This window comes from Symphalangus syndactylus, chromosome 22 (genome assembly GCF_028878055.3).
Source record: "Symphalangus syndactylus isolate Jambi chromosome 22, NHGRI_mSymSyn1-v2.1_pri, whole genome shotgun sequence".
NCBI classification, from domain to species: Eukaryota; Metazoa; Chordata; class Mammalia; order Primates; family Hylobatidae; genus Symphalangus; species Symphalangus syndactylus.
Window position 1 is genome coordinate 45,897,246 of NC_072444.2, and position 144,179 is coordinate 46,041,424.

A 144,179-nucleotide genomic window follows, 5' to 3' on the forward strand; every position below is an offset into this window, starting at 1 on the left:
TACATTTCTCTAGTTTGGGAAAATAATTTCCTACACTTTCTAACACTTTAAAAAGTGTTGAAGTTGGTCTTTCAAATTTAAGTCTTTAATCCACTAGAATTAATTTTGTACGTAGTATAAAATTATGATCCAATTAATTTTTCTGTATGAATAACTAGACCTTTTATTGAATAACATTTTTTCCTCAAAGATCTACACAGCCATGCCCATCATTTGATGTTTTCATATTATTTGTGGGTCTGAGTCTAGTCTCTCTTTTTGTTCCATTTATCAACATATCAATTTCTGTGCCTATATCAAGTGACTTAATCAGTATAACCCCAGATGTCTTACTATATAATAGGCAAGCTGAACCAACTTATGCTTGGACTTGCTCTACCATACATATTTTGGAATTGGTTTGTCATTTCATTTACAAAATCAATACTTGGGATATTGATTAAGTGTACAAAACTCTTGATAAATTTGAAGAGAGTAGATATAGTGATTATATTGAATTGTTCTATGTAAGAACATTGTACATTTTCTCACTTATTTAGGGCTTCTTTAATATTGTTCAATATGATTATATAATTATCTCTTTCTGGCACATATTTAATTAAATGTGTTCCTCATTACTTTATGATGTTTTGCTATTATAAATAATACCTTAAAATTATCTTTACTAAATCTTATTTGCTGGTGAATAGAAATACAGATTATTATGTTGATATTATATACAATTATCTTGCTAAATTTTTAATAATTTGTTTGTAAATTATTTTTTCCCTTCCCAATAAACATATTTACTACCAAAATTTAGTTCTGAGATTTTTGTTTATTTCATTTTTATAAAGCAATGTCTAATTTTCTCATCTATTCTATTTTGGATTATGTACCATTTTTATTCATATGTTTAATTTTTTCTGGTAATTTTTGAAATCTCTATCACCATTTGAAGGATGTGTTTCTTAGTAATATGTTCATTTACATAAGCCAGTTTTTAATAACAATTATGAAATAATTGTAACATCAAAAGTCTTTTGGGTTCTAAGACCCTGATTTTAGTTTTTGCTTCTTTTGTTTTTTTTTTGAGACGGAGTCTTGCGCTCTCACCCAGGCTGGAGTGCAGTGGCGCGATCTCGGCTCACTGCAAGCTCCGCCTCCCGGATTCACGCCATTCTCCTGCCTCAGCCTCTCCGAGTAGCTGGGACTACAGGCGCTCGCCACCGCGCCCGGCTAATTTTTTGTATTTTTAGTAGAGACGGGATTTCACCGTGGTCTCGATCTCCTGACTTCGTGATTCGCCCGCCTCACGGGATTACAAGCGTGAGCCACCGCGCCCGGCCTTAGTTTTTGCTTCTGACTCCTATTCATGGTGGTTCATTTCCTTTAGAGCCGGTATTTCATTTGTGAGCTCAAATTTGCTTAATACAAATTTGCATCAATTCTGAGTGCCTAAATTGATGATTTTGGACGCTGTTGGACATTTAGAAATCAGTAAATGTAACTGACTTGAAATCTCTGTGGTCTCTTTCAAAGGCCTCTAAGGTTCCAGGCTGCTGAGTCTTACTCCCTAGATCCCAGCACCAGTCAGCATCTGGCTGTGGAGTGTCTCTCCATTCGGCATCACTACTTATTGCTTCAGTTTCACATTTTTTTTTTTTTGAGACGGAGTCTCGCTCTGTCGCCCAGGCTGGAGTGCAGTGGCGCAATCCCTGCTCACTGCAAGCTCCGTCTCCCGGGTTCACGCCATTCTCCTGCCTCAGCGTCTCCAGGTAGCTGGGACTACAGGCGCCCGCCACCACGCCCGGCTAATTTTTTGTATTTTTAGTAGAGACGGGGTTTCACCGTGGTCTCGATCTCCTGACCTCGTGATCCGTCCGCCTCGGCCTCCCAAAGTGCTGGGATTACAAGCGTGAGCCACCGCGCCCAGCCAGTTTCACATTTTTATGATTTGTTTGTTTTTACTTGTTTGATCTGAGGGCTCATGGAGATTTTTCTTACCTCAAATATTTTAAAAAGTATCTTTTCCATAGAACCTAGTTTTTCTGTTAGTGTGTTTCTTTGTCATTATTGAGATGGAAGTTCCCTCAGATATCTGGTTTACATACTACAAGTAATGGAGTCTTTAGATTAAATATTTTAAATTTGTAAATACATAATTTGGAATATAAGTGTTAATAAACAAAAACGATGACTAAAATCACAACTTAGTTTGAAACCTCCGGTTCTTTAAACTAAACGTAAGTCATTGTTTTGTGGGAAAAAGGCAAATGCCTAACTAGTGTGTCATACTTGGTGGAATACATCCATAATGACATGGTTTTTGACATTGCTGTAGTTTTGTTCTTTCACGTGGCTTTACCCATCTATTCTTTATATTTAGGGGTGCTTATAGACGTTAGCTCAGACCATCTACAGGTATGTTCTCTCACTTTTGGATGAATATGTTTTAGGTTATGATTTAAGCTGCTTCGCTGAGATTGAAAATAGCAGCGGCTCAAAGATCTCAGCACAACAGCTAAGGGCAGGTGTAGCAGCTCCACACTGCCAGTGAGGCAGGTTACACTGTCATGTTACTTCAACAACCCTAGAGAGTTGCTCTCATCTGCATGGTCTGCAGCACACCATTACATCACCATATGCCCACAAAGAGAAAAAGAGAAGGCACATCCCTTTCCACTGAAGAATACAAGAAGCTACACGTCAAGCACCACATACCTTACAGGTCATCACATGGTAAACTTAAGACAAGATCCAGCCTTCAACAAAACTGTGAGGTGAACAAAGTTTATCTTGCCTGTTTTTCTACTTCTGTGCCCCCATAATCTGGGCTTCCATTTCTGCTTCGCCTTCAGAGACTGACATCCCTCTAAAATGACCAGCTGATGAAGGCTGAAAGATGTGTATGTTTTAACCAAGCCTCTTGGAAATCAAAAAGTCTTCAAGATTCATAAGGAGGAAACTATAATGGTAAGATTTCAGACGCTTTACAGATATTGAGGAAATACAGGGATCCACAAGATCCTTTCCAAACCACGGGGGCATTAACAACTCAGTACAGGCCGGTCGCGGTAGCTCACGCTTGTAATCCCAGCACTTTGGGAGGCCGAGGCGGGCGGATCACGAGGTCAGGAGATCGAGACCACGGTGAAACCCCGTCTCTACTAAAAATACAAAAAATTAGCCGGGCATGGTGGCGGGCGCCTGTAGTCCCAGCTACTCGGAGAGGCTGAGGCAGGAGAATGGCGTGAACCCGGGAGGCGGAGCTTGCAGTGAGCCGAGATTGCACCACTGCACTCCGGCCTGGGCCACAGAGTGAGACTCCGTCTCAAAAAAAAAAAAAAAAACAACTCAGTACATGTTTTTGACTTTTCCTGCCCAAGGATATGAGTTTCCAAAGCTGACACATTTCCTGGATCCAGAATATCTTGCCAGTCTCGCTGTGGAAGTAACTGTGGTGCAATAACCCTAGAAATACAAACTGTTAACTCCTTTCCCTCTTCCTACATCAGATCCAGGTGTAAGGGCTGACTCTGGGGCTTCATGCAAAGAGTTGCTAAATAAAATCTTGTTGATCAAACTTCAAAGAAACCCAAGCAATTGTTATGAATAGGTTCCACTTCCGTCTTTCCATTCCCAGAGTTATTCCAGTGGAGCAAAGTGAACAAATCTGTGATGCCCTCTGCTTTGTATCCTTTTCCACGTTCTGCAGAGACTCTATCAAAAGGAACAGTACGAATAAAAGCGGAAAACAGGCGGGGAAACAGGGACTGAATGGTTCATGGGCTGGGATGGCAGCCTTGATGCCCAGAAAGACACCACTGGGCATAGGGAGCCTCTCTCCAGGCAGCCTGCCCCAGGATCCCCACAACCCTCCTACGAACTAGGCAAGGAAGTGTGTCCCTGTAAGAGGAAACTGGGAAATGTGGTGTTTATACTTGGCAGCTACATTTCTAGTTAACATTTTGACGATCTACTACTATAGAAGAGGCAGGATTCAATATGAATTGCTAATACAGTTGTTTTCTTTCTTTGTTTATTGCTAACTTCCTTCTGAGTCAAGACACATGATGCTAAGGATGGTTGCATAGCCTCTGTGGTTAGCAAATGGAGCCTCATTCCAGGACTTAGCAGTCAGTAAGAGCCAGGAGGACAGAATGATAATATGCGTGTAATACATCAGGCATAATGTTAGACATTCCACATGCATTGAGCCATATTTAATTTCAGAAAAAATCCTAGTTTGGATTGTGCCTCAAAAGAGCTTTGAGGGAAGGATTTGGGTGCAATAGTTCAATTCAGAAATGATCCCAGGAAGCAGGACCAGAACATGAAGAAACAAGGCAGGAATGAGATAAGGGCCGAAAATTAACGCTCTAGCACCGCTTTCCCTCTCTGTGCTTTGGGCCAAGCGGATTTCCCTGGCCAAAGAATGCCCACACAGAGACAGGGAGGAAGCCACGGTTGTGCACAGGAACTGCAGTTCACCTGGAATTAGACCAGGAGATACAGGCAGGGCACTGAGAGTGACTGTTGTAACCCCATGAGGAACTATCTCCATATTCCAAGGAAGAATAGTGATGCTCTCAGAGATATTGAAACTTGCCTTTTAAGGGCATTTCTAGGCTTCACTCTTGCCCATATGACTACACGGCCTGTGTGTTATTCCCTCTCTCTGCATGAGAACACAAAAACACTCATTTTCCAGAAGTTTGGCTTCTCAAGATGACTGTGTGGGATCCCTGCTTGTAAACTCTTAACTAAGTCTCCAGGGACCTGTCTCCATCGACTCCGTGATGCAATTTAGTCTTCCTTTGAGTCACTCCCAAGCAGCTCAGACTCGCCTTGTCTATTTCCCAGATTCTGCCGCAGTAATTGCTGTGATTGGATAATTATTGAAATACTGTGACATAAAGCTGGTCATTTGCATTTCTTATCCTCTCTGAGTCTGGGCCCTCCGTGGGAGGAGCCTGTTTGGAAGAGAAACTGGGGGCGGTCCAATGTACTTTTGGCACTAGATTTCGTCCCACTGGCACTGGATGTCTGATTATTAGTAGAGAAAGATAATTATCAAGTTGCTTCACCTTGTAGCGCATTCTTTTTAAGAGAGAACCAAGGCAGTTGGAACTGTTCAGGTTTCCTTTTATAGAATAAAGAAGATACATTGTGTGCACGTGTGTGTGTTGCTATATCCACATTTTTCTGCTCCCACAACAATATATACATATATATGAAAATTTGTGCAACTATTTCTTTTCTGTAAAATGAAGATGTCATACTTTGCACTTGTGTATATATACACATATATAGTATAATATTCTATACAGTATATTATATTGTATATATAACATATATGGTATATTCTATATGAAATAACTATAAAACATATGTTATATATATAATATCCCCATAAAAAATAACAGATATATGTATATGTGTGTATGTGTGTGTATATATACACACACATCTATAATATGTGTTTGTGTCACACATATATGTATGTGTGTCTGTATATATATGGTGGGGAGCATAGGGAATAACATTCTCATTTTACAGAAAATAAATAGAGGCACAAAGAGGTGAGGTAACTTACACAAGACCCTAGAGCAAAACAAGATGTAAACTTGACTACAACCAAGACAGTTGGCCATATCTTCCTGCCTCTCCTGAGAAACCCCCACCAAATTAGACCAAAATTCCTCTTAAATAATACATTATAATATTCCTGCTTTCTTAAACAGAAAAGATATATCATACTGAAGACCTCTTTAGTAATTGAGTTACGTTTTCATTAACATCCTATTCTCTGTCTTTCTCATTTGTCTCTGTCTGTGATGTCTTTGGACAACCTGCCTGGAATGTGCTCATTCTATTACTATTACCTTCATTTGGCTCCTCCTGGCCCCTCAGCTCTGGCCCTGCACCTGGACAATCTGGGGGATACTTTGAGTTTTGTCACTTCCTTGGAAACGTGACCTTAACCGCTGACATCATTTTCATAGGGCCTTTTGCTTTCATGCAATAGCATTTGTCCCAGTTGTTAGGGTATAGTGACCTGTGTAATGATTTGAAAGTAACCTGCTCTCTCTTTATAAGCCCTACAAGGATAGAGACCATATATGCCATTTTCACAAGTGTGTATATGAGCAAAATGTAAATACAGAACAGGCAATCAAAAAAGTTTGTTAAGTGTTTCAATCGATTGTCTTCTAAAATTTCAGTCAGTCAAAGACAATACAGAAGAAAAATTTAGCCACTTCTCTGAAACATAATTGTTTTTATTCTTCCACATAATCTTCCAATTGCTAACCACAGTTTTTTAAATGATCCTTCTTTTTATCATAATGTAAATGTAATTCCATACTCTGCTGGATTGGGAACCTGACCATTTGAGTATTTTTCTTCTGGCAACTGTATTTTTGGCAGAGTCCCTCTGCCATTAATTTAAGGGGTGCTGGCACCGTTGCAGTGTCCTTACTTAGTCCTCCAAGGAGGCTTCCTTAAATTACTTCTCCTGCCATGTTTTTTTCTAATATTTGTAATATTATCCCATAGTAAACAATATTAAACATGAATTTTTTTATTTTTCCACTTAATTACTTTGAGCAAATTCCCAGAAGTTGAGGTCAAAATGTATATAGCTACCTATTGCCCTAAAAATATCTTCTTAAAATACTCCCTAAAAAAAGTGTGAATTTAGATTTCTACTAACTATATGTAGGCCCCATTTTCTCTTGCTACCTTCAAGATAAAGAAAGTTAACAATCTGGCTGGATACCTTCACATCTTTCTCTGTGTTCATATAAACATAAAAACGTATATTTACATGGAAATGATTATGCTTTTGTGCATTTCTCTGTTCCTTGATTTTCTCACCCAGCCTTCCTCTGAATCAGTTAAAGAAGGCCGAATATAACCTGTTAAATAACTGCTATTTTATCATACGAATTCACCAAATTAATCTCTAAGTAATAGGCATTCAAAGTTGTTTCCAAGTTGTTTTTTTTTGTATGTTTGTTTGCGTGCTTTTCTTGCAGCATTACAAATAATTCAGTATTGAACATTCTTGGACATAAAACAATACTTACCCATGCTTTAACTTCTCGAACCTCTGAAAAAGGATTCCCACCAGTGAGATTACTGGGTCAAAGGTTATTTGAACTTTAAAATATGAGAGATATTGACAGATTACTTTCCAAATAATACCATAGAAATCAATCACCTCACTACATGAGATGTATATGAATATAGCCTTCTCTCTGAATCTGCTAGAGATAATTGACTACTGTAGTTTTATTCTTTGCCTTACCTATTCAAAAAATCTGTCAATTTTTTATATGCAGTTTGCCTTTTTCTCCTTAATTTTAGGACCTAATACACACGCATGAATATACACACACCCTTTTCTTAATAGTATGAATTGCTTTGCAATTGTTTAAAATATAGTGTTGGTCTTTTTGCATAAAAAGTAAATAGTAACTTGAAAGCCATATATAATTTTATAATTTTATATAGCCAAATGTTTTTTTCTATAGATTCTTAATTTCTTGTATAAATTACTCTCACCCTTACCACATTTATGTAGTCTTCTAAATTTTCTCAATAATTTTGAACATTTTACTTTCTACGTTGACACTTCTCATTTGGACATTTATTTTTACAGATGCTGTGATGTAATAATACAAAATTTTTTTTGTTTGGATCTAAATGGATAATCAAAGTTTCCATACCATTTATTAAATGAATAATCATTTTCCTACTGAGATAAAATATTACTCTCCATATATCCTTCTCTTCAATGGTCCTCAATTCTATCCTCATCTGTCTTTTCCTGTTTTAATAACATACATTTTTGCAGCCTCATATAATCTATGTATATGGAAAACCATGAGTCTTTAAAAAATTGTTTGCCATTCTTAGACAAGTGATTTCTCATTATAAGTTGTTATTATTTTAAAATTCCAGTTCCCAATAAATGGCTTGCTAGGTTTCTAATGGAATTTGCACAAAAATTGTATGTAAATTTTGACTAATGTGGTTAAACTTTCTTCGTGTATACATGTATTTTTCTAAACAGTTTTTGTTTTTCCTGTAATTGTTGACATTGATCTATGGATTGTTCTTATAACTTCAGAGAAAATGTATTAAACTTATGGATTTTTCTAAAATCCAGCGCCTTGGCCGATGTATCAATATTCTACTAGAATTTTTATGGTTTTATTCAGCAAACTATTACATGGTCAATAAAAAGAAAGAATTTATTTCCTGACTTTTCATTCTTTTAATAATTACTATCCTTTTGGAAAATGCTGTATGGATTTTTCAAATACTTTTTCTGGTACTTTTAAACATAATAATGTTTTTTCTTTGATTAGTGGATGACAGAAAAATGCACAGATACGTCCACTCCTAACAATTGTGCCCAAGAAAATTACACAAATGAAGGCCCACATAACCCATATCTAAATATTGAAAAGTCATAAATTAACCTATTATAAAATAAACTGTTTAATAAAACATGTGCTACCTTCCGACCTTGACTAACATGTCTCCATAAGCATCTGGAAAGTCAATTTAAACTTAGCATTGTCTTCCTCCAAATTCTACCCCAGATAATGAAGGCGCACGGATTATGGACCCTGGCCTATGAGACTGCCATGAGAATAGTGGTGATTTCTGTTTGCTGAATTGCTGTCCATAATCTTTGGTAACTTTCATTGCTTCCTTATTTTTTTATGTGGACAATCATATTGCCTGCCAATAAGCATCAGTGATAAATTATTAGTGATTTTAGCTTTTATTTTTTTCTTTCTCTGCCCCTCCTTCTCTCTTTTTCTCTTTCTTTCTTTGTTATTACATTAGTCAGTTCTTTTTGAACAATGTTGAGTGAAGCCATGGTGATAGTAATTGTAGTCATGCTCTTGAATTTATAGAAAATCAATTTAAAGCCTTATTGCTAAGTATGATGATTACTGAAGATTTCTGTGAGATACATTTGATTAAGTTAAGAAGAAGTCCTATTATTTATTAGTTATTCCTAAAATGTTTAATGCTGGATTGTTGTTTAATTTTATCAAAAGATTTTGCTTTACCTAATAAAAAGATGGTTAAAATCTTGCTCTTTAAATCTGTTAATATGATGTATGACATTATAATTTCTGATTTTGAGAATACATTCATTCCTAAAATAATTTGGTCTATAATTCTATGCATATATTTTTAACTCACTTTTTGGGGTTATTCACAAAACAGCTTTAAGCCTGTCAAATTCTCTCTCTCTCTCTGTCTCAACTGTGTGTGTGTGTGTGTGTGTGTGTGTGAATTCTAATTTTGAAAGGTATTTTATTGTCTCTTTCCTGGATTTGTTTTTGTGTGTGTCTGCTTTTAGTAGACTACTTACTTCTTATGTTGCTTATATTGTGTTGCAATTTCCCTTAACACAAGTAGAGATAATTGCCTTCTAGAGCGCATCAGGAGAATTTTTTTAAGTATGTATACATTCAGCTTTATTTGCCACTTTGTCGTTCTGGCTTATACAGGTTGCTCCTGTTCACATCTCTGTGTGCATAAAAATCCCATATATTGAACTACACCATGCTTTCCCACATAAGCTGGGGCAGGGATTGTGGCTTGGAGTTGAGAGCAGAAACTGGAGATGCATGCTAAGTTTCCACTTTACCCTGGCCCATGTCTTCATGTACACACACCATCCGAACGCTATGGAAGGCTGTTATTCATTTAGTTGACTATTTTAGCTCTTGAGATAGTCAGTCTGTTTGTTTCAATTTCTTTTCAGTATTCTCTGCTTCATTCAAGATGAGCTGTGATTTTTAACTAGACATTGCAGCTCTGCCTTAATAGCCTTCTTTCTTCCTAAGGCTACTATACAGTCATGCATCGCTTAAGAATGGGACAACAGTGTAACAAATGCATCATTAGGTGATTTTTTTTTTCATTGTTTAAACATCATAAAGTGTACTTGCCCAAACCTAAATAGTATAGCTTACTATACATCTAAGCTATGTGGTAGAGCTAATTGCTCGTGGGTTACAGCCTTGTACAGCATGTAACTGTACTAAACACTGTAAGCAACTGTAACACAGTGTTAGTATGTGTGTATCTAAACATATCTAGGCTTAGAAAAGGTGCAGTAAACATATGATATAACAGATTAAAATAGTTACACTAGTATAGAGCATGTACAATGAGTGGAGCTTTCAGGACTGGAAGTTGCTCTTGGGGAGTGAGTGAGTGATGAGTGAATGTGAGGGCCTAGGACATTACCATACACTACCATAGACTTCATAAACTATGTACAGTTAGGCTACACTAAATTTACAAAAAAAATTTTTTCTTCAATAATAAATTAACCTCATTTAATTGTAAATTGTCTACCTTATAAATTTTCTAATTTTTGTAACATTTTGACTCTTTTGTAATAATTCTTAGCTTAAAACACAAATGTATTATACACCTGTACAAAATATTGTCTTTACATCCTTATTCTATAAACTTTTTTCTATTTTTATTATACTACTTTTCACTTGTTTTTACTCTTAAACTATTTTTTGTTGTTGTTATTAGAAAGTAAGACATAAACACACAGATTAGCCTAGGCCTACACAGGATCAGTATAATCAATTTCACTGTCTTCCACCTCCACATCTTGTCCCATTAGAAGGTCTTCAGGGACAATAACACACATGGCGCTGTCATCTCCTATGATAACAATGTCGTCTTCTGGAATTCTTCCTGAAGGACCTGCCTGAGGCTGTTTCACAGTTAATGTTTTCTTTTATATACAAGCAAAAGGAGTACACTCTGAATTGATAAAAGCTGTGGTATAATAAATACATAAATCAGTAACATCGTTATTTATTACCACTATTAAGCATTATGTGCTATGCATAATTGTATGTGCTGTACCACTGGCAGTGCCATAGGTTCATTTACACTAACATCAAAACAATGATGCTTTGCACTATGACATTACAATGTCTATGATGTCATTAGACAATGGGAATTTTTCAGTTCCATTAAAATCTTATGGAACCACCATAGTATATGCCATCCATCAATGACCAAAATATTGTTATGCAGTATATGAATATAATTTATTAACTCCATGTGCCAATAATAAATCCATAGAATATAGGAAGCATATAAATATTCTCCTAGTAATAAAACCTACAAGATTGAGATGATGGGGTTTATCATATGCCTTCTGGGTTCTCAGAGACTTTACTCACCTAATCATTTTGTCCAAATTCTGTTTGAGATTATTTACAAATAAATTATACCTTGATAAGTTCCTAAACTATTGACTGGCAAACAAACACTAACCTTCAGATGTAATCGGAATTATAAAAACAGAAAGATATAGTCATGAAGTATTCTTATTTAGGTAGAAATTCTTAGTGTTTAATTATATATAATTATATCTTAGGATAGAAAATGTAAATGTAGAAAAATGCCAGTGAACTAATAGTTAAGAGATCTGGAATCAGTTTGCACTCAGTTTCAGTTCAAATTAAGTATATTATACCTTTACAAATCCAATGTTTTAAATATTATTTAAAAAATAATAAATCTGTAAACAGGGACAGTTTCACTTCCTCTCTTCCTATTTGGATGCCCTTTATTTATTTCACTTGCCTGATTGCCCTTGCCCGAACTTCCAATACTATGTTGAATAGGAGTGGAGAGAAAGGGCATCCTTGTCTTGGGTCAGTTTTCAAGGGAAATGCTTCCAGTTTTGCCAATTCAGTATGATGTTGGCTGTGGGTTTGTCATAAATAGCTCTTATTATTTTGAGGTATGTTCCTTCAATACCTAGTTAATTGAGAGTTTTTAAAATGAAGGGATGTTGAATTTTATTGAAAGTCTTTTCTGCATCTATTGAGATAATCATGTGGTTTTTGTCTTTAGTTCTATTTATGTACTGAATTACATTTATTGATTTGTGTATATTGAACCAACCTTGGATCCCAGGGAAGAAGCCTATTTGAACGTTGTGGATAAGCTTCTTGATGTGCTGCTGGATTCAGCTTTCCAGTATTTTGTTGAGAATTTTTGCATCAGTGTTCATCAAGAATATTGGCCTGAAGTTTTCTTTTTTTGTTGTATCTCTGTCAGGTTTTAATATTAGGATGATGCTGGTCTCATAGAATGAGTTATGGTGGACTTCCTCCTCTTCAATTCTTTTTAGAATAATTTCAGTAGGAATGGGACCAGTTTTTCTTTGTACATCTGGTAGAATTCAGCTGTAAATTTTTCTGGTCCTGGGCTATTTTTTGGACGGTAAGCTATTTATTATTGCCTCAATTTCAGAGCTTGTTATTGGTCTGTTCAGAGAATCAATTTCTTCCTGGTTAAGTTTTGGGAGCGTGTATGTGCTCAGGAACGTATCCTTCTCTTCTAGATTTTCTAGTTTATGTGCATAGAGGTGTTCATAATATTCTCTGATGGTTGCTTGTATTTCTGTGCAGTCAATGGTAATATTTCCCTTGTCTTTTCTGATTGTGTTTATTTGCATCTTCTCTATTTTCTTCTTTATTAGTCTAGCTAGCAATCTATCTATTTTGTAAATTTTTTCAAACAACCAGATCCTGGATTCATTGATCTTTTAAATGATTTTTTTTGTGTCTCTGTCTCCTTCAGTTCAGCTCTGATTTTGGTTATGTTTTGTCTTCCACAAGCTTCGGCATTTGTTTGTTTTTGATTCTCTAGTCCTTTTAGTAGTGATGTTAAATTGTTAACTTGAGATCTTTCTATTTTTTTGATGTGGGCATGTAGAGCTATAAATATCCCTGTTAACACTGCCTTAGGTGTGTCCCAGGGGTTCTCTTATGTTGAATCTTTTTTCTCATTAATTCCAAAGAACTTCTTGACTTTTGCCTTTATTTCATTATTTACCCAAATTCATAATCCTATATCTAGAAAACCCCATAGTCTCAGCCTAAAAGCTTCTTAAGCTTCAGCAAAGTCTCAGGATAAAAAAATCAACATGCAAAATCACTAGCATTCCTATGCACCAAAAACAGGTAAGCCATGAGTCAAATCAGGAATGAGCTCATATTCACAACTCCCACAAAAAGAATAAAATACCTAGGAATACAGCTAACTAGGGAGGTGAAAGATCTTCACAAGGAGAACGACCAACCACTGCTCAAAGAAATCAGAAATGACATAAACAAATGGAAAAACATTCCATGTTCATGGATTAATACAAATCAGTATTGCTAAAATGGCCATACTGCCCAAAGTAATTTATAAATTCAATGTTATGTCTATTAAACTACCATTGACACTCTTCAAAAAACTAGAAGAAACTATTTTAAAATTCATACGAAACCAAAAAAGAGCCTGAATAGCCAAGGCAATTTTAAGCAAAAACAGCACAGCTGGTGGCATCATGCTACCTGACTTTAAACTATACTACAGGGCTGCAATAATCAAAACAGCATGGCGCTGGTACAAAACAGACACATAGATCAATGGGACAGAATAGAGAACTTAGAAATAAGACTGCACACTTCAAAATATCTGATCTTTGACAAACCTGATAAAAATAATCAAGGCGGAAAGGATTCCCTATTCAATAAATGGTGCTGGAGTAATTGGCTAGCTATATTCAAAAGATTAAAACTGGACCCCTTTCTTACACTACATACAAACATTAACTTAAGATAGGCTAAAGACTTAAGTGTAAAACCCAAGACTATAAAAACCCTGGAAGACAACCTAGGCAACACCATTCAGGACATAGGCATCAGCAAAAATTTCATGATAAAGATGCCAAAAGCAATTGCAACAAAAACAAAACATTGATAAGAGGGACCTAATTAAACCAAAGAGCTTCTGCACAGCCAAAGAAACTATCAACAGACTAGGTACACAGCCTAAAGAATGGGAGAAAATTTTTGCAAACTGTGTATTCAACAAAGAACTAATATCCAGCATCTATAAGAAACTTAAACAAATTTACAAGAACAAAAAACAACCCATAAAAAGGTAGGCAAAGGACATGAACAAACTCTTCAAAGAAGCAATGCCTGCAGCCAACAGATCATATGAAAAAAAGCTCAACATCACTAATCATTAGAGAAATGCAAATCAAAACTACAATGAGATACCACTCACACCAGTCAGAATGGCTATTATTAAAAAGTCAAAAAATAACAGATGTTGGCAAAGTTGGGGAAAAAAAGAAATGCTTATACACTGTTGATGAGAGTGTAAATTAGTTCAGCTATTGTGGAAGACAGTGTGGCAGTTCCTTAAATACCTAAAGACAGAAATACCATTTGACCCAGCAATTCCATTACTGGATATATTCCCAAAGACAAATAAAAGATTCTATTATAAACATACATATACAAGTATGTTCATTGCAACACTATTCACAATAGAAATACATGGAATAAACCTAAATGCCCATCAGAAAATGTGATATATATACACCATGGAATACTATGTAGACATAAAAAAATGAGTTCATGTCCTTTGCAGAGACATGGATAAAGATGGAGGACAATATCCTTAGCAAACTAACACAGGAGTAGAAAACCAAATACTGAATGTTTTCACTTATACGTGGCAGCTGAATAAGAAGAACACATGAAGAGGAGAACAACACACATTGGGGCCTATTGGAGGCTGGAATTGGGGAGGAGGGAGAGGATCAGGAAAAATAACTAATGGATACTAGGCTTAATACCTGGGTGATGAAACAATCTGTATAATAAACCCCCAGGACACATGTTTACCTATGTAACCAACCTGCACATGTGCCCCTGAACTTAAAATAAAAGTTTAAAAAATCAATCAAACTTTTAATAGAAAATGTAAATACGTTGATGTATAAACACAACAATCTTATCTTTCTTCAAACTAATTATTAAGAATATGGAGTGCATTCTTTGACATCTTTGCTCAAGCTTGTGCATATATAGTCACAGATATAAGTAAGGTTTTTATTGTGGTTTGTTTTTATTCTTAAATATAGAGTTGCATTACTAAATAATCTTGCTGCTTAATCATTTTGCCTAATGATACATCGGGGCAATGCTACAAGGTAATAGTCAAAGACAAATCTCAATTTTCATAACTAAAATATATTATAAAATTGGATGTTCAGAAGGTTTTCAGGTTTTATGTTGTTTTTACCACTGAAGAAATTTTGCAATAAAAATAACTGCAAAGGCTGGGTGCGGTGGCTCACACCTGTAATCCCAGCACTTTGGGAGGCCAAGGCAGGTATGTCACGAGTTCAGAAGTTCGAGACCAGTCTGGCCAACATAGTGAAACCCCATCTCTAAAAAAAATATAAAAAAATAGCCAGGTGTGGTGGTGTGTGCCTGTAATCCCAGCTACTTGGAGGCTGAGGTAGGAGAATCGTGTGCACCTGGGAGGCAGAGGTTGCAGTGAGCTGAGATTGCACCATTGCACTCCAGTCTGGGTGACAATGCGAGATTCCATCTCAAAAACAAACAAACAAACAAACAAACTAACAAACTGCACATATATTTTTACATTTTGCATATGACCTTTTATTATATAAAATTGATTCCAGCTTTTATTATTGATTTAGGCTTCATGCAGTGATTCACACCTGTAATCCCAACACTTTGGGAGGCCATGGATGGCAGATCACTTGAACCTAGGATTTCAAGACCAGCCTGGGCAACAAATTGAGACCTGTTTCTACAAAAAAATACAATAAATTAACAAGGGCCATTGATGCATTCCTATAGTCCCAGGTACTTGGGAGGCTGAGGTGGGAGGATTGTACGTACTCAGGAGTTGGAGGCTGTGGGGAGCTATAATCGCACCACTGCACTACAGTCTGGGCAACAGAGTGAGATCTAGTTTCTTAAAAAATCCTTTTTTTTAAATGAAATAAAATCGATCCACACATTTAGGACTTCCATGTCATGGCTTGTCTGATTTTTTCTTTTTACTTTTGCAGATTGGATTGATAGAGTTATACTATATTTAACTTGCACTCAGAGTGCAAACTGAGTCCAGAATGCTTAAGTCTTAGTCAGCTTGCATTTTCCTATACTTCACTTTTTACATCTTAAGGTACGTTATCTATTATTAAATACTAAGAATTTCCACATCAAAGAGAATACTTCATGACTACGTCTTTCATTTTTTAAATAATCCCCCAAAACTGTGTTGTCATTTCCATAAGCAATAAATGAGAGTGACAATATCATCAATAGCCCTATATTATCTCTGCACTTTTACCAGCTGGATGGGCTAAAGTTGCATTAAATTATAATTTTAGTTTTATTTCTTATTAGTAGTATTGAAGTTAAATATCATTATTGGTTATTTTGATACTCTTATGGCAGAGGACAAGAGAGTTGACCTCACCCTGGGGCTAGATAATAAATGTGTACTGTCACCCTTCACATATGAATGCATATGTGAAGGATGCAAAGAGCTTTTGATCCCCTTTAGTGATAGAGATTGAAAATAAAATGCATTCACCTTATCAGTAGTTTCACAGCAAATGCCAGGTACTTTACTAATATATTGGTACAAATATTCATCCCCCGCTACTGGTGTTAAAATTTACACCTTGCAGTAACAAGTTTTAGTTTCTTGCCATTGGATTTTTGAAAGTATTAAATGGGAACTAACTATAATTAAAATGGAGACCATTGTACTTGTAGTAGAATTCTCTGATGATGGAGCATTTCATGGCATTATTCCTGGGATAAAACGTTGCTTTTGACTTGCTACAGTGGTGAAATCGGGGAAGTTTTAGGAGCCTCCAATCGTACTTCCTCATGTAATAACTCAACTCTCAAAAATAATCATAAAATGGAAATGATAAACGAAGCCAAATATTTTTATATTTCACTGAAGACTAATTTAAAAATGACAAATGAAATTGTACACTTCTGAAAATTTTGATTAAAAAGCAATAGAAAGAGTTGAAGACAAAGAAACAGAATGATGTGCACACACACATATATTTTATCTAAAATGAAGTCAATTTTAACTGTACTAAATTTTTTTAAAAAGCTCAGTTATAAGCACAGAAATATGCCAAGACATTTGAAAAATCCTAAAAATGGCAATTTCCTAAAAAACATCTAATCACCAAAACTTGGTCAATGATAAAAAAATCACATGAATTAAACTATAAATATTAAAGTAGTCATACTATTTTAAAGCTAAGCCCCAAATACTAGGAAAATGCCATTATTAGAAGCCCTGTAAGGTCATAAAATAACTAAAACAAAGGGCATGCTCTGAAAATCTTTTCAAATTCTATTTGGTTGGTGCAAAATTAATTGCAATTTTGCACCAACCTAATATATTTATATGCTACTTCCACTCATAAGTGTAGATGTAAATATTTCTATACAATCAGCAGCCAAAATTCAGTAATGTATAAACAATGTCACATGAGAAAGTCAAGTTTCCAGAAATGTAAAAATTGTATAACATTATGAAATCTATTGAGGTTCATCCCATTATGAATTAAAGGAAAGTCACAAAATTTTCCGAATAAATTTAGGAAATGTATTTGGCCTATTTCAGTACCTATTAGTTTTAGAACGCTTAGCAAACTAGGAATGGTAGAAAAGGTCCTTGACACGATAAAGTTTGTCTGCAAATCATACATGGCAGAAGAGTATAAGTTGTTGTTTTTTTCTTTTTCTCAACTTTTATTTTAGATAAAGGGGTTACATGTGCAGGTTTGTTACCTGGGTACATTGCACTAAGGTAGTGAGCATAGTTCCCAATAGGTAGTTTTCTCACTCATGTCCTCCTCCCACCTGTTACCTTTAGTAGTTTGTAATATCTATTGTTCTTATAGTTTATGTCCATGGCTGCTCAGTGTTTAGCTCCTGTGAGAACATGCTGTATTTTGTTTCCTGTTCCTGCATTAATTCACTTAGGATAATGGCCTCCAGCTCCATCCAAGTTGCTGCAAGGGATATCATGTCATTCTTTTTTATGACTGTGTAGTATTCCACGGTGTGTGTGCACCACATTTTCTTTATCAAATCCACCATTAATAGACACCTAGATTGATTCCATGTCTTTGCTCTTGTGAATAGTGCTGTGATGAATGGACAATACATGTGTCTTTTTAGTATAATGTTCTATTTTCCTTTGGGTATATGTATATACCAAGTAACAGAATTGCTATGTCAGATGGTACCTGTGTTAAGTTCTTTGAGAAATTCCCAAAGTGCTTTCCACAGTGACCAAACTGATTTACATTCCCACCAACATTGCATAAGCATTCACTTTTCTCCATAGGTTCACCACCAGCATCTGTTTTTCTTTTAGTTGTTGTTGTTGTTTGTTTGTTTTTTACTGTTTAACAATAGTCATTCTGACTGGTATGAGATGCTGTCTCATTGTGGTTTTGATTTGAATTTCTCTGATTATCAGCGAAGATGAGCATTTTCTAAAATGGACACAATCTAAAGCAATTTACAGATTCAACACTCTTCCTATCAAACTACCACTATCATTCTTCATAAAATTAGAAGAAAACTCTAAAATGTATATGGAACCAAAAATGAACCTGAATAGCAAAAGTAAACTGAAGCAAAAAGAACAAAGCTTGAGACATCATACTACCTGACTTCAAACTATACTATAAGGCTATAGAAACCAAAACCTCATGGTATTGGTACAAAAACAGACACATAACCAATGGAACAGAATAGAGAACCCTGAAATAAAACCTCACACTTATAACCATTTGATCTTCAACAAGGGTGACAAAAGCAAGCAATGGGGAAGATACTTCTTATTCAATGAATGGTTCTGGGATAACTGGCTAGCTAAATGCAGAAGAATGAAACAGGGTCCTTACCTTTTATCATATACAAAAACTAACTCGAGATGAATTAAAGAATATCCCAAACTATAGAAGTCCTAGAAGAAAATTTAAGAAATACACTTCGTGTATTTCTTCATGATATAGGCTTGAGCAAATAATTTTTGTCTAAGTCCCCCAAAGCAATTACAACAAAAACAAAAGTTGACAAGTGGGACCTAATCAAACTACTGAGTTTTTGCATAGCAAAAGAAACTCTCAACAAAGTAAACAGAAAAACCTACAAAATGGGAGAAAATTTTCACAAACTATGCATCTGACAAATATCTAATATCCATAGTCTATAAGGAACTTAAATCAACAAGCAAAAAACAACCCCATTAAAAAATGAGCAAAGAACATGAATAGACACTTCTCAAAAGAAGACATAAAAGCCACCAACAAACATAAATTATAATTTTAAATTCAGAAATAATCACTGCTGCTTTTATGAATATAGAAATAGAGGCTCTGGCCAAACTAACAGGACCAACAAGTAAATAACAGAAGGACAATTTGGAGGGAAGAAACAAATCTGTCATGAATTGAGTACATTATAATTTTCCCCATATAAAGACAAGTTTGATAAAGGTGAATGTGCAGTATAGTTAGCAGGTTTACTGGATGCATGATAAATAGATACAAATTAAATATCTATCAATTTATAGAAATATATTTTCAAGTTATATATTTATAATAGCTATAAAAAATAAAATCCCTATAAATAAACCTAATAAAATTTGTGCATGATCCTTATTGAAGAGAAAATTCAAATTGGTGTATACATGTGTGTGTAAACATATATATGTAATATATTTGTATGTAAGTAAAATGTATGTGTGTGTATATATACATGTACATATATTTTGTTATGAAAGACCCAGTATTACATCGATTATTCTAAAATGTACCTATGTAGTGAAACTAAGTTTAATGAAGAACATTATAGTGTTTCATAGAACTTTTCAAGCAATGTCTATTTCACATATGAAAAAGGAAGGATCAAGGTTAGCTAACAGCACAGCCTTATGAAGAACAGTCTACAAATGGAAACAACCCAAATGTCCCTCAACTGATGAATGGCTTAACAATATATGACATATCCATATATTGGAATATTTTTGGGTGGAAAAAATGGTGAAATATGGATACAGGCTAAAACGTGTGAACCTTGAAAACACGCTAAATGAAAGAAGTCAGTCAGAAACGATGCATATTTTATGATACCATTTATATCATGAAATGATATATGTCATCTGGGTGTTGAAATATCCAAAATGTGTTAAGCCCATAGAGACAGAAAGTAGATTAATATTAGCCTACGGCTGTGTGTGATGGGGAATGCAAAGTGACTGTTATCAAGTAGTACAAGGCTTCTTTCAGGGGTTGATTAAAATGTTCTAAACCTAAACAGTTGTACAACTCTGTGAAAACTGAAATACCACTAATTTGTGCATTTTAACTGGGTGATCTTATAGTGAATAAATTGTACCTCTTAAATGTGTAAAAATATTAGCTATGAAAATGTTAAAGAACAAGATGCAATTATGAAGTTATCATACATTTGGCACTGTGATTGATAATATCAAAGTAATGAAAAAACGATAGGGGTCAGAGATGAACAAATTCATTCATGAAAACTTGTTAAGTAAATTAAGAATAACTTTATAAATCATTGAGTAAAAAATTCAACAAATGATTCTGGGAAAAATATAATGGAATCCTTCATATAAAGTACATATGTAAATTAAATATAAATAAAAACCAGGGCAAGCAGAAAAACTTCTTTAAGACATTTTAGATAATATATGAGAATTTATTATCTTAATATAGGGAAGAAATTAATGAATTAACAAACAAAAAACATAAGCCACGAGAAAACTGAATTTTTTTCTAATGAATGTGTATAAACTTCTCTGCATTAAAAAATGCCAAAAATGGGATGATGAGCCAAAGACTATAAAAAGTTATTTTCAACCACTAGATTACATGAAGGATCAATATCTAAAATAAATTTAAACACTACAAATCAGTAGCAACAAGATAGTCTCGAGAGAAATATTGTGAATAGGTAATTAACGGAAAATGGAATTCTAACAATAATCTAATGAAAAGTTGCTGAAACTCACTAGAAAGAAAGTAAACTAGTTAAAGCCAACATTTCACTCTCATTTTGGGTGGGGACGGGAAGAAAAGAACAGGTATGTACCTCAATTTCCATGTTACCATAACAGTGCATGTGTGTACAGGTTCATATATGGAAATATATATGTATGTATGTATGCATACCTCCAACATTGTACCCATGAGGAGAGTGGATAATCAATTGTTATTTATTTTTACAACAGAATACTATACATTAGTTAAACGAGATACACTGGGGTAACAAATGTCAACAAAGAGAAAAATTTACATGAATATTAAAACGTATGCAGAAAACTGATAAACATTTTCATTTATTCATTAATTTTAAAAGAAAAACAATACTTAGAATTTCAGGAACAGAAAGTATCTTTACTCATATGGTAAGGGTATTCAGAAAGGTATGATAAACATCATATTTGATGATGAAATTATGAAATCATTCCCTTTACATTGCACTGAAACAATGATGCTGACCATGTCTACTTTTATTTGACATTGTATTAGAGGTCATGGTTAGTGCAGTAGCCAAATAAATGAAGTTAAATGTGCAAAAACTTGGAAATAAATAAACAAAATTTTATTATTAATAGATTACTTTTAGTGTATGAAAACCAAATAATATGAAGACAAAATATCATCAGATTGAACATGCAACCTACAAATGGGAGAAAAATGTTGCAATCTATCCATCTGACAGAGGGCTAATATACAGAATCTACAAAGAACTTAAACAAATTTACAAGAAAAAAACAACCCCATCAAGAAGTGGGATAAGGGTATGAACAGACACTTCTCAAAAGAAGACATTTATGCAGCCAACAAACACATGAAAAAAAGCTAATCATCACTGGTCATTAGAGAAATGCAAATCAAAACTACAATGAGATACCATCTCACACCAGTTAGAAGGGAGATCATTAAAAAGTCAGGAAAAAACAGATGCTGGAGAGGATGTGGAGAAATAGGACTGCTTTTACACTGTTGGTGGGAGTGTAAATTAGTTCAACCATTGTGGAAGACAGTGTGGCCATTCCTCAAGGATCTAGAACCAGAGATACCATTTGACTCAGCAATCCTGTTACTGGGTATACACCCAAAGGATTATTATCATTGCACTATAAAGACACATGCACACGTATGTTCATTGTGGCACTATTCACAATAGCAAAGACTTGGAACCAACCCAAATACCCATCAATGACAGACTGGATAAAGAAAATGTGGCACATATACACCATGGAATACTACGCAGCCACAAAAAAGGATGAATTCACGTCCTTTGCAGGGACATGGATGAAGCTGGAAACCATCATTCTCAGTGAACTAAGACAAGAATAGAAAACTAAACACCGCATGTTCTCACTCAAAAGTGGGAATTGAACAATGAGAACACATGGACACAGCAAGGGGAACATCACACACTGGGGCCTGTCAGGGGGATAGGGGGCTGGAGGAGGGATAGCATTAGGAGAAATACCTGATATAGATGATGGGTTAATGGGTGCAGCAAACCACCATGGCACGTGTATACCTATGTAACAAATTCTGCATGTTCTGCATATGTACCCCAGAACTTAAAGTATAATTTTTAAAAAATTACATATAATTAAAAGTAGACATAACTATGACTATAAAACCGCCTCTGAGATGTTACTCCGGGCATACCGCCTGTGGGGTAGCCCTGCTCTACAAGAAGCAGCACCTCTGCTGCTGTGCACTGCCACGTCAATAAAAGTCACTGTTTAAACAACAACAAAAAATTAATTTGATGAGTTTAGCAAGTTTTTTAGATTAAAATAATTAAAGAATCAAATAAACACTGCTTTTAAAGACAACATTTGCCATAACATCAAAAACACTGCAGAACTAAAAAATAAATCTAAAAATAGAATGTACTTAAAATGTATTTTACAAATTAACTTATGTATTATAAATATTCCTAATAAAAATCCAATAGGATTCCAGACCTCATATCTTCCCTGAACACTTGATGGGTATGACATGTAATTAAGAAATAAAATTTTGGCCGGGTGCGGTGGCTCACACCTGTAATCCCAGCACTTTGGGAGGCCGAGGCGGGCAGATCACGAGGTCAGGAGATGGAGACCATCCTGGCTAAAGCAATGAAACCCTGTCTCCACTAAAAATACAAAAAATTGGCCGGGAGTGGTGGCGGGTGCCTGTAGTCTCAGCTACTCAGGAGGCTGAGGCAGGAGAATGGTGTGAACCTGGGAGGCGGAGCTTGCAGTGAGCCGAGATCGCGTCACTGCACTCCAGCCTGGGAGACAGAGCGAGACTCTGTCTAAATAAAAGAAAAGAAATGAAAATAATAAAATGAATAAAATAAAACTTTGTTGTTCTGTTACTGCAGAAATTTTAATCCCTTCTGATGGTGCAATGTGATGTTATTGTGTAGTGGGAAGGACCATAACTCTTGTGAGTCTGTTCACTTATTTTTAAAAAGTCTACGCTATGTACCATGTGCTAAGCACTGTGCTTTACATTTTGAATACCGGCTTCAGCATTCATCATGTGTATAATTTAGCACAAAAATAATTGGTCGAAATTCCTGTCATCATTTGTAAAATTAGCTCATGTGTGTGTTTGAGTAGAAATTTGGATTAAAGATAAATTCACTATAAAATTTATTGACTCAAAAAGCTACTCTTTTGAGAGTGAGAATGAGTTCCGTTCTCAAACACTCACAATTAGTGTAGTGGTCTCCATTATAACTGTAGTCAGTTCCCCTTTAACGCCTTCAAAGATCCAATGACAGGAAACTATACTTCTTACTACAATTATAAGTTGTAACACCAAAAGCACGTGATGAATATTTATTCAAATATATTAATATGGCATGTGCCATTTGCTATGTAACTACTGATATGGTGAATGCATTTTATTTTCATCTCTATCATGAAATTGAATTTGACTGAGAAAAGCAAGTGGGAAAAATATATCAGTAATGCAGCATTTAGATAAACATGCAAAACAAGAGAGACAATATATAATTTTTTACATATGTTATTATGTATGTATAGATGTGCATATGTATGATATAAGCATAGACATATACATAGGAATAATAAAATCAACTTCAGGTACTGGTGATCACTTGAAAGAGGCACAACTGTTGCAACCAGGAGGGGAATCATGTACCAAAGCTAAATTGGTAATATTTTATTTTAAAGCTGGAGTGAGACAGGAGTTAATATTATAGTACTCAATATTTTTGCTATACTTTTAGAATACAGATTAAATATGTAATGTAAATTACTTACTAGTAGGAGGATTTACCAATTATGCAGTCTATTTCTTTTTATCCTATGCATTCAACAACGTAGTCATTCTCTAAATTTTTGGAAGTTTCAAATTGGCTCTAGTCAGCATACAAACTGAAATCTTTTAATAGATTTGCTAGGGAAGACCTGTAGCATATGTGTTGTTACATTATAGAGACTTAGTTTATATCATTATACATAGAGAGACCTATGGAATTATATAGACCTAGTAATTATATAGAACATAGTTATAAAAACTAGGTCCTGTAATGTTCGGTCCCATGTATTTGGAGAACAATATAAAAACTAATAGGGCTTAAAATTGCTTGTTATATTAATTTTAGTAACATACTCCAAATAATATTTTCAAATAAATTTTAGAGTTAGCAACCAGTTACACTTATTGAATGACTTTTACTGAGGGCTAACTGTAGCAAATAAAAAGAAAATCACATTGAAAAACAATGCCCAACTGTTTAGAGCTTAAGTTACGGAGCTGTAAGCTATGGGGATCCTAAATCCATACGTAGTTTAAATTTCCTATGAGAGAAACAATCCATACAGTTATACAACTAGTTGCAAGACTAAGGATGTTCATCTAATCAATAAGTGTTATTTATTCATCCTTGCCGTTATTACAAAGGCTATCCACGACGAGTTGAGTTTTCAAAGAATACTTAGGTTAATGAGACTTGTAGGAAATTCTGTGAGGCAACTTCATATTTAAACATTTTGTTTCCTTAATTATTCACTCAATAAACACTGAATTTGTCACCTACTATGTGCTACGGTAGAAAATCATAGTCCTAATTGGTCTTGCAATCCAGAAGGTACTACAGAAAAATGGGATCTCACACACACACACACACACACGCACACACACACCAGATTGTGGGTTCAAAATACACAATATCTATTCTAGAAATTCAACATACATAATTTCTCAAATAATTAAGTACCTTAGTAGTTTTCAGAAACCTATGTAAAGATGGATATCATGGTTTCTTGCCATTTATAATGGCAAAATTGAAGAAAGAGAGAAAAAGACTATGGGTTCCAAGATCTACCGACTTTCATCCTATAGTGTTAAACAGGGAGTAGGGAGCAACATGGTGGCCAAGGATGAAAATGCACCCAAAGTGTCCTTTTTATTGTCTGTTTTTTTCTTCATCATCTTAGGCAAAAAATACTTTTACTTGGGTATCTGAGTGAACTCTTCCACTACACATGAGCTCAGAAGAGATAAACCTTTAGATGTCTGGGATAGACACAAAAAGACTTTAACAGAGAAGATTTGCAAGATCTGCAAAATTTTTACAGGAGAACAGGATAAGAAAAGTTGGTAGAAGGCATTTTTCCTGATGAACAATTCTTCCCCTTAGGCGGAAGCTGCTGATCTTAACTAACCTCAAGTAACTTAGCTATTTAATTTCTATGAAGTCTTTTCTATGCAAGCAGTTGCTAAAATTCAAGCAAGCAAATGAATTTAATACTCAAAAGTTTTTGGGTATTTGTTTTGCCTTTCCTGCAGTGTTACATAATTAGGATAGGCATTGAGATAAGAATAAAAGATAAGGAAATATTGAGTTTGTATTTGTCCATTTGGATGGTAAATTGTAGTCTGTGTGGTTCTTCAAAATTACTTTAATCTGCAATGAGTTTCAATATTCTTTGAATAATAATGACTGGGATTAATATAAAAACCTTCTCTAAGGAGCAAAGGAATTTTATGGGTGTTATCTAATTAGTCTTCTTAATAACCTTATGTAAGAGAGAGGTGGGGCCAGTGAGAAAATGAGAAAACGTTGATACAAAATTCTAGCTAGCATCACTTAGCAAAGCAGTAGTCATGACAACATGGCCGTGCTCCCTAGCCCTGCCAAGTCTCTTTTCTTTCATGCCGAGTCTTCGCTTGTCATGTGAGGGTGTGAAAACAGGCTTTGCAACCAGAAAGACCCTCAAATGCCATGTCCAGTACATCCAATGCAAAAGCCAAAACCAGTATTTCTATAATGTGTGATGTTGATGTAAAAGGGTTAGTCTGCATCCTACTACTTCAATAACCCCATCAAAGTGTTATCCCCATACTGAGGTGGTGAACCTCCTCCAGCACACTGAGGTCCTAAGGCTTCCCGCACCTCTCCATAGATGTACAACTGACTATACCTCACCCTCAATTATACTGTTCAGCTTCCTCGCTTTTCTGTCTGACTTGCCTACTACACGTTACTATTTTTTTTCCCCTATTTCTACAGGGCTTTTCCAAGTGATTGTTTAATAAATGCATTCATATAAAGTTATTAATGATTTGAACAGATCATCTTTGAAAGTCCCTTCCAATGGATTTTGCATGACAGATGCAACCCCCAAGAGATGAATCCTGTAGTTTAACACACTGCAAATAATTAAGAGAAGAATGATGGGTCACAGTCTATGCTGTCTCATAAGTCAAGTAGGTGGATGGGATAGAGATTCAAATACCTACTCAAGCTCTAGGAATTTTACGAAGTTCTTCTTTAATTAGGAGCACTAATTCTCCTTGTTATACCCGTGTGCTTTAGAACAGTACTCCCTCTCACTCTCAAAAGATGCTATTTGAGTCAATAAATTATACAGTAAACTTCTCCGTAATCTGAATTTACACTCGACCATACACACAAGCTAATTTTAAGAGGATGACAGGAATTTTGAGAAATTAAGTAATTTTTCTACTAAATTATGCCCATAATGAATGCTGAAACCAGTCTTCAAAATTTAAAGCATAGAGCTTAGCACATGGTACATACTATTTTTTTTTAAGATAAATAAACGAACTAACAAGATTCATGGTTCTTACTAATACACAATAATTTTCTGCAGTCACACACACAGAAAAAACAACAACGAAGTTTTATTCCTTAATTACATGTCATAATCATCGTGTTGAAGAAAGTTGTGAGCTCTGGAATCCTATTGAATTTTTTATTAGGAATATTTTAAATCTATAAGTCAATTTGTGAAAGAAATTAAAAATACCTCCTATTTTTATATTTATTTTTAGTTGTGCAATTTTTTGACGCTGTAGTAAATGTTGTCTTTAAAAATAGTGTTTATTTGATTTTTTAAAATATTTTTTAACCTTGAAAACTTGCTAAACTCACTAATTTAAATATTTTGTCTTCATATTAGTTGGTTTACATCTACTAAAATCATCTATTAATAATACAGTTTTAATTAGTTATTTTCAATTCTTACATTGGCTCATCTGTTTGGCTACCTCAGTGCCTAACACAGTGTCAAAAAAAGTGGACATGGCGCTGGACTTGGTGTCTCACCCCTGTAATCCCACCATTTTGGGAAACCAAGGCAGGCGGATCACTTGAGATCAGGAGTTTGAGACCAGTCTGGCCAACATGATGAAACTCTGTCTCTACTAAGAATATAAAAATTAGCCGGGCGTGGTGACCCGTGCCTGTAATCCTAGTTACTCAGGAGGCTGAGGCAGGAGAATCTCTTGAACCCTGTTGGCAGAGGTTGTGGTGGGCCGAGATCGTGTCACTTCAGCACAGCCTGGGAGGCAGAGCAAGACTCTGTCTCAAAAAGCAAAAACAAACAAACAAAAAAAGTGGACATTGCAGGCATCATTATCTCAGTGCAATCTACATCAAGAATGATGTTTACTGTACATTTATATATACCCTTACCATATGAATAAACATACTTTCTGTTCCTGAAATGCTAAGAGTGTGTTTTTTCTTTTAAAATTAATAAATACAGGCTGGGTGCTGTGGCTCATACCTGCAATCTCAGCACTTTCGGAAGCTGAGGTGGGTGAATCACTTCAGGTCAGAAGTTTGAGACCAGCCTCACCAATGTGGTAAAACCCTGTCTCCACTAAAAACACAAAAATTAGCTGGGCATGGTGGTAGACACCTGTAATACCAGATACTGGGGAGGCTGAGGCAGGAGAATCACTTGAACTCAGGAGGCAGGGTTGCAGCGTGCCAAGGTCGCACCAATGCACTCCGGCCTGGGCAACAGAGAGAAACTCTGTTTCAAAAAATAAAATAAAATAAAAATGAAAATTAATGAGTACATGATAAATTTTATAAAAGCATTTTCTGTATTTATTCTGGTGTTCATAAAATGTTTTCCTTAATACGTTAATATAGAAAAATGCATCAATTATTCAAATTTAATCAATTTTGAATTTTTGATATCAGGTCAACTTTATAAAATTATTTTACCATATTTTTCCATGGCAATGTATTTGATTTGCTAATATTTTACTTAGAATTTTAAAATATATGATATATAATAAAATTGATGCAAAATTTTCTCTTTTTCATATTGACCTTGTCATGGTTATCAAGATTATTAGCCTCATATAATAATTTGAAGGATGCATCTTTTTTTCTATTACTTGAATAATTATTTGATATTTAAGCAATTTCTCTCTTTATGATTTGATGTTTCCATTAGTAATGTCATGTGGCCCTGAAAAATCTTCCTGGGAAGACTTTAATTACTAAATAATGAACATTGATCATTATATGATCAGTTAAGATTTGTCGTTTTGTGTCAACTTTACTAAGTAATATTATCCTAGTAATTTTATCATTTCATACATACATATATACATACAAACATATATATATACATACATATACATACAAACATATTTTGTCATAGATTTATTCAAAATATTATCCTATAATTTTAATTCTACAGGAAATGTTAGTGGCATTGCATTTTTCATGCTGATATTGACAATTATACCTGTGTTCTCCTCTCCCTCCCTTTCTCCTCCTTCCTTTCTACCCCACTGTATTTTTTTTCTTTCTGTCTCCCTACTATTATTTTAATCAACTAGGTTTAAGATCCATCAGTTTTATTAGCCTCTTCAGAAACTAACATTTATATGTATCAATTCCCTCTAAATATAGTTTTTTTCTGTTATCTTTATAATATATCCCTTTCTAGTCCTTTGGGAATGTTTAGAATTTTTTTTTTTGTAATTTAGCAAGATAAATATTTTTCACATTCATATTCTCATTGGTATTCTTTGTTTCTAAGATATTCATATAAGGTTATATATTTTCTAAATATAGAAAATACCTAAAATTTTGATATGCAGTTCATTCTTAATTATCAAAATATTTTCAATATTTAATATAATTTTGTTTGGTTCATGGCTCATTTTTGAATCATAATATCTGAACATATCCTATCCTTAACCTTTACACTTTTGTTACTGATTTCTAGCATTTGTGCACTGTTGCCACAGAGACTACATATACATTTTAATCTAATTTTGAGTTCTATATTTTATATCTTGTCATATTTTCAATTATTTTAATTCTCCACTGAGTATATTCCCTGCTCGCTCAACTGATTACTCAGAAATACATGACAGTATTTTTCACTGTGATTGTTGATATACCTACTTAATCTTGAATATATATTAATTTTTGCAGTAATATAATTAGATATGTACAAATTTAAAATCATCTTCCTGATAAATAGAATCTGTTATCATTATGAAATTACCATGGTTTCTGGTAAATCTTTTCTCTTAAATCTTGCTTTGTTGATATCAATATAGGTATGCCTTCATGATTTTGTCTAGTATTTTAGTATTTTCATTGTATTATTAATAACACTCATGTTATATTAAATATTATTTTTATATATAACATATTGTGGTTTGATTGTCATTCAGCCTTCTAAGCTTTCTTTTTTTAACCAAAGAAATTAGTTCATTTGCATTTTATTTAATTACTAATGTGGTTGGAATTTTCATTGTCTCACTTATTCCTTGGACCTCTCTTACTCCTTTCTTGTCATTTTTGAATTTATCTCACCATTTTTTTCTATTAGTATGAAAGTAATCCATTGTTTAACTATTTTAGCAGAGATGCTGGAAATTTCAAAATGCATTCTTGATTTTGAAACATTTCACATTAATAGACATATCTATCCTTCTTATAGAAAGTAAAGGAAGTTGGATTACTCCAATTGTAACTTCCCCTTTATGGTTTATTGTTGTATAATTCTATTTCAATGCATTTTTGAAGACAATATTATATCATTATTGCTTCATACTGTTGACGTTCACTTAGGTATAACCACAGATTTGTTGGATCTGCATCTGACCTTCCTTCTGGAATCATTAACTTTTTGCCTAAAGAAACTTTTACAATTCTCTTTAGTGTTATTCTTCTGGTGGCCAAGATTCTCAGTTCTAATTGTTTGATAAGGTCTTTATATTACTTTAATTTTTAAATTTCTTTTCTTTCATTTATGATGTTCTAATATTGGAAAGTTTTTTACTTCTCTCAATTTAATGGCATTATTCAATTGCCTTATTACTTCCATTGCTGCTATTGAGAAGTCAGCTGTAAGTCTGTCTTTCCCTTAATCTCTCATATTTCTTAAAGCTGAAAATTCTTTGCTATTTCCTTTTGACTTTTTTTTTTTTTACAGTTTCACAACTGTAAATATGCTTATATGCTTAGGCAGGGAAATTTTAAAAATTTCCTTGACAGTTTCTGCAATTCTTGGATCTTTAAATGTTCTTAATCATTTATTTAAAAATTTTCAGTCATTTCTTTTCTTAAAAAATTTACTTTTCCCAGTTCTTTTTCTTCTTTTCTTCTGAAACTGCAGTAGACTATGTGCTGTACACTAATACTCTATTCTCTGTGTTGCTTACCTTTATTTCTGCATTTTTACCTTTTTGTTTGCATGGTTCACTCTAATAGCATCTACTGACCTATTTTCTTGGTCACAATTTTCCTTCAGCTATGCCTGTTCTACTGTAATACAATTTAACTGAGATTATAAGCTTAATATACATGTTCATATACATATTTTAAAATCTATGCAAATTTTACTGGTTTTCATTTCTTCCCAAAAGTTTCAAGCTTGACTTTATCATCTTGAATGGATTAAAATATTATTTTACAGTTATATTTCTAATATCTGGAGCCCCAATGGATCTGTTTTTATTAATTATTTCTGCTGTCTCTTGCTGATGGAGTCCAGTGTACTGATTTGTGAATGTGTCTGTATGCACCTATATGTTGGATATTATATCTGAAAAGAATTGGAGTCTCATACTGATAATCCTCTTAAACCATGCTAAAGTCTTGAGATTTTCTGGGCCACACAGAAAGTGCAAAGGCTAGCTATAGTCCATAGGACAATTTATTTTGTTCATTTTTTAGATTTAGAGCCAAAGGAAGGTGATAATTTAACAGTTCTCCATTCTTGGTAGGCTCAAATCCCCTTGTGGGCTGAACACTTATGAACTAAATTATGGATTTAAATACTACTAATGCTCCTTATACACAGTATTATTCATAGAAGAAGGAAGAAATCATTGGCTGATGGGTAAAGAAACATACATATTTTTAAGTGGACATGAACATATAATCTGTATTTATCACTATTTTTCTACTACCCATTTTATGCTATTCTTGCACCAAACCAGCACATCAACTGAATGGGAATCTTTACTTAGTAGACTAATATAAGCTTTCATTTTTAATGAATCTGAGTCTTTAGAGGTTCTGCACTTACTGAAATATTATATATTTATTTTGACCATTACTATAGGATATGAAAGCATTAAATATTGTCTTCCCTGCTCTTATTTGTAGTAGCAAACAAATTTTCAGTTAATAAAAGACATTATCATCACAGATCACAGAAACCACTGCTCGTTCAGGGTCATGAGAAGAGCAAACCAAGATGAGTAAATTTTCTCACAGGAGGTAAGTGGGTAAAGAAAGAGGACCAAAACTAATTCCTCAATACAGCTTGGCCCCAGACTCTTCTGTGATATTTTATTTGAAATGTAGACTTTTGGACTTGCTTTAGTCTCCTTTGTTTGGTACTTTTCAGGCTACGGTCCAGAAAACTTTTATAAAAAAAAAAGGTCATATATTTATAAAAGCTGTTTGGAATTGCTAAAACAATTAATAATCTGCAGGTATCTTTTTAGATTCAGATGGAAAACTTGAAACAATGATAAAAAGGTAATGAATAAGTAGATACGGCTTAACATAGGAAAATGTTCTGGAAATTCAATTTTCTTTAATAGAAAGAGCCACTATTTAAGGTGCTGAGGATACCAAGTGTCCAAAATGTTTTCGCTTAGAACAGATGCCTACTAAGGATGTATATTGTAATGAAGATCCCTGTGGTGATCAAAGTTTGCAAGTAATAAGTAATTTATCTTCTGATCGATTGTAATATATCATCCTATGTTTCAGCCCCTCAGATGGATACATTAATATCTAGTGAGAAGAAATAATTTCGTTAATATGTATTATTTATGTTCTTATGTTGATAAGACAGGGTTTTGTTATAGTAGAACGGAAGTTGCTCATATAGTTTCTGACTTTTATGCTCATGAGGAACTGCTGTGAGACCAGATATTACCAGTATATCGCATTTCCAAAGAGTAAAACTGGCAGTCTCTCTTCTGAATATGTCTTCAAAACAATGAATTATCCAAGTACACACTCCTTGGTAAAATGTATGGCTTCTCTGTTTGCAAGATCACCTTTCACCTGCCTCTTTGATGCAGTGCCCTTCCTTCGCCTTATCTTCAACCATGACTTATGTGTTTTTTCTGACCATCCTTTTTTTTAGCATCTAGGTTTACACTAGGGTAAAGGACACAAAATCTCCTGAAGTCAGTACCTGCATTGTCATCACTCCAGGAACATAACATTTCTACCTTGCTAATAGTAAGCTTGAGATGTGACTCACTTGAATTAGATTCATGATTTGGCAATTTATTGGCTAAATGATTTCAAGCTAGCCATTCCATCTTATTTTCTTTTTATTTAAGGGGATAATAATATCTTTCTCTCCCTCAAGGGGCGATATGGAGGTTAATTAAATGGTACAACTTACATAAAGCTTTAGACAGACATTAGAAACTCAATAAGTGATATATACATATTTTGTTTTGATACTGCATCAGGCTAAGATATCAAAGGGCTCAGAAGTAGCGTCTGAATCCCAAATCTATTTTGCTCCAAAAGTTTTTAAACAACATCGTTACTTTGTTAGAGAAAGAGCAGCCAAGAGGCTCACTTGTTACTCAGTGGGCAAACCAGTGATGATCTTAATCTATAGCAACTTCAAGCACATTGACAGGTCAGCAAAATATCATATTTGAAAGGATTGATTTTTCCAATGAGAAGTCTTTGTTTTTATTTACAGTGATTGGGAAGAGGACATTGGAATGAGGCAAATATTAAACTGAGCAAACACAGCTCAACACATCTACATAAAGAAGGCAATCAACTAGCATACTATTGAGTAAGAATTCCCTTACCCTTTCTTGGTTATTTTTAGTCCCTTTTTCTCTGCTTCTCCTCTTTTCTGGAGCCACTGATCTACTTCTAATTGCTTTTATGAGGATCAGACTAGGGGGCATTAGAATGCACAGAAAACAGGAAAAAATGTGTTGACTATGCTAGAAGGGCAGAGTTGCTCCCTCTAAAAATGCTCAGTTACTAGGTAAGCTGAGGCAAATAGACAAAAAACATTAGTCACATTAGTCTACAGTCCAGATTGAGAACACTATCCTATTAAAACCCAATTTCTTATGTTTTGCGTCTAAGCGGCCCTGATAAATCAAGGCAAAGACATATCAAGAGTGTAGTGGAAAAACTAAAAGTAAGAAAATGAGATTAATTTTAAGAATTCTCATTTTTAAATACCTGCAACGTATTAAGAAGAGATGTTAGAATTCATGGTATATAGGAAACACATGAAACCATTCTATTAGGCTTATTATTAAATGCTACTATGCTCATTTTGCATAATTGTTTATTTCATGTATGGTCTGACTACCGAGTAGGTTATAAGATTCTTAAGAAAGGTCTGAGTAAATCATATTTCTACTACATAGAGTTATGCAACTATTATAGCAATTATATAGCAATTATCAACAAATACTTAAGTTGATTTGGTTTGACACTAATAAGCTGTATAGCTTGTGCTCACTGAACTTCTTTGGGCTTCAATGTTGTAATCTATAAGATGTTGGCATGAGATAAACACAGTTTCCAGTTCCTGTCACGCCTAAAGTGCTGATTTTTATATATTGTTGAATTGAACTCTATACCTCTTGTTGGTTGTTTATTAAATGTTTGTAGATCGGTCTTTGAAAGCCCATGATTAAGTGAGATATGCTAGTTGTCATCTGGATGAGCAAAGAAGGACCTGACTTATGCCCTAACAATAGTTTTATTGTCCAAAAGGCTGTGTGGCCAGGAAACATATTTGGTTCCAGTGATTGGTTTTATTAGTAAAAGTAGCATGAAATGTTTCATTCTGTTTTATCTATATAAGACAAATTCTTTGAGGTGAATTTTATAAATTTGTGGCTTTTCACCTACTATGTCTCAGAGAATAGAATACAACTGAAAAATATTTATTTTGGTGTCAGAAATTTTAAAGTTATGCACTCAAAGGAGTTCTTTAAAAAAGAAGTATTTTTCTTTTTGTTACAGAAGGCAGAAATGGGAAGATTGGCACTTGCTATCTATTTGGGTATTGCAGAAACTTCAAAAGGCTACCATCTTCCTTCATCTGTGTCCCAAAGTGTGTTGACTGCCTGCATGGTCTCATCAAGTGGCCTAATCTAAATGAGCCTCTACTTCTTCAGGTCAAAATGTTGACATTTTTGAACTAGTTCAAAAGGGTCATGTTAAATAATAATAATCATACCAAATTGAACATGCATATATATATATATATGTAAATTTTGTCCACATTATTGAATATATTCTCTTGAATATAGTACAGACCATAACAAGCACTTACTATAACATAATTATTTATTTCTCCATGACGTAGTACCGGAATTAAACAAAAAAGGAGAGAACAAAGTTTTGAGGCACTAATATGTAGAAAAGAGGTAAGAAAAAAAAACTAGAATGAGATTATTTAAAGTTGAACTAACATTTCTTGAGCATCCAAGGAATGGCAGACACAGAGTTAGAATTCTTCCAAATACCATCTCACTTTTTCTCTTCCATCCTGCTAGGCTTATAATCAAATGCTACCAGAGCGTGGCCTGGCAGCAATGAGCATCGTGTACCACGTAAGAGAGGCAGCCCAGAAAAATGAACTAACAATTGAAGTTAGAGAATTTTTGAGAATGACTTCACATGCCACAGAGGTGGTTGATTTTTATTATCTTAAAGAAACTACCAAGTGCCTCTTTTATAAAATAAATACTGCAGTTATATAGTTACTGTTGAAGAAAAGGAACTTTGTTTCTTGTGTCAGAATATAATAAAAGAAGTGGTTTAATGGCAATCAATTTATTAAGAGAACATAAACCCAGGAGAAAAGTGAGAAAAAAAGAAAAAAAGCATATATGAAACAATGGCATGGGAAAAGGCAGTATGTTAAACCCCACGGCTATGCCACAGAGGCGAGTAAGCCATGGGTGGTCCTGACTACAAGTAGTTTTACAATACAGCTGGCAGTAGATCGTGAGTCATGTTCCTGAGTCCAAAACTTGATAGGAAGATTAGAGTTAGAGACAGATTTGGAAATTATCTTTGTAGAGATGTCTGAAAACCACAAGAGATGATAAAATGCCCAAGAAATACAGTTTGTTCATCCAGTAAAGGAAAAAAAAAAAAAACAGAGAAAAGGAACTTGTCATAAATAATCCATTAGATCCTCAATAAACAAGTGGACACTGGGCACTAATTAAATGACAGGGAATATTACTCGTGCTGAAGACAGGTAAGCAAGGTCCCTGCTGTAATGGCACATCAAGGTCCGTGTTCTAATGGAACACAGAGTACAGTTGGAAGAAATAAACAGTTGGTAAATTATATACACAAATACATGGATTTTTAAAAAATGAGATAGGCTGAGCATGGTGTCTCATGTCTGTAATCCTAGCACTTTGAGAGGCCAAGGCAAGAGGATGGCTTGAGGCCAGGAGTTCAAGACCAGCCTAGACAACAGAGCAAATATCCTGTCTCAAAAAATATTAAAATATAATTGTATATAGCAATGGCTGCTAAACTTACAGATGGTGGGATATAAAATACTGGCACCAAAGTGGAGGTGACAGTAGGTTGCTCAGATACAGGTGTCAGAATTCCCTCACTGAAGAGGGGACATTTGACCTGAATTAAAATAATGAAAGAACAAGAGAACTACTTGGGGAAAGGTCAGCCTATGCCAAAGGGTCAGGGAGTACAAAGATTCCAAGAAAGGAAGGCTTATATGTTTTATTGATTTATTGGTTTCATTTTTAAAAATTTCTATCGCTTTAGGGATACAAGTGGTTTTTGATTACATGCATTAATTTTATAGTGGTGCTTACATCTGGGCTTTTAGTGTACCTATCACCCGAATAGGATACATTATATCCAATCAGCAATTTTTCATCCCTCATGCCATCCCACTGCCCCCCACTTCTGAGACTCCAATGTCCATTATACCACTCTGTGTGCCTTTGGGGGCCTATCACTTAGCTCCCACTTATAAGCAAAACTGTGCGGTATTTCATTTTCCATCCCTGAGTTACTTCACTTAGGGATAATGGCCAATTCCATCCAAGTTGCTGCAAAACACATTATAGTGTTCTTTTTTTATTTAGAATGTCATGGGTGCTGGCCAGAGCAAGTTAACATTAGGGTAGAAATAAAATAAGTTAATGGTGGGACTGAAAAAAGTAAGAGTAGATATCTCTAAAATTCCAGGTGATCTGAAGGCAGAAATCTTACACAAAACCTATAACACAAGGTTTTTAGGGCATCAGCCTACACAATATTGCTCAGATTGAACAAATGTAATGCCTATAATTAGGAACTCCAGTCAAGGGATATATCCATCTTACAGGAGGTGGAAATTGCTTTTAATGGCTTTATTTACTCTTGAGCTTTTTTTTTTTCTATTTCATTCCCTGCCCAGGTTTGTTTTGTGTGCACAGGCGCAGAAGCCAAAGACAAAATTAATTTAGTCACTAAAATGAAAAAGCCCACAAGTGACATCAGCTGACCTGCTTCTGCCATGAAGATGACCAGACTGTATTAGTCTTGGGGATAATAAAGCTACTCTGTACACCAACCCGTACAAAAAAAAAAAAAAAAAAATCAACCTAAGAAGACTCTAGAATACAAGTCACAACTATACCTCCAGAGCCTGGTTTATAGCTCTTTCTCCCATGGCTGTTTTCATTTCTCCCTTTTACACCAAAAGACCTAGAGTCAGTTGATGCAAGCAGAGCAGCAGAATCTTGTTATGGCCTATGTATTAAAACTCACCAAACTCAGAGAGTTGGACCAAAAAGACAAGCTCAAAAGTAGCCCTCTTAAAATGCAAAGAATCACTTAGGACCAATCAAAACTCCCATGCATAAACACACTTTGAAAATTGACTTTCAGTAAAATGTATTCCAGTGTAACTATTTTCAACTCCTTTAGAGTTTGCTCTTAGGCTCTGTCATTGTGTATTTATTTCTCAATTTCCCTGACTTTTCACTTATTCTGCAATCATTAAGTTCTGGCTCTTAACGTTGGAGTCTCAGAATCTTTTCTAGTGACTAGCACTGAACAAACGTCTAACAAGCTTGTGATTTTAATGTACAGTGGCAGCATGAATGTAAACTAACAAAGAAGACTCAAAAGCACCAAGTACAATTGCTCATTAAATTATCATCATTTTCTCACACTAAAACCTTCATATAAACCCATTTCATTTTAACATTGTTATGTATCTCAAAGATATTTTATAATTCACTTAACCAGTAGCTTGTTGTTAGTTACGCAGTTTGTCCTCATTTTTCTCTAACAAATAATGACACAAAAATTTTCTCCCAATGTATAGGTTGTGTGTTCATTCTGATGATAGTTTATTTTGCTGTGAAAAACCCTTTAGTTTAATTAGATTCCATTTGTCAATTTTTGCTTTTGTTGCAGTTGCTTCTGGTGTTTTCATTATGAAATCTTTGCCCATGCCTATGTCCTGAATGGTATTGCCTAGATTTTATTCTAGGGTTTTAAAGGTTTTGGGTTTTATGTATTTAAATCTGTAACTCACCTTGAGTTAATTTTTGAATAAGGTGTAAGGAAGGGGTCCAGTTTCAATTTTCTGCATATGGCTAGCCAGTTTTGCCAGCACCATTTATTAAATAGGGAATCCTTTCCCCATTGCTTGTTTTTGTCAGGTTTGTCAAAGATAAGATGGTTGTAGACATGCAATCTTATTTCTGAGTTCTCTACTTTGCTCCATTGGTCTATGTGTCATTTCTTGTACCACTATCATGCTGTTTTGGTTACTGTAGGCTTGTAGTATAGTTTGAAGTTGAGTAATGTGATGCCTCCAGCTTTGTTCTTTTTGCTTAGGATTGTCTTGACTATTTGGGCTCTTTTTTGTTTCCATATGAATTCTAAAATAGCTTTTTTCTAATTCTGTAATGAATGTCAATGGTAGATTAATGGAAATAGCGCTGAGTCTATTAATTACTTTGGGCAATATGGCCTTTTTCATGATACTGATTCTTCCTGTTTATGAGCAAGGAATGCTTTTCCATTTGTTTGTGTACTCTCTAATTTCCTTGAGCCATGATTTGTAGTTCTCCTTGAAGACGTCCTTCAATTTCCTTGCTATTGCTAGGTATTTTATTCTTTTTGTAGCAATTGTGAATGGGAGTTCATTCATGATTTGGCTCCCTGGTTGCCTGTTGTTGGTGTAAAGGAATGCTACTCATTTTTGCATACTGATTTTGTACCCTGAGACTTGGCTGAAGTTGCTTATCAGCTTAAGAAGCTATTGGGCTGAGACTACGATATTTTCTAGATAGGCTCATGTCACCTGCAAAAAAAGATAATTTGACTTCTTCTCTTCTATTTGAATACCCTTTATTCCTATCTCTTGCCTGATTGCCAGGGCAAGAACTTCCAATAATATGTTGAAAAGGAGTGGTGAGAGAAGGCATCCTTTTCTTGTGCCTGTTTTCAAGGGGAATGCTTTCAGCTTTAGCCCATTCAGTATGATATTTGCTGTAGGTTTGTCATATATGGAGAAAATTTTTATCATCTATCTATTTGACAAAGGTCTAATATCTAGAGTCTACAAGAAAATTAAACAAATTTAGAAGAATAAAACAAATAACCCCATTAAAAATTGAGCAAAAGACATGAACAGACACTTCTCAAAAGAAGACATACATACAGCCAAGAGGCACGTGAAAAAAAAAGCTCAACATCACTGATCATTAGAGAAAGGCAAATCAAAACCACAATGAGATACCATGTCAGACCAGTCAGATTGTGTATTACTAAAAAGTCAAAAAACAACAGATGATGGTGAGGTTGTGAAGAAAAAGAAACATGTTTACACTGCTGGTGGGAGCATAAATTAGTTAAACCATTGTGGAAGACAGTGTGGCAATTCCTCAAAGACCTAGCGGCAGAAATACCATTTGACCCAGCAATCCAATTACTGGGTATATACCAGAAGGAATACAAATTATTATATTATAAAGATACATGCATGTTTATGTTCATTGCAGCACTATTCACAATAGCAAAGATATGGAATCAACTCAAATGCCCATCAATGATAGACTGGATAAAGAAAATTTGGTACATATACACCATGGAATACTATGCAGTCATAAAAAGGAATGAGATCATGTATACTGTGGGGACATGGATGGAACTGGAAGCCATTATCCTCAGCAAACTAACACAGAAACAGAATACCAAATACCACATGTTCTCACTTATAAGTGGAAGCTGAACAATGAGAACACATGGACACGTGAGGGAAACAACACACACTGGGGCCTATGGGTTGGAGATGTGGGAAGGGAGAGAAGCAAAAAGAAAAGCTAATGAGTTTTGGGCTTAATATTTGGGTGATGAATTGATCTGTGCAGCAAACCACCATGGTATATGCTTACCTATGTAACAAACCCGTACATCCGGGACATGTACCCCAGAATGTAAAATAAAAGTTAAAGACAAAAAAAGTTGTGAAAAAACAACAACAAAAATAAATAAATAAATAAAAACATTGGCACAAAAGAGAGTCTGCAAACCTTTTTGGTCAAAGGCCAGATAGCAAATACTTTGGATTTTGTTGGCCATATTGTCTCTGTCCCAAGTACCCAACTCTGCTTTAGTGACACAAAATTGCTATAAACAATAATAAAGTCTTTCTATAAATTCCATGGGCTGTTCTCCTATTAAACTGTATTTTTAAAAAAATGTTATAGGATAGATTTGGCCCATAAATAGTAGTTGGCCACCCCCTGGTTTAAAGCACATTACTAACCCTCATGTATTAAATTATTGTTTAAGTACCCCCAAAATGTAATTAATCAAAGAAATTAATGATTTCAAATTATTTGACATATTTTGCCAAATTTCTTTCTAGATCTGTGATATTCAAAAGTAATGCATATGTGTGCCTATCACTTCACATTCTTACCAGTATATTTCTAACATTGCGTATGTATATGTCTAAATACATAAATACATACATTTACACTCCTAATCTGGAAAACCAGAAATATTTTAGCCTATAAGTTCTTTCAGCAATTATCATATAAAAAATGATATTTCACTTTACTTATAGGCTTACCACAGAAATATTGCAGGTTTTGTTTCGGACCTCCACTGTGAAGCAAATATCACAATAAAAAGAGTCACACAAAGTTTGGTTTCCCAATACATATAAATGTTAACTTTATACTATACTATAGTCTATTAAGTGTGCAGTAGCTTTATGTCTAAAATAGTGCGTACCTTAATTAGAAATAAAATTATTATAAAAATGCTAATAATTATCTGAGCCTTCGGCGAGTCCTAATCTTTTTGCTGGTGGAGGGTCCTGCCTCAGTTTTTTTTTTTAGGGTCAAGTTTACATGCGCAGCTTTGTTATATAGGTAAATTCCATGTCATGGGGGTTTGGTGTAGAGATAGTTTCCTCACCGAGGTCATAAGCATAATACCTGATAGGTAGTTTTTGATACTCACCCTTCTCCCAACCTCCACTCTCAAGTAGGCCCTAGTGTCTGTTCCCTTCTTTGGGTCTATATGTACTCAATGTTTAGTTCCCACTTATGAGTAAGAACATACCATATTTGGTTTATTGTTCTTGTGTCAGTTTGCTAAGGATAATGTCATCCAGCTCTATCTATGTTCCCCAAAAATACGTGATTTCTTTCTTTTTTATGGCTGCATAGTATTCCATGGTGTATCTGTACTACATATTTTTTTTTTTTATCTATTGTACCATAGTTGGGCATTTCAGTTGATTTCACTTCTTCGCTATTGTGAATAGTGCTGCAAAGAACATATGCATGCATGTGTCTTTATAGTAGAACAATTTATATTCCTTTGGGCATATACCAAATAACAGGATTGCTGGATTGAATGGTAGTATTTTTTTAAGTTCTTTGAGAAATTGCCAAACTTCTTTCCATGACGGCCAAATTAATTTACATTCCCAGTGTATGTAAGTGTTCCTTTTCCACCACAAACTTGCCAGCATCTGTTATTTTTAGACTTTTTAATAATTGCCATTTTGACTTGTGTAAGATAGTATCTCATTGTGGTTTTCAAATTGCATTTCTCTGATGATTAATGACACTGAATATTTTTTTACATGCTTGTTGGCCCATGTTTATGCCTTCTTTTGAAAAGTGTATGTTCACATTCTTTGCCAACTTTTTAATAGAGTTGTTTGGTTTTTGCTTGTTAATGTGTTTAAGTTCCCCATAGATTCTGCATATTATACCTTTGTCAGATTCATAATTTGCAAATATATTCTCCAATTCTGTAGGTTGTCTGTTTACTCTGTTGATAGTTGATAGTTTCTTTTGCTGCATAGAAGCTCTTTGTTTAATTAAGTCTCATTTGTCAATTTTTGTTTCGGTTGCAACTGCTTTTGGTGTCTTTGTCATGAAATATTTTCCTGGTCCTATGTCCAGAAGGATATTTTCTATGTTATCTTCCAGAGTTTTTATAGTTTTGAGTTTTATATTTGTCTTTAATCCATGTTGAGTTCATTTTTGTATATCAACAAAAATTGATTTTCATATTATGTAAGCAAGGGGTGCAACTTCAGTTTTCTGCATATGGATAGTCAGTTATCCCAGCACCATTTATTGAATGGGGAGTCATTTCTTCATTGCTTGCTTTTGTTGATTTTGTCAAATATCAGATGGTTGTAGGTGTGTGACATTACTTCTGGGCTCTCTATTCTGTTCCACTGGTCTATGTGTGTTTTTCTACCAGAACCATGCTGTTTTTGTTTTTGTTGCCTTATAGCATAGTTTGAAGTCAGAAAATGTAATGTCTCCAGCTTTGTTCTTTTTGCATAGTATTGCTTTGGCTACTTGGGCTTTTTTTTGGTTCTATATAAATTTTAAAATAGCTTTTTCTAGTTCTGTGAAGAATGTCATTTGTAGTTTGATAGGAATAACGTTGAATCTGTAAATTTTGGGGGGCATTATGTTCATTTAATAACATTGATTCATCCTATCCATGAGCATACAGTGTTTTTCTATTTGTTTATGTCATCTCTAATTTCTTCCAGAAGTGTTTCGTATTTCTTATTGTAGAGGTCTTTCACCTCCCTGGTTAGCTGTATTCCTAGTTTTTTTATCCTTTGTGTGGCTATTGTGAATAGGATTGCATTCTTGATTTGGAGCTCAGCTTGGATGTTGTTGGTGCATAGAAATGCTACCCATATTTGTACTTTGAGTTCATATCTTGAAAATTTGCTGAAGTTCTTTATCAGATCAATAAGCTTTTAGGCAGAGACTATGGGGTTTCTAGGTAAAAAATCACATCATCTGCAATCAGAGATAATTTGGATTCCTCTTTTCCTATATGGGTGTCTTTTATTTATTTTATTTTTCCTGATTGCTTTTTCCCCAATGTTGATGGTTTCTGACTGATCAGGATGAAGATGTCTGAAGTTTGAGTGGCTGTAACATTTTGTTCTACATCAGAAAGGAGTGAAACACTTAATATTGCTAATCAGTTTTTGTCTGCTGAACTGTATTATCATCATTTTATGTGGCAATTTACTAAAATGAAACAATGAAGTTTGCCACATTGATTGACTCTTCCTTTTATGAAATATTACTGTGTAGCATGTGATACTGTTTGATAGCATTTTGCCAACAGTAAAACTTCTTTAAAAATTGGAATCAATCCTCTTAATCCCTGCCACTGCTTTTTCAACTATGTTTATGTAACATTCTATATTCTTTGTTGTCTATTCAACAATGTTCACAGCATTTTCAACAGGTGTAGATTCAATCTTAAGAATCTACTTTATTTGCTCATGCATAAGAAGTAACTCCTCATCCAATAAGGTTTTATTATGAAATTACAGTAACTGACTCACATTTCTAGAATTCACTTCTAATTCTGGTTCTCTCATTATTTCTACCACATCTAGAGTTACTTTCTCTGCTGAAGTATTGAATCCCTTATAATTATTTTTAAGAGTTGGAATCAACTTCTTCCAAGTTCCTGTTAATGTTGATAATTTATCCTACCCCATGGATCACTAATGCTCTTAATAATATCTAGAATGAAGAATCAGTTCCAGAAGGCTTATAATTTACTTTTCCCAGATCTATCATAGGGAATTACTATCTATGGTACCTATAGCCTTATTCAACTTACTTCTTAAATGATAATACTCAAAAGTCAAGATTACTTCTTAATCCATAGGCTGCAGAATGGATATAGTGTTAGGAGGCAGGAAAACAATATTAGTCTCCTTGAATGTCTCCATCAGCGCTCTTGGTGACCATGTGCATTATCAATCAATAAACCATGCTTTAAACAGATGTGCTGTCATCCAGGCTGTGTTGTTCCATTTCTAGGCCATAGTCAGAGTAGATTTAGCATAGTTCTTAGGGGTCCTAGGATTTTCAAAATGGTAAATGAGCAGTGCCTTCAACTTAAAGTAACCAGCTGCATTAGCCTGTAATGAGAGTCAGCCTGTCCTTTAAAGCTTTAAAGACAGGCATTGACTTCTCTCTAATTAAGAAAGTACTGGATGGGGGATCATGGTGGATGGGAAGCGGGACCAGATTACAGCGTCCACTTGGATGGACAGAGCAGCATGTGGAGTATTGCATTATGAATGTTTGCTTTAGAACTACTACATGAATAAATCTGAAAAGCCGAGAGAACCCATGACCCTCTAAAGGAATCACATTGCTCCTGCAGGAACCAGATACTCCAAATATTGTGAGTGCCCAAACTGTGAAAGCAGGAAAGGAGGGTCATCCACCCCTGAACACACACCCTCACTTGGGAACATGAATGTCTAGATCACAGGAGAAGATTCTGACCTTACCTGAAGCTGAGTCAATTTAGAGAGCCAAGCAAAATACAGGGGTAGAGGAAGCAGCAGATAAAGTCCTGTGGGCTATCTGGGTCCCCTAGGAAGCCGTTTCTGCCTTGCCCCACAGGGGACCTTGGGGCAGATTGCTAGCAGTACTGGGAAAAGGCCACAGGAAGAAGAAAACATCTAGCCAAACTTTAAAACAATTCCAAATGAATGGGAAGTCTCCTGGCCAGAACTTGGGAGAGGGCGTGAATCCTGTACGCAGACTCCACAGGTGGGAAAGCACGAAAGCCCTACTTGCTTTCGAAGCTGGGAGGATGGTAGCCTGGGGCAAGTTCTCATCCCTGCTTGCCTACTGCCTGGAAACAGACTTGGTGCTGTTGGGAGTGGGGGTAACAATGGGAGTGAGACTGGTCTTTTGGGTTTTGTGGGAGCTGTGTAAGTCCTACGACTGCTGGCTTTCCCCCACTTCCCTAACAACCTGCATAAACAGCAGAGGCAGACATAATCTTCCCGGGAACACAACTCTATTGACCTGGAATCCACACCCCGATTCTGCACAGTAGCCGCAGCAAGACCCACTCAAGGAGAGTCTGAGCTCAGACATGCCTAGCCTTGACCCACCTGATGGTCCTTCCCTATACCACCTGGTAGCTGAAGACAAACGGCATATAGTTTTGAGAGTTAAAGGGCCCTGCCCACTCTCTGATCCTCTCCATACTACCACAGCTGATGCTTTCTTGAAAATACCACCTCCTGGCAGGAGGCCAACCAGCACAAAAATAGTGCATTAAACGACCAAAAGTAAGGACTCTCAAAGAGTACATTTCCCCCTACCACCACCTCCACCAGAATGGGTACTGGTGTCTACAGCTGAGAGACCCACAGAGAGTTTAACGTCTCAGGACTCTGTCCAGACAACCCCCAGTACCAGCCTGGAGCCTGGCAGACCTGTTGGGTGGTTAGATCCAGAAATGAAATAACAATCACTGCAGCTCAGCTCTTGGGAAGCCACGTCCCTAGGAAAAAAGGAGAGGTACTACATCAAGGGAACAGCCCCTGGGACAAAAGGATCTGAACAAGAGCATTGAGCCCTATACCTTCCCTCTGACATGGCCTATCCAAATGAGAAGGAACCAGAAAACCAGGTCGGGTAATATGAAAAAACAAGGTTCTTTAACACCCTCAACAAATCATACTACCTCACCAGCAATGGATCCAAACCAAGAAGAAATCCCTGATTTACCCGAAAAAGAATTCAGAAGGTCCGTTATTAAGCTAATCAAGGAGGCACCAGAGAAAGGTAAAGCCCAATTTTAGAAAATAAAAAAATGATATAAGAAATGATGGGAGAAATCTTAAATAGATAGTATAAGTAAAAAACAATCAAAACTTCGGGCAACAATGGACACACTTATAGAAATACAAAATGCTCTGGAAATTCTCAGCAATAGAATCAAACAAGCAGAAGAAAGAACTTCAGAGCTTGAAGACAAGGTTTGCAAATTAACGCAATCCAACAAAGACAAAGAAAAAAAGGGTAAGAAAATATAAACAAAGCCTTCAAGAAGCCTAGGATTATGTTAAATGACCAAACCTAAGAATAATTGGCAGTCCTGAGGAAGAAGAGATATCTAAAAGTTTGGAACACATATTTGGGTGAAAAATCATGAAAACTTCCCCAGCCTTGCTGGAGACATAGGCATCCAAATACAAGAAGCCCAGAGAACATCTGGGAAATCATCACAAAAAGATCTTCACCTAGGCACATTGTCATCAGGTGATCTAAAGTTAAGGCAAAGGAAAGAATCTGAAGAGCTGAGAGGCAAAAGCATCAGGTAACCTATAAGAAAAATCTATCAGATTAACAGCAGATTTCTCAGCTGAAACCCTACAAGCTAGAAGGGATTGGGGCCCTATCTTCAGCCTCCTTAAACAAAACAATTATCAGCCAAGAATTTTGTATCCAGTGAAACTAAACTTCATAATTGAAGGAAAGATATAGTCTTTTTCAGACAAACAAATGCTGAGGGAATTCACCACTGCCAAGCCAGCACTACAAGAACTGCTAAAAGGAGCTCTAAACCTTGAAACAAATCCTGGAAATACATCAAAACAGAATCTCTTTAAAGTATAAGTCTCACAGGACTTATAAAACAAAAATATAATTAAAAAAAAAGTATACAGGCAACAAATAACACGATGAATGGAATCTAGCTCAATACTAATGTTGAATGTAAATGACCTAAATGTTCCACTTAAAAGATACAGAATTGCAGAATGAAGAAGAATTCACCAACCATCTGCTACCTTCATGAGACTCACCTAACACATAAAGATTCACATAAACTTAAGAGAAAGGAGTGGAAAAAGACCTACCATGCAAATGGACACCAAAAGCAAGCTGGAGTAGCTATTCTTACAACAGACAAAACAGACTTTAAAACAACAGCAGTTTAAGAAGACAAAGAGGGACATTATATAATGATAAAATGCCTTGTAAATAGGAAAATATCACAGTCCTAAATATATATGCACCTAACACTGGCGTTCCCAAATGTATAGAACAATTACAACTAGACCTAGGAAATGAGATAGACAGCAAAGCACTAATAGTGGGGGACTTCAATACTCCACTGACAACACTAGACAGGTCATCAAGACAAAAAGTCAACAAAGAAGCAATGAATTTACACTGTACCCTGGAACAAATGAACTTAACAGATATTTACAGAACATTCTACACAACAACCAGAGAATAGACATTCTATTATTCAGCACATGGAACTTTCTTCAAGATAGACCATATCATGTGCCACACAAAACAAACCTCAATAAATTTAAGAAAATTGAAATTATATGAAGCACTCTCTCAGACCACAGTGGAATAAAACTGGAAATCAACTGCAAAAGGAATCTTCAAAACCATGCAGATACATGGAAATTAAATAACCTGCTCCTGAATGATCATTGAATCAACAATGAAATCAAGAAGGAAATTAAAAAATTACTTGAATTGACCAACAATAGTGACACAATCTATCAAAACCTCTGAGATAAAGCAAAGGCAGTGCTAAGAGGTAAGTTCATAGCCCTAAATGCCTACATCAAAAAGTCTGAAAGAGCACAAACAGACAATCTAAGGTCATGCCTCAAGGAACTAGAGAAATAAGAACAAATCAAGTCAAAACCCAGCAGAAGAAAGGAAATAACCAAGATCAGATAACTAATTGAAACCGAAACAACAACAAAAAGCAATACAAAAGACAAATGAAACGAAAAGCTGGTTCTTTGAAAATGTAAGCGAAATTGATAGACCATTAGCAAGATTAATCAAGAACAGAATAGAGGAAATCCAAATAAGCTCTAGTAGAAATGAAATGGGAACTATAATAACTGACACCACAGAAATATAAAAGATCATTCAAGGCTGCTATAACACCTCCATCTGCACAAACTAGAAAAGCTAGAAGAGATGGATAACTTCCTGAAAAGATACAATTCTCTTAACTTAAATCAGGAAGAATTAGATACTTTGAACAGAAAAATAACAAGCAGTGAGATTGAAATGGTATTAATAAAATCATCAACAAAAAAAGTTTAGGACTGGATGAATTCACAGTTGAATTATATCAGACATTCAAAGAATTGTTAAAAATCCAATTGATATTATTCTACAAAATATAGACAGAGGGAATCCTCCCTAAATCGTTCTGTGAAGTCACTATCACTCTAATCCCAAAACCAGGAAAAGATATAACCAAAAAAAGAAAACTACACACCGATATCCCTGATGAACATAGATGCAAAAATCCTTAACCAAATGCTAGCTAACCTAATCCAACAACATATTAAAAACATAATCCACCCTAATCAGGCGTGTTTCATACTAGTGATCCAGAGATATTTTTTGAAACATACAAGTCAGTAAATGTGGCACACCACATGAACAGAATTAAAAACAAAAATCAAATGATCATTTCAATAGATGCAGAAAAAGTATTTAACAAAATTCAGTATTTTGGTTTTTTGATGGAGCCTTCCTCTTGTCACCCAGGCTCGAGTACAATGGCAAAATTTTGGCTCACTGCAACCTCTGCCTCATGGATTCAAGTGATTCTCCTGCCTCAGCCCCCCGAGTAGCTGGGATTACAGGCACCTGCCCACCACCATGCCTAGCTAATTTTTTTAAATTATTATTTTTAGTAGAGACAGGGTTTCAGCATGTTGGCCAGGCTGGTCTCGAACTCCTGACCTCAGGTGATCCACCTGCCTCGGCCTCCCAAAGTGGTGGGATTACAGGCATGAGCCACTGCACCGGGTCCAAAATCCAGTATTTACGATTAAAACTCTCAGCAAAATCGACATACAACAGACATACCTCAATGTAATAAAAGTCATCTATGACAAACTCACAGCCAACATAATACTGAATAAGGAAGAGTTGAAAGCATTTTGAAAACTGGAACAAGACAAGGATGCCCACTCTCACCACTTCTATTCAACATAGTACTGGAAGTCCTAGCCAGAACAATCACACAAGTGAAAGAAATAAGGGGCACCCAAATTAGTACAGAGGAAGTTAAACTGTTGCTGTTTACTGATGATACCTTTTTACTTAGAAAACCTTAAAGAATCCTCCAAAAAACTCCTAGAACTGATAAAATAACTCAGCAGTTTCTGGATACAAAATTAATGTACACAAATGAGTAGCTCTCCTATACACCAACAGTGACCAATCTCAGGATCAAATCAAGAACTCAACTCCTTTTACAATAGCTGCAAAAAAAAAAGAAAAGAAAAGAAAAGAAAAGAAAAGAAAAAAAAAGTTAGGAATATACATAACCAAGGAGGTAAAAGACCACTACAAGGAAAACTAAAAAACACTGCTGAAAGAAATCACAGATGACATGAACAAATGGAAACATCCCATACTTATGGATGGGTAGAATCAATGTTGTGAAAATGACCATACTGCCCAAAGCAATCTACAAATTTAATGCAATTCCCATCAAAATACCACCATAATTTTTTACAGAATCAGAAGAAACAATACTAAAATTCATAAGGAACCAAAAAAGAGACCACATAGCCAAAGTAAGACCAAGCAAAAAGAACAAATCTGGAAGCATCACATTACCTGATTTCAAACTATGCTATAAGGCCATAGTCACCAAAATAGCACGGTAATGGTATAAAAATAGGCATATAGACAAATAGAACAGAATACTGAACCAAGAATAAACCCAAATACAGCCAACTGATCTTTGACAAAGCAAACAACATACAGTGGGGAAAAAACACCCTATTCAACAAATGGTGGTGGGATATTTGGCAAGCCACATATAGAAGAATGAAACTGGATTATCATCTCTCCCCTTATGTAAAATCAACTGAAGATGGATCAAGGACTTAAACCTAAGACCTGAAACTGTAAAAATTCTAGAAGATAACATCGGAAAAAAACCTTCTAGACATTGGCTTAGGCAAGGATTTCATGAGCAAGAACCCAAAAGCAGATGCAATAAAAACAAGGATAAATAGCTGGAACTTAATTAAACTAAAGAGTTTCTGCCCAACAAAAGGAAGAGTCAGCAGAATAAACAAACAAGCCACAGAGTGAGAGAAAATCTTCACAATCTATACATCTGACAAAGGACTAATATCCAGAATCTACAATGAACTTAAGCAAAGTAGCAAGAATAAAACAAACAATCCCATCAAAAAGTGGGCTAAGGACATGAACACGCAATTCTCAAAAGAAGATATACAAATGGCCAACAAACATATGGAAAAAGGCTCAACATCACTAATGATCAGGGAAATGCAAATCAAAACCACAATGTGACATCACCTTACTCCTGCAAGAATGGCCATTATAAAAAAATAATAGATGTTGGCATGGGTGTGGTGAACAGGGAACACTTCTCCACTGCTGGTGAAAATGTAAACTAGTACAACCACATGAGAAGCAGTATGAAGAAAGAACTAAAAGTAGAACTACCATTTGATCCCGAAATCCTACTACTGGGTATCTGCCCAGAGGAAAGAAAAGAAGTCATTATATGAAAAAGACACTTGCACATGCATATTTGTAGCAGCACAATTCGCAATTGCAAAAATGTGGAACCAACCCAAATGCCCATCAATCAACAAGTGGATAAAGAAACTGTGGTGTATATGAATACGATAGAATACTACTCAACCAAATAAAGGAATGAATTAATGACATTCGCAGCAACCTGGATGAGATTAGAAACTATTATTCTAAGTGAAGTAACTCAGGAATGGAAAACCAAACATAGTATGTTCCCATTCATAAATGAGAACTATGAGGATGCAAAGGCATAAGAATGACACAATGGACTTTGGGGACTCAGGGAGAAAGGGTGGGAAGCAGGTGAGGGATAAAAGACTGCAAGTTAGGTGCATTGTATACTGCTCAGGTGATGGGTGCAACAAAATCTTACAAATCACCACTAAAGAACTTACTCATGTAACCAAACACCACCTATTCCCCAATAATCTATGGAAATTTTTTTTTAAACGAATGTCCTGGATAGCATCATCTTTCAATAAAAGGATGTTTTCAAATCTACATTGAAAAAACTATTGTTGAGCGTAACAACCTTTATCAATTATCTTAGAGCTTTTGGACAACTTGATGTAGCTTCTGCATTGGAATTTGCTGCTTCACCTTGCACTTTTATGTTATGAAGATGACTTCTTTCCTTAAACCTCATGAATCAACCTCAGCTAGCTTCCAACTTTTCTTCTGCAGCTTCCTCATCTCTCTTAGCATTCATGGAATTGAAGAAAGTTGGGGCATTGCTCTGGATTTGACTTTGGCTTAGGAAAATATTGTGGCTAATTTGGTCTTCTATTCAGACCACTAAAACTTTCTTTATTTCAGCAACGCTGCTTCTCTTATCATGCATGCGTTCACTGGAACAGCATTTTTAACTTCCTTCAAGAACTTTTTCTTAGAATTCATGGCTTAGCCATGTGTTTGGCAAAAGAGGCCTAGCTTTCAGCTGGTCTCAGTTTTCAGCATGCCTGACTCATTAAGCTTAATAATTTCTAGCTTTTGATTTAAAGTGAGACATATGCAACTCTTCTGCTTTTGAAATAAATACTTAAACGCTATTGTATGGTTATTAATTGGCATAATTTTAATATTGTGGTGGCTTATGGAATAGAGAAGCCTGAAGAGAGGTAGAGACATGGGGCAATAGCTGGTTGGGTGGAGCAGTGACAACACACACAGCACTTCTCAATTAAGTTCACCATCTTATATAGGAGGGCAGTTTGTGGCACTCCAAAACTATTACAATAATAACACCAAAAATCACTGATCACAAATCACTATAACACATACAATAATAATGAAAAAGTTTGAAATATGGCAAGAATTAACAAAAAGTGACCTGCAAATCTGAATGCATAGTGCTGGAAAAATAGCACCAATAGACCTACTTCTGGCAGGGTTTCCACTAACCTTCATTTGTAAAAGGCAATACCTGAGAAACACAATAAAGTGAAGCTCAATAAATATGAGATATGCTTGTATTTTTTATTATTTTTTTTTTACAAACAATAGATTTGCTGCAAAATACTTGGGCTTATACTAAACTAAAAACGTTACCACATTACAAAAATATGAAAAGTACATTATAATGGGTTTCGGTACTACAATACAACAATAATTGTACAAAGGCATTATATACTAATCTGCCGTCTGGATGACACTCATTGGCAAGAGTGACAGACATGTTTACAGCATCTGGGAATAATGGATGAAATTTGGTATACAAACAGGGACAATTTGACTTCCTCTTTTCCTAATTGAATACCCTTTATTTCCTTCTCCTGACTGATTGCTCTGGCCATAACTTCCAGCACTATGTTGAATAGGAGTGGTGAGAGAGGGCATCCCTGTCTTGTGCCAGGTTTCAAAGGGAATGCTTCCAATTTTTGCCCATTCAGTATAATATTGGCTGTGGGTTTGTCATAGATAGCTCTTATTATTTTGAGATATGTCCCATCAATACCTAATTTATTGAGAGTTTTTAGCATGAAGGGTTGTTGAATTTTGTCAAAGGCCTTTTCTGCATCGATTGAGATAATCCTGTTTGCAGATGACATGATTGTATATCTAGAAAACCCCATTGTCTCAGCCCAAAATCTCCTTAAGCTGATTAGCAACTTCAGCAAAGTCTCAAGATACAAAATCAATGTACAAAAATCACAAACATTCTTGTACACCAATCACAGACAAACAGAGAGCCAAATCATGAGTGAACTCCCATTCACAATTGCTTCAAAGAGAATAAAATACCTAGGAATCCAACTTACAAGGGATGTGAAGGACCTCTTCAAGGAGAACTACAAACCACTGCTCAATGAAATAAAAGAGGATACAAACAAATGGAAGAACATTCCATGCTCATGGGTAGGAAGAATCAATATCGTGAAAATGGCCATACTGCCCAAGGTAATTTATAGATTCAATGCCATCCCCATCAAGCTACCAATGACTTTCTTTACAGAATTGGAAAAAACTACTTTAAAGTTCATATGGAACCAAAAAAGAGCCCGCATCGCCAAGTCAATCCTAAGCCAAAAGAACAAAGATGGAGGCATCACGCTACCTGACTTCAAACTATACTACAAGGCTACAGTAACCAAAACAGCATGGTACTGGTACCAAAATAGAGACATAGATCAATGGAACAGAACAGAGCCCTCAGAAATGATGCCGCATATCTACAACTATCTGATCTTTGACAAACCTGACAAAAACAAGAAATGGGGAAAGGATTCCCTATTTAATAAATGGTGCTGGGAAAATTGGCTAGCCATATGTAGGAAGCTGAAACTGGATCCCTTCCTTACACCTTATACAAAAATTAATTCAAGATGGATTAAAGACTTAAATGTTAGACCTAAAACCATTAAAATCCTACAAGAAAACCTAGGCAATACCATTCAGGACATAGGCGTGGGCAAGGACTTTATGTCTAAAACACCAAAAGCAATGGCAACAAAAGCCAAAATTGACAAATGGGATCTAATTAAACTAAAGAGCTTCTGCACAGCAAAAGAAACTACCATCACAGTGAATAGGAAACCTACAGAATGGGAGAAAATTTTTGCAACCTACTCATCTGACAAAGGGCTAATATCCAGAATCTACAATGAACTCAAACAAACTTACAAGAAAAAAACAAACAACCCCATCAAAAAGTGGGTGAAGGACATGAACAGACACTTCTCAAAAGAAGACATTTATGCAGCCAAAAAACACATGAAAAAATGCTCATCATCACTGGCCATCAGAGAAATGCAAATCAAAACCAGAGTGAGATACCATCTCACACCAGTTAGAATGGCCATCATTAAAAAGTCAGGAAACAACAGGTGCTGGAGAGGATGTGGAGAAATAGGAACACTTTTAAACTGTTGGTGGCACTGTAAACTAGTTCAACCATTGTGGAAGTCAGTGTGGCGATTCCTCAGGGATCTAGAACTAGAAATACCATTTGACCCAGCCATCCCATTACTGGGTATATACCTAAAGGACTATAAATCATGCTGCTATAAAGACACATGCACACGTATGTTTATTGCAGCACTATTCACAATAGCAAAGAGTTGGAACCAATCCAAATGTCCAACAACGATAGACTGGATTAAGAAAATGTGGCACATATACACCATGGAATACTATGCAGCCATAAAAAAATGATGAGTTCGTGTCCTTTGTAGGGACATGGATGAAACTGGAAAGCATCATTCTCAGTAAACTATCGCAAGGACAAAAAACCAAACACCGCATGTTCTCACTCATAGGTGGGAATGGAACAATGAGAACTCATGGACACAGGAAGGGGAACATCACACTCCAGGGACTGTTGTGGGGTGGGGGGAGAGGGGAGGGACAGCATTAGGAGATATACCTAATGCTAAATGACGAGTTAATGGGTGCAGCAAAACAACATGGCACATGGATACATATGTAACAAACCTGCACATTGTGCACATGTACCCTAAAACCTAAAGTATAATAATAAAAAAGAAAGAAACAAACAAACAAAAAAACTCTGATTAATATGTTAACAGTTCTCCTGGATACACAACATGCAATATTAGATGAGTAATGTAAGTAGAGAAAGATAATTTTACATCCAATAAAGAATCAAAAGAAATGTTACAAATTAAAAAACACTAACAGAAATGAAGCATTTGAAGGGGTCATGATTAGACCACACACATGTTATAAATAAATAATTGAGCTTAAATATAGGTGAATAAAAATTTTGCAAGCTTAAATTCAAAGAAAAAATAAGTGGAAGATGCAAAATGGAAAATTCAAAAACAGTAAAATAATTTCAAAAGCTCTAGCCTATGCTTACTTGACTACCAGAAAGAGAAGACTTAGCAGAAGGAATATCTGAAGTAATAGTGCCAGAGAATGTTCCAAAATTAACAGCAGACACCAAGTCACAGATCCAGGAAACCTCAAATAACATCACACAAGATAAATTGCCAAAAAATTACAAGTCTTGTCGTATTCAAACTGCAGAAATCCAAGACAAGAAAAAAAAAAGTCTTAAAAGAAGCTGAGGATGAGAAGTTTATCTAAAGAAGGATAAGAATTACAAAGGACTTCTCATCAGAAACCATAAAAGCAAAGAGACAGGAATAAAATATTTAATATTTAGCATTTTGAAAGAAAACAAATTTACTAACCTAGACTCCTATATCTAGCAAAATTATCTGTATGAACTTAAGGAGAATTAAAGACTTTCTTAAAAAACAAAACCTGATAATAACCATTCTAACAGATATGAGGTAATATTGAAAGCTTGTTTGTATTTTTCTGGTGATTAGTGTTGTTTAGAAATTTGTCATACATCTTTTGGCCATTTATATATCTTCTTTTGGGCAATTTCTATTCATGTCCTTTGCCATTTTTAATCAGCTTTTTTTTGTTATTAAGATATTTGAGCTCTTCATATATTTTCAATATTAGCCCCTTATCAGGTATGTGGTTTGCAAATGTTTTCTCCCAATCTGTGGGATATCACCCTACTCTGTCAGTTGTTTCTTTTGCTGTGTAGAAGCTTTTTATTTGTTGCAATTTCATTTGTCTACTTTTTGTTGCGGTCGTCTGAGCTTTTAAGGTTATATCCAAGAAATCATTGTCTGGGCTATTACTGAAAAGATGGAAGATAAGTGTTGGTGATGATATGCAGAAAAGAGTTGAGAATTTCTGCATCCATATGGGATGCAAAAATGTGCTGTTGGTAGAAATGTAAATTAGTACAGTCATTATGAAAATTAGTGTGGAAGTCTCTCAAAAAACTAAAAATAGAAATACAATATGATCCAGCAATCCCACTTTAGAGTATATATTCAAAGGAACTAAAATCATTATTATTAAAGAGTTAACTTCACTCTCATGTTTATTGCAGCATTATGCACCATAGCCAAGATATGGAAGAGATACTAGATGTCCATTAATGGATAAATGAATAAAGAAAATGTGGTGTACATATACAATATATTACTACTCAGTCATAAAAATAGAAAACTGTATCTTTTGTGACAACGTGGTAGAACCTGGAAGACATTATGCTAAATGAAATGAGCCAAGCACAGAAAGACAAATACTACATGATCTTACTTATATGTGGAATCTAAAAAGTTGAACTCATAAAAGTAGAAAAAAGAATTGTGGTCACCAGAGGCTGGGGGTGGGGGTGAATGGAAAATGGAGATGTTGGTCAAAGGATACAAAATTTCAATTATACAGGAGGAATAAATGCTAGTAATGGATTGCTCCACACAGTGACTTTAATTAATAACACCATATTGTGTATTTAAAAGTTACTAAAACAGTAGATTTTAAATGTTCTCATCACCAAGAAGTAAGTATGTGAAGTGATGGACATATTATTTAGCTTGATTTAATCATTCTACAATGCATACAATATATTACTGCATCCCATTGCTTGCGTAAATATATACAACTATTATTTGTCATTTTAAAAAACTGAGGAATTTCATCACCATCAGACTCATCCTTAATGAAATAAAAAAAATAGTTTTCAGAAAGATAGCCAGTGATATAGGTTGGAAACTCAGATCTACTTAATAAAAAAAGAGTGAAGAAAAAGAAATAGTGAAAGTAACATAATACCTTTGTGTTATTTTTAATTGATCTAAAATATAACTGTTTGTTTAGAGTAATCACAGCAACAATGTGTTAGGTTAGTACAGGTTATGGATATCTTAGTCAGTGTGGGCTGCCATTACAAAAATTCTGCAGTCCGGGTGATTTACAAAATAGAAATATATGTCTAACATTTCTGAAGGCTGGAAAATGCAAGTCAAAGTACTATCAGACCTGGTGTCTGATAGGGCACTCTTCCTGAATTGTAGACCACCATCTTTGTCTTATGCACTATCAGACTTGGTGTCTGAAAGGGCACTCTTCCTGGATTGTAGACCACCATCTTTGTCTTATATCATCACATGGTAGAAAAAGGGAGACACTCAAGATGAATAAATATTATGTGACAGCAATGTCATGAGAGAGGTATTTGGAATACATTGTTATAAGGTACCCGTACTACATATAAATTAGTGTAATGTTATTTAATCAAACTGAAAGAAAAAATGGATAAATTTACTTTTATAAATATAGATTTCAATATCATTTTTCCAGTAACTGACGTATCAAGCAGGCAGAAAGCCAATAATAATACAAATGACCTGAACTACACTACTGATTTCAAATTCACATGAAACATTCACCAAGATAGACAACATTCAAAGCCATAAAACACGTTAGCAAATTTTAAAAATAGAAATCATACAAAATATGTTAGACTTCAATGCAATTAAATTGGAAATGAATAAAAGAAAGATAGTTGGAAAATACATAAACAGTTTCCTAAATAGCATGCAGGTCAAATAGTAAATCTCAAGAAAAGTAAAAAAAAAATATATGCACAAAATAAAAATAAAAGTCCAATTTATCAAAATTCATGAAATTCAGATAAAGTAGTGCTTAGAGAAAATGTGTAGTAGTAAATACAAGTTTTAGAAAAGGAAAAAAAGATTTGAATCAATAACCTAATATTCCTTCTTAGTAAATTAGAGATACAAGAGCAATTCAAAGCCAAACAACCAGAAAAGATATAATAAAAAGTAGAGCATAAATCTATGAAATTTAAAGCAGAACAAAACAATAAAGAAAATCAACAACATAAAAATCTGGTCATATGAACACATTAATAAAATTGATAAAACTTTAGTCAGGCTAGTGAAGCAAAGGAGAGGACACAAATCTCCAATGTCAGAAACAAAAGACAGGTTCATCACTACAAATCCCATGAAATTAAAACAATAATGAAATATATTGTAAACAACTCTTTGCCACACATTTGATAGCTTGGACAAGTCCTTGAAAGACACAAAGTAGCACACTCACACAAGATAAATAGATCATTAGAATGATCCTACATATATTAAACAAATTAAGCTATGATTAATAATTTTTTAAAACAGAAAGCAACTGGCCAAGGTGGTTATACTGGTGAATTCTAGCAAAAATTTCAAGAAGAATAATGCCAATTCTTCACAATCTCATCCAAAAAAAAGAAACGACAGAAACACGTCCTAATTGTATCTATGAGATCAGCATTACTGTAATGTCAGAACCATTAAAAACATTACACGAAGGAGGAAAATAAACAATATATCTCATAAGTATAGATGCACAAATCCTCAACAAAAATTAGCAAACTGAACCCAATAATGTATAAAAAGAATCAGACACTGTAACAGAGTTAGATTCATTGCAGTCGTGTAAAGCAGATTCAACATTTGAAAATCAATCAACAGGCTAAAGAAGAATAAAAATGTGATCAATTGGTAGAGAAGGAACACTTGATGAAATCCAATATCGATTTATGATTTTTAAAATGTCTCTCAGTGAACTATGAGTAAAAGGGGAACACATTCAGCTTGATAAATAACATCTCCAAAAACCAACAGTTACATCATACTTACTGGTAAGAAAATAAACTCATCCTCCCTCCCTCTAAGATTAAAAAAGCAAAAATATCCCACTCACCACTCCTATTTATTACTATACCAGAAGCTCAAACTACTGCAATAAATAAGGAAAAGGAAATAAAATGTATACCACAGAGAAAGGAAGAAATAAAGCTGTCTATATCTGTAGATGACTACATTAAAAAAAAAAAAAAAGAATCAACAGCAGCAAAAACAAACAAAAAATTTCTTGACACTTTTAAAAGATAGTGTAAGTTGCAGGATATACATTAATACACAATGGTCAATTACTTTTCTGTAAGCCAAGAATAAAGTATTAGAACTTAAAATTTAAAATTCAATACTTTTTATATACCTCCCCACAAAAAAAAACACTGAAGTATAAATCTTGCAAAAAAAAAAAAAGTATGGGATCTACATGCAGACAAAAATACAAAACACTCATAAAATAAATCAAGGAGGATCTAAACAAATGAATATATAACAAATGGAATTCTTTTTATGAATTGAAAAACTAAATGTTATTAAAATATTGATACTACCCATTCTAATCTATAGATTCAATGCTATCTCAGTCAAAATCCCAGCAAGCTTTATTGTAGATATTAACAAAAATATTCAAAAAATTTTATATGAGAAGCAAAAGACCTGGAAAATTCACCACAATTCTAAAAAATAAAACCAAAAGTTGGAAAACTGAAACAAATCTATATCAAGGCTTACTATGATGCTGTAATAATCAAGACAGGGTGGTATTGACAAAAGAAGGGACTCATCGATTTAGGACACAGAATTGAGAGCTCAAAAATAGATGTACAGAAGTATGAGTAATTGGTCTTTGGGCCAGGTGTGGTGGCTCACGCCTGTAATTCTAGCACTTTGGGAGGTCAACGCAGGTGGATCATTTGAGGCCAGGAGTTTGAGACCAGCCTGGCCAACATGGCAAGACCCTATCTCTAATAAAAATACAAAAATTAGCTGAGCATGGTGGTGGTCGCCTTTATCCCAGCTACTGGGGGGGCTGAGGCAGGAGAACTACTTGAAACCAGGAGGTGGAGGTTTCAGTGAGCCGAGATCACGCTATTGCACTCCAGCCTGGGTGACAGAGTGAGACTCTGTCTCAAAAGGAATAAATAAATAAATAAATAAATAAATAAATAAATAAATAATTGATCTTTGATAAAGGAACTAAGGAAATTCCATTAAGAAAGAATAGCATTTTTAAAAAAGTTGTAATAATTGGACATTCATACGCAAAAATACAAACCCAGGCACAGACCTTACGCCTTTGAAAAAAATTGCCTCAAAACATATAAATCTAAATGTAAAATGTAAAATAACAAAGCATCTGGAAGAAAGCATGGTAGGAAATCTGTTACCATTGGGTTGGTGACAATTTTTAGATGCAGAACTGAAAGCCTAATCCATGAAATCAAAATTGATTTGAGCTTTATTAAAATAAAAACTTTTGCTCTGTGAGATAATCTAAGAAAAAAAAAGACAAGCCAAAAACACAAGTCTGATGAAAAAAAAAAATTACAAAGACAACAATAATACAAATACACAACTAAACAATAAGAAAGGAAACAACCCAGTTTTTAAAATGAGCAAATGATCTGAACAGACAACTTACCAAGAATATATACAGATGGCAAATAAACATATGAAAAGAGATTCAACATGACTTTTCATTCAGGATATGCACATTAGAACAATGAGATAAAACTGTGCACCTATCAGAATGGCCAAGATCTAAAATTTGTCATTGCCAAATGCTGATGAGAATGTGGAGGAACAGAAACTCCCATTAATTGTGGGTGAGAGTTCAAAATGGTGCAGTAATTTTGGAAGACAGTTGAGCAGTTAACAAGTTATGAAGGCATAAGCATTGTCTTATCATATCATCCAACAACAGTGCCTCTAGGTATTTACCCTACTAATTTGAAAAATTGTGTTCATATAAAAACCTGAATGTGAATGTTTCCAGCAGATTTATTCTCAATCACCCCAAACTGGAAGCCACCAGGATATTCTTCAATAGGTGAATGGGTAAACAAACTGTGGTACATCCATATAATGGAATATTATTCAGCATAAACAGAAATGAACTTGCAACTCATGCAAAGGTGTGAATTTATCTTCCATGCATATTGCTAAGTGAAAGAAGGTAGTCTGAAAATACTATCTACTGTGAAATTCAACTATATATCATTCTGGGAAAGGCACAGTTCTGTGATTCTTGTGTGTGCGTGTGTGTGTGTGTGTGTGTATGTATATATTATATTTTTATTGATTTTTTATTATACTTTGAGTTCTAGGGTACATGTGCACAACGTGCAGGTTTGATACATAGGTAGACATGTGCCATGTTGGTTTGCTGCACCCATCAACTCATCATCTATATTAGGTATTTCTCCTAATGTTACCCCTCTCCCAGCCTCCCACCCCACAACAGGCCCCAGGGTGTGATGTTCCCTGCCCTGTGTCCAAGTGATCTTACTGTTCAATTCCCACCTATGAGTGAGAACATGTGGTGTTTGGTTTTCTGTCCTTGTGATAGTTTGCTGAGAATGGTTCAGGAGAGAGAAGAAAGCTTGAAGAGGTGAAGGGCGGGGGACATTTTAGGGCTGTGGACGGATGCATGATGCTCTCCGTTTGTCAAAACACACAGAACTTGACCAAACAGAGTGAGCCTCAAAGTGTACAATTACTTAAAAACTCATTCAGGAGATTGTGAGATACCAGGATAGAATGCAGAACACGATAAAAGCAATCTAACAGTATTTCAAATGTATGTACCAAACTAACCAAAGAGGGTGGAGGGAAAGGGGGCTGACCTAAGTAACTGTGCAAGTGAGTGGAGTCTATAAGACTGAAAGAAACTTTACATAAGTGCTATATTCTAGTTGACAGAGTTATTTACCAGAGTGGTGTCATTTAACACTTCCATAAAAGTATGATGGACCTGAAAGGTGTATGGATGTATGGATGGTGGATGCCGGGAGCCATCTGGAGTCTTCTCAGTGTTGGAGTGGGAGGTTACAGAGAAGAAGGATGGAGATTAGAATTATCCATGAAGTTAGGAGTTTGAATTGGAGACATCAATAAGAACTCATAATTACTTTACTACAGATGCAGGTGATCACATAAAAATATTTATAGTTATGTGTATATACACTTGGTTAGTATATAAACATGTATTCCTTGCTCTGTCAGGTAAGAAAGCCTAGAAGGAATAATATTCGAGTATCATTAGCATAGGGAGACCCCCTGAAACTATTGCTATGGAATAAAAGATGAAATGCTCCTGATTATTGCAAATACAAAATTGCATGCAGGATTGTGTAAAGACAATGCCAGGTTGGATTGCCAGAATGAGCCAACAGCAGGTGATGTGCTTCCCCCTGCAGAGAGCCTATGAATGGACATGTAGTCAGGGAGGTTTCACATCACCAAGATTCCTATATAAGAAAAGCAGATGTTCATAGCTCTGGGAATGGAATGCGAACCTTGTGGAGAGCTTATAAATGGATGTATGAGGAGCGCCTGTTCCTAAGATAGGGCTATAAACGCCCTCATCTTGCCACGGCTCTTCTAGGCCTCTTTAGGAGTAAGGCATACTCCCTTCTGAGAATTTCTGGTCTAACCGGTTGTCTAGGTTCACGTCCTGTTTCTATGGGTTATTTGTAACCAGCTTTTGCTGCAACTATTACTGCTGATTAATATCTTGCCAATCATAGGTTATGGAAAGACTGTGTTTCTGTTTTAAGGCTCTGTTAGAAATTACTGATGCACACACTATATTGTAAATTCTTATCTCTGTATACTGTACTTCTGCATATAGATGTTATGTTAAAGAATTACTTCATCCCCACGTGACCATCTTACCTCATAATCAAATGACCCTAAATCCCTCACTAACCTACCCCCGCCCTCACTAAGTTTAATAATAAATGTTAGTATATCCAGTGCATTGGCGGCATCACCGGACCAGAAGGCGGTGACCCCCCGGACTCAGCTTTCACTATCTTGAGTGTGTCTATTATTTCTCGACCTGCCAATCTGCCTGGGAACAAAGAAAGAGCCCCGTTGTGTTGTGGGCTGCTGGCCAGATCCCACAATAGTTGATAGAGTTATTTACCAGAGTGGTATAATTTAACACTTCCATACAAGTATGCTGGAACTGAAAGTTTAGATGTATGGATGGTGGATGCTGGGAGCCATCTGGAGTCTTCTCAGTGTTGGAGTGGGAGGTTACAGAGAAGAAGGATGGAGATAAGAATGATCCATTCAGTTAGGGGTTTGAATTGGAGACATCAATAAGAACGCATAGTTACTTTACTACAGATACAGGTGATCACATAAAAGTATTTACAGATATGCGTATAAACACTTGGTTAGTATATAAACATGTATTCCTTGCTCTGTCAGGTAAGAAATCCTAGAAGGAACAATATTCCAGTATCATTAAGCACATTCAGTGCCCAGATCTTGGTTTGCATGACAATTCTTCAATTAAAGAAACAGCCTTCTTTAGAAAAATGGCTGATTTGGGGGCTGGGGCTGGGAAAAAAACAACAACAACAACAACAATAACAACAAAAATAATATGAGCCTGGAGCGTTTTGTAGTGCCAAAATGTAAGAAAGTGCAAACAAAAAAAGAGAGAGAGCGAGAGAGATGGGATTATGACACAAAAACTCCAATGGTGAAAGTTGGAACAAGCAATCAAAATAAATACCATGGTTTTGGATTACATTCCAAAGTTAAAAATAAACATCTGTCCACGTTGACTTAATAATTTAATAAATTGTTAAATACATAAATATTTGGGAGAGTAAGACACATCTCATGTGCAGAATAATTCCAAATAATTTACTTAGATGTCCTGCCCTGAAGTAGATGGAGGTTGCCTCCCTCTGCTTAATTGTGTGGAGTGCATAGTGACTTTCTTTGAAAAACAGGGTATGAAAACAGAAAGAAAACACAGTTAAGAAATCTGAGAAATAATATCTCAGCCATGTGTCAAGACTAACATGTTGAGAGTGTGTGCTGTTGATATGATGCAATGAAAATGATAATTTACCTCTGTGGTCTTCCTGACAAATACCCAGAACTCAAGTCTACTCATGAGAAACAACAAACAAATCCCAGTTGAGGGACAGTCTACAAAATATTTGACCAGAATTCCTCAGAATCATCAGGGTCATTCAAAAACAGGAAAGACTAAGAAAATTTCATAGCCAAGAGGTGCCTAAAGAAATATGGTGACTAAATGTAATATAAAATCCTGTATAGGATCCTGGAACAGTAAAAGGATGACAGCTAAAGCTCAGGGCATTTTAATTAAGTATGGATTTTAGTTGATTATAATGTGTCAATATTGGCTCCTGAATTTTAACAAATATATGATGTAAGATACTAGCAAGAAAGGATACTGGGTCTGGGATATATGAACACTCTTGGTATTATCTTTACAATATTTCTTTTCTTTTTTTTTTTTTTTTGTGACAGAGTTTCACTCTTGCCGCCCAGGCTGGAATGCAGTGGTGCGATCTTGGCTCACTGCAACCTCAGCCTCCCAGGTTCAAAAGATTCTCCTGCCTCAGCCTCCCAAGTAGCTGAGATTACAGGCCCTCTCTACCATACCCAGCTAATTTTTGTATTTTTAGTAGAGGTGGGATTTCACCATGTTGGCCAGGCTGGTCTTGAACTCCTGACCTCAGGTGATCCACTTGCCCCGGCCTCCCAAAGTGCTGGGGTTACAGGTATGAGCCACCGCACCCAGCCCTACAATATTTCCTTCAATCTAAAATTGTCCTGTTACCAGCAGTGAATCTGTACAGGTCTGCAGCAACTTCAATTCTTGCCTCCTTAGAAGAAAGAATTCAATTGAGGGGGCATAGGGCACTGTGAGAGATGACGGCAACTTTTAAAGCAGGAGAGAAAGTTTATTAAAAAGTTTTAGGGCAGAAACAAAAGGCAGCACACTTGGAAGGGGCCCAAGAGGGTGACTTAAGAGAGTCAAGTGCACTGTTTGATCTTTGACATGGGGTTTTATATGTTGGTATACTTGAGGAGTCTTGCGTCCCTTCCCCCTTGATTCTTCCTTTGGGGTGGGCTGTCTGCATGAGCAGTGCCTGTCAGCACTTGGGAGGGGCTGCACACGCAGTGTGTTTAGTGGAGTTGTACACGTGCTCCCATAAGGTGTTCCCTTCCCAGCCGAATGTCCCTGGGCAGTCATATACCAGTTAAACTCTGCCATTTTGCCTCTTAGTGCACTTATGTGAGCCCACTCACCCAACTCCTGAGATCTTATTGGGATCTTCTGTTTCAGGAGGTTCTGCTTATTGGGAGACTATCTTTCCCTGGCACTGGCTGCAGCCAGTTGTTATTTTAGAGAGATGTGCAACACCTGCACTGTGTAGACCATCATTTGACAGTCACCTGGCATTCTGGTGGGTGGGGGTGGGGGGCCTCTCCTGCCCTGCTCATGTCTGACTAGCTACGTACTGTAACAGCACTAAAATAATTTACATTATTATTGAGCGTCCACATTCATTCAGGCACTATGGAGGGCAGGCAGATCAAGTGATGAGTAAAGCAGGTGACATTCTTACTGCATTGACTTCATATACTGGGGAAAGAACAGATAATAAAAATGTAAATAAGAATGATAATTTTATGTAACATAAAACTATAAGAGAGGAATAGATAAGTTTGTAAAATAAAAACTGACTTTGTGAGGCACAGTAGATGGTGGGGGAGATAGGGGTTTAACAAGGTCATCAGCAGGGCTAACTTCAGCCTTGAACACTGCAAAGTCTATGGGCCATTTACTCATACAATAATCAAAATAAAACAATAACTTTAAATAAGGGTACATTTTTTTCAGTTTTTATCTTCTTTGACAACTACTTTTTTAAAAAATAAACACTCACTGCAAACCCTGCCTGCTGCAGCCTCAAAAACACAATTATTCTGGGCATCAGGAAACTATATCTGAACTCAAATCTGGAGGTAAGAAAGAATCAGATATTTCAGAAGGAAGGAAAGGATTCTTAAAGAGAGATGGAAGATTCAAAATAACAATGGTTACTACAATCATAACAATATTAACTAAACAATATTTAGCACTTACTAAGTGTCATCCCTGGTTCTAATTGTTTCATATGTAGAATCCATTTGATTATTTCCATAGCCCTATGTGGTAAGTACAACTATGCATACCAATTTTAAAGGTGAAAAAAATTGAGGTCCAGAGACACTGACTTACTGGCCTCAAAAGGGCAGAGGCTGGGCAGTCTGGCTCTACAACACCAAGTCTTAACCAAATTTCCATACTGGAGCGCTCTATTGACTGACATCTGTTGAGTGCTCAGTGTTTGCCAAGCAATGCTCTTCGTGCTCACTCTATATTAGCTTGTTTCATTGTCACTATATTACAGGAATTTGGTACTTATAAATACCTCTGTTTCAGAGATGAAAAATTAAAGTTGTTTCCAGACTAAGCAGTTTGGCTCCAGAGTCCATGACCTTGGCCGTGTCGACACTGAGGCAGGGATGTGTTTAGAACATTTTGAGGATATAAATTGAGCTAGGATTGCTAGCACTAGAGTGGAATAAAAAGCTTTTACTTGATTCTATTATTTGATATTCTGAGTTTTTAAAAAATCATTTTTTATCTGTAGAAATATTTTTGTCATATTCATGGTAGGATTTTTATTAGTATTTTCTTATTCTTTGAGTTGAATGCCTAGTTGAAATCTCTTATTTTTACATTAGCATATATCTTAATACATATAAGACAGAATTTTTTTCCCTTGCTTTTGGACCTTGAACTTTTATAATGATTTCTAAGAGCATTGAGGTTGATGGTATGAACCTCTCATGAAAAAGCAATTTTTACTCCTAATTATATAGGATAGACTTAACACTTTTACTTTCACTGCTGTAGTAAGATGTTATTTCCACTGCTATAATTCATATATCTGTTCACGATCTGTTCCACCTGTAGTTTACAAGCTCCTTTATGGAAGACACAAAGTCTTATACATTAAAGATTTTCAGTGCCAAGAGTTGCGTACTGAGTACAAAGTAGATATTTAATATATGTGTGTTGAAATGTCCTCAACATTTTAAAAATAAATAAAATAGTGAAGATTATTCTATATTTAGTTATATCTACTCCTTTGGGAAACTTCCTATATTTCTTGAGACATTTTATTCCCAGGCAGGTTGTGAGAGATGGGGAGTTGTGTAATTAATAAATAAAAGCAAAAAACTCAAAACAAATAACATTTTTATTAATAAATAACACATAAAATACCAAGCAGTTTTTTTTAGAAAGAAGTAATAAAACATTAGAAAAAGTCTGAGGATTATAGATCCAAGAATCTCTTGTTGCATCACGTACTGCACTGTATTTTTTAGAATACCAAGGGATTAAGGGAGATATTGGATTTATGATTATGTAAGCATCAAATCCCAAAAGTTCTTAACATTTCTCCATCTCAGATAACCCAAAATATACTTCAGTGCTTATGTAACTCTATGAAATTCAAGTTCCCCAGTCTCAAAAAAACTCAAGTTTAAACAATACTGTGTTCACGATGTTTAATTTTTGCATTCCATAGTAGAATGAAGTTTGTGTGTTACAAATTTATTGCCTAAAACTAGAAAATATATTTGATCCTAATTCGAAGACATATATCTGTTTGCCTTTGAAATGGTAATAAAAATAAAGATTTTATTGGAATTGCAGAGAATTTAAATTTTGAATCAAATATTTATACCTGTACATTCTCAGATCTTTAAGAATTTTAGAATTGGCCATTATCTAAAAACTCCCACAAAATTCTGAAGCTTGGTTTACTAGTATTTTAAATTTATGTTGTACATGTAAGAAAGAACAGAAATAATGGCATTGTAATTACGAGTAAAAAAATTAATCAAAGATTATAATGAGACATTATTATGAGGTTAGTGGGCATTGTGGTTAAGCTACATGAAGTAACAACAGTGCCATTTGGGAAACTGAGCTCAGATGGGCACCTGATTGGTCTAAAGATAATCCTATTGACAATATTTGTTTCACAAATAAACATTTGCCTAAATTCTGGCCAATGAAATTCAAAACAAACTTGCTACAAGATCTGGGAAAACATACACTTTGTTCACTAAAGACTAAATGAGCCGAGAGCGGTGGCTTACGCCTGTAATCCCAGCACTTTGGGAGGCCGAGGCTGGGAGATCACTTGAGATCAGGAGTTCGAAACCAGCCTGGCCAACATGTGGAAAGCCTGTCTCTACTAAAAATACAAAAATTAGCCGAGTGTGTGGTGGTGGGCAACTGTAATCCCAGCTACTTGGGAGTCTGAGGCAGGAGAATTGTTTGAACCTCGGGAGTGGAGTTTGCAGCGAGCCTAGATTGCACCACTGCACTCTAGCCTAGGCAAAAGAGCAAGACTCTAAAAAATAAATAAATAAATAAAATGGAAAGACTAAATGAACACAGACTTTACTTCCCTTATGATATAAACAAAACAACAAAAAAAACAAGCAACAAGCAACATTCTTAATAAAAATTACCCATTAATAAAAGAGGAACAAGCTTTGAGGTATAGCCAACAATGTTGACTGCAGGATAGAAGTAGAAAAAGAGGTTTATAATGGGTCCAAAATCTGTGTTAACCCTAGGCCTACTATGTGTACTAATGAATTTCATAATTGTGTAAGGTAGTATGGGACAAGTTATCTGTTATTTAAAGCCAAACCTTTTAGGTACTCCAAAGAGTTCTAGAAATAGCACCATTAGAGCTGTTTTCTGAAATCCAACCTTCAAGCTTTCTATATTACAGGCTCTGCTCACAGACAATCTTTCATAACGGCAAGTGATAAAAAATGACTCACCATCTTCACATGTGCTCTTGTCCTTTTCCCCCAGATATACATCTCAACTTTCCCATGTACTTTCATCACTTTCCAGAGGTGAAAGGATGGAGACATTGAAGGTCTGATTATATTTTTCCCCAATTACTTAGATAAAAGAGAAAGTGAACAAGAGGGCAAAACGGAAAGGCCAGAGTTAGGCATTTGCACAGGAAACTGTCAAGAAGCATGGCAAAAAGCAGCTCCTCTCCTCCGGTCCTGTCATCCCTTGAGTGCTGGAAATTCAGCACTTACAGTCACTTTCTAAAACAGTGTCTTTCTACATAATGTGCTTAATCAACTAGCCTTTTAAAAGTATATGTTCTACATTAGGTGCTTTGGGGCTAACAAAAAATGTGCAAGGGCAATCCCTACTCCTGGAAGCATTGCAAACTGAACTGTATGGGCAGTACATACATGCAAAAGTAGGAGAACATCAAGGTAGAGAATTGAGATTTAGGTGCCACATTTAGGTGAGGGTCACTATTTTTACATGGCAGATAATAATGTAAAATTCCTCCCGCCTCTCTAAAGTTTGTGGTGGTATCCCCATTTTGTAAGTGGGGAAGTGGGAGCTTCCAATGTGGAACAATTTGTAGAATTAATACATTTTATGAAAGAGCTGATACTTAAAGCTACTGTTGTGGTCAGGGATAAAGAACCCAAATAAGTACATGGAAGGCATAAAGAAAAATATATAATTGAATCAAGAACTTTGATTGAGTATAAAAGTCTGTATATTTTTTCTGTTAAAAAAAGTCTGTTGAACAAACGAAAATATAATATATAATTTTCTGAAAAACAAAAAGGATGCCATTAGCAAACCAAAATATTGAGGCCTTTCTGAATCTTAAAAACCTCTTGTAAATGAGTCAGCAAAATGAGAAGTCCACCCCTTGTAGGTGAAGACTGCCATTGTTCCTGTAGAGCTCAAGCTCACGGTCAGTAGAGGTGAGAGCAGAAACACCCCTAAGGCAATAGTCAGAATGGGGACACAGGGCCTGTAGAAGGTACATTTATCCTCCATAGAGAGACAGGGCCATATCTCCATGCAAACAATAAAATAACTCATATGTACAGACCATACACTGAGATGACAAACAACAGGCAATTCTCACTTTTAAGTGCAGCTCTTCTACCCTTCTCCTTAACCCACCAGAGGCCATCATGTATAATCACAGCTTATACCTACCACGATGAGAGAAGAGGATCACAGAACAGAAAAGGAAGCAAACGTACCCCAAAACAACCAATATTTGTAGGAACTAAAATCAAGACAAAAGAACAACTAATGGAAAAATTATCAGGAGAGGAAAATGAGTCAATAGACCAAATAAAAGCGTTAAAAAATAAAAAAGTTTTTATCCTCAGAGAGATTAAATAGAATATTGTGTTATACATAGACAGTGATGCAAAAGAATCAGTTAGAAATATTGATGTTTGAGACTTACTCACACAAACGAAATACGTAGATTAAAGAAAATAGTTGTAATGTGCATCGTCTTTAGACTCAGAACATGGCAAAAAAGGTCAAAGATATTGTTTGTGAGAGAGAATTCAATAGAGAGAATTTTTTAGAATTCTCTATTTTTTCTCTATTTTTAAAATACAACTATTTTTTATAATTCAATAGATAATAGAAATAGAAATTTTAACCTAGAAAATGTCTTAAAATTAAATAAATGACTTTGGTCATCAAATGATGAAAGCTGCCACTTGATAATACAAAATAGTACTTACATAAAAAAGACCAATAACTAGGCATAGTGTGATGAAATTTTGAAAAACTGAGGGCAAGGAAAACATATAAAAACTTCCTAAAGAGAAGGAATGATGCTATTTCTTGTAAAAATACAATTAGGCAATAACTTCAAAATGTATACTAAAATTACTGAATGAAATATAATCTCATATCCAGCAACATTAGCATTAAAATTAAAAAAAAATTAAATATATAAGCAGTCAGAAAATTAATCACAGTCACACCATCTATAAATAGGCAACTCAAAAATTTGAGAAAGCAAAATAAAAAGTACAACTGTGGGAAATACAAAATATAGCAATAAAATTAAAAACAAAAAGTACATGGTTCAGTATTTATATCAGAAAAAAATAGACTTCAAGTGGATATTAAATACGACAAAAAGGATTACTTTCCATTTATAAATTTTATAATTAACTCTCAATATCTATCAGTCATGTACATTTCTGTACCTATCTATAAATATTTATACTACTCATCAAAATAAACATTGATAAAAATAAAGTAAAACTTTTTACAATCTATAATCATAAAATGAAATTTGATCATCAAATATTAAATTGTTAATAATGAAAAAGAGGTAGATAAACCATGCATTTAATAGCAATTAAGAGCAAAAACATGTAACTTTGTATCCAACAAACATAGAACACTAATTTTTTTCAAAGTTGGAATTATTTATAACATACATTTTTCAAAAATAAATTAACAGTGAAACAACAATGATGACCATGAAAACATCCACAGCTCAATGAATAGGAGTTGAAAGTGGTGGTTGTTATGAAGAAAGGAGTGCAGGGATGGTGACCTGGCAGGTTTCATGGCTGTACACTGCTACCTGCTTTTATCTTCCCAGGTTTAGCTGATTTAGCCATGGTTCTGCTTTGATGAGCTGTCACACTGATAGAAGTTCACACAAATTTGTGAATTCTCATAGTCAAATTGTACAATGTGGTGCTTCCCTGACAATATAATTCTTGGCTAAAGGGTGGAAGGGTGGGTGAGTGGCAACTTTCTATTACAAAAATAAGTGGTGATTAGTGCAGACTATATCAACGTTTTGCCAAGTATTTTACATTGTCTTTTTTAGAAAATAATAATATTTGAATGACATGCTGGGATAAATGGGTTCCAGCTGTTTCTCTCCCTGCTTCCCTGTTTGGATGCTTAAAGACTAGGGAGCTCAACATCTTGGCATCTACAACCAACTCAAGGTTTTGCCATCTTACATTGCTACATAAATCATGCTTAGAATATTCAAGAGTAGGGCTTAAGAGTAGGAAGAATGGACACATGATTCAAAGAAATCTGGCAGCCTAAGTAAAGAAAATAGCGTGGTAAATATATAGATATGGGGCAATTTTTTCAAAAATCCATAATAATGTGTGTGTGTGTTTGTGTGTGTGTGTGAGAAAGAAGAGAGAGAGAGGGGAACTACCCAATGTATTTATGCTGTTCTTCTCCATTTACAAAGCATATATATGAGCAAATTGATAATTTCCCTTGGGTAACCTAAAAGCTCAATGGGCTCTCACATTTTTTTAACTGATGTGTCACGTTCAGTGCTTGTGATAATTGCTCTGCTTGTTTAAATGGTAATAGAATGCTTGGAATATTAGCGCCAAACCCCTTCAGATTTCTCTATGTAGGAACACTATTGATAGTTGACTAAATTAATTTTGTCACTAGTTTTTACTTTAAAAATATGTGTAGGTTGTATTAAGTTTAATTAAATTTTGTTTCACAAGCATTTACTTTCACTATCATTCTACACAGTCAATTCCGAAATGACGAATCCATTTGCTCATTGTAATTACAATATACGAACTGTTTGGCAGAAGTGTTTCTGGGCATGAACATCATTCTTTGGATGTAGAACACTTGGGAGCAATTTCATGTTATTTATAGAGACACAGAAGCATATAGACTGTTCCCTACAAGTGCACATGGACATACATACACACACACAGAAGTCACTTAGCTATTAGGAAATTGCATGCAGAAGCAATGTGGAGCATTAGAAAGATCTTGGGTTTAAAGTCAGATAATTCTAGATTTCTAGTCCAGCATGGCCATTTACTGGTTGTGTGCTCTAGCATCTATTTCTTCTATTATAAAATGTAAAAAGGGTACCTACCTCACGGGGGTGCTATGTAGCATGAAAGTGGAATATAAACTTTCTTAGCACAAAGCTTTATACCTGGTGCTCAAGATATGGTACCTGATAACATTATATAATGCATATTCAATACTGGTACATAATATGAATTTAGTGCTTAATATATTCCAGGCATTATTTTGTTTTTTTACCCATTAACTCTATAAAAACCTCATGAGTTGGACAATATAAAAATTGTCTTTCTTTTACAGATGAGATTGCTGAGGCCCAAACAGGTTAAGTGACTTGCCTGAAGTTACATATTGTGACCAAAAAAAAAAAAAAAAAAATGCTGGGTGATCATGAATAGTCTTATCCCTAATTTTCTTCCTGAAGAAAACCTCATTCTGTTTTCTAACTGAAGGCAATTCGGCTAAAATGCCCACATCACCCCCAGGACTGTTATGAGAGCCTACAAGGTCTTTCTCTTGGGTCATTGGCTGATTGGCTGCGGAGGATACAGAAGGAGACTCCACCGGGATGATGGAGCCCCTGTCTCTGAAGGGCTAAATGAATCTGAGCCTCCTCACCCACAACCTCTTTGACTGGACTGAAATGTGAGGAGAAAACAAACTTGCTGTTTATCTATGAAAACCTTATGATGGCTTATCACAACATTCAGTGTCACCTATGTTGCCTGAAGTTAACGTAAGAGTCTGTGTTCACCGCCTCTTCTAAGAACAACCCTGAGGAAATTATTGTAGGCAAAATGTCTTGTTGCCAGGGGCCTTCTTTTTTTTCTCTTTCCAGCCTTGGTATCCTAAGTGTTCTTGTGTTGGCCCTAGTGTGACTGATGCTTCCAAATTTAGGTGCCCCCATACAAAAGAAGTAACGAGATACACTGGCAAGAGCCCTTTATATGATGCCCCTTTCTCCAAAACCTATTTCTCTTTTAAATAAACACCTTCTCCTTTAAAAAACCACTCTGTAACTCCTGGCTTAACTTACGACTTCTAGAAAACCATACTAAAATGGTCACTAGCTCTTCCCATCTATCTAGTGGCTTTTGAAAAATAATTCTATACATCATGGCTTGTCTTTTATAGAATAGTTTGAAAACTCCTCTTTCTCCTTACCATAAAGATGCTGTATTCACCATCCAACACACCAATCTCTCAATTACTTGAATTTTTTCAATTTCAATGGCCTTCAGCTGCTTCACTAATTAAATCTCAAATTCAAGTATCTTACTCTCTCCTACTAGCTCGTATCATTGGTAGGTATTTTGATCCATTCCTTCCACTATGTTGTTTTCTAGGCCTCCTTCATGTCTTATCCACATCTCAAGTTTCATGAAATTTAGGTGACAATGATTCTCAGTGCTGACCCATATAGTGGGAAAATATATATATTGGCTGAAACCCCACCTGTAGAGATTCTGATTCATTCATATGACATGAGTTCTGAGAATCAGTCAACTTAAAAAATATTTTTTCTGTGTTTCAAATGTGCAACTACTGGTTAGACCCAATGTTCCATTTCCCAAAATCATTTTTTTTTTTTTGCGGAAGATGACAGAGTCTCACTCTGTCACCCAGGCTGGAGTGCAGTGGCACGATCTCGGCTCACTGCAACCTCTGCCTCTCAGGATCAAGCAATTCTCATGCCTCAGCCTCTGAAGTAGCGGGGATTAAAGGTGCATGCCACCACGACCAGCTAATTTTTGTATTTTTAGTAGAGACGGGGGTTTCACCATGTTGTTCAAGCTGGTCTTGAACTCCTAACCTCAGATGATGCACCCGCCTTGGCCTCCCAAAATGCCAGGATTACATGCGTGAGCCACCACACCCAACCTCCATATTCTTTCAATTAGTCCCCTATTTGAATATTCAATTCAGCTTTGGCTCCATGGCTCACCATTTTGCCATTTTTGTCAATACTTTTAACTCCCCCACTTTGGCCATAAGATTTCTTGTCTGGAAATACTCCAACCAGGATTATCTCATGATCCTCAGCTTCCTCACCAGCACCTGGGCTTGAGTGCTTCTGGAGCAAACTGAATGACCAGGAACACCACGCATGCCCGTTGCATGGCCTGGCCTTCAACCACAGTTGGACCCTCACTTTCATATTCCACTTCTTCTGTGCTACTGTTCCAGCCATTATTTGTCAAGGGCTTCTCCACTACCTCTTTTGCCTCTCAGCCTCTTACTCTCAACACCATGGAGAACATTCTTTCCTCTTGACCATGGTACAATCTGTGAAGGGAGAAAATGGATGTATACTCATTTTTCTATTAAGAACTAGAAGCCCTCGAATAGTTTAAATATTGTTGCATATATTTTGTTTTATTTTGGCTTGTTTTAACTGAGGGCAAACACTATTGAGTATATGATTTTTTAAAGATAATTTTCAGACTTTTATTCCACCAAAAACAAAAACAGAAGTTGCTAGAACACTGAACAAAAGCTCTGGTTATAAAACACTTTCCAATTTGCTCAGGGTGATGATTGGTAGTCATCAGGTCCAAATGTTCCATCAGGTGCCCATTACAATTTCTGGCATCTTTAAATCAAAGTCCTAGGTCACACAAATTACAAATGTTAGGTGGCAATGAGGAGGCTTCTCTGTGCCGTGATCACTGAAAGTGTGTAGTAATCCACCTGAACTCTCAAGCAAACATGTAGGAAATTGTCTCTCTAGAGCTGCCATTCTGCTCAGTCTCTTCTGAAATGATGAATACATTTGCTCATTACAATATATGAACTGTTTGGCAGAAGTGTTTCTGGGCATGAATGCCACTCTTTGGATGCAGAATGCTGGGGAGCAATATTTTACTATAAATAGAGACATGTAAGCATATAGACTGTTTCCCACATGTGCCTGTGATCACCTACGATCATCTTCCTATGTTAAAGGTAACAGTACCTACATTAAAGACCTTCACTAGGAAAACAGAGACGCTGAGAATTAGCCATTGGGCTTTACAGGGAGTGATTTTTCAGGATTTTTTTTTTTTTTTTTTTTTAAGGCTCAGGTAGATTTAGAAATCCTGCCATCTCAGTATCTATTGAAATTCAACTGAATTATATTTGAACATCTCCTAGTTAAATCTTCCTCAGTATTTGAAAATGCCCTGGATGTTTTCCATCTAGATATGTAGGTTACTTTCTGGGGGCATGATAGGGCTTTTCTGAAACTAATGATTTGCCCCAGAGGATAAGGTCCTTTGGCTAAAGCTTACATTTTCAACATTACAGGAGAAAGGAAATTACTGTTTTACATGGTGGCTATATTAACGTTTCATGAAGAAGATTAAAAAGATTTTTTCTTTTAAGTCCAAAGGCAGAAAAAGGAAACTACCTGTCTGGCAGTGAGACCAAAATGTTTCAGATATGTTTCCAGGATGATGGACAGATTGAGAAAAGAATAAGACTAATACTAGGGAATAATGGATAATACAATTGCAAAGGTACCATCAAAGTAAATTCAGATAACATATATATATATATATATATACATATATATATACACACACACACACACACACATATATTTTATATAAATAACATATTTAATATTTATATCAGGCCAGGCATGGTGGCTCACGCCTGTAATCTCAGCACTTTGCGAGGCTGAAGCGGGAAGGTCACGAGGTCAGGAGTTCGAGACCAGCATGACCAACATGGTGAAACCCTGTCTCCACTAAAAATACAAAAATTAGCTGGGTGTGGTGGTGTGCACCTGTAATCCCAGCTACTTAGGAGGCTGAGGCAGGAGAATCGCTTGAACCCGGGAGGCAGAGGATGCAGTGAGTCGAGATTGTGCCATTGCATTCCAGCCTGGGCGATAGAGTGAGACTCCATCTCAAAAAAAAAAAAAATACATCAAACATATATGTATATAAATATGTATATGTTTATATAGATGTTATACATATATAAAGACAGGGTCTCTCAATGTTGGCACTAATGACATTTTGTGCCATGCGTTTTCTATGTGTTGCTGTAGTGAGCTGTTCTCTGTGTTGTAGATGCTTAGCAGCACCACTGGCCTCTACCCACTAGATACCCATAGCACCTGCACCCCCAAGAGTGATTATTAAAATTGTTTTCAGACACTACCATATGTCTCTGGGGAGACGAGGAGCCAAAACACCTCCCAGGTTTTTAACTGGACTAAGGAGTAAGAAATGTACCTGTTAGCCAGTGAAAAATAAAGGAAGACTTTTGAACAAGAAAAACGGCTTTATAAAAAATACTGTGGTGACATTTTTCTGGATATATTGCAAGTGAGAAGGATCAGCAGAGTAGGTCAGGTGTTGAACTGCAATAAGGCATAACATTTGAAATAAATGATGGCAGGTGGAAGAAAAGGAAAATATGTTAGTGAGAAGAAAAGGGTTAGGGAAAACAGATTCAGCAGCATAATGACTGGACCTGAGGAGCAATGAAGAAGGACATAGCTTCTGTGACTTAGGCACTACGTTGAATATTATGTCGTTCTTGCTCTCTTTGTTTTTGGAGCCAGATTTTATTGTGATTTCTTTCCTTCCATCTCTATGCAAGTGCAAACCGGATGTTTGTCCTTGGTGTGAAGGCAGAGCAAAAATGTGCAAAGAGCTGATGGTGATTTGGAATTAGAGCTAAGTAAAATATGTAGAATAACTTTTAGGAAGTATATTACACACAGAGGCGCTTGCCGAAGTGATGTGACCGCCATAGAGAGAAAGGTGGAAAATCAGGGAACATATCAAATGTAATAGGTAAAGTCCTCCATGTAGGGAGGAAGAAATGAGAGAAGAAAAAAAATGTCAAAAGGATAAACAAACACTTTGATTCAAGGGCAGAAGGAGAAAAGTTTCTAGTAGAGGTAAAATCAACTTCAATAATTCAGGGAGTTAAAGATCATGAGAGCTGTAGGGGACCAAAAGATGTAGGGGACAAAAATATAAAAGGTTCGGGTTGTTAACTAAATGATGCTGAGGACAGGAATTAGATAGATGTGAGATATGGGGTAATGGGTGATCGCATGGAGGCATAAGATGATTACTGTAAATATTTTGCTAGAATAAGAAAGATAAAGATATTGAATGTTATCCTGAGAAGAAAGAAAGATCAGGTATCCATTTTAATGAGGTAAGGGAGATCCGTGTGTATATGAGGAATAAGTAAAGAAAAAAAAGTTTGAAAACATCACAGATAAGCTTGAAATATTATAGATCTTGATTGGAATATGAACAGGTCCCTGTGTTTGTGTAAACACACATAAATGAACTACTTTCTGTTTCAATGCCTTTGAGCCATGCTGAGCCTTTTAAAAGAACTAAACAAATATTGACACAATTGGATATTGCATCTATTTATGCCAAAAAGGAAGCTCAAACTTCAAAAAGTTTGTCATTTTTTAACAATTAAAAATAGAGCTGCAAAAGGAAACAAATAAACCATGTTCTCGGTCAAAATTATGAACAGAAGCACACCCACAAGAATCAAGAATACTGCTGTATTTATAGACAGTGTTCCTGGTATGGCGAAACAGGTGGCAGATGTTTAGTGAACTTTGTACCTTGGCCATTTGTTTTTCCTCAGATTTTTGCCATATTTTTTGTGAGAAGATTTAAATTTTCTCAGTCAAGACTGTTAACCATAGGGGCTGCAGCATTAAAGTTGTGTGGGCTATGTTTACTCAGTTTGTTTTAGAAATGCAAAATAATGCAAAGGGCCTATTTACTGCATTTGCCTAACCTGTTGTTAATAATTATTGAGAGTGGCTTTGGGTTCTGATAGAGAATATGGAGGAAAGAACTAAAGTCTACACCAACCTACAAAGCCAGAATTTGGAGCTGCCTCTAAGGATGAAATTTTTACAAGAAATTAAGATAGAAAGGCAAGGGCAAAGTCCTGATTATTTTCTTACTTCTGTTCTTTCCTGAGGTCATGAGAGACAGTAAAATGTTCTCATTCAGAAAGAGACAATAGTTTTGCTATTTCAGAGGAGGCTTCGGGAATTCAGCAAAGGCTGGGTTGGAGTGGCTCAGGATTTTGGCAGGGGTCCTTTGTTTACGACTTCTTTCCTGGAATTAAAGTACACAGGTATATGACTGAGACATGACTGACATCCATGCTTACGCCTATGTAACAAGCTGGCATTTAATTTGTTTGCCTTGATCATGCTTTCGTTACGTCTGTAGTTAGGCAGCATCATGTAATAGAATCAGACAAGACTGCTTCAGATTAAACTTCAGCCCAGTCATTAACCATGTGACTTTAGGTAAATTCTATACTCTCCTTCCCACATTTCCTTCTTCTTTCTCTTCCTTTCTTCAATATTTGAAAATTCTATTCTAGTGTATTTATTTTATAATATTTATTTTAATTATTTAGGCATGCCTATATATTAAAGAATTAATTTTATAAAGATTACAGTAAAAACCAGCAGACTCCCACTTTTGTCACCCCAATTCCTATTTCCCAAAGCAATACTTTTTCTTTCTGATTATTTTGGTGTTTGTTTCTAAATATTTTTCTACTATTTATTATTCTTTTTATTCAAAAACTATTTTCTATTGACATCTTCCATGAAATATGAAGATTTAGATTTGTGTATATCAATAATCTACCTCTACCCACCCCTACACACACACACACATACACCCCTACCTGTCCATCTTCCATAATCCCCATTCTGTCAATAGATTTGAATTGTAACTAAATGAAAATGCAGTGTTAACACTTCTATGATTAAGTCACTGCAGCTATTCACAGTTGAGGCACATATACTCTGTTGACATTTTCTTTCTCATTTAATTGGTTTGGTTTTGCAGAAGTTAAGGTTTGTTGTTGTTTTGTATTTTTTATCTGCCTAATTTTCTAGATAAACTTCTAATTAGCTCAACTCTCAGCCATCTCTCGTTTATGTAATTCTCCTGTATGTTCAGTTATAACTCCAAGCTTCTGAACTGCTCTAGTTTTGACAGAAAGTCTTTTATATACAAGAAATAGGCATCATCCTAGATAAGACATAGTCCAACAGAAACAGAACGGGAGCCACATATTAAGCTTAAAGTTCTAGTTACCACATTTAAAATTTAATTTCAGGCTGAGTGTGATGGCTCACGACTCTAATTCTAGCACTTAGGGAGGCCAAGGCAGGAGGATCCCTTGAGCCCAGGAGTTCGAGACCAGCCTGGGCAACATAGGCAGACCATATTTCTCAAATAATAATAATAATTGCATTAATATATTCTATTTAACCCAATATGTGCAAAATATTTCAACCTATAATCAATACAAAAGTTTGAGATAGTATGTAGATAGATAGATAGATAGATAGATAGATAGATAGATAGATAGACAGATAGATATACACAGACATACTTTTATGCGCTAACTTTTGAAATCCATGGCATGTTTTATACTAAGAGGAGGGGTCAGCAACTTGTGTGTCAAAAGCTGCTTGTCACTTGATTTTGCAACTACACTTTTACTAGGATATAGCCACTACCATTTCTTACTGTCTGCGGCTGTTTTGTGTTGCTATGACAGAGTTGTCTGACCCATAAAGCTTAAAATATTTACTATCTGGACTGTTACGGAAAAAGTTTGCTGACCCTGATTAGAACACATCTTAGTTTGGACTAAACACATTTCCAGTGCTCAATAGCTATGAGTGCTGCTGGCATATTGAACATCACTTCTACATAAATTTGGAAAATTTACTTTCCTCTCTGTTGATTTATAACCCTATATTCTACTTTCTTTCTTCCTTTTGTTTTTCTCTCAGGTTTTGGTAGAGAATATCCTTTGGTATATTTCCAAGAACAGATAATGGGAAGTAAAACTGTATAGAGCTTTATGTGTTTATTGTACCCTCAAAATAAATCAGTTTACTGGGTAAGTATAGAATTCCAGATTGGAAGCCACTGTTCCAAGCTTAAACGTAAGCTTCATTGCCTTTCAAGAGTGAGGTTTGTTTTTGAAAATCTGAGAATCTTTTCTATTTTCTGATCCTTTGGATGAGACTGTGTGTGTGTGTGTGTGTGTTTCTCTTAGGTAGAGATTCTATAACAATCTTCTTTTTTTCAGAGTGTGCAGAGTTTTTGCAATGTTTAACTAGATTTTCTATTTGGAAATGTTTATTAGAATTCCCTCTTTTAGTGTCACTACCTTGAGCTATATTCAATTGTTCCTTCACCTCTCCTAACTTAAGTACCTGCTTACACCATCATATGGATATTTTGTACTCCCTGGCCTGCCCTGTCCTTCCTTCATTCGTTCCTTCTTTCTTTCCTTCCTTTCTTCCTCCCGAGTTGCTTCTTTTCTTTTTTCATTGCTAACTAAGACAAGAATACTCTAGGGTTTGTTAAGTAAGTTCCATGCATCTATTTGATTTGCAGCTTAAAAATAAATTATAGCTGCTGTCTCTTCTTTTATTTAATTGTACATTTATGCCTGTAAACAAATCTTTAAATTAATTCTCATGAAATTTTTGGGTACATTATATGTGATTAATTTACCAATGTAATAGAGACATTTTTAATTGCCTTCTAAACCCTTGTTTTCTCATCTTTAAAGTGGGTATAATAATACCTTACACAGTTGTTACAAAGATTAGAAACAAGATTTGCTTGGAATGGTATCTGTGACCTAGAAACTCCAAAAGTGAACAACTATGTTAAACTTCTTAAGGACAAGACAGTAGAAACAAAATCAGATAATATCAAAAGAGAAAGAAGCATTATAGACTATTACACTTACCTTTCTCTTTTAAAATTTAACTACAAATTCAATTGTAATCTTCCTGCACTTGCTTATCTCAGTTCTTCAGAAGACTGTTCATTGCACTATGCTCGTGGTGGTTTATACCATGACATATAGGTAGAACTCAGGCCAATTATGAAAGAAAAGTAAAAAAAAAAAAGTTTGATGAAGCTGGGAATTTTAAAAATAACTGGATTATTTAAATGAGACCTGCATTCTTCTATATGCATAGTATTCAATATTTGTCTTTTCTCAACATGTCTAATACCAAGTTTCTTCAATCATTGTTAATTGATTTCCTCAGATGCCAGAGTTGGGACAGGGTCAATGATGCAAAACTATACCAGTTGGCAAAGTTCTCAAGTGTCCAAAACAATGGCTAAAAGTCTAAAATAAGTATAAAGCTAGAAGAGGGGACATGCAGTGCGATTATAAAGTGCACTAGAAAGATGAGGAAACCATCTGCCCTTGGAAAGACCAGCAAGAAGTGCTAAGCAGACAAGAAAATACAGAGAAGAAATTGAGGTTATAGCAAAGAGGGCAGAAACAGAATACAGATACTGATGTCTTGCAGCTAGATTCAAGACAAATTTCACATGTTCTTTAAGCCTGTCATGGAGTGTGCTGCCTTGTTAACAGAGGACATTCCATGGGATTTTGCCTCCCCTGCCATTTTCATATTATTCACTGAGAAAAATCTAAATAGTACTGCAATTACTCATCTGTTCTGAATCTGTTCACATCCCTTCCTCAAATGTTATTGCCAGTCCTGCTCCTTCAGACCGGACCCATTTCAGCAGGTATTTACTAAGTCTTCCCTAACTGGTCTTTCTTTACTACAAACCATCAGGTTAACTTTCAAACACCTCTTTGAAAGTATCACCTAAATAAATCTCCAAGGAACAACACATGGACTATCAAAAAAAGTTTTAACTCATTATTACACAGGCTTTCTCAGCATTTTTATAATGAAGTTATCATTTCAACATTTTAAACAAATGAACAAAACTCCAGAGATCTCAAATATGAATGGATGACTTTCAGAGTATAAGATATTTTAACGCAATGGCTAAGAATAAGGCTCTGGAAATTTATAGCCAGACTTCATGTCCCACTCCACCATTTCCTAGGAATACGTCCATGGCAAGCTGCTCAGTTTCTCTATACCTTGGTGTCTTAGTTCATTTCCTGGTGTTATAAAGGAATACCACGGACTGGGCAATTTATAAGAAAAAGTAGTTAATTTGTCTCATGGTCCCGGAGGCTGGAAATCTCAAGAGTATAGCCCTGGCATCCGACAAGGGCACATGGAATACATGGCATGGCAAGAGCAAGCACGCACAACAGGGAGGTGGGCAGGAATAAGCAAGAGAAAAAAGGGGAAGGGGGCAAATTCATTCATTTTATCAGAAATCGACTCCTGTGATAACTCACCCACTCCTATAATAACAACATTAATGTGATAACTCACCCACTCCTATAACACATTCACAAGGGCAGAGCCCTCACAACCTAATCACCTCTTAAAAACCACGCTTCAGAACACAGTTATGGGCAACTAAACTTCAACATGAGCCTTGGAAAAGACATTCAAACCATAACACTCAGTCTTCCAATTTCTAAATACAGCAGAACCAGTTTATAAGGTTAAGAATTTCAGTAAAAAACAAGAAACACTTTTTAAAGTTCCTAACTCATTTTGTGATTAGTAAATATTAGCTATTGTTTAGATTGAAAAGACATTCATTATGGTTTTAGGTCTAACATTCAAGTCTTTAATCCATCTTGAATTAATTTTTGTATAGGTGTAAGGATGGGATCCAGTTTCAGCTTTCTACATATGGCTAGCCAGTTTTCCCAGCACCATTTGTTAAATAGGGAATCCTTTCCCCATTTCCTGTTTTTGTCAGGTTTGTCAAAGATCAGATAGTTGTAGATATGCGGCATTACTTCTGAGGGCTCTGTTCAGTTCCACTGGTCTTTATCTCTGTTTTGGTACCAGTATCATGCTGTTTTGGTTACTGCAGCCTTGTAGTATAGTTTGAAGTCAGGTAGTGTGACGCCTCCAGCTTTGTTCTTTTGGCTTAGGATTGACTTGGCAATGCAGGCTCTTTTTTGGTTCCATGTGAACTTTAAAGTAGTTTTTTTCCAATTCCGTGAAGAAAGTCATTGGTAGCTTGATGGGTATGGCATTGAATCTATAAGTTACCTTGGGCAATATGGCCATTTTCATGATATTGATTCTTCCTATCCATGAGCATGGAACGTTCTTCCATTTCTTTGTGTCCTCTTTTATTTTGTTGAGCAGTGGTTTGTAGTTCTTCTTGAAGAGGTCCTTCACATCCCTCGTAAGTTGGATTCCTAGGTATTTTATTCTCTTTGAAGCAATTGTGAATGGGAGTTCACTCATAATTTGGCTCTCTGTCTGTTATTGGTGTATAAGAATGCTTGTGATTTTTGTACATTGATTTTGTATCCTGAGACTCTGCTGAAGTTGCTTATCAGCTTAAGGAGATTTGGGGCTGAGACAATGGGGTTTTCTAGATATACAATCATGTCATCTGCAAACAGGGACAATTTGACTTCCTCTTTTCCTAATTGAATACCCTTTATTTCTCTCTCCTGCCTGATTGCCCTGGCCAGAACTACCAACACTATGTTGAATAGGAGTGGTGAGAGAGGGCATCCCTGTCTTGTGCCAGTTTTCAAAGGGAATGCTTCCAGTGTTTGCCCATTCAGTATGATATTGGCTGTACATCTGTCATAAATAGCTCTTATTATTTTTAGATACGTCCCATCAATACGAAATTTATTGAGAGTTTTTAGCTGAAGGGGTGTTGAATTTTGTCGAAGGCCTTTTCTGCATCTATTGAGATAATCATGTGGTTTTTGTCTTTGGTTCTGTTTATATGCTGGATTACATTTATTGATTTGCATATGTTGAACCAGCCTTGCATCCCAGGGATGGAGCCCACTTGATCATGGTGGATGAACTTTTTGATGTGCTGCTGGATTCAGTTTGCCAGTATTTTATTGAGGATTTTTGCACCTAAAACCATAAAAGCCCTAGAAGAAACCTAGGCAATACCATTCAGGATATAGGCATGGGCAAGAACTTCATGTCTAAAACACTGAAAGCAATGACAACAAAAGCCAAAATTGACAAATGGGATCTAAGTAAACTAAAGAGCTTCTGCACAGCAAATGAAACTACCATCAGAGTGAACAGGAAACCTACAGAATGGGAGAAAATTTTTGCAATCCACTCATCTGACAAAGAGCTAATATCCAGAATCTACAATGAACTCAAACAAATTTACAAGAAAAAACCCAATCAACCCCATCAAAAAGTGAGTGAAGGACATGAACAGACACTTCTCAAAAGAAGACATTTATGCAGCCAATAGACACATGAAAAAATGCTCATCATCACTGGCCATCAGAGAAATGCAAAACAAAACCACAATGAGATACCATCTCACACCAGTTAGAATGGCGATCATTAAAAAGTCAGGAAACAACAGGTGTTAGAGAGGATGTGGAGAAATAGGAACACTTTTACACTGTTGGTGGGACTGTAAACTAGTTCAACCATTGTGGAAGACAGTGTGGCGATTCCTCAGGGATCTAGAACTAGAAATACCATTTGACCCAGCCATCCCATTACTGGGTACATACCCAAAGGAATATAAATCATGCTGCTATAAAGACACATGCCAACGTATGTTTATTGCGGCACTATTCACAATAGCAAAGACTTGGAACCAATCCAAATGTCCAACAATGATAGACTGGATTAAGAAAATGTGGCACATATACACCATGGAATACTATGCGCCATAAAAAATGATTAGTTCATGTCCTTTGCAGGGACATGGATGAAGCTGGAAACCATCATTCTCAGGAAACTACCACAAGGACGAAAAACCAAACACCGCGTGTTCTCACTCATAGGTGGGAATTGAACAATGAGAATGCTTGGACACAGGAAGGGGAACATCACACACCAGGGCCTGTTGTGGGTAGTGGGGAGGGATAGCATCAGGAGATATACCTAGTGTAAATGACGAGTTAATGGGTGCAGCACACCAACATAGCACATGTATACATATGTAACAAACCTGCACGTTGTGCACATATACCCTAGAACTTAAAGTATAATAAATATATATATATAAAGAAAAAAAGAAAATTCATTGACAAAAGGCAGCGTGAATTTGTGTATTTACCACGGATATGTCTGCATATATTGTAAAAAAGGAAATAATGGCTAACAAAGGTGGGAGATATTTATTCAGTTTGTAGATGATGTATGGGGCACATTTGAATTTGTAAGTAGGTTTAAATAGTTTTTTGGTCAATTGGGTCTAGCATGATTCAGTTTGAGACTATTTAATTTGCTAATTATATCACTTATGAAATTAGTGTTTTAAAATAATTTTGGCATCCTGAAACCCTTTAAAAAATCTGATAAAATTTTTGGCTTTCTTCCCACCATTGAAATACATAAAACAGAGTATATAAAACATTATGTATTCTGGGACTTTCATTAAAATTAGTTAATAGAAATGTAAAAACTGAAAAATGTCTGGAACCTAGTCATTGCATTAAATGCTGCACATAATTATTTTACTAAGAGAAAAGAATACATTCCCAGACATTTTAAAGAATAAAACAGAAACTCAAGTTTGGCATTTAATGAAACTAGGTATTCCATCTGGTGTCTTCTTACATTCAAGAAGAATCTGGCCAGGTGTGGTGGCTTATACCTGTAATCCCAGCATTTTGGGAGGCTGAGGCGGGCAGATCACAAGGTCAGGAGATTGAGACCATACTGGCCAACATCGTGGAACCTCGTCTCTACTAAAAATACAAAAATTAGCTGGGCATGGTGGTGCGCACCTGTAGTCCCAGCTACTCGGGAGTCTGAGGCAGGAGAATCGCTTGAATCTGGGAGGTGAAGGTTGCAGTGAGCTGAGATTGTGCCATTGCACTACAGCCTGGCAACAGATTGAAGCTTTATCTAAAAAAAAAAAAAAAAGAAGAAGAAGAAGAATCTACCAAATCTACCTCCAAATATACTGAGGATTAAATACAAGAGTGGAGACCGGGCACGGTGGCTCACGCTTGTAATCCCAGCACTTTGGGAGGCCGAGGTGGGCGGATCACGAGGTCAGGAGATCGAGACCACGGTGAAACCCCGTCTCTACTGAAAAATACAAAAACTTAGCCGGGCGTGGTGGTGGGCGCCTGTAGTCCCAGCTACTCGGAGAGGCTGAGGCAGGAGAATGGCATGAACCCGGGAGGTGGAGCTTGCAGTGAGCCGAGACTGCGCCACTGCACTCCAGCCTGGGCTACAGAGCGAGACTCCGTCTCAAAAAAAAAAAAAAAAAAAATACAAGAGTGGAGTGGAGAGACACATGCAATGACACCTGTTGCTGAAGAGCTCGGATACATAGAGAGACTAAGCACAATTCGCCAGAGTAGGTAGCTTGCCTTAAAGCTACATGTTCAAAGTTCTTGTTAAGTACAGTGATCATGGGATGTTTCCTCCAATAGTACAACTTTTTTCCAACCCCATTGTACACGGTAAGGTAACAAAGGAGACAGACCTGAATGAAAATACACAGAGAAGCTATTTTACCAGAAATCAATCTGCCAGTTTAAAAAAAAATGTTAAAGAGATAGTGCCATTCTGAGTAACCATATAGTTTTGGATCTCTGTTGACTAGGAAGAAGAAAAGGCCAAATCAATGTGGACCTGACAACTGCATATTTGTGGAGCTTGTATTGGGTCATTCTTGCATTACCATAAAGAAATAGCTGAGACTGGGTAATTTATAAAGAAAGGAAGTTTAATAAACTCAAGGTTCTGGAGGTTGTATAGGAAACATGGTTCCAGCATCTTTTTGGCTCTTGGGAGGCCTCAGGAAGCTTGCAGCCATTGCAGAAGGTGAAGGGGAACAGGCATATCACATGAAGAAAACAGGAACAAGAGAAAGAATGGCGGTGTGGGGGCACACTTTACAACCAGATCTTGTGAGAACTCACTCATCACTAAGAGGATGAGCTAGGCTATTCATCAGAGATGCGTCCTCATGATCCAAACACCTTCCACCAGGCCGCACCTCCAGCACTGGGGGTTTCAATTCAGCATGGGATTTGGGCTGGGACAAATATCCAAACCATATTAAAGCTTCACTGTGATCTAGAAAAAAAAAAATTCCTTCTGGCTTAGGATGCTTCTCTATTCCATTCCTAAGAACCTGCTGCAACTAATTGATCCAAGAAATTCAAAGATAAGTAATACTAAAATAATTCAGCAATATAATGTACAAAGATACAAGGAAAAATACTAAAAGTAGGCTGGGCATGGTGACTCATGTGTGTAATTCTAGCAGTTGGGGAGGCCGAGGCAGTAGGACTGTTTGATGCCAGGAGTTTGAGACCAGCCTGGGCAACATAGAGAGACTCCATTTCTAAAATTGAAAACTAAAAAACTAGCCAGGCAAGGTCACACAAGTCTATAGTGCTTATCTGGGAGGCTGAAATGGGAGGATCATTTGAGTCCAGGAATTTGAGATTACAGTGAAATATGATCCTATCACTGAACACTAGCCTGAGTGAGAGAGAGAGATGCTATCTCTAAAAATAAAGAAATGAAAAAATGAATAAATAAAATACTAAAAGTAAACAGGTGGTTAGAACCAATAAAATGAATTGCAGAGAAGAAATACGCAGTGTAAAAAAATCACCACAAAGCAGAGAAAAGTGGTGACCACAAATAAATTCAAAGAAATTAAAATACAATGAGATAGAATCAGAGGCATTCAAAATTTTGAAATATCTTACAAAAATAACAGCAAGAAATAATTCAGAAAATAACATATAAGTTAAAAAGTGAAAGAAAAATAAAACACCACAGAAATTCTATGAAGTAGCATAAAGAAAAAGAAGTCACTATGAAAAACAGGGAAATGGGGAATAGAATGGAGATTGAATAAGTAAAAAGAACAATTAGGAAGAAGTAAACAATTAAAAATGAATTAGGAGAATTGAAAAAGAATACATTTCCATTAGGAAAGAGAATGGAGATACAATATTTACATAATTATTTTCCTCTGGAAATAAAAGAGTCTAATTTGAAAAAAACTAAATCAAAAATATAACTCCAGAAAATTTTCCAAGATATAAAGATGACTTAAACCTTTGGATCAAAAGGTAACAGCATTCTCCTAAAGAAATAAATATAGGCCGGGCACGGTGGCTCACGCTTGTAATCCCAGCACTTTGGGAGGCCGAGGCGGGCGGATCACGAGGTCAGGAGATCGAGACCACAGTGAAACCCCGTCTCCACTAAAAAATACAAAAAATTAGCCGGGCGTGGTGGCGGGCGCCTGTAGTCCCAGCTACTCGGAGAGGCTGAGGCAGGAGAATGGCGTGAACCCAGGAGGCGGAGCTTGCAGTGAGCCGAGATTGCGCCACTGCACTCCAGCCTGGGTGACAGAGCGAGACTCCGTCTCAAAAAAAAAAAAAAAAAAAAAAAAAAAGAAAGAAATATAAAAATGATCATTAACATAACTTGAAAAATCAATAGATACTTACAAACTACTGAGGGGTGTTGAAGTCATAAATCCCAGTACTACAAACTCTGACTGTATAAAGCCTTTGTAAAGGGAATTAAGTTAAAACGAGGCTGTTAGGGTGGGTCCTAATCCAATCTGCCTGGTGTTCTTGTAAGAAGAGGAAACTGGACACACAAAAGAGTCATCAGGGATTTGTGTACACACAGGAAAGACCAAGTAAAGAGGAGGTGAGAGGGTGGCCATCTGCAAGTCTTCCTATTTAGGGAGCTCTCAGTGGAAACAAACCCTGTCAGCCCCTTAACCTTGAACTTCCAGCCTCCAGAACTGTGAGAAAGTACATTTCTATTGTTCAAGATACTCAGTCTGTGGTATTTTGTATGGCAGTCATAGCTAACTAATATAGAAGGACATAGGGCAAAATAAAATATCACACTATAGGTAAAATAAAACAAAGAAACATATAAATTTGAGGTGGGTTTTAGACTTTTACAGTAAAATTTAATTTTAGAGGATATTTCCATAATGCCTTTAAAGTCCTGTTGTCCAGAGTGATTCAATAATTTTATAGCCAAACTTCCACAACTCCAATGCTACAACTGAATACTTATGAATATGTGAGAATTTGCAAGGTATATTTTGCATGAGCCCTTTATAAAAAAAATGATAAAACATAATTTAACAGAAACACCACATGTCTAATTAACAGCAAAATCTCACTGTGAGAAATAAATTGATTGAAATTTATAATTAAGTCTAAACTTTTTTGTGTGATTTATTATTGTAGAACAAAATGAATACATTATAAACTACATTCAGGTAGAAATAATATGACTAATAATAGGTAGGAAAGAAAATAAGTTGGAATACTGGGAATATTATAAAGTACAATGGCTTTCTCAATTTTAACAGCACTGGTGTCAAAATATAATTTATAAAATATAAACCAAAGATTAGAGATAGTGAGGTAAAATGTCAAAAACTAAAAACAAAAAATAATCAACTAAAATTCATTGTGAAAGTGAGAGGAGGAGGAAGGGGAAGTGTAGAAAATCAGAAAGTATGTTGATCTAGTTCTTGTTCAGATAAGAAAATCAAGGGTTACTTTCTAAGGGAGAAGAGGAGTAGGTATATTATATAAAGCTGTGGTTAAAATAGTAATGGTGGCAGGGCATGGTGGCTCATGCCTATAATCTCAGCACTTTGGGGGATCAAGGCAGGTGGATCACAAGTTTAGGAGTTCAAGACCAGCCTGGCCAGTGTGGTGAAACCTTGTCTCTACTAAAAATAGAAAACAATTAGCCAGGTGTGGCGGTGCATGCCTATAATCCCAGCTACTCAGGAGGCTGAGGCAGGAGAATTGCTCGAACCCAGAGGCAGAGATTGCAGTGAGCCAATATCGTGCCACTGCACACTAGCCTGGGCAACAGAGCAAGACTCTGTCTCAAAAAAAAAAAGTAGTTATGGTTAGAGAAGCTTAAACTACAAGCGTACATTTTGAAAAATATATATTCACCCAAATGAAAAAGAAAACAGAAGATATACAGAAAAATAAGAAATAAAGGTAGCAAAATAACAGAGGCCAACAGGCACATAAAATATTAAATATGAAGGTTATACAACTTTTTCTGTAAAGGAACAGAGAATAATTTTCTTTGTTGCTGTTGTTGTTTGTTTGTTTTTGAGATGGAGTCTCGCTGTTGCTCAGACTAGATTACAATGGCACAATCTTGTCTCACTGCGACCTCTGCCTCCTGGGTTCAACTGATTCTCCAGCCTCAGCCTCCCGAGTATTTGGGACTACAGGCATGCACCACCATGCCTGGCTAATTTTTGTATTTTTAGTAGAGACGGGGTTTCACCATGTTGGCCAGGCTTGTCTTGAACTCTGGACCTCAAGTGATCCAACCACCTTGGCCTCCCAAAGTGCTGGGATTACAGGCATGAGCCACTGTGCCTGGCCAAGAGTAAATATTTTAAAAGTTGAAGATCATATGGTCTCACTTGCATATATTCAAGTCTTCCATCTTAACATAAAGGAAGCCATAGCAATACATAAATGAAAGGGTGTGAGCATATTTGATTTGGAGGCTATAGTGTTTTGACCCTTGAGTTAATAGAGTGACTGGATTGGTCCACAAAGTAAAACACAGTTACATATTGTATATAAGAGAAAGAATATTTTTTACTTGTTTTTTGGGGGTGTTTTTTTCTTTGATTTTCTTTTAAATGTTTAAAATAAAGAGCAAAGGCATGCTAATAATATACATAATAGAACAAAAATATTCATTAGTATAACATTTGAATTTAGGGCAAAAAGAAAACGTTAAAGAATAAAAATGTGTTTAATTTATAATGACTAATTAATGGGTTATAAATGTCTTTATATCAAATAGTATATCATCCAAATCCACTAACTAAAAGTAGAGAAACAAAAAGGGACACAGAGTTCCAGTAGAATTAGTAAATATTGGTCTGTTTTCCAGAATATGACAGATGAACTCAGAAAACATATACAGATTACATAAATAAAATGCTGTCAGTAAACTGAAAATTTATAATATTTTATACTTCCTACAAGCTAATAAATTGAACTGCCACAGTTTCCCAAATACTGGCAGAAGATACCATTCTCCTACATTGGAGACAACATAAACATTAGCATATTGTATTAGTTATTCTTGATCACCACAAAGCTCAATAAGACATATTGTAACTACAAAATCATTCACATATATATACAAGTCAAAGTGTGAAAAACAAAAGTCTTAAAAGCAGCAAGACTTTGAGAGAAAAAATACTCATCATATACAGGAAAGTTCCAAGACAATTAACAGCTTACTTCTCATTTGTAACAATCGAAGATGCAAAGCAGTGGAATGACATATGCAGAGTTTTGATGCATGGGGTGTTAGCTGTCAATTAAGAATTTTACTTGATTGACAAAACTATTCTTCAAAAAATTAAAGTGAGACCAAGACATACTTAAACGAATAAAAACTGACAGCATATATTGCTAGCAAAACTGACTCTTAAGAAATAATAAAGTGATTCACACAGATAAAAAATAGCACCACATGGTAACTCAAATATTAGAAAATCATAAGAAATGTTTTATGTGTGATTATATGAAAAATTACATAAATATATTTTCTCATTTCTTTTAATATCTTTAAAAGATATTAAAAATACATAAAATTGTATAAAGCAATAATTATAACACTATTTTTAAATAATGGTTTTTAGGTTATGATATATATGATAGGAAACATATTTGAAAATCACAATATAAAATATCTCTCTATATATATTATATATATATTTATAAAGAGGAGGTAGAAAAACAGGGTAGGTAGTAAAGGTTTTATTTTATATTTTAATGGAATTACATTAGACTTAAAATAACTCAAAAACCAGTAAAATTTTTCAACAAATGAAGTGGTATATATATATATCTGATACGTATATATGTATATATATATATATCAGAAAGGAAGCAGTAAAGTAGAAAAATGTAGGAACAATAAATACAGAAGATATATATAAAACACACAGCAAAATATGAAATGTAAATCCAAAGGAAAGTTAACTAAGAACCAATCAAACATTAGGTGATATTTGACTGGGTGAAGCAACATTTACTTATATATTGCCTAGAAGCAAAAAACGTTAGGTTCAAATAAACAAACAAGTTTTTATTTTAAAAGTATAAAACATATACTATAGAAACATAAATCATAACAGAAATAAAGGAGTTAAATTAATGTGAGATAAAATAGACTTAAAAAAAAAGAAGGCAAAGAGGGAACTTTCCTTAAAAAAAAAAGCAATATAAGGCCGGGCGTGGTGGCTCACGCTTGTAATCCCAGCACTTTGGGAGGCCGAGGCAGGCGGATCATGAGGTCAGGAGATCGAGACCATGGTGAAACCCTATCTCTACTAAAAATACAAAAAATTAGCCGGGCGTGGTGGCGGGTGCCTGTAGTCCCAGCTACTCGGAGAGGCTGAGGCAGGAGAATGGCGTGAACCCGGGAGGCGGAGCTTGCAGTGAGCCGAGATCACGCCACTGCACTCCAGCCTGGGTGAGAGAGCGAGACTCCGTCTAAAAAAAAAAAAAAAAAAAAAAAACAAAACAAACAAACAAACAAAAAAAAAACAAAAAAAGCAATATATAAGGAAGACATAGCAAGCATAAATGGCCTTATAACAGAGCAGACCCAAAATATATGAAACAATAATGGAAATGACTGAAAGAAGAAAGAGACAATTCAGGAGTAATAATTGAGGATTTCAGTACATTATTATCAATAATTAATAGAATTAGATAGAGAAATAAGACTATAGCCTTGAAAAACACAATCAACATGACATAATATATATGGAACGCTCATCCCAATCAATGCAGAATATACATTATTTTCAATCATAGTTGGAACACTTTTTAGTGCAAATCACTCATTAGACCACACACAAAATAATAAAGTTAAAAATATTGAAGTCATACAAATTGTGCTTTCTGACCACAACAGACTGAAATTGCATATCAACTACAAAAAGAAATTGTCAAGAAGTCCTAGCCAGAGCAATTAGGCAAGAGAAATCAGACAAGGGCTTCCAAATGTGAAAGGAAAAAATCAAATTACCTTTGTTGGCAGATAACATGATCTTATACTTAGAAAAACTTAAAGGCTACACCAAAAACTGTTAGAACTGATAAATGAATTCAGTAAAATTGCAGGATACAAAATCAACATACAAAAAAGAGTAGTGTGTCTGCATGCTAACAGTGATCAATCTGCAAAAGAAATCAAGAAAGCAATCTTATTTATAATAGCTAATGAAAATAAATAAATTAAAGACTTAGGAATAAATTCAGCTAAAGAAGTGAAAGGTCTCTACAATGAAAACTATAAAACACTGATGAAAGCAATTGAAGAGATTACAAAAGAATGGAAAAAATATGCTTATGGGTCAGAAAAATTAATATTGTTAAAATGTCTATACTACCAAAATGACCTAAAGATTTCATGCAATCCCTACCAAAATACGAATGACATTCTTTACATATTTTTTAAATCCCAAAATTTGTATAGAATCACACACACACACACACACACACACACACACACACAACCAATACAATCCTAAGGGGAATGGGGGTAGGGAACTGGAGACCTCTTATGTACCTTTTTTTCTTTTATCCTCTCTTACTCTTTCTCTTTGTGATTAAGTAATTTTTCTCTAGTAGTCTGATTCTGTGCTATTTATTTTTAGCATATCTATTATAGCTTTTTGTTTTGCGGTTACCATGGGACTTAATCTAACTTAAACAATGGCCTGTTTTGTCCCATTCTAGGGAGCGATAAAAGTGAGCCACAAAAACTAAAACATTGCACTGGAACTAACTTGCCCTTCTATTATTTCCTGACCTGGGGGAAGAATTATAATGAGCATTTAAAATATAAACACTGCTCCAGAACTAAATTACTGCTTTGTTGTTGCTTCCTGTTCTGGGGAAGACTTGTAGTGATCACTGGAACTTAGAGTTTTCCCAGAACTATATTGTGGCCTTGCCATTTTTTCTGTTTGGGAAACACTTAAGTGAGCATGGGGAATTAATCCTTGCATTCCAGGTGTCTCAGTGTTAGGGGGAGGCTCCACAGGAGCATCTGGGCTTTGTGAAAAGTCCAGATACACATTCAGGCCCTCCCATGGATTGCACCCTTTGCAGCACTGTGGCACTGGCCAATCTCTTCAATGTTGCATCTCCACTAATTGGAGCTACAGAGCAACAGCTACAAACCACATGTCCATTGCTGTGGTTATCACCTCTCTCTTTGTCCCAAGTTCACTTTGGGTGGCTTAGCCCTCCTACCACTCCCAGTGGTTCCTATGAGAGAGAATCAGAGTGGAATTCTCATGAAAATTCCCAGATTGGTGGGAAGATTGAACATCTACCTTTACTTCTCTCTTCTCCTCTCAGCAATCATGGGTCTAGGAAAATTATCTGTAAGTGTTATTATGCCAGCTTGGGGGAGTAGTAATGCAGTCTTGAATGACAATTTCTCTATCTGGCAGCTTCTCTTGATTATTTGGTCCCAGGGGCTTCTCTCCTGAGTTCTGGTAAAATAAGGCTAGATTCTGGTCTTTGAATAGTTTTTAGTTGTATTTTTGTTAGGAGAATGATGCCAGGGGATTTTCTATTCTGCCATATTGCTGACATCACTCCCCCAAAGACTTTGAGTTCTTTTCAGAAAAAAATAAAAAAGTGCAATGCCTGATACAGACTGAATAAGATTTTTAAAAAGATGCTAGTTACTTCAGAAATTAAAATTGAAAACAAGGGCATAATTACCAACCTTCCAGATTATGAATAACATGCCAGCAACTTAGTCTAAAATTTTATAAAGTTGAAAATTACCAGAACTGACACAAGAGTAAAGATAAAACAAACAGAATGAATTAATAATTGTAAATATTTATCCAAATAAAAGCCCAAATATTTAAAGATAATGTAATGACAATCCTTCACACTTTCAGTTAACAAAAGATAAACATTTATAAAACAGTTTATATAAAGCTTCAACATTTATTTCTTATTTCTTCATTACCCTAGGTAATACCATTTAGGACATAGGCACAGGCAAAGATTTCACGATGAATATGCCAAAAGCAATTGTAACAAAAGCAAAAATTGACAAATGGGACCCAATTAAACTAAAGAGCTTCTGCACAGCAGAAGAAACTACCGAGAGAGTAATTTTTTTTTTCAAACTATGCATCTGACAAAGGTCTAATATCCAGCATCTGTAAGGAACTTCAAATTTACAAAAAAAAAAAACACACATAAAAAAGTGGGCAAAGGACATGAACAGACACTTTTCAAAAGAAGACATACATGTAGCCAACAAGCATATGGAAAAAAGCTTAACATCACTGATCATTAGAGAAATGCAAATCAAAATCACAATGAGATACCACCTCATACCAGCCATAATGCCTACTATTAAAAAGTCAAAAAATAACATGCTGTTGAGGTTGTGGAGAAAAGGAAATGCTTATACACTTCTGGTGGGAGTGTAAATTACTTCAGCCATTGTGGAAGACAGTGTGGCAATTCTGTAAAGACCTAAATACAGAAATACCATTTGACCCAGTAATCCCATTACTGGATATCTACCCAAAGAAATACAAATTTTTTTATTAAAAAGACACATGCACAAAAATGTTTATTGCAGCATTATTCACAATAGCAAAGACACAGAATCAACTTAAATGTCCACCAATGATACGCTGGATAAAGAAAATGTGGTACATATACACCATGGAATACTAAGCAGCCATAAAAAAAGAATGAGATCATGTCCTTTCCAGGGATGTGGATGGAACTGGAGGCCATTACCCTTAGCAAACTAACACAAAAATAGAAAACCAGATACCACATGTTTTCACTTATAGTTGGGAGCTAAATGATGAGAACACATGGACATATGGTGGGGAACAACACACAGTGGAGCCTTTGGAGAGGGGACAGTAGGAGGAGGGAGAGGATTAGGAAAAATAAAGGTACTAGACTTAATACCTGGGTAATAAAATGATCTGTACAACAAACCTCCATGACACAAGTTTACCTATGTAATGATCCAGCACTTGGACCCCTGAATAACATTTTTTTTTAATGTTGGGATAAATCTTTACAATACATAGAAGAAATAACTAGATTATGTCTTCAGTAAATAAATCAACTTTATAAATTAATACAACAGTTTACTGAGATACAGAAAAATGGCAAAGAATGTGAGCAAACAGCTCAAACAATGAAATGCAAATGTCTTGAAGTGGCTGAAAAGGGGCACAATGTCATTCAAATAGAGAAGTGTTCAAATTTAAATTACAATAGGATAACTATTTAGAGTGATAAAGTTCAAGTATGTTTATAACACACTGAATTGTTTGATAGAGAAACAGTAATTCTCTTACTTTCTTAGAAAAAGTGTAAAACTCCAATTGTCTGTCATGGCATTTTGGCAACCTTCATCAACATTTAAAGTGCACATTAACATCAACATTTCAAATGCACATTGAAGCACGCAGCACTTGGATTTCTGTGACTATGCTGTAAAGATGTACTGGCACCCATGCAAAATGACAAATGCACAGGTTGCATATGGAGTATGTGTGTGTATTAGCAAAAGATAAAAAACAACTTAGAAGTCCATCAATCGAGGACTGGCATTGTAAATGTATATAATTGAGTATTAACTTTGCTTTGCTTTGTTGCTCCTGCAACAAAGACTGAGAAGTCCGTATATGGATATAGAAGAATTCTTGAGGTATATGATACTCAACAAAGATGAAAGAAGGACTAGAATGATGTTTATAATATGCTACCATTGGTTAAAAAATACATTATATATTTGATACACAGAATATTCCTGGAAAGACACACAGGAAAACAATAGGAGGTGTTACTTGACAGGGGTAGAGGGTGGCCAAGGAGGGCGAAAAGATACAAAAATTTCTCAGTATATCTATTAGAATAGCATCCATTTTATAACATGTTCATATATTACTTACTAAAAAAATAATTACACAATATACAGAATGGGTGACAGAATGAGATTACTAGTTTTTCATGTTTGTCTGCAACTCGAAGACTAAGAAATAAAACAAGAGTTGCCAAATATTTCCATATTCCAAAGCAAAATATTAGATAACTGATAGAGAAGGTGTTCAAAACCTGGTTCTTCTACTCTCACCCATCATCCACTGCAATGTTACATTCCATACAGATTGTAACATTGTATGGAATGATCAGGGATTGATCAGGAAACTGAGAAGGCTGGAAAGTATTAGGTTTTTCACAGAGTTGTTGATATTCTGTGGCCCCTGCATCTCCCACAATCCTTAAAAAAGAAGAGGAGTGATTTTCTTCACCTTCATACAGATTTGGGGAGCTTCAGGGGAACGCCTTCAGAGAGCTTTATCTTTGTTCCTGAAGTTTTCACAGTGTAAAGTTATATCATACTCATTGCTGAATAAACTGACTTTTGAGAGGCTAGGTAAAGGGTCTGAAGAGGGTTGATGAACAAGTAGCATATCTAACAATTTTGGGGAAAGAATAATTTTGAAAAGAACCCCCAAAATGAGAGTTCCTTGAGAGTTAACCTCAGTAGATATTGTCTCTCTGGTGAGGTAGGCTTTTGAGTGTGGAAGCTCATGGGACACCTTAGTAGCCATCAGAAGGGAGGTGGAGAAGCTACATCCTGCAGGGAGTTCTGGCAGAGAAATTTCTGAGACTGCTATGAGCCAAATAATCCACATTCCAAGTTCACTGTGCTGAGCAGATCATATATGTATCTGTTCCAATTTATCAATGGGGGCCAATAAGGAAACAGAGGACCAAAGGGGCACAGGAGATCCTGAGAAGCTGAGCAGGGGACAGTGAAGGAGCTCAGAGGTTTACCATGGCAAGAAGCCCTTACTACTTCAAGAGGCAATGAGAAGGGGCGGGGATATTGAGCCCAAGGGCTGGAGTTATCAAATGGTAGGTTGGTAGGAACCTCAGACAGCCTATAAACAAGAGACAAGACCAAAGAAGAAATGCCACCTGAAGCATTTCAGGAAGGGAGAGAAATGCCATAGCTTTTCTTTTTCTCTTTGTCATAATCTTATTCCAGTGACTTCCATTGGTCAAGCCCAGACAGAAGTTCACCTCTTGCTGGGTATGCGGTCAGCAAGGGCCAGCTGCCCTGAATCATAGAGCAGAGAAGAAGGTTGAGAAATGTATCTGAGTGCAGTGGTGCTCAAAACAACAGAAGCAACAGCAAACAAATGAGACCTTTGGTGTTCCTATCTTTTCTGTAGTACCCAATAGAGAGGAGAGAGAAGGATCACACCACAGAAACCAGAGAATAAACCAGCTATTCTCTTCCACCTTCCTCTCACTCCCAACCACCCTCCCCACACAAACACTCATACACAGAACCACTCCTTCCATCTTCCACTGGGAGAGACTCATCTGTGTAAGATTTGACGTCACAGCAACAATGGTCCAAATGCACCTCACACTGACCATCGCTCAAACTACACTGAATACAGACTCTTTGTACCACCCAGACCAGTTCCATTCTCTAAGCTGAATACAGTCACCAGCTATCATGGAATTTTTCCTAATGGAAGAACATAGAATTAGGAATTATATGAATGCTAATTAAAATCTTGTTCTATTCCTGTTGATACCTGCAATCTCAATTGAGCTGCTTAATCTCTCAGAAATGAAATGTTCTCATGTGTTAAATGAGGATGGCCATGCCAATAATTTAGGCTGTTGTGGGATGAATGCCTTCACTTAGAACTGGGTAGATGCTTATTAGATATTGGTCTCATTTCCAGAGTTTTATTAATTAGAATGTTGTTAATCACCTCTCCATTTGTGAAAAGCTGGTCTCTTCAATAAAGCCCAACTTAAAATCTCCTTTTCAAGATTATATCTCTGTCAAAGAGAGGAATACTGTTTATCCATTTATCTCTTTCCATTGTATCCATTCCTTTGCAGTCACATGTAGTTATTTGAGATACGAAAGATGGGGGACATGGAGGATGACTACTTGGGAGAGGATCATTCACATAGTGGGCTCCAATTCATTCAGCATTCTTCTGTGTATAATCACCATTCCCTGAGTGTTTACTGTTCACATTCTTGAGAAGCTCTGGACAAGAAGCCAGATGGCTTTGGTTCAAATCTTGGCTGTACTTCTTGGCAACAGAGGGACTTTGGGAAGATTATTTAAGCTTTCTCTTCTGTAGTTGTGCCATCATCTACAAAATCAAAATAATGATAGTACCTACCTTATAGGATTATTGTGAAAAATTAGTTTATGTAAGATATCTAGTGTTGGATCTAAAGGCTTATTCGTACCTCCAAAGGATAACAACATCCAGTGGTTATGCTTTGGAGTCATGAATAAGCCTTTAGATCACCCAACAAGTAATTCATATTCATTCAGGTGTGGTTTGTTACTGGAAGAATTTTCTATTTATTTATTTGTGTGTTTATTCATCCATTCCTTTTTAAAGATTATTTCCCACCACATTTATTACCACAGAGAATTCAGATGAACATGAAGTTAATATTCATTTCATCAAATATTTCTGATGGGCTTAATTGATTTTATAGGTGGCTTTTCTGCAATAAATGATAGACATCTGAATAAAAATAAACACATGGCTGAATCGAATTTCATGAGAATATGGAAATCTTATCTGTCTGTACGTATTGAAAAACTACCTCTGTATATACAATCTTTGTGTATATTTCCTCTTAATAGAAGAAATTTTAGAAAATTTAAGTATTGACTAAGACTGACCTTTAATTTTTTTGCAGAAAATTAAAAAAATTTATGTTTTAATGTTTGTAATTTTTTACTATCTTTTCTTATAAAGGAATTTGGTCTTTGACTTCTGTCTCTAGCTGTGTCTATGTAGTCATGCCACATTCTGTCATTCTGTACAGTTGATAGTTTACAAAGGAGAAAAATAAATTATAAATGTGTCTACCCCGGCAGAGGCGCCTGTTTCAGCGAGCAATCATGTCCAAGCTGACAGGTTCACAGCCTCACATCTCTGAGACTTGGCACCCTCTTACCTTGCCAACAGGATGATTTTCAAATTAAACTTTCACACATTTCCCTTACAAGGAAGTCATGAGTTTGATTGCCTTGGTTTGTGTCTTTCAGGTATTCTAATGAACACCTGTCATTTTTAGATCAATATAATTTAAAGCACTGTTTTTTATTTTCTTCTCCTCTCCCCTTTGCTAAATAAAGGTTATAGCACTACCCACTACCCAAAACGACCCTCCCACATACACTTATCCACCAGCAAAGGCACATCCAGCCAGGCTGTTTTATGTCCAATTTGTTTATCGTGATGAGAAATGAGGGAATCTTTGGCAGAGATCATTAATTTTATAGCTTGTGTTTCAAAAAGTAGTTCCTGGGCTATTTACATCTCTTCATATTAACACCTGAGAAAATGAGTGTGCGGAAGACATAAACCTGGACGCAAAGTGTGTTTACCGTCCCCACTAAATATAATTCATGGCTCAGAACAGATCTTTATGACTCATAATCAAATATTTTCCTGGGGTTGCATTTGATGTTTGCTGCAGTGACACTGAATGTCTTTGGGTCTTTTGATTCAAAGACAATTAGCTGCCTGTTGGATTTTGATATTCAAGATGGAATTATTACAATTTATCTTGGCAGAGGGAATCACTCTTTAAATTAACGGGTATTAGTGTCATGCATTGCAAAAGATTAGTCCAGAAAAATGTAATAAAAAAAAATTTGGTGAGAGGAAGGTCTTAAAGGAATCCCTGCAATTACATGATGTCATTTTATTGTTTTGATAGTTAAGGCAAAAGAAATTTGATAGGCTGACCTAAACAAGGACAAAGGCTATTCTAACTCTAGCATCTGTACAAAACCTGGCATAAAATATGCTGTCAAACTTATTACAGAATGTAATAATGTATACTATTTCCTTCCCTCCTTTATTTCTTATTTTTCTCTTCTTCTAATGTATGTTTATTGAATGTTCACTGGCTAATCAATTAGAAGTATGTATAAACAAAGGCAGGGTTCATGGCTAATCAATTAGAAGTATGTATAAACAAAGGTGGGGTTCATTTTCAGAGATGCTACAAAAGGGGACAGGCTGGCCAGGCGCATTGGTTCAAGCCAATTGGTTCAATCTTAGCACTTTGGGAGGCCGAGGCAGGTGGATCGCCTGAGGTCAGGAGCTCAAGACCAGCCTGGTCAACATGGTGAAACCCCATCTCTACTAAAACTACAAACATTAGCTGGGCATGGTGGCCCATGCATGTAATCCCAGCTACTCAGGAGGCTGAGGCAGGAGAATTGCTTGAACTCAGGAGGCAGAGGTTGCAGTGAGCTGAAATTGCACCACTGCACTCCAGCCTGGGTGGCAGAGAGAGACTCTGTCTCAAAGGGAAAAAAAAGAAAGTGGACAGGCCCTGAGCAAAAGCTCTGACCAGATCTTCTCTAAGGCGAATCATTTTAAATTCTGACCTGCACACCTGGGCCTGCCTACACCACTGCAGCAGAAATTAATTTAAAATTATTTATAGATCTATTACTACATATTCTATTCAGAAGGACTGAAGTGTAATTTAGGGATACACATGTTATTATCTTCTTTCCATTCTTTGCTTAAGATGCAAACTGATTTGTACCATTTACCTACCAACCTCCCCAAAGTTTAGTGAAATTATATAGAAAATACACTAAGGACAATAACTAAGTAACAGAGAAGAGGAGGTGAAGGCATCAGAGTTTTTGATGACATTCTGGAAGACAGAAAGAGAATAGGACCTTACAATTGTGCTAAAATCTCAGCCCAGAGAAGCTACAGGAAGTTGGGAGCTGGGGCTATTCTTCCCATTAATGGAGACTCTCTTTGAGATTGGTGGGAAGAGAAATTCAGAGAAGAAAGAGGGCAAAGCTCAGTGGGATTCATTAATCAGAGCTGTCATATTACCTCTCCCTGAACCCTCCCCAAGCACAGATACAGGCACCAGAGAGTAGATTCTCATCCAAAAGGAGAGGATTCCCATTCAGTAGTGTTTTATTATCTGCCTTGGGAGAGCCAGAACTCCTAGTTTGTACCTAACATAAGGACTTAGTCTTTAAATCTATGGAGTGGAAGTGGGGTAGAAAATCTCATACTTATCTTACTTCTAAGCAAACAGATCATGCACACATACAAGCTTATAATGAGACCCTCACCCTCTTCAAAAATAGAAACCTATGGGTGGAGAGACAGACCAAAGAACAGAGGAAACACACGATGGCTTCTTATGCTAAACAACTTTTGCTTTAATCCATAACCATAGATGAATAGCCAAGACACCACGAGATATTTAAGAAAATCAAATGTAAGAATAGCAAAAACAAAATGAAAAATTCAGGAAAAAATTCACGTATCCAAATAATCAAAATAGGTATTTGAGGGGATAAAAAGAACTTAACAAAAAAGTGTTTTTTTAAAGGTATTTTTTTTCCAGAAGAGAAAAAAAATCTATTATTTATTAATTAATAAATATTTCCCAGGCACTTGCTATGAGGCTATGAGGGAGGCTCTGTTGAAATAGAGAGGGTATATCATAGAAAGCAAGATAGATGATGTTCTGCCTTCATGAAGCTTACATTCTACTGGGAACAGCAGACATTAAGGAAATTAGCAAGAAAAATATAATTTCAGGTAGCAGTAGTATTAAGAAGTTAATTAAGCAGGTTAAAGAAAAAAAAAGTTGTAAGCAACAAAATTGACATTGCTGAATGCAACAGAAAACAAATGCAATGACAGAATCTCAAGGGATCCTGGAGAATCAAGCATTTACCATGACCAAAATGAAGCCATAAAACTGGTGCAGTGAAGGAGGCCAGTGCTGTCACCACGTGGTGCTGTCTACGTTATCATGTACCTTTATCACCAGAAATCCTTGGAAATCATGCAACTGCCGCTTTGAGACAGTGGATGCAGCTGCCTCCTCTGTCAAGGAAAGTGGGGAGCCCCACTTTAGTCATATTACCAGCTTCCAACTTAAGGTGGGTGCATCTTATAGTAGAGTCAGCCTTCCTGGCAACTAGGAAAAGGTTGTAATAGTTGGCATGTGGCATTTTTAGTTCTAGAGTGTGAGGCAGCCTCTGGTTTTTTTCTTTTTTTTTGAGACAAGAGTCTTGCTCTGTGGCCCAGGCTAGAGTGCAGTGGTATGATCTCAGCTCACTACAACCTCTGCCTCCCGGTTCAAGCCACCTCCCCGGCTCAAGCAATTCTCTTGCCTCAGCTTTCCGAGTAGCTGGGATTACAGGTGCCCACCACCACACCCGGCTAATTTTTTTTTTTTTTTTTTTTTAGTAGACATGGGGTTACACCTTGTTAGCCAGGCTGGTCTCAAACTCCTGACCTCAAGTGATCCACCCACCTTGGCCTCCCAAAGTGCTGGGATTACAGGTGTGAGTCACCACACCTGGCTAGCCTCTGATTCTTAAATGGAGGATCCTGAGACAGGAAGGAATTTAAGAGCGTGGGCTACCAAATCAAATGACAAACATTCGTCCAGTGTAAAAAGGATCAGACTGCAATTCTAGGGCATCTTTCCATCCTCTTCCACCTTCAATGCTTTTGTTTCTTCATCTCAAAAATGAAAGAGTACAACTCAATTATTGCTGAAGTCACTTACCTCCTTAAATTCTAAGATTCACTGATTCAAAGAGAAAAGACAAGGTGAAACAGTTCAAATAGACGTTCAACAAGTAGACAGATGGGGCAAAATGGGAAGAGAATTTTCTGAGTCAATTAGAAATTCAGTGCAGTCTTCATATGGAGAATAAGAGGATGTAGATGTACAAAAGAGAAAGAGAGAAAAAGCAGGGGACTAGAGCAGGAGAATGAAAGAATAGAGTCCACAGAGAAGCTGACACATGCATTCACGAGACAGCTGAATTATTCGGCTTGGTAATATGAATCAGTTGAACTAACTTATACAAGAAGAAAACTATAGGCAGGACTTAGCTTCACACTCATGACAGAGGGACTTTGTACAGCATGTGAAACTTGTGATACTGAGTGTCTTACCTGAGGTGGAAAAAGGCTAAGAATGTATAAAAGGAATATCACTCATTCATTCAGCAAACATTTTTCCCACCTCCTGCATTTATTAAAACAAAATTTATACTGTCTGCTTCAAGGACTCACAGACTAGATATACTAGCAATAGTATTAGTATGGCAAATGTCATAAAAATCAGTAAACATATTATCTCAGGGAACAGAAAAATGTACCTAACAGTTTGGGAAGAACGTATTTTTTTATATATATATATAATATATACACACACACACATTATATATATAAAATATATTATATATTATATATACATTATATATAATTATATACATTATATATACATATATGTTATATATACATTATATAATATATGTATATATAATATATATAATTATATAATGTATATATAATATATACATTACATATATATGTATAATATATACATATACAATATAATATATATTATACATGTATATATTATATATACGTTATACATATAAAATATATATATACACCCACACTGTATTTCAAATACACACAGACACACACAAACACATACACACATATTTCCAAGAGATTAAGCTGCATTTTGAAAGAAAAAAGAGTTTACCAGGACGGTAAAGAGAGCACGGCTATTCCAGAAAAAAAGAGAACACATGATCTCAGGAAAACACTGAAACAGGAAAGTCTTTGACTTTTTCAAGGTCAGTGCAGTTGAGATGGTGCTTTCTTACAGAGAAAAGCACCCGGAGATTAGGATGTTAGCCGCCTCACATTGGACTTTGTGTGTCAAGCTAAGTTGCTTGGGTTACATTCTGAAAATGACAAAGTGATACGGGAGAATTTGGTACAAGAAAATAACAAGGTCAGAGCTGACGAGCAGTTTGGAGGTTAGAAGCAACAGAACACATGAGAAAATGATTTTAACAGAATCAAAACAAAGCAGTGATTGCTGGGCCCAAGGAAAGGTGGTGGAGATGGAAACAACGGCATGATGGGTTCAAGAGAAAATATAGACCACTGAAAATGACAAGGATGTGAGGAGACACCCAGGCTAATTAGCTCAATTTAGCCATTCCACAGCCTATAGGCACTTCAGAACAACATGTTGTATGTGACAAATATATACAGTATTTGTCATTTAAAATAAAGCAATAAAGAGAGAAAATATGGCCAGGCGTGGTGGCTCACACTTGTAATCCCAGCACTTTGGGAGGCCGAGGCGGGCAGATCACAAGGTCAGGAGATCGAGACCACGATGAAACCCCATCTCTACTAAAAATACAAAAAATTAGCTGGGCGTGGTGGCGGGCGCCTGTAGTCCCAGCTACTCAGGAGGTTGAGGCAGGAGAATGGCGTGAACCCAGGAGGCGGAGCTTGCAGTGAGCCTAGGTCACGCCACTGCACTCCAGCCTGGGTGACAGAGCGAGACTCCGCCTCAAAAAAAAAAAAAAGAGAGAGAGAGAAAATATGGAAGATCAGCTAAGAGAATGCAGAGAAGTGGAATCCTGAGGATGGTTTTCTCAATCCCTCCCAGTAACTTTCAATCAAGGAGGAGGAAAAGAAAACATATGTGCATTTCTGTGTGTGTACAGACAAGTATGCATATATAGTATATAGACACAAAGTTATAGAAAAGCATAAGACAGTATATTGTTACTTTAGATGTGTTTTGTATACAATACCCTGAGTGCCACATGTAATAATAGTAAATGGTAGCATTTTTATGAGGCTAATATAGTCAAGAAGTGGAAATAATACAATTTGTATTGAATCTTTAAAAACAATTAATATTTAGCTCCCCAGAAAAAGTTATAGGCCAGGCTTTCAGCTGTAGAGAACGAATTGATGTATAAGTTTGGTATGAGTCTGATTCGACCTGGGGTGGTGAGAAGATGATGCCATCTAAATAAACAAACTAAACAGTTAATGCTAAGGAAGTTAAAAGAATCAGATCTCCAGAAGAACCATTGTTTTTGGTCTGTGGATCATTGTAGTAGAAGGAATTGAAAGAAGCTTGGCTTAAGAAATAATCTGGAGACAGAATGGGGCCACATGAGATAAAAACACTGGTCTGTGTTGGAGAGGAGGCTGGCTGTTAGTGGATGGAAGAAAATGGAGAAAGAGCCCAGGAACTGAGAGGGTTGGGAGGGTCCCTGAGAACAGGAGAGGTGGAAGAGATGTGTTGATAACTGAGCCGAGGTCTAACAGAAAGACACAACAAAGGTCATTTCAGACAGCAGGATTATCCTGTGTAAAGACAGGCAAGCACACAGTGGCAAGGCATGTTCATAGAACATAATTGGACATGTCCAAATGACAGGATGTGTGTGTGTGTGTATGTGTGTGTACATGTGTTTTTGGGTTCGGGATGCTGAGAAGATGGTATCAATTATGTTTTCAGGAGAATGTAGTGGGTGGAAAAGGCACAGGGTCAGAGACACACAAGAAGTACATTTTAGAAGACCTGATGTAGAATATCATGGAGCCTGAAGCCTGAGATTTATTTAATAAAATGGTGTCATTAGAAAGTTCTATGATAAGATTGCTAATTTTGAGAAATCTGTCATTATAATGGAGAATGAAGGGAGGTAGGAAGAGACAGAATGATCCCATAGTAGTTATTCCAGTGGTTATCAGCATTTATTGTGTATATTAAATTCACCTGGGATATTGTTGAAACACAGATTCTGATTCAGAGAATCTCAGTGCATCCTGAGTTTCTGCATTTGTAACATTTCTAACATCAGAAGATATAAGGCTGCTGGCCTCTGAGCAGCACTTGGAATAGCAAGGATTAGAAGATAATTTGTCTGATCCTGGTGAAATGGTGAGGGCCTGAATTATACACTGTAGCTGTTGCTATATACCTTTGTAGCATCTTAACTAGGTATTTTCCTGATTAGTTGTAATACTGATATGTAACATACATGAATTTCAAGTATTAACTGCTATAGCCACTTAAGAATGTTCACACAAGCCTCTGTCCTCTAGGTTTTCTCTTGTGTATGAATCAAGGACACATTCTATTGCCATGGTTCCTCATATCAACATGTCTCATTTCATTTACAAGTGAGTTCTTAATGAAGTTATATGTCCAACTGTTGCATCTTTTGTAATACTCATGGAAGGAAGTTTATACTTCAAGCAGGAGAGGCTGTGCATATTAAATATGTTCTTTTGCAATGCATACTGAAAAGCTGATTAATGAGGCTTCTGTTTCCTCTCTTGTCAAACAAATTTGGGGATCTATACTTGTCAGTGCGAGGGGCTTTCTTATGTTCTAGCCGTTTCCTATTACATGTGCATATTATTCATTTTGGTCATTGGCTTTAGGCTAAAGAGTGACTGAGCCTTCATCTTCTAAACAGAACGAAAGCAAAAGAAGACCTCTGCACGCTTTTATTTTTGTCAATTTGGTCAAGCTGTTTAGAAAGTCAATCTTCTTTCATTATCTGACACAAACTGTATATGATATGCAAAAATAATTGGTCTATACACGTTTTAGTTGCAAAATGTTTTATTGCCCTACTTACGGCTTTTATTTGTACCCACCTGGTGTTTATCCTTTCTCATCTCCTGGACCCATTCTTAGTCTTATCTTTTTTTTTTTTTTCTGAAAATACTACCCAAGTTTCTCCTAAGAAAACATATTAGTCTATTAAGTAAAAAGAAGAAATGAAGTGAAATATTTCTCTATAAATAAAAACAACATCCATTGGGTCCACTGTCTAAAACTATAGCAGGTCAAAGATTTTACTCTCTTCACAAGCTAAGAAGTTAGCCTGCTATATTTTCAGTGGCCTAAGAGAAGAAACTGAGACTTCTAGGTGAGAGGCAAAAGTTGTATACTCATAGCACAAAAGATTTACACAGGGTTCAGGATCACGTTGGTTTTTCTTATCACTCCATCCCCAGTCCCACAAGGACAAACAGGAAGCCCCAGAAAGACACTGCCCAGGCAGTGAGTTTGTGTCACTGCTGAGAACTTGGACCTTAAGGAACCCAGATCTTTTATAATGGGCTGCAAGCAAACCCGCCCAACTTTCACTCAGGAGAGAGATACAGTCTTTATTATACTGGACAGTAACCCAATCTGTCCTCTCTTCTAAAGGGAGACACTATCTCTGTCTTCCAAAGCTGTTGAATCTGTGAACATCCTTGACAACGACAGTCCAGAATGAAAAAGCTGTCCGTGTTGCCACTCACGAGAGGTGTAGAAATGTGACAGACCCATGGAAAATTGTCTCCCACAACTATTACTTGACTTCTGTAATTTAAGATATAAGGCATCAATACCAACTTCACAAATGTAACAGATTTTTTAAAATTTCACTTTGATCAGCTACCACGATGAAAAGTTACCATTATATTTCTCAAAGAAGGCAGCAAGAAAAGGCCTTTGGGGGTTGAAAAGTCATGAATTTAGTTGTGGCTTAACTACATCTAGATGAATCACTTAGAACAATATACATCATCTGTCTAAATCTCAGGTACGAGAACCCTAAAAAAGGGGCAGTGATGCCTATAGTGTGAATCTCTTAGCCCAATGCTAGAAATATTGCAGGCACTCATTAAATGTGTTTGCTTCTCACATCCTTCTTCTCAGCATTCATTCTAAGAGTCTACTCCTATAAATAAAGGTATCCCAGCCTTCTCCCTCAATTCTTTGTAATTGTGGAAAGAACTCGCTATCTACAAAATACTTCCACTTTATTCTCCGAGTAATCCAAGAAGAAAAGAAGATATAATCTGAGACAATCTTGTTAGAGAGACAAAAAACAGCACACTGGACTGCAAATCTTATTACAAACTAATTCTAAGAAAACAATTGTTACAATGATGCAATTTGATTATTAGGGTTATCTTCAGGCATATGGCATAGCAGTTGGAAAAGAACACAAATGTTGGAGTCATGCTTGCCTTAAACTCAACTCTGTTGCTTAGTTTATATGCCTGTAATGTTACCAGACCAGGGAGTTTTCCATTTTCTGTATATAAAATGGGCTTTAAAATATGTATCTACATTATTGCAGGGATTAAATGAGATCACATGGGTGAAGTACCTAACACACCAAATGACAGATGCACAAAAAACTCATTCTCCTTTTCTTATTTTTTCCCCTCTATCATTTGTATCACTAAGTTTGTTTAACTTAATATTTGGTGACTTTCTGATCACATTTGAGAAATGTCTCACATGACCTCTTTCTTCTTTCAATCACTATCTTACTTTTTTCTTTCCCTAATTTCTGGAATTCTCAAGTGAGTGACCTTATGTCCACTGCTCTTTAACAAGTTTTCTTAAACAGGAACTCCCTGCCAACCATAATCCTGTGATAAATCAATACAAATCCAATGTCAAATCACATACCCTGGCCATTCTCTCAAGCATGTTTCCTGTCATACTTTGAGATGAGTTATATTTTCCAAAAATGGTCACAGACATATTTGCAGCCCTCCAATATGTCTTTCCTTTCAGAACCTCACCAATCCCATCAAGAGGTAGAGTCTGTTTCTCCTCTCTCTGAGCAGACCTGTAACGGCTCTGACATGTAGAATATGACAGAAACCATGCCATGGGACTTCCGAGGCCAGGCCATAAAAAGTATGCAGCTTCTGATTTTGCTTTACCCCTATTGCTTGTACCCATCTCTCTTCTTCATCTGGTGTTTTGGCCTTCAGATATTTGATGCAATCTTGATTGTGTAAAAATTATCATTCATGTGCATTTTACCAGATTCTCAGTGGGAATGCCATCCTCACCACTTCCCCCCTAGAAAACATTCCAAACAGCATCTTTAGGCTGTGTGTGTCACCACCTCTGGCTGTTGTGCATTGCCTCATACTTTCTAGCTGACTTCTTCTTCTACATCCTTTGTCCTGCATGTCAATCTTACTACAAAAAATCAGCCTGGGCCCCCTATTTTCTATCACAGCAATCTACACATCCCAAGCTTACTGTCAAAACTATCCAAAAAGTACGCTTGATTAACTTAACTGACCTCATTTTACCCAATTTACTTCTTTCTCTATAGATACAAGATATATTTTCCTTTCTCAGGTAATGTTGTATAAAGATACATTCTTCTGAGATTCTACAAAAATTAGCAAATAAGACGCAAATTGATGTGACTAGATCACATAATCACAGAATCATTGAAAAACTTATAGAAGGCATGATCTTATTTTCTGGCCAGGTTTTATCTAAAACCATACAACATTAATAAAATTATTTATAATTACTGTATTCATCTTTTCTTAACTCACATTAAATTTTATCTCAATTTTCTATAAGATTCAAATTTCCTCCTTAACATTTAGAGTTTAAGTTATGAATAAAATGATGCTGAATTTGTTTTTTTTTATTTTTTATGCATCTTGAAGCACTAAGAAATCCTGTACTATTATTATGACTTACATGGGCTTCTCAATTTTGATACTATAATCACAAGCAAAAACTAAACAAGACCATCTTCCATGTAAATTACAGTTTTTTCTAACTGACGGAGAAATTTAAATTGAGATGATTGTTTTGGTAGACAAATCAGTGAATTGTAGAAAAAAAGATTTAAAATATGTTGGAAAAAGAAAAAATCTTTCATTGAACGTTATCCTTTTGATTTATTAAAGAAACTGAAATAAATAATAACCTTGAAGGGAGAAATCTCAACAGTCTATCTTTTGCAAGTAAACCTGTCCTTCCTCTAGGTATTGAGAAGTTGATAATTAAAACTGTGACCAATATATTGATACATCACAGATGAGAGTTTCCTATGAAGCTAAGCAAGAAATGGGTGACTGAGTATCTTGAAAGGCTATGACCAATGCATTTCTCAAGCCACTGTATTTGCATCTGAAACCTCTCAAATGTGAAAAGCAAATAAATAAATAAATAAATATTTTGTAAAAAAAAAAAAAAAAAGTAAAAGAAGTCTATTGGGGTACTTCCCTTCAGGTTGTAGAAATAACAGCTGACCTTCACCATCATCTTCTATAATATTTAATGTCAACCATCAGAGCTATTAACAGAAACAAAATATAAGAGCAAATAAATATGTTTCAAGAACGTGGTGCATTTATGATGAAGAAAATGCATATTACTGCAGATCAAACTCATCCCTGACTTTGTATCATTAATATTAACGATAGACAAAAGATAAAAAGTCTTAATTCTATTAGGTAATTAGAAACCATGAATTCAGCTTGGATTTTATTTGAAGCATTGTTTCATGGATTGAAGAATGACCAACTTGCTAGATCTAAAGTCAGGTGATAAATGACAGCTAACAGGCTTTCCTGTGAGGTGTTATGCGGCTGAGAGTTGGGTCGCATTTAATTTGTCAGCGTTATTAATGTTATGGAAAAGAGAATAAACAACAGATAAATGAGCAGGAAGATTGGAAAGTGTTGTATGTCAAGGCAGTACAGTGATGAGGCCAAAGGCAAGCGGAAAATCTATCATGCACCCAAAAGATGACAAATCACCATTTAAACCAGAAAGCAACAAAATGCACACAAAAGCCAATAAAATATATCAATTCAGGGAAAATGAAAATAAAAGCATCAAGTTCATCAAGTTAAAATAATTAAGACTTGAATGGCCTAGGATATATCATATATGTGGTTTTCACATGTTCAACTAGCCAGGGATCTCTTAGCACTATATTTTCTTCTCCTTTATTGTACTTCAGCTCATTTATAATGTCAAGTTCAAGTATTAAATGTTAATGGTAAATGTCTACTTAAATAAAAATAAATACATGGTTAGTGCCATTTCTTCTGAAAATATGGTATAACCAAAGTTAAAAGAACAGTGACTTAGCAAAAATTAAGCTTTTTTATAATTGTTTCAAGGGTCCTACCAGCATAGAAACTGTCAACCATAGTTCTATGCCTCATGTGGACATAAGGGGCAAGTAGATTCTCACTTCTATTTAGTTGTGTATTATCGGCTAAATAGAGATTGTGTGTGTGTGTGTGATCATTTCTCATGTATCTACAACCTTGTAGTGCTGCAAACCCATATTAGAATGGCCTTCTTTGTGGTCCTAATTCTCCTTCAAATGTTCATAATTTCACAAACTGTGAATAGTGAAAAAAATGTGTGCTATGTACAGGAAAAAAAATGATTCTTCAGGATAGTGATGGGGTCTCAACTCAAAATACTTTATGCTCAACTGCTCTCTCTTTGTGTGGGAAGGAGCTCTGCTGGGACAGGAGCCACTAATCAACACAAGAGGGCCAACTTAGTGACTCTAATTGCAATAGACTTCAAAAAGATATACAGCAAATAACAAAATACCAAAAAGTATCAAGAGGCTGCCAAGTTGGTCATAGACCCACCAAATTGGCTCTGGCTATAGTAATCACATTAAAACATTCTTGGAACATGCAACCAAGTATCGAATCATAGACTCTCAGAATAGGAAGGGAGATTAGGTCATCTACATTAACCCTCAAACTAGAGTCATAAACTCCAAATAAGTGACCATGTAGCCTCTTACTACACACTTCCAGTGATGGGAAATTCACTACCTCAGCAAGCAGTTTATTTCATTTTAGGACAACTTTAATTATTTGAAAATCCTTGCTTCCATTAAACCAAAATCTAGCACCTAATAATTTTCACATATAGAGCTTAGTTTTTTTCTAGGGCTACAAAATAAAGAATAAATAAAAATAAGAGGTCTAATAATTTCTTCTTAAAACAGGCCGCTAAATAATTGAAAACGGCAATCATGTCAACCTACATCTTTGTCACAAGCTAAATAATTTAATTCTTTTCTTCATATACTCTCAGTTGCACCCCCGCTACCTTCTTGGCCTCTCTTCATCTCTAGTTTATATTGGTAATTTTAATGGGTTTTATTCAAGATTTACTCACGATTCTAAAATGTAATGCAATGAGCATGAAGTAAAGTGGTACTGTCACCATCTGGTGTCAAACACTGAGTTCATTCTACCTCCAAAGACTGCACTAGCTTTCCTGGAACTTCTATTAGCTGATGATGCATGCTTAGTTGGTGGCTGGTCACCTACACAGAATAATTTCTGGCTCCTTCTCCTCTGAAAACTCTTTAATTGAAATATCATTAGTGTCTCAATAATTTTTAAGCAAAATAGTAATTTCTCATTGCAGTATCCCTCAGTGGAGGGTATACAATAATCTGAAATCAATTATATGAAGGCATAAGTAGTTACCAGATTATTACCTGGGCAAATGAGGAAACTAGTACAGGGTAATTCTGTATAAGAAAAGGGGGCTAGAAAAAAAATGTATACCTATAAAAATATTTTGCTAACTTACACATTTTTCCTAAAGTTATTCCTAAAGATATGTGTTGTGAGGTAGAAGTGTCATCTTTCAGAAAAATATACCAGGCTGTGAATCCATGCTCATCTACCTACTTGTCCTCTGAATTTAGAGCAATTAAGAAACTCCTCTAATCTTTGATTTCCTCCTTCATAAAATCTATATAATTCTAGAACATACTTTAGAAGTTTAAAATGGTAATAGGTTAATGTATGACATTGATAAGCATAATTGACCAGTATAGAGCTCTAAATTTATACAGTAGTTTCCTTTTCCTCCCTAATACCTAAGATATGAGTCATAAAAGTCTATAGATAACTCATTAATAACTCTGATTACTCTTAATCCAAACATTGACTAGGAGTAGATGGATACTTATGAATTGTTATTTAAGGGGAAATAAAAGGAGGTTTTTCCTGCAAGCATCCCCTTCCTCTCTTCCACCTCACTGTCGCTGTGTCTCAATCCCTCCCGAGTAATTCACGTAGCAAACGCTAATGTGAGATGAAGGATTCCTGATACCCTTGGATAGAAAAGAGTACAAGACATGCGTGGCCACTGAATGATGGTCTCTGGCTATGGAAGGTGGGATTTTCCTAGAGTCAAGAGAGAAAACCCAACCAAGCAAATACTCTTTTGAACCATACCACGTTAGCCCTTACCACACTAACATGCTAGTTCAATTTCCTATATCTTTAAGAATCTTTGTTTTACGTGATATAGAAATACTGAGAATGTACTAATATGCATGACTGGGCAAAATACCAACACCATAATTATCACAGACATGTTAACTATAAATAATGAAGTTGTTGGTTAGATCTGAGCTCATAAAAAGAAGGGCAGTGATTAATGCATCAGTGCCTAAAGGAGCCACAATTGCTTGTTTTCTTTGTTTGCTTAATTCTCATTATAGACAATGGTGGGTCCTGTTTACTTGGCTTGCTTTATGAAACTCAGTTTTATTTTGAAACAGGGTCTCACTCTGTAGCCCAAGCTTGAGTCCAGTGGTGCGATCTTGGCTCACTGTAACCTTCATCTTGCAGGTTCAAGCCATTCTATGTCTCAGCTCCCGAGCAGCTGGGATTGCAGGTTCACGCCACCATGCCTGGTTAATTTTTGTAGTTTTACTAGAAACGGGGTTTCACCACGTTGGCCAGGCTGGTCTCTAATTCCTGACCTCAAGTGATCTGTCCACCTCTGCCTCCCAAAGTGCTGGGATTACAGGGTGCGCCACCACGCCTGGCCTCAGTTTGCTTTTTGTTTTATTTTGGTTTATTTAGCTACAAATAGGTATGATTGCTATATTCTTGGCTGCTGAACTCTGGTTGTTATTTTCTACAAATGAAGTAGGTAAGAAAAACATTTTCTTGAATGAGGAAGACTAAAAAAAATTTTAAAGATCAAATCCATCACATTAATCATGGTTTGAATAAATCAGATTCCATTTTTTAAGAACCCTTTTAGCTCTAAACAACTTGTAATTTTAGTTAATTTTTAAAAGGTCAGCTGTGAGATTGTCTTTTGTCAAGAGCTTTTGTCTCAGATGCATAGAGAAGCATAAAACGAGTGAGTCCACTGTGGTCATGTCCATGCGCGTGCACGCGCACACACACACACACACACACACACACACACCCTGTGCAGCAGAGTAGAACATGATCATGCTGCAGAATTAGCGTCACTCAAATTCAGTTGAAGCCCATAAACTTAGCTTTGTGACCTTGGAAAACACATTTAACATCTTTGTGCCTCAGTTTCCTTGACGGCAAAACCTTCCTCAAGTTGATTGTACCAGTTTGAATAATGCTGGCACATTGCCTAGCAAACAGATGTTCATCATCTGGTGGCCAATACTATTTTCTTCCATATTTACAAAGAACTTAGCATAGTGCCATATACATACAGGTTATTTAAGAGATAGTGCCTAGTGTTATAGTTATTACTACTTTACCCTCATAGTAAGTGTAGAACGTCAAACAGAATACCATATATATAACTGCCAAAAAATAAATGATAGCTGCACAGTGTGGTATAGGTAGACTAAAGACTATTCTTACACCAATCCAGCAGGTGAGTGATATCTAGGTCAGGACCACATGCATAAGAGGCCCTTGATAGATGGTGGTGATAACAGGGATAATTCATATTGCATGAAAAGCTCCTACTACCAAACAAAACCCACAATAGCTGCTCCATAAATGGTAGATATTACTATGTTCTCCATAACCAGTATCACATATTTATCAATTGCCTCAATCGATGCCCATATCAATAGTGACTATTTATGCTTCTCAAGAGGATTAACTTTCCTTTAGGAGGCCAGCTTTCATTTTCAGTAAGTCCTCTGCCATTTTGTTTTGTTTTCTTTGTTCAAAGTTATTCAGGTCATTATCAATACAAGGTTTATCTAAAACAAACAAGGGGAGTCTATGCAAAGGAAAGCATCAAGTAAAAGGAAAGAGATGTCTGTCTCAGAATCCTGGTAAATACAGGCAGATTGGATGTTTGCTGCAGATGCTACTCTGCTGACATGGAGCTACCATACATCATTCTGTCAGTGCACAACCGTCCAGAGCTGACAATCACTATACAAGCTCACTGCAAAGTGCAGACTGCAGGAGATAAATGTGAATGGTATATTTTGTTAAGCATTTCTCCTCTGTGTACAATCCCAGAAATAAGGACCACGATCCCTTTAATCTGAGGAGGTGAATCTGCCTTAGCCAGCTTTCAAGATAATACTTCTGAGAAAAGTAACTGTAATAAGCCAAAAGAGAGAACGCAAGATAATTTAAGCTGTGGTGTGATTGTTGTTTTGCTTGTTTTTGTAACTGGTCATTGTTCGTGCCCACTTACGCCTGTTATTGGGTTAAGATTCTGATAGTTGAACAAATTTACCTAAGATTCACCCTTAAAACATGCATATATACTCCACATATAAGAACAAATAGAAATTTGTAAGTACTGTTTGACTCAAGCTTAAGAATAAATCACATTCCATGTACCACAGATTTAGAAGTCTTTGAGCTGCGTGCCTGCTGAGAATGGAGCATAAGGTCTCATCTAACGGAGTATTTCTGCTTTTCTTTCAGAATGTTTTCATAGATGTTGGGTTCCTTACTCAATGCCAGAGGGCTCTAAAATATTTGATGTTTGAAGATATCCTCAGACTTGTGAGGAGGGTAAGTCCGTGGTTATGATTAAGCGGACAAACTTGTGGTCCCCATGATGGACTTGCTGGGGTATTGGCCTTCAAACTTTTCTACTATTGTTTTGCTGAGATTCAGTCAGTCAGGTTTTAAGAGACAACTAGAAACTCCAGCCTCCTTGGGGAATAAGCACAAGTGGCTAATATTTATAAGTGATTATCAACAAACTTTCCTGAAAATGGATTCAGATCAAAACAAAAAGGTTGGAGGGTAGAGAGATGATGATTTAGGATAAAGAAGGAATGGCACTAAGAGAGTCAAAGTGATGATGAAGTTTGAAGGACAACTTTATCACTGTATTTCAGCAAAAATTCCACCCTGGATATTAGGAACAAACACACTTGTGCATAAACACTAAGATATGTAGGCATGACTATAGTAAATTCGCGGGTAGAGATCTTTTTCTGCTTTAATAGAAAAGAATTTGCACAGCTGAATTGACTTTATTAAACAATCATGATATATTTTATCGTATTTACTTCTTTTTTCTTTTTTTTTTTTATTTTTATTTTTTTACAGAGATGAAGCCTCACTATGTTGCCCAGGCTGGTCTCAAAACTCCTAGACTCAAGTTATCCTGCCATCTCAGCCTCTCAAAATGTTGGGATTATAGGTGTGAGCCGCCATGCCCAGCCAACAATGGTGACATTTTCTAAGAAGTCTCTGGAAACTTGAGTTCTAAAGAGCAAGTTAGACTCAGAAGATGGAAAACACACTTACATGAGGCACATGCTATTCATTAAAGTTTTGAGTTTTCTGCTTAGTTTTCTCTGACAGTGTTCTTTTTGGTCTGGGTGTAGAGTAGTTTCTTCTCACCCTTTCAACATTTTTATTTTGTATATTTCTGATTATAGCCATACTAGTGGACATGAAGAGATACCTTGTGGTTTTAATCTGCATTTTCCTAATGGATAATGATGTCAAACAACTTTTCCTGTGTTTATTGGCCATCTCTATAACTTATTTGCAGCAATGTCTAGTCAACTTTTTTGCACATTTTTAATTGGGTTTACATTTTATTATCACATTGAATATCACATTGAAGAGTTATTTTTGTATTCTAGATACAAGTTTCTTGTCAGATATAAGATTTGCAAATATGTTCTCCCATTCTGTAGGTTCTCTTCACTTTTTTTTTTTCTTTAAAGACAGGATCTTGCTCTCTCACCCAGGCTGAAATGCAGTGGCACAATCATAGCTCACTTTAGCCTTGAACTCCCAACTCAAACAATCCTTCCATCTCAGCCTCAGAGTAGCTAGGCTGAGTTTTTTTTTTTTTTTTTTTTTTTTTGTAAAGACAGGTCTCCTATGTTGCCCAGGCTGGTCTCAAACTCCTGAACTCATGTGACCCTGCTGCCTCAACCTCCCAAAGCACTGGGATTATAGATATGAGCCACCATGCCCAGCCTTATCACTTTCTTGATAGTACATTTACAAAACAAATGGGCTTATATTTAGATATATAATCCATTTTAAATTAATATTTGTGTAAGATATGAAGTTGTGATCCAACTTCATTCTTCTGTATGTGGATATCCAGTTAATACCAGCAAAGTTTGTATAAAAAGACTGTTCTTTCCCCCACTTAATTGTCATGGTTCCCTTGTTGGAAGTCACTGAACTATATATTAAAGGGTTTATTTCTAACCCCTCAATTATATAGAATTGAAATATGTATTATGACTCTATCCTTATCCCAGTACTACACTGTTTTGAGTACTGAGCATACAGAATGTTTTCAAATCAAGAAGAGTGGAGAGTGACCGTTGATAGGCCAGGGGTTTATTTGGGAATGATGTTCTGGAATTAAATAGTAGAGATGAGGACACAATTCTGGATATACTAAAATCATTGAATTGCACATTTTAAATATGTGAATTTTATGGTGTGTAAATTATATCTCAATAAATCTGTTTAAAAAGTCAGGGAGCACTTCCCAGAGAAGCTGAGGTTCCATTTACATTTGATGTAAGAATTTGTAGGCAGAGAAGAAAAAGAGGCTCCAGGCAGAGAACCTAGGGATGCAAATGCAGGGAGGCATCAGGCTACACCCAAGCGTCCAGGAACTCAAAACACTTTAGTGCTATTTTATTTAAGTGCAAACTGTTGTAGAAGGAAAAAAAAAAGTCAATTGAAGATTTTATGCAATGCATTAAAAAGGAGTTCAGATTTTATTCTGTTGATAAACGTAATGTATTTTTACCATGTGCTACCTATATATATAATTACGTAGCTCCAAATTTTAATATATATGCTACTTAAGTGTATAGTATCTATATATTATATTATACAATAATATGTACTATATTTTAATATTTTATATAGCTTGAGTATATAATACTTAATATTTTAAAATTATTGAAGCTATAAAATGAGTAAAAATATAAATAAATGTAAAAATAAACATAAGCAGAAATGCTAATATTCACTTATCTCTTTCCAAGCAATCCGGCTTACTCCTTGGGAATAATCAAATAAAAACAGAACTCTTCATTGTGTGAGAGAGAAAGAAAGAGAGAGATAAAGGAACGGAGGGAGCGAGGGAGTGAGGGAAACAGAGAGAGAAAGAAAAAGAGAAAAAGAGAAAGAAAGAAAAAAGAAAGAAAGAAAGAAAGAAAGAAGAAAATAGTATATTCTAATTTGATTTGCAATGTTAACCCCCCTCCAAAAAAAACTGAAATTCCAAAGGGAGTCCATTTCTAAGAATGGAGTTTAGCCAAATGTGAGATGTTGATCGAGAAAAACTGTGAAGGCTGGAGGCCTGTCTGGCACATTTAAAATAAATGTGATTTGATTGATGCGTTTCTTTACCTTAATCCACATGTCTCAGTCCTGCTATTGCATAAGTCTTTTTTTTATTTGTTGAGAAACAGAACAAAATATCATGTATCAAAATTATGCACTTCTGGCTGGCTCTTTTCCTGACTTCAGTAGAAAAGTATTTGTATCATCATATTACCTAAAACATGTTCTTTATGATTACTTGGAATAAAAAAATAATAAGGTAAAACTCTTGTTCTCTTGACTGTTTGAAGAAAGGACCAATTACTGAAGGACTAAGGAATGATTTTTTTCTAGTTTTCTTTTACCCTTCCTGTGTGGAAAAATAAAAAGCTTCGTATTTCATAAATGAGTATTCAAAGTGCCCTCATTATTTCATCTGATGGTAGTTTCAACCTGTTTAACAGTAGAAATAAACAATTTATCATTTCTACATTATAAATAACAGATAAAATAAAAAACTGATATTTGTTAGTTCTTCTGTACTACACATAATACTTAACATCCAAAATCTTTTAAGAATTTTTTACCAAAACTGTGTGAAATAAGTATTATCTTCCCATTTAACAGATGAGAAAACAAAGTTAGTAAGAACAACCACAAAAGGGAAAGCAGTCGACCAAGATTTAAATGCAAGTTCTTCTGCTCCTGGATCAGTGTGCATTTATTCATTAAATAAACACTTACTCAGATTTGACTGTGTGCCAGCCACTGTTCTGAATACAGAACAGTGGACATGATTAAGATGGATCAAAACTTTGACTTCACTTGGGCAGCTTACATTCTTGAAAAATCATACAAATAAAAGTACAGATATGTAGCATAATCCCAAGTGAAAATGAGTTTTATGTCTGGGAAATAAAGCAGAGAAAGAAGTCAGGAACTGGCTGGGGAGGAAATGCACTATTTAGGTAAAATGGACAATAATAGCTTCTCTGACCAATGGGGCTGGTACACAGAGATGGGAATAGAAGTGAAGAGAGCGCCTTGCCTAGAGGTGGTATTGGAGTGTTCCAGGAAGAAGTGGCAGCAAGTGCAAAGGCTCTGCAGGATGAAGAAGCAAGTAGCCTGTCCTTGCTAAGAGTAAGAAAGCTGGTGTAGTACGGGTAAAATGATACATGAGATGGGAAGATTGGCAGGGCCCATCCATGTGGGGTTTTGAAGATCAATGTAAAGTCTCGGGCTTTAATTATTGGTGTAGGGTAAACCATTGAAAGATTGTGAAGTAGAGAGTACCACGATCTTTTTTAAGATTTAAAGATAGTGTTCAGGAATAGAAACAGGAAGACTCATTGGCTCTCTGGACAAGAGGAGATGCTGTTGTAAAGACACTGTAGTGGAGTGGAATAGGAAGTAGACAGATGGGGAATATTTAATAATGAAGAACTGATAAGACCTATGGATAAGTTCAATTTGGGAAGTGAAAGAAATGAGGAATTTAAAAAAGCTCATTTTTATTTTTGTTTTCTGTTTGTTTTGCCTGAGTGACAGGGAACATGGTATGTCTAATGAATGATCTTGGGGAAAACTGAGTAGGAGTAAATTTTGGGGGTTAGTGAGCTAAACATTCTGTTTGTGGCACGGTGAGTTTGGGTTGTCTCTAAGCTGTGCAAGTAAGAATGTAGAATAAGCAGAGGAACGTGCTCTGATTTTATTGATTCCAAGGCTCATTTTCCAAGCATGCTTTAACAACTCTGTAAAATAGAGTTGCCTTTTTTTTTTTCCTCAAGATGGCATACAGGAGGCAGTACTAGCGTGCCTCTCTCACTTGGAAGGACAGAATAGTGGGGAGAGACTCACACTGTGAATACTTTTCCCCCCAAGAACACAGGAACTTACCAGGAAAACTAAAAGAATCCACAAACCCTTTCAAAGAAGCTGCAGGCTGCAGCCTACTCCATGAGACAGGTGAAAAACTAAGTTTCTAGAGTGTGAGACAGGAAGAGCCTGCTTCTGAGCATACATCCACACCAGGGAATCTGAAAATCCATAGCATACATGGGGGAAGGCCTTAACCCAATCAAGAGCTGAAACAGATTTTGAGAGCCATGTGAAATATAAAGGTAGAAGCATCAGTGGGAAGAGACTTGCCAGCATTCCCAGTCTCCAGTGCAAGCCCAGGGAAGCCATCCTTAACTGTATCTCATAGGGGCTCTTGGGGAAGTCAGCCAGTGAATATAGGCAAGAGTAGCAGGGTGAAAGAAGTTCCCAACTGAAATTTGTGATATAATTTTGATGGGGACGAACTCCCTTGAACAGAACCCAGGGCAAGAGGGAAATGTGTGGCAGATAGAAGCTGAGCTGTCAGTCTTATGAGCAGATGGGGAGGGGCGTGGCCTGAGAGCCACTGTGCTTGCTATCTGAGGGGAAACCTATGGTCTGGGGCAGTTCTGACTTCTGTGTACAGAGTGCCTAGATCTGCACCTGGTACTGTTAGTGGGGCACTGCAGGAGTGAGACCAGCCTTGCCAACTGCATGGGAGCTGGGTGAGGCTTACTGCTGCCCACTACTCCCCAGTTCCTTTGTGAACTCTTTTGCACAGCAGAAGCAGTTATACTCCCTTCCGGAACATTACCCCAGTGGCCTGAGAACCATGCCCCATTCTCCACAGTGGCCCTGGCTGGCAGCACCCAAGGAGAGTCAGAGCTCAGATCTGCCTAATCCTGCCCCTACATGTTGCTATTTCTCCACCTGTTCTAGTAGCGGAACAAAGAAGCCATAAGCTTTTGGGAGTGTTACAGACTTGCCCATCACCTGAGAAACCAGAATACTTCCCCTAGCCAAGTTAGGGCAAGCTCAAATCCCACTGCTAATACTGCAGCTGCTTCTTTCTTGAAAGTACCATCACATGGCTAGAGGCCAAACCACTCAGGCCATTACAATACCTCTCCTTTGGAAAGGATAACACCCTGCCCAGGAAGGAGAAAATAGCTGCAGGATCTCAGCTAAAACCACTGCCTGCAACACCTCAGCTAACCAGAGGGTCCCGTGTCTGTCCCCATGACAAGTTCACTGCTAGTATAACCAGCATTCGAGAAAGCCAGCACACTAAACCCATCTACAATCAAAGAAGCTCAGAGAGTCTATGTCATTCCCCTGCCATGTCCGTCAGAGCAGGTGCTGGTATCTACTTTTGGGAGACATGAAGACAGATCACATCACTGGATCTTTTGCAGACTTTCCCCAGCACTATATCTAAGAGTCTCATAGCCCCACTGGGTGGCTAGACCCAGAAGAGCAACAACAATCACTGCAGTTCGGCTCTCAGAAAGTCTCATTCCTAGGGCAAGGGGGAAATCACCATGTATCAAGGGAATACACTGTGGGACAGAAGAATATCAATGGTAGGTCCCGAGTCCCAGATCTTTCTGCTGGTGGGAGGTTTCTCACAGCAGAGACACAATTGCAATGCCGGGCATAATAGGGAAAGTCTCCACCTGTACCCCAACAGACTGGCAGCCTCTGTGATTATGAAAGGCCTTGGAGAAGGGATACTTTCCCCTCCGGTAAACCACTGCAAACGCAGCTGGGGCTTCTCCCATAAGAACAAAGCACGGATGCACCGATAAACAGCCTTCCTGGAACAACTTAGGGTGATTGCAGCCCCACAGGAGGAGCACTTTCCAAATTCAGGTAGTCAATTCCTCCCTATATGGAAGATCAACATTACTATAATGGAAAAGAGATGCCTGTACGATTTGAATAGCTGGAACACTGGGGACAGAAGTAAGGCTGTGAGGCGGATAACTTTCCTACAGGCCGGGCTGACCTCCCAACCTTCATGCTGATAACACCTCAGCATATTTGAGAGCACCCTTAAGCACCTTCATCAAGGCTGGGATCTGTGCCCATATGCCTTAGCTACAACCGGTGCCTGCCCAAAGATACCTCCCCTATTGGCCTGAAGCTTGATCACCAAATCAGTAAATAAAATATGGGAAAAAATTAAAGAAATAAATAAACTATACACTATGACAGAATGAGGTAAGCTTCAAGAGATCCCCACCATCCCAACCCCACAGGAGACAGTGAACTTGCCCACACACCAACTGTGTCCGGAATTGGTGGCTTGTTGGTCTTGCTGACTTCAAGAATGAAGCCGCGGACCCTTGCAGTGAGTGTTACAGTTCTTAAAGATGGTGTGACCGGAGTTTGTTCCTTCAGATGTTCGGACGTGTCCAGAGCTTCTTACTTCTGGTGGGTTCGTTGTCTCGCTAGCTTCAGGAGTGAAGACCCCAGCGGTGAGTGTTACAGCTCATAAAAGCTTGCACCAACCCAAAGAGTGAGCAGCGGCAAGATTTATTGGGAAGAGCAAAAAAACAAAGCTGGACGTGAGTCGGTTTCTCCTGATGGCTCCCTGGCCTGCTTCTATTCTCTTATCTGGCCCCACCTACATCCTACTGATTGGTCCATTTTGCAGAGAGCTAATTGGTCCATTTTACAGAGAGCTCATTGGTCCATTTTACAGAGAGCTCATTGGTCCATTTTGACAGAGTGCTGATTGGTGCGTTTACAAACCTTGAGCTAGACACAGAGTGCTGATTGGCGCATTTACAATCCTTTAGCTAGACAGAAAAGTTCTCCAACTCCCCACCCATCCCAGAAGCCTAGCTGGCTTCACCTCTCAATAGCACTGGCTGCGGGACTTTGCGGCACCTAGCCGGGGCACTCAGGCAGCCCAGAGGGAGCTCCTCCCTGATTAAGCCCAGCAGGCACTGACCGGCCGCTCAGAGTGCAGGGTCTGCGGAGCCCGCACTCACCCAGAACCCATGCTGGCCCGCGAGCGCCAGGGCCCTCCGAGCCCGCGCCCACCCAGAGATGTGAGGGCCCAGGAGCGCCGCGCGCAGCCCCAGCTCCTGCCCGCACCTCTCCCTCCACACCTCCCTGTGAGCAGAGGGAGCCAGCTCCAGCCTCTGCCAGCCCCAGAGAGGGGCTCCCACAGAGCAGCAGTGGGCTGAAGGGCTCCTGGAGCACGGCCAGAGAGGATGCCGAGGCTGAGGAGGCACCTAGAGTGAGTGAGGGCTGTTAGCATGTTGTCATCTCTCACAAGTACATAACTACTACAACGAGCATCCAAGAGAGCAAGCACACAAAGACTCAATGTAACTAAGGAACTCATTCAGAGTCTTTACCTCTAAAAGAACCAAGAATTAAATTAGGCTAAAATAAACTATAAACATTAAACTTAGATTTTTAAGAGGGGAAAAAAAGAAACTTAAAAAACAAACAAAAGAAAACACAGTCCAATCAAAAATAACTTCAAGAATAATTTGAAGAAACAGTCTACCCAAATGAGAAGAAACGAGAAAAGTCATTCCGGTAATTTGACAAAACAGGGACCTGCAACATGCACAGAAAATCACACTAGCTCCTCAGCAATGAATCTAAGCCAAGAAGAAATCTCTGAAATACCAAATAAAGAATTCACGAAGTTGATTGTTAAGCTACCCAAGGAGATACAAGAGAAAGGTGAAAAACAACTTAAAGAAATTTAAAAAACAATTCAGGAAGTGAATGAAAGATTTTCCAGGGAAATAGATATCATAAATCTTAAAAAAAAAATCAGAACCTCTGGAAATGAAAGACACCCTTAGGGAAATACAAAATGCAGTTAAAATTTTCGACAATAGACTACAACAAGTAGAAGAAAAAATTTCAGAGCTTAAAGAGAAGGCTTTTGAATTAACCCGATCAAAGAAAAAAGAATTTTTAAAAAATGAACAAAGTCTTTAAGAAATATGAGATTATGTAAAACAGCGAAACCTAAAAATAATTGGTGTTCTGAGGGAGAAGAGGGAGAAGAGAAGTCTAAAAGATTGGAAAACTTATTTGAAGAAATAATTCAGAAAAACTTCTCTGGCCTTCATAGATATCTAGACATCCAAATATAAGAAGGTCAAAGAACCCCTGGGAAATTTTTGCAAAAGGCTCATCATGTCAGGCTATCTAATGTCAAGACGAAAGAAAGAATCTGAAGGGCTGTGAGATAAAAGCATCAGGTAACCTATAGAGGAAAACCTATCATATTAACAACAGATTTCTCAGCAGACACCCTACACACTGGAAGGGATTTGGGGTCTCATATTCAGCCTCCTTAAACAAAACAATTTACAATCAAGAATTTTGTCTCCAGCAAAACTAAGTTACATAAATGAAGGAACAATAAAGTCTTTTTCAGACAAACAAATACTGAGAGAATTTGCTACTACCAAAACAGCACTACAAGAAATGCTGAAAGAAGCTCTAAACTTTGAAACAAAAGTTCAATATGTACCAAAATAGAACCTCCCTAAAGCATAAATGTCACAGGGCCTATAAAACAATAATACAATGAAAAAAAAGTAGGTAACAACATGATCAATAGAACAGTGCCTCATATCTCAATATTAATATTGAATATAAATGGCCTAAATGCTCCACTTAAAAGATGCTGAATAACAGAATGGATAAAAACACCACCAAGCAAATATCTGTTGTCTTCAAGGGACTCACATAACACATAAAGACTCACACAAACTTAAGGTAAAGGGGTGGAAAAAGCTTTTTCCATAAAAAGGGAAACCAAAAGTGAGCAGGAGTAGCTATTACACATCATCAAAACAGACTTTAAAGCAACAACGGTAAAAAAAGAAAAAAGACAAAGGACATTATATAATGGATGAAAGGATTAGTCTGACAGGAGGATACTACAATCCTAAATGTACATGTACATAACACTAGAGCTCCCAGTTTTATAAAACAACTACTACTAGACCTAAGAAATAAGATACGTAGCAGCACCATAATAGTGGGGGACTTCAATACTCCACTGATGGAACTAAACAGATCATCAAAACAGAAAAGCAACAAAGAAACAGTGGACTTAAACTAAACCCTACAATGAATAGACTTAACAGATACTTATAAAACACTCTTCCCAACAACTGTGGAATATACATTTTTCTCAACAGCACATAGAAAATTCTCCAAGATAGACCATATGATAGGCCACAAAACAAGTCTCAATAAATTTAAGAAAATAAAAATCATATCAAGTATCTTATCAGACCACAGTGAAATAAAACTGGAAATCATCTGCAAAAGGCACCCTCAAAACTATACAAATACATGAAAATTAAACTGCTATTGAATAACTTTGGGGTTAATGATAAAATCAAGATGGAAATTAAAAGTTTCTTTAAATGAATGATAGTGATGCAACTTATCAGAACCTCTGGGATACAGCAAAAGTGGTGCTAAGTTCATAGCATTAAATGTCTACATCAAAGTGTCTGAAAGAGCACAAATAGACAATCTAAGGTCACAGCTCAAAGAACTAGAGAAATAAGAACAAATTAGACCCAAACCCAGCAGAAGAAAATAAATAACAAAGATCAGAGCAGAACTAAATGAAATTAAAACAAACAAACAAAAAAACTGTACAAAAGATAAATGAAACAAAAAGCTGGTTCTTTGAAAAGATTAAAGAAAATTGATAGGTCATTAGTGAGAGTAGCCAAGAAAAGAAGAGAAAAGATCCAAATAAGCTGAATTAGAAATGAAACTGGAGATATTACAACCAATACCACAGAAATACAAAAGATCATTCAAGGCTACTATGAACACCTTTATGTACACAAACTAGAAAAATCTAGAGGAGATAAATAAATTATTGGAAATATACAATCTTCTTGGATTAAATCAGAAAGAAATAGAAACCCTGAATGACCAATGAGAAGCAAAATTGAATCAATAATTAAAAAAAAAAGCCAAGGAAAAAAAAAGTCCAGGACCAGTGGATTCATAGCTGAATTCAAAGAAAAATTAATACCAATCCTACTGAAAGTATTCTAAAAGACAGAGAGAGAGAGTGAATCCTCCCTAGATCATTCTATGAAGCCAGTATCCCCTTAATACCAAAACCGGGAAAGGACATAAAAAAAAGAAAACTACCGACCAATATCCCTGATGAACATAGATGCAAAAATTCTCAACAAAAAACTAGCTAACCGAATTCATCAGCATATCAAAAAGATAATAAACCATGATCAGATGGCTTTCATACTAGGGATGGAGATATGGTTTAACACACACAAGTCAATAAATGCGATACAACACATGAACAGAACTAAAAACAAAAAGCACATGCTCATCTCAATAGATACTAAAAAAGCATGTGTTAAAAATCCTTACTATAAAAACCCTCAAAAATATGCATAGAAAGGACTTACCTCAAAGTAGTAAAAGCCATATATGACAACCCATACACAACATCATACCGAATGGGGAAAAGTTGAAAGCATTCCTTCTAAGAACTAGAACAAGATAAGGATGCCCACTTTCAGCACTTCTATTCAACATATTACTGGAAGTCCTGGCCAGAGTAATCAGACAAGAGAAAAAAATAAAGGGCACCCAAATTGGAAAACAGGAAGTCAAACTGTCACTCTTCATCAATGATATGACTGATTGTATACCTAGAAAGACCCATTCAAAAAACTTCTAGATCTGATAAATTCATTTACTGTATCTCAGGATACAAAATCAATGTACACAAATCAGTAGCATTGCTGTAATCAACAGTGACCAACCTGAGAACCAAATCAAGAACTCAATCCCTTTTACAACAGCTACAAAAAATAATAAATAAAAGACTTAGAAATATACGTAACCAAGGAGGTAAAAAATCTCTACCAGGAACACCACAAAATGCTGTTGAAAGAAATCATAGATGACAAATCAAATGGAAACACATCCCATGCTCATGGGTAGGTAGAATAAAGATTGTGAAAATTGCTATAACGCCCAAAGGAATCTACAGATTCATGCAATTCCCATCAAAATACCCCCATCATTCTTCACAGAACTAGAAAAAAAAATCTTAAAATTCATATGGAACCAGAAAGGAACCCACGTAGCCAAAGAAATACAAAGAGAAAAAGAACAAATCTGGAGGCATTATATTACACAACTTCAAATGATACTACAAAGCTACAGTTATCAAAACATCATGATACTGGTATAAAAATAGACTTATAGACCAATGGTATAGCATAGAGAACCAAGAAATAAGACCAAACACTTTTAGCCAATTGATCTTCGACAAAGCATGTAAAAACAAAGTGAGGAAGGGACACCCTATTCAACAAATGGTGCTGGGAAAACTGGCAAGCCACATGTACAAGAATAAAACTGGATCTTCACCTCTCACCTTATACAAAAATCAACTCAAGATGGATCAAAGACTTAAATCTAAAACCTGAAACCATACAAATTCTAGAAGACAAGAGTGGAAAAACTTCTCTAGACATTGGCTTAGGCAAAGAATTCATGACTAAGGCCCAAAAAGCAAATGTAACAAAAATAAAAATGAATATGTGGGACCTAATTAAACCCAACATTTTCTGCACAGCAAAAGAAATAATCAGCAAAGTAAACAGACAACCCCCAGAGTGGGAGAAAAAATTCACAAACTATGCATCCAACAAATGACTAATGTCCAGAATCTACAATAAACTCAAACAAATCAGCAAGAAAAAAACAATCCCATTAAAAGGTGGGAAAATAACATGAATAGGCAATTCTCAAAAGAAGATATACAAACTGCCAACAAACATACAAAAAAATGTTCAACATCACTAATGATCAGGGAAATGCAAATTAAAACCACAATGTGATACTATATTACTCCTGCAAGTATGGCCATAATTAAAAAGTCAAAAAACAATAGATGTTGGTGTGAATGTGGTAAAAAGGGAACACTTTTACACTGCTGGTGAGAATGTAAACTAGTACAACCACTATGGAAAACAGTATGGAGATTTCTTAAAGAACTAAAAATAGAACTACCATTCGATCCAGCAATCCCACTACTGGGTAGCCATCCAAAGGAAAAGAAGTCATACGAGAAAGAAACTTGCACACCCATGTTTAAAGCAGTACAATTTGCAACTGCGAATAATATGGACCCAACTTAAGTGCCCATGAACCAACAAGTAGATAAGGAAAATGTGATATATATGCAACATGAAATACTACTCAGCCCAAAAAAGCAATAAAATAACGTCTTTTTCAGCAACTTGGAGGGAGCTGGAGGCCATTATTCTAACTAAAGTAACTCAGGAATAAAAACTAAATATCATATGTTCTCACTTATAAGTTGGAGCTAAGTTATGAAGATGCAAAGGAACCATAATGATATAATGGACTTCAGGGACTTGGGGAGAAGGATAAAAGACCACACATTGGGTACAGTGTACACTGCTTGGGTGATGGGTGCACCGAAATCTCATAAATTACCACCAAACAACTTATCCATGTAACCAAAAACAACCTGTACCCCAAAAACTATTGAAGTAAAAAAATTAATTATAAAAACAATAATAAATAAAATAGAGTTGCCTTCTACAGCTGATATTCCCTTTAATCCCTGGTAGTCAAGTAGTGGTCATCATGTAGCTGCCATTGTCTGATCATGGGCAAGCTTAGTCATAGCTGTTTATTTTGTTAGGACTTCAATTAAGTGCTGTACATGTTAGTTTTATCCCACACAAATGCGTTTCTAGTTGCTATCCAAAATAGTTTGGAAGTCTTCAACATATAAATAGCATTTTAAGCTGTGGGACTGTATGAGATACCTTCTTCTGATAGAAAGACAAGAAGCCTCAACCTTAGCCCTGTGGCATGCAGACATTACGAATATATAAAGCAAGAACAGAACAATGAGAACACATGGACACAGGAAGGGGAACATCACACTCTGGGGACTGTTGTGGGGTGGGGGGAGGGGGAAAGGATAGCATTAGGAGATATACCTAATGCTAAATGACGAGTTAACGGGTGCAGCACACCAACATGGTACATGTATACATATGTAACAAACCTGCACATTGTGCACATATGTAACAAACCTGCACATTGTACCCTAAAACTTAAAGTATAATAAAATAAAATAAAAAGAATATATAAAGCAAGAGAAGACTCAGCTAAGGAAACTGAAAAAGCATAGTCAATTAGGTAGGAAAAATGTAAGAAAGTGGTGTTTTAGAAGTGATAGAAAGTGTGTGTTTACAGAAAGATAAAGTAATCAACTAGGTTAAGTGTTACTGAAAGCTTAAATAAGATACAAACTGAGGACTGACCATTGAAACTGAGAAAATATTAACCTTTTGTGACTTTGACAAGGGTGGAAGCAGTTCCATGAAGAGGTGAAGACAAAAGCCTAATTGTAGTAACTTGGAGGAAGAAAGAGTTGAGGAAGTAGGGTCACAGAAGATAACTTTTTAAAGAAGTTTCAGAATAAGCATGAGTCAGGCAGGCCAACATTCAAATTCACGAAATACAGAGAATGCCACAAAGATACTCCTTGAGAAGAGCAACTCCAAGACAGATAATTGTCAGATTCACCAAAGTTGAAATGAAGGAAAAAATGTTAATGGAAGCCAGAGAGAAAGGTTGGGTTATTCACAAAGGGAAGCCCATCAGACTAACAGCAGATCTCTCGGCAGAAACTCTACAAGCCAGAAGAGAGTGGGGGCCGATATTCAACATTCTTTAAGAAAAGAATTTTCAACCCAGAATTTCATATCCAGCCAAACTAAGCTTCATAAGTGAAGGAGAAATAAAATCCTTTCCAGACAAGCAAATGTTGAGAGATTTTGTCACCACCAGGCCTGCCCTAAAAGAGCTCCTGAAGGAGGCAATAAACATGGAAAGGAACAGCCGGTACCAGCCACGGCAAAAACATGCCAAATTGTAAAGACCGTCAATGCTAGGAAGAAACTGCATCAACTAACGAGCAAAATAACCAGCTAACATCATAATGACAGGATCAAATTCACACATAACAATATTAACCTTAAATGTAAATGGGCTAAATGCTCCAATTAAAAGACACAGACTGGCAAATTGGATAAAGAGTCAAGACCCATCAGTGTGCTGTATTCAGGAAACCCATTTCACATGCAGAGACACACATAGGCTCAAAATAAAGGGATGGAGGAAAATATAACAAGCAAATGGAAAACAAAAAAAGGCAGGGGTTGCAATCCTAGTCTCTGATAAAACAGACTTTAAACCAACAAAGATCAAAAGAGACAAAGGAGGCCATTAAATAATGGTAAAGGGATGAATTCAACAAGAAGAGCTAACTATCCTAAATATATATGCACCCAATACAGGAGCACACAGATTCATAAAGCAAGTCCTTAGAGACCTACAAAGAGACTTAGACTCCCACACAATAATAATGGGAGACTTTAACACCCCACTGTCAACATTAGACAGATCAACGAGACCGAAAGTTAACAAGGATATCCAGGAATTGAACTCAGTTCTGCACCAAGCGGACCTAATAGACATCTACAGAACTCTCCACCCCAAATCAACAGAATATACATTTTTTTTCAGCACCACACCACACCTATTCCAGAATTGACCACATAGTTGGAAGTAAAGCACTCCTCAGCAAATGTAAAAGAACAGAAATTATAACAAACTGTCTCTCAGACCACAGTGCAATCAAACTAGAACTCAGGATTAAGAAACTCACTCAAAACCACTCAACTACATGGAAACTGAACAACCTGCTCCTGAATGACTACTGGGTACATAATGAAATGAAGGCAGAAATAAAGATGTTCTTTGAAACCAACAAGAACAAAGACACAACATACCAGAATCTCTGGGACACATTTAAAACAGTGTGTATAGGGAAATTTATAGCACTAAATGCCCACAAGAGAAAGCAGGAAAAATCTAAAATTGACACCTTAACATCACAATTAAAAGAACTAGAGAATCAAGAGCAAACATATTCAAAACCTAGCAGAAGGCAAGAAATAACTAAGATCAGAGCAGAACTGAAGGAAACAGAGACACAAAAAATCATTCAAAAAATCAATGAATCCAGGAGCTGGTTTTTTGAAAAGATCAACAAAATTGATAGACTGCTAGCAAGACTAATAAAGAAGAAAAGAGAGAAGAATCAAATAGATGCAATAAAAAATGATAAAGTGGATATCACCACCGATCCCACAGAAATACAAACTACAATCAGAGAATACTATAAACACCTCTATGCAAATAAACTAGAAAATGTAGAAGAAATGGATAAATTCCTGGACACATACACCCTCCCAAGACTAAACCAGGAAGAAGTTGAATCTCTGAATAAATGAATAACAGGCTCTGAAATTGAGGCAATAATTAATACCTTACCATACAAAAAAAAATCCAGGACCAGATGGATTCACAGCTGAATTCTACCAGAGGTATAAGGAAGAGCTGCTACCATTCCTTTTGAAACTATTCCAATCAACAGAGAGAGAGAGAGAATCCTCCGTAACTCATTTTATGAGGCCAGCATCATCCTGATACTAAAGCCTGGCAGAGACACAACAAAAAAAGAGAATTTTAGACCATTAACCCTGATGAACATCAATGCAAAAATCCTCAATAAAATACTGGCAAACTGAATCCAGCAGCACCTCAAAAAGCTTATCCACCACGATCAAAGGGCTTCATCCCTGGGATGCAAGGCTGGTTCAACATACAAAAATCAATAAACGTAATCCAGCATATAAACAGAACCAAAGACAAAAAACACATCATTATCTCAATAGATGCAGAAAAAGCCTTTGACAAAATTCAACAACACTTCACGCTAAAAACTCTCTATAAATTAGGTATTGTTGGGACGTATCTCAAAATAACAAGAGATATCTAAGACAAACCCACAGCCAATATCATACTGAATGGGCAAAAACTGGAAGCATTCCCTTTGAAAACTGGCACAAGAAAGGGATGCCCTCTCTCACCACTCCTATTCAACATAGTGTTGGAAGTTCTGGCCAGGGCAATTAGGCAGGAGAAGGAAATAAAGGGTATTCAATTAGGAAAAGAGGAAGTCAAATTGTCTCTGTTTGCAGATGACATGATTGTATATCTAGAAGACCCCATCGTCTCAACCCAAAATCTCCTTAAGATGATAAGTAACTTCAGCAAAGTCTCAGGATACAAAATCAATGTGCAAAAACCACAAGCATTAATATACACCAATAACAGAGAGCCAAATCAAGAGTGAACTCCCATTCACAATTGCTTCAAAGAGAATAAAATACCTAGGAATCCAACTTACAAGGGATGTGAAGGACCTCTTCAAGGAGAAATACAAACCACTGCTCAATGAAATAAAAGAGGACACAAATGGAAGAACATTCTACGCTCATGGGTAGGAAGAATCAATATCACGAAAATCGCCATACTGCCCAAGGTAATTTATAGATTCAATGCCATCCCCATCAAGCTACCAATGACTTTCTGCACAGAATTGGAAAAAACTACTTTAAAGTTATATGGAACCAAAAAAGAGCCCGCATTGCCAAGTAACGCCTAAGCCAAAAGAACAAAGCTGGAGGCATCATGCTACCTGACTTCAAAGTATACTACAAGGCTACGGTAACCAAAACAGCATGGTACTTGTACCAAAACAGAGCTATAGACCAATGGAACAGAACAGAGCCCTCAGAAATAATACCACACCTCTGCAACCATCTTATCTTCAACAAACCTGACAAAAACAAGAAATGGGGAAAGGATTCCCTATTTAATAAATGGTGCTGGGAAAACTGGCTAGCCATATGTAGAAAGGTGAAACTAGATTCCTTCCTTACACCTTATACAAAAATTAATTCAAAATGGGTTAAAGACTTAAATGTTAGACTTAAAACCATTAAAATCCTACAAGAAAACCTAGGCAATACCATTCAGGACATAGGCATGGGCAAGGATTTCATGTCTAAAACACCAAAAGCAATGGCAACAAAAGCTAAAATTGATAAATGGGATCCAATTAAACCAAAGAGCTTCTGAACAGCAAAAGCAACTACCATCAGAGTGAACAGGCAACCTACAGAATGGGAGAAAATTTTTGCAATCTACTCATCTGACAAAGGGCTAATATCCAGAATCTACAAAGAACTCAAACAAATTTACAAGAAAACAACAAACAACCCCATCAACAAGTGGGCAAAGGATATGAATAGATACTTCTCAAAAGAAGACATTTATGCAACCAACAGACACATGAAAAAATGCTCATCATCACTGGCCATCAGAGAAATGCAAATCAAAACCACAATGAGATACCATCTCACACCAGTTAGAATGGCAATCATTATAAAGTCAGGAAACAACAGGTGCTGGGGAGGATGTGGAGAAATAGGAACACTTTTACACTGTTGGTGGGACTGTAAACTAGTTCAACCATTGTGGAAGACAGTGTGGCGATTCCTCAGGGATCTAGAACCAGAAATACCATTTGACCCAGCCATCCCATTACTGGGTATATACCCAAAGGATTATAAGTCATGCTGCTATAAAGACACATGCACACTTATGTTTATTGCGGCACTATTCACAATAGCAAAGACTTGGAACCAACCCAAATGTCCATCAATGATAAACTGGATTAAGAAAATGTGGCACATATACACCATGGAATACTATGCAGCCATAAAAAATGATGAGTTCATGTCCTTTGTAGGGACATGGATGAAGCTAGAAACCATCATTCTCAGCAAACTACCACAAGGACACTGCATGTTCTCACTCATGGATGGGAATTGAACAATGAGAGCACTTGGACACAGAAGTGGAACATCACACACCGGGGCCTGTTGTGGGGTCAGGGGAGTGGGGAGGCATAGCATTAGGAGATATACCTAATGTAAACGACGAGTTAATGGGTGCAGCACACCAACATGGCACATGTATACATATGTAACAAACCTGCATGTTGTGCACATGTACCCTAGAACTTAAAGTATAATTTAAAAAAAACATAGATAAGGTATGTGTCAAAACAGATATTCAGGTAGGAGGTCTTAGAATTTGTTTACAAGCTTATTATAGTGTCATAAGGAAAAAAACAAAAAAGATAGGAAAAAAAGAGATATGAAAGGGTAAGGTGATTATAGGGACAAAGTTGCAAAGTAGATGAGAAAGAATGGGTTTGACATAGCAGGTCTGCCTTCAATGGAATGGGAACAACACCATATTTATTGCATGGAAGAGCCTTCTGCACATTTAGCAGAGGGGAGATCATTCACCTGTACAAAGGGCAGTCAAAGTTATCTAAGGCACAATGACTTGGTCTACATAATAGGGTGCTCCATGCTTTGCCTCTGTCAAATGTATGCCGCACAATGTGCCTTTAGATAATGCTCACAATGCTACAGGGATGCAAGGAAGGCTCAATGCCAGGATGGTGTGAATAGTTCAACATACTCTGCAAAATGCAAGGTGCTGTTTTTCATCATACTGCTATCAGAATCATTTTTTCTTCCCTGTCCTAATGTGTATCTGGATGACACTCTCATCAGCACCCCAATTTATTTTTTTGCAACAGTAAAAAGCCTTGCTAGGGGACAAAACATGTTTCCCTTCATGTAGCTTTCTGCATATCAGTAGCTCAAATACCAAGACAATTTGGAGCACAGCTGGTACCCTGGATCTCCTGGTGTGACTTTCCTTAGGGTGTGATGGCTGTCTCAGCACCACTTGGCACCCTCCAAGCAACCAACTGCTGTGCTTTGGAAGAATTCATGAAGACTGGGATGCAGAAGGAACTTTAATGCCATATGTCTTCAGAAAAATGGAAAATGTGAAGAAGTATTAGTGAGATTTGCTAGGCAATGGATTTGTTTTTTTTTCTTTTTTAACTTCAGATGTATGTTGTATGTGTGTTTGCGTTGATTGTTATCCATTAATTGTGTAAATACCTATGGAATGCCTACGTTTTATGCATCTCCTCAATCTTTGAGAGGCTCAAAGCCTAGTGATATCAGTACACAAATTATTGTCTGAGAAAAGCCAATCAGGAAAAACCTCATATCCGAGTCTCCACACCAACTAGGTAACCTGGGAACCCTGACCATATTTTAAAGGAGGTAGGGGGTGGACATTTCAGAAATGCCAGAAAGGGAGAGCAAGCATTCTAAAGACTCAGATACACAATGGCAACATTTGTGAGAACTGTAAAGTTTTAAGTGGATCGTTCTTCTGAAGACTCATTGGATCATCAAATACTCAGGGAAAGGATTATCTCTCATTTTTCTAACATCTAATGACAGAAATTATCAGTACAAGATGTGTATTGGACATGGTCAACATGTAGCTGCGTTGCTCAAATCCTCATTGAAGAAAGAGTTTCTACCAGATACAGGGGCAACATCAGTAGGTGGCATCAGACGTCGCAGGATCTGCCTCTGCTGCTGAGGGGAGCCCCACCTCAGGACATGATCTTCCTGCAGTGGCCCCACATGTGGTAACTGACAAATGTGGAGGTATCAAGGCCCAGCCTTTTAGGCCCATGTGAGAACACCTCTTTCAACCAATATTCACTCCAGGGCTCCTACCAGATATTCTGATGGGTTGTGGGCCTGCATTATGATTGGACTTTCCTTCTGTAGGTGTTGAACACCCTACACTTCAAATTCCATGTCAATGTCTGCTCCTGGAAAGCTCAACCTATGATGAGCTTTGCACATGGTAAGCACTAAGCCAATGGTGGTTATTTATTGTTTTCTCTTGTTTTCATTATGGTTATTACCAGAAATAGAAGACAGAGAGTGCAAGGAAGACAAGCTTCACCTACTCTATAACTTTGCCCAGGTCCAGTCTTCTTGCCTGTGGGAAAGACTTTCTAGGGTGCCAGTTGAGTTGGTCTCCCCTGTTTGAGACACCCATGGGAAGCCATGGGCAGCCTCTGTGGAGAAATTCTCCTTATTGCCTTCATGTCTTTATGCCTTGAGAGCATAACCACTCAGCAGCATTCCACAGGTTGTTCAGGGAGAGAACACTGCCTTGAAGCAGTGGAGTATAAACTTCTTGGCTCCTCCTGAAACCCGCTCCCACCCGTTTCACTCCTAATAAGTTAAAGATCTTAAGTAGTTTAGACACAGGCCTTTGCTCAAGGAAATTCACAGAAACCCCCACTGCTGTATATCTTATGGAATGACTCATGAGTTCTCCTTCACTGATTAATCCTTTTCCTCATCCCTTCCTCCCACTCCCATCTGCCCTAAGAACAAAGAGCTTGCAAACCAATAAATTGGGTGGAGCCCGAGAGCTCTGGGCTGTGAGAAAGTCTCCATGCTCCAGTCCCCTGGACCTGCCTTTTAAACCCTTATTCTGTCTCTTTCTAACTCCTTTGTGTCCGCCAGACTCAGGGTACCCACTGGGTGGTGTGGGGCTGGTTTCCCCAAATTGCTCCTTCAAACCAAAGAAAAATTGCTTAGCATCAATAGTTAAAAATAAATGACTAAATTGCTATAATTGGCTGCAAAGTTTTTACACAAACATAAAAAAAATGGGGAAACAAGAAAAAGAAATTAGTAATGATAAGAGAAATTAAGATAATGAGCACTTGAGAATAAATGCTGATTCATTCTTTTAATTGCAATACAGATCAGAATTGATTCAGACCATCTCAGAGGAGGCATATGAAAAGAAGGAAAGAGGGGGGTGAATATCAAATGATTTCAAAAATATTAGGATAAACTTAGATAAAAGGCTTGTAAAATATTGAATTTTAAGTAAATATTCAAGGGATGAAAAAAACTCTTCTTGCCTTGTATATATAACTGGGTCTGCATAAAAGGAGTGTTCTTGTATCAATGCAGCATAATATCTGTTCTCTAAAGAGATATTATCCAGGCTTTTTTTTCCATTAAGTAATTTTATGGGTGTTATCAGGCAAACATTTTTAATATATATTCCTTCTAAAACTAAAATGATAATCAGTAGCAAATTTTCTCCCATATTATTTAACCCAATGCTTTTGTTTTAAAACTGATACGGAGTCCATGGGAGATAAAGCAGTTTATATCAGGTGACAGAGATGGCAGAACCAGGATGAAAACTCAGGTCTTAAATCCCAGGGCAGCATGCTTTATAATATCCTAAGCTGCAAAGTATAATTTGATTGCAAGTGAAGCATGTTTCCATGTTTCTATCACAGATAACAGAATTCTTTTTGTCCCAAAAAGTGGTAGAAAATAATTCAGAGGTGTGATGATATACTGGCTCTGTGAGGGAAATCTGGGGAAAAAAGCCAAGATTTGCAGCTTTGCTGATTTCTGTGATGTAAATATTCATAAATGTGTTCAATCTGGACAATTTGAAGCTGCAAAGTGACATCATTGGACACTAATTTGGAAAGAGGTGTGCATGATCAGCTATAATCAAACTCATCCAGACCATTAAACTTGGCCTGTGGCAGCCATCCACATCCCCTCCTGTTTTCTCAGATTCCTTGTATGTTCAAAGAAGGCATTCCTCATAGGTTACAGATACAGTTAATTAGAGAAGAGACAAATGTCAGCTACTGCAAAGAATCTGCAGAGCTGACCCTGAAATGTGAATTACTTGCTTTTGAGGTCCTTGGTAAGCAGGTAGGAAAGGACAAAAAATGTTTCGCATCTTTAGAAACTAGGATACATGTTGATATGCTAGAAAAATCCTGTCTCCATTTGAACCTTATAGCCCTGGATCTTTGAAAGTTGCATAATTTAATATTTTAAGCTGAAGGCAACATTCATCACGTAATGGAGCCTTCCTATTCTTACCCTTAACAGATGAGAATCAGAAGTCTGTGTACAAAGCTTATTGGTAAAGTGAGAACTAAGAGTCTGTCTGCTTACTTCCAAATGCTCTCAAACTTACTGCTGTCTACTGACCTAAATAGATTTTTGTTTCTAGAATTAGCACTAAGTTTCTATGAAAACTTTTTATCTCCTAGAAATTGAAGAGTCTGGAATTTCTTCCTCCTATGGGAAGATCGTAATATGAACTGTGCCCTAGGCAGCTTACCCTGTCTCCAACATCTCCTTCTTAAATTCTGTTCTCAGTGTGATACTCTTTATCTTCATCCTTTAACTCATAAAATACTTATTGTGCAGTAATAGAACCTCAAAGCCAGCATTATGAGTGCTCACTGTTTAAAAGAGGCTGTAGACAACTCAAAACAACAACAGGAATATCAAAGTAAAAGTATAAATATAAAAATGCATGTAAGCACACACTGGGGAGACATGCTGGGGTAATCTAACCTTCTGTGGCAGGTAATCTGTGTGTCAGCATTGACATCTGATCTGAGTCTTATATGAGTAATCAGAAGTTTGTCAATAGGTTGGGAGAGGGTAATCCTGGCAGAGGAAATAACATGTACATATGACCAGATGTTTTTAGAGAAACCCAAAGGCATTCTCTCTCTCAAGCTACACTCCCCTTTGTACTTATTTTCTTTCAATGCAGACTGTTAGGTTTAAGAAGTATTCTTCACTAAGAATAAGAAAACATAGACCTCAAATGCTTGGCTTTCATGTTGAAAAAAGCAAAATTCCAAGTCCAGCAATAGAAAGATTTTGGAAAAAGATACCTGGAGATTGAAATGCCTACATCCTGAAGAAGACATAAAATTGTTAGGCCAGAGGATTGACAAAAGAGACAAAGAAAAGTTAAAATAGGTGAACCGATGAGATGTTTGAGAAAGGGCCTTACCCCGTTTTCTTCTTCTCTCCAGGAAGTGTTCCAAGAAGGATGAATGTCAACAAAACCCTTAGTTAAGTTTGGGAGATCAATTTCAGGCATGAGAGCACAAGGAACTCTGCTAGCATGCTCCCAAATGAAACTGGTCATAACTATTAAAAAAGAAGGGCTTTGGAAATGGACTATAAGTGAAGCAGCAAATAAAGACCTATTCAAACAATGTATGAAAAATTGGTTTGAAAGAACTCAAGATTTTGTGGTATTTGAACCAAGACTGCACGTTTCCTTCTCCCACTGCTCTCAGCTCTGTGAGGTGGAGGCTCCACTCCAGAGGACCACAGTGAAGAACACAGGGTTTCATTTCTCCCAAGCTGAAACACTTTCTTTCTGTTCAATAGGACATCAATAATCCTGCTCCCACATGCCTGTTGAGGCCAAGTCACAGATAGTGCATTAGACAGGTGAGGGAGTGGCTTCTTCTCTCCAGGCTTCACTCAGAGAATGAAGGCTGTGCTTCAGAAATCACGTGTCAAGAATAGTAGGGTCCAAACAGTTATTTCCCCAGCATTTGAAGAGGTTGTGGTGAAGACGATTGGTAAGATATTCACAGATCTAGTGGAAATACAGCCTAAACTACAGGCTAGCTTGTTTGCAAAAGAGAACCAGAGAATAGGAGAACTGGGAGAACTGATTCCTCCTGGAATCAGAATAATTATTAAAAATTGACCCTGGAAACTATGTTTTCGAAGTAGCCTTAATTGGGTTGGATTGTTTATAAAGAGACATATGTCCCAGGGTATTATTAAAAATAGTAGAGCAATGGCTATTAGTAGATTTTACCAGTTGAATATGGTTTGAAAAAAAAAGTGGAGTATAGCCCTTCCAGGATCACTGTCTTCCCAGAGTAACTGTGGGTACACCCCCAAACTGCACATCCCTGAGAAGCAGACCCAGAGGCTAATCACTAGGGATGTGTGTGTGTGTGTGTGTGTGAGAGAGAGAGAGAGAGAGAGAAAGGGGGGGTGGCACACAGACTTCATTAAAATAATCTAGCCAGTTACTAAACAAATAAACAAGCAGATAACAATAAGCCTCGGAAGAATGTGGAGAACAGTACCTGTAGTTGCTGCAATTTATTTTCTAAAATATCCAGCTCCCAACATAAAATGAGTCATGCAAAGAAAGAGGGGAACATATAACCCACACAATGGGGATCAATCTGCCTGTAAGAGAAACCATATGTTGGATTTAACAAAAAATAATTTCAAAGTAACCAGGATAAATATGCCCACAGCACTAAAATGTAGCATGATTAAAGTAAAAAAATGACAATGCCACATCAAATAGAGAAGAAATAGAAATTTAAAAAACCAAATAGATGCTCAGAAATTGAAAACTATAATAACTGAAACTTTAAAAAATGACTAGAGAGGCTCAATAATATATTGACCTAGCAGATAAAATAATTACCAAAATTAAATAAAGATCAATGGAGATTATGCAGCTAGAAAATAGATAAAAAAAAATTAGAAAAAAGAACAGCACTTCACAGAAATATGGGATACCATTAAGTGCACCAACTGAGAAATAATAGAAGTACCAGAAAGACAAGAGAGAGAAAGGATAAGAAAAACTATTTGAATAAACAGTGCCTGAAAGCTTCCAAAATTTAATTAAAAAGTCAATAACTTACACATCCAAGAAGCTCAATGAACTCCAAATGGTATAAACACAAAGAAATCCACAAACTAACACATCATAGTAAAAATGCTGAAAAAAATCAAGGAGAAAAATATTCAAATGAAGAGGAAGATAATGTGTCCACCTACAAATCAACCCAGTGAGTTATTCAGTGAACTTCTCACCAGAAACAATGGACAGAAGGCAGTGGAATAACATATTCATCGTGCTCAAAGGGAACAAATTAAACAAAGACTTCTCAGACTCCTAGAACCAGCAAAACTCTCTCTCAAAAATAAAGGCAAAATAAAGACTTTCTCAGAAAAGCAAAAGCTGGTAGAATTTGTAGCTAGCACCCCTGTCTTACAAGAAACACTACAAAAGTTCTTCAGGCTGAAAGTGAGCAACCTCAGATAGTAATCAGGAACCACATGAGCGAACACAGATTGCCAATTAAAAAGGTAATTATTTATAGAAGACACTGTAAGTGTATATTTCCTCATTTTTTCTTATTTAAAAAGAAAGTGCATAAAATAATATGTAGATTATGTCTTGCTGAGACTATAACGTATAAAAAATATAATATATGTATGATATATTTGCCAAATAGTACAAGGGAGGTGGGTGGGAGCAAAGCTGTGATGTGCTAAGGAAATGATGACAGATGGTAAAGTAATAACTGTAACAACGTATGGTTGAATTTCTAACATTAGTGGATGTCATATGTATAACAATAATATTACAAAGTGAAATAGAGCTATATAGGAGAAATATTTTCATATATTACTGGAACTGAGCTAGCATAAATCCAAAGCTTATTTTTTATGTTAAGGAATATTCAGTAAACCATGCAGAAACCATAAAGAAATACTAAAATAACCATTAATACAATTAAAATGCTACAATTTCAAAATGCTTAATCCAAAACCAAACAGTAAAGGAGAAAGGAAGAATATAAAAGAAACATGTAGAAAACAAACACTTAAAGGGCATATATAAATTTGGCTATATCAACAACATTAAAGGTGGATGGATTAAACAATTAAATCAAAAGATATTGGCCAGGCATCATGGCCAGGCATGGTGGCTCATGTCTATTATCCTAGCTCTTTGGGAGGCCAAGGCAGGAAGATTACTTGAATTCAGGAGTTAAAGACCAGCCTGGGCAACATAGCAAGACTTCATCTCTACTTAAAAAAGAAAAAAATAAATAAATAAAAGAACGTCAGACTGCATTAAAAACATGACAAAACATTATCTACAGGAAAAACACATTAGATTCAAAGACAAAAATCAAATGAAAATAAAGGGATGGAAAAAATACTGTGAAAACAGCAACAGCATGAAAACTGGAGTGGCTATACTTATATTAGACATAACAGAATTAAAAAAAAATGATTACTAGAGGTAAAGAGGACCTTGAATAATGATAAAAGGGCTAATCCACCAAGAAGATAAAAGAATTATGAACATATATGTACCTAGTAACAGAGCACCAAAATGTGAACAGCAAAAACAGAGATAAAGAAACATATAGAAAATTACCTTCAGCAATGGCTAGAATAAGATAGAAGATCAAGAAGAGAATAGGAGACTGGAAAAAAACTATGAACCAACTAGCCTTAACAGACACCGAAAGAATATTACACCCAATGACAACAGAATATGCATACTTCTAAAGTGTATATGGGGCATATTTCAGGATAAACCACATCATATGCCATAAGACAAAACTCAATAAATTTAAAAGGATAGAAATCAAGTATCTTCTACAGTTACAATGGAACAAAATTCAAAAATTTATTAGTTCTTTATCCAAAACAAAAGAGAACCAGCGGGAGGATTTTAAGCAATAGACTATTCTGCCATAATTGGGAGGAAAGATCAGAGTAGATAAAACAATAGGGAGACCAATTAGATGACTTTGGCAATACTCTGGCAAAGGGGTTTCAACTAGGGCAGAGAAGGTGGGAATTCAGAGGAAATTCATAAAAGGTATCTTTACCAGATTAGAAGAATGCTACCAATGAAAATGTGTGATAAAAATAATTAGCATAGTAGCAATAATAAGAATAGCAGAGCTAATCAGAACAAGTGTCACAAGCAATTATATCGAAGTGAAGAGAAAGCTTATAATATAAATAGTGTTAGAA